Here is a 144,179-nt window from a genome sequence, read left to right as displayed (position 1 = left end):
AACTGCCGTAAAATTGATAGTGAAAAAATAAAAGAGCAACAATTAATTGATTAAAGCTGCATATTCATGTAGCTATTTAATTAATTTAGAAAGGGCATTCTGATTTTTTTAATTCCTAGTATAAAAAGAAAAAAATATTTAGAAAGTGACACTTTTTTCCGTTTAAAAATGATGTTGACTTGACGTGTAAACGGGCAATACAAAAATAAGAGGAAATGAATGGAAATATATATATATATATATTTTTTTTTTGAGGGGGGGGGGTTCTCAACCCCCTCTAGGAATTATGCCCTCGTTGGTTGCCCACATTGCCCATATCACGAACCGCCTCATACTACATGATCTTTTTTTCTAGAAATTTAGTTGACAGCGAGAATATTTACTTGTCAGTTTGGTGCCCTGTGTATGCAATAAATAATATTGCAACCTTCATGAAATTACCTTTTTAATTGAATTAACTAAAATTAGTTCGACGAAGGGAAGAATAAATTTACACCCTTCAGGTGGTTCCACTGATATGCTAGCGTACCCATTTAGTGCACATATCTTCTTCATTTTGACCAAAGCTGTCATTATTATTATTTAATTCTTGAGGAGAGAACACCTTAATATAAAGTAATCAAGAGTGCGTGAAAGACATGGGGTAACGGAATATTTGTAGTGGAGTTATTAAGTTGTAAGTTCCAGCCTATATCATTGCCTAGCTATTGGGTTTGATTTGTGTTCTTCATCTAATAGCTGCTTGGAGCTATTTTAATGAAATCTTATGACAGCTAAGCTGCTCTTTTTTATGACATTCTTCAAATTTTTTGGGAGATCAGGTTTAATTTTTTGGCATACCGTTGTTTGATATTATTTTAATACATCATTTTATTTATATTTCTAGATTGGAACATATACGTCTTCATGAGAAACATCGTGGTCATGAGTCCATGCATGCTGAAATGATTCTTATTCTCTTCGCAACGGTCATCGTAGCACAAATTGCTTTGGTAAAATGGCGACGCGCTCATCCCTATTCTTATCATGTAAGACACTTCTAACAATAATATTCTAATCTATTAATGTCAAAAACAAAACGAATTTCCTCTCGAAGTTTGTTATTAAAAATTCACTGACGTCACATATTGCGTAATACTGTGTGGCCCATTCAAATATGAACTAATTACTAATTCAATAATTAATGAGGGTTGAGTGATTGAAATTAATTCATATTTCGATATATTAAAGCCTAAACATTTAGTTACAGAACAACACAAAAAAAAATTTGAGCACTCTATCTTACGTACAAGTCGAGAAAATGACACTTGGACGTGATCGACGAATTTCTATTCTCACACTTCAAGCAGTTGACCGTCTTTAGGAACACTTTCTAGGCTGTCAGGAAGTCCGAAGCAGGAAAGGAAGAATGGCGATGTGAAAAAAGACAAACTAAACCTGGATGAGTTAAAGAAAACCACCCAGGCCAACCTCTTTAACTCTATGAGGACCTATGCAAGAGTATTTGGGGTTTCACGCCAGACTGTTCAGATAGCTATAAAAAAAGTGGATGGAAGGAGCCTTGTGAGGATGGAGAGGCCATTTTTGACACCACCAATGAAAGAAACTCATCTCTTCCGTTGGAAGACTCTTTTAAATGGATCTTTTTTGACACTTATAGTCCCTTTACATCCCTGATGCCCACCCCCTCGACTACACCTTTTCGATGCATGTCGAGGGAAGGTCTGCAGTGTCTGTCATCAAACACCAAGGCCCTCTAAGCCACTGTAAGCCAGCACTGAGATGCCTGGAATCCATCATTGCCACTAAGGGTGGACTATTAATGATTAAGAGACCTCAGTCACACATTTATTTATAGCATGATTTTTCTTTGAAATTGGATTGTGAATCAATTAATTATATCTTTATCAAGTTCAAATTTTATGTACCACTCTGTAAACCAAAAGTGACGCCATTTTAGATGCATAGTAAATTCTTTACTAATGATAATTTTCTCCTTGAAAGAAGCAGTTTTGCAAAAATAACCAAGAAAATTAGCGTGATTTTTATTTATGTAATTCATTGCATATTCATGGCGTTCGCAGGGATATATATATACATATATATTTTTTTTTTTTTGGGGGGGGGTGCAATTCTTTTTTTTCTCCAAAAATTGATTTTTTTTTAAATACATGTCAAAAATCCATAGTTATTTACTAAAAATTTCTAAAATTTAATTTTTTGGAAAAATTTCTTTCATAATTAATTATTTAATTTTTGATACAAAAATTGAAATATCTAATTTTTTCAAAAAAAAATTAAAAATCCACAGCTATTCACAGAAAATTTTATTTTTTCTAAAAAATTTCAAAAATTAAATTTCAAATATTACATTTTTTGAAAAATAATGTGAAAAATCAATTGTTAATAACAAAAAATTGAGCTTTTTGAAAAAAAATAATGGAAAGTTGGTTTATTTGTGAGGGAGGGGGGCTACAGCCGCTCCAGCCCACCCCTTGTGGACGGCCCGTTATATTCAAATCGAAATATCTCCAAAACCTTCAAAAAAAAAAAATCTTCTCATTAACATATATATTGTAGATGATAATTAGAGATAAAAAAATGTTCAATTCGACTAAGATCAAATTGGATCATCGAAGTTCAAATGAATTTTATCAGCAATAATATAAGGTCATGGCTCCAAAAGGAGCTAATAGAAAAACAAATTAAGAATGACAAAGGATTCCACCTATGTTTACTTTTGAGAAATACTTTTTGTTGAAATTGAACCACAGGTTCAGAAGATATGGCTAATTGAAATTTTGTGTGTACACAACAGTTTTAGCTAAAATTGCAAAACTAAAACGTGGAGTGAGAGCAATATCGTCATATCTTAATGTTTACTTTACAAAATTAAGCTTAGAACTCCATTCTCTATTTAAAAGAATACTAGTTTTAAAATAAAATGGATCTGACAAAGTCAGTCTGAATTTCTCCATTTTAAATGTTAAACTTAATTGTTAGATGTAAAACATGTCATCATATATTTAATAATACTAATATTTCAAATTTTTGTATTATAACAATTTGGCTCTCCATCCTTGAATAACAATTTCTTGAAAAGTTTGTATTAACAATTTTTTTTAATTATTTTTTTTTATTTATTTTTTTTTAAATAATTTTGTTTTATTCGCTTAATGGAGAAGAGTACCCATACAACTTATCAAGCCATTGTTTAACTTTATTTCCTATCAAGAATCACTGTAAAATTAAAACACAAAATTGTTTTTTGATTCATTGCTTTGGAAATAACAAAAGTAGCGTGTCACATAGCACAATAACTCAAAAATAAAGAACAAATTGTTATGAAATTTTGACAGCTGTCTTTTGAAGGTTGGTACTAACAGAAAACGAATTGAATTTTTCAAAAAATATCGCCATCTATATATAAAGCTTGAAATTTTTTAGCACATGTGTGATATGTTTATAAATAATATACTTTTTGTTTATAAAGACCCCAATATCTCAAAAAATAATAACTTGTTGATTTTTTAAAAAATAACTATAATAAATAATAATCTATAATTCAAAAGTTTTTAATAAAAAGGAAAAGCAATTTCCCTTAAAAGGGGAATTTCTTAAAAGGGGGGTTCATGTACCTTAGATTTTATTTGGATTTTATCCATCTAATCAAGACGATTTTTGTAGTCTAAAATGATAATTGGTAAAAATATTCTTTCTTTTTTGGAATAAATAAACTCTGAAAGTATATTTAATAATAATATATTGTTCATTTGATATCAAAATACGAAATTTGAGTAGTAATAATGAAAAAAAATAATAATCAAAATTTATGCGCATAATACGCGGTACGGAAAGTGTATATTTATTTACTTTCGATACTTTATGACTAAAATACTCATAGTGCGAGATAAATTGGAGCAATTTTGTTTCAATATATATACTTGTAATCTACAATACTTAATTCTATAAACATCCTGTATTTTGATTTAACTGGATAATTTTAAAGGAACAACATGAAAATATATTTTTTTCGATATTTACAAATTTTCAAATCAAAACACGAAGATGAAAGACTTTTTTGTTTCTGTTCTGGAATTTTTTGTCCTTTTCGGACTCGGTCTTTGAGTCATTTTTTGGTTTCCTAAACAGGGATCTCTTGTGGACCATGTTCCCCATAGTTATCTGCTCTCTGCCTCCCTTTGTATTTTCTGTTCTAGTACAAATATTTACATTCATATATGAAAATTAAAAAAATATATGTAAAATAAAATAAAAACAATCTACATTAAAGTAAAATATATCAAACGGTAATTAGAAAGAATTTTTAGAGTAGTTTAATATTAAAAATAACAGTATAAAACGGCGTTGGCTCCGACTTGTCCATCACGTTATTAAGCTTCATATGGCCATCCGATTAAAACCCTTGGAGAATGTTTGAAAACGTATAATTTCTCCAATGTTTAAAATTTTAAAAACTCATCCAGTTGCAATTCCATAAACCAATTGCCACCCTGTATTTAATTAGCTATTGGGTTAGTAAATATAAAATTTAGAACAAGTATTTCTTTTTAATGAATTAATTAAACTTAACCATTCAACACCTTTATCCGCGCTATGAATTGGTGAGTGGGCTACTGGCTGAAAAAGAATATAACACTTAATGTTTTTAGACTAAATACTACTTACCTAGTTGAAAAAAAATTAAAACATGTGAGTTTGTGCGCTCCTATGACTGCTAGTGCAAATTCACACTGATTCGGTTATGAGGAGACTAAAATAAAATAAAAGCCCACGTTTGGGTTTGGCAAGTTTGTGTTAAAATATGTATAGATAATTGGCTCTTGCCCCTAGCTTAAAATTTTATTTACAAAACTTTGCTAAAATATACTGTTATTTTTCGGCCCTCCCCCCCAACACATTTTTTTGTTTTTATAAACTCAGGCTAATCAAAGTTAATAGAAATACAAGGTTAGACCATCATGTAATCGGGCTTGCTAGAATTTTCTATTTTTTTGTATCGTACCAACTCCTTGGAAAAAAAGACAGTTTGACAAAAAATGTAGCCAATCATTGTCTTAAACGTCACTATTGCTAGAATTTTCAATTTAATGTATGGTACCAATTACTGGGTAAGAAAAACAGATTTTGAGAAAACACACAACCACTTATCTACTATGACGTCAAGATTAAAAGCATGGTGGAAGTCATACATGAGTCGTACACGCGTTAAGTTATAACCTTGTATTTCTATTAACCTTGAGGGCAATAAATTATTAATTAGTGTTGGGTTTCGTCCTGGATATCTTATACCGGTCTGTGACCGTTATAATTTATCTAATTTGGTGAACTTCGGGGTGCACCGCTCACCCGGTAAAATTCGGTCTAGAAAAAAAAAATGGTCGTGATTCGATTTGGAAAAAATGACTTTTCATTTAGAAAAGATAATTTCTTTCTTTCTGTCTACTCGACCTTTTTTCTTAGAAAGATAAGTTTGTCTACAATTTCAATTTTTTTATGGATTGAAATATCGGTTCTATCGGTCCAGCTCTGTCTAGAAAAAATCTCATAAAACAGAGCCGAATCTCAACACTTATATAAATTATATATATTTAAGAAAATGTACTTTAATTTTAATTTTTTTTTTGTAATATTATGTTTATTTCTTTATGATTGAAGCTAGTACTAATCATATAAAACAATATTCTCTTTTCAGCTGTGTACAATGATTGGAATGTGGATCACTCCATTTTGTATATCTATCAAACAATATTGGATACGATTTATTGTTATTTGGATAATTTTTTCGTTTTGCTCAGGGATTATTATGAAAAAAGCTATCGAAAAGCCTATTCAGGGAAACACTCCAAGGTAGGTATTTAATTATTTGTATTTCGAGAGAGGGTTTGTTTTTTAATATTGATTGGTTTAACGCAAATATGTAAACGTAAAAGCAGTCAAACCTAGTAGAACAGTCACTTGTTTGAAGTGTGTCTCTCCACTAAATGGCAATATCCAGTTTTCAAATTTAGAATGATTAAAAATAGGAAATCTTGTGTTAGAAGTCACCACCACGAAAGTTCACTTTTTAACTTTCCATTGACTACCTGCCTAATACAATAGGTTGACCTATGTAACAATATTTGCAAATTGAATGACGTGGACTATTAGTGTGCGTGTGGGTTTGTCTAGCAGTCACGTCCAAACCATGGAATGGATTTGCTGAAATTTTTAATCTAGGGTTTTAAGGATCAAGAGATGGTTCTGGTCTCAATTGTCTGTGGTCCTTAAGGCCATGGCGGCGTTAAACTTGCATTTTTCTAAAAAAAAAACCAATTTTTTCACTAATAAACGACTATTTTTATTAACATTTTAAGAAGTTTTCTCGCAGCATGTCGGTGTGTATTTTTGCACACTTTCTTTAAAAGGAGATTATAAGGTTGAAAAAAAAGAAGAAGAGAAAATAAGACAAAGGATAAAAATCCAATAATATGACCGATGAGCAAACGATAGTTCAACTTGAATATTATGTCTTCTCTAAACCTTAAAATCTCCTTTAAAAGAACAAAAGAGTTCACAATGAATTATATTTCTTTTATCCCGGACAACGCTGGGCAAACATACTCTAGTTATCATTAGAATCATCTAGTCCAAGGATTACTAAGGAAAAGAAAAGGGTACATAAATAATGAGTATACAAACTAAGGCCTATTTATTCTCTAAAGATAAACCTTATAAATATATCAGTTTGTATAACATAACATAATTAAAACAGTATTATGAACTAACATAGGCCGGCTGACCCGTGTATTTTCATATCCAAGAATAAAATAAACAAAAAGTCAAATTTCAATTGATTGAATATTTTTATAACAACTTGGAACAAGCATAGAATTCAAACACTGCATGCACTGAATTGATGTAAACACATATAAATATTAAATTTTTAAGCCATGTCTATCCCAAAACAGTTGACTAATTTTACTGTTGTAACCAACGAAAACATTATAATTAGGAGTGTTGTGCAATGCCCCTCCTCGAAGAAATGACTTACAATCCTTCTTTTGAGTGACGACTCTGAAGCTTCCTTACATGCAATCCCGATTTTGATCCTTACAAATTGGTGAAATATAATGGATTCAAATTCTTCCCGGATCATCCAGTGTGGATTTATGTCCCAGTTTAGCAACACATAATGATAACCATGCATTTTTCAGCTCACTCAATCAAAGATTATAATAAACAAAGGAACGAAAACTGTAATAGACAAGAATGTGCTGCAGGCCTGAGTTCGTAGAAATGAAGAGAGAAAAGGAAGAACGGCACTGTTCTCATTTGAGATGTTCTTGCCTAGTCACTAAATTATCATTTTTTTAAATTATTTATGCGTATTATAAATACCAAGTTTATAAATTGCATTTACGAGATTTCCTTTTTGATCCAGATCCCGGGCGCTACAATGCAGTTGGAGGCCACAGTACCTAGCGACATAGCTGATGCCTTGTGTTTGTGTTGGTCACCGTTGAAAAGTCCTTATTTATTTCCCCAAAGCTGTCATAAAGCTCATTTCGCAATTGTAGACGGGATCAAACTCAAAAGTCTTCTTGTCTGAGGACGACTCTGCCTAGGGCTGCACTCTTCATGATTTTGAGGAGTCCCTGTCAGTGTTGAAAATGTGTCATCTTCATGGCGGCTGTGAGAAAGGGCCTTTCTAACCTCACCAGGGACTTTTTTCAACTTTTTTTTTAACATGGTCGTGTGACTGACGTTGAAATTCATGTTATAAATGTGCCAAAGCTTGGTTGGGTACGTTTTGCTGAAGTCCTGGAGAGCATCCGTAATTATGTTTTTTTTTTCGGGAATCCTCCTTCCTTTCCATGGGTTCGTTGTGGTCTATCCTCTTCTAATCTTCTAACGAGCCATTCCCTTCAGCTTGACCACCTCTGTTGGAGTGTGATCCGTACGAAGAAGAATTGATGTCACAAGCCTTTAATCTTGCGCCGAAAATGTATTTCTTGTCTGATTTCTTTAAAAAAATACAATGAAGCCGGTGCTTGAGAGTCATGGCTACCTATAGAATTACAGACAGCTCTAATTTTCTCACACATAACCTCTTAAATCAACATAACACAAGTGTGTAAGTTTCAACCAAGTATATTAGTTATAAGTCTATAATAATGGATAATATGGAGTGTACACCAGTGCAGCTAATAGTGTAAAATAGTCATAATTTATATCACTATATGAAATTGGAAATGAGAGCTTCCATGTAGTCCTTGTCATTTCCACTCATGTAACAAAGCAGACTTGTTAAGTTTTTAGCTTTTCCATTCGCTGTACGTTATGTATGGTTTTGCACTGAATAAATTCATAGGATATTGCACCTTATGAAATATGGAAAAACATTGACTTTAGTGATTAATTTTTTGTGGAATCAGAATCTCCCTCCATGGTTACACCAAAAAGGTTCTAAAAGTCATTTTTTTATGTATTATTAGTTAGTGTGTTGATTCACGAAACCCATTCATACCAAGATACACGTCATTTCTTACGTCTGTGACATTAAATATAAATCAAGAGGACTTAAGTGCTTTTTCACCTATTAATTCGATTAAATAGTGATAAAAGAGCCTGTTAACTCTTTTCGAGGACTTTAACTGCCTGGATTTCTCCTTTTCTTCGTTGGGAAGTTATCGAGGGATTAAAAAGTACAACTGTTCCAGGTCTTTTAGTAAATGAAATAAAATATAAGAAATATTGAACGGACTTTAACATTGCTCGACCTCTCTCTACATAGATATGATATATAACTACATATTATTTTATTTATTTATATGGAAGATGTTTCTAACATCGAAGTAACTATGGGTATGAAATGGGAAACCATCACCTACAAGAAGTGGGGGAAGAGGGTTAGATCCCAAAGCAATGTCCTGAAGAAGTAAACAAAAAGGGACTCTTGATACAAAAAAGAAGGATTCAATGCAAGACCCTAGAGGAAACGAGGGAGAGAGGACCCTACTAATGAAACCCCTCCTTCAAAGAGGACTCATATTCATTTATCATGCGTCATATCTTGAAGGCGCACTTTCCTTTTACCCTTGCTTTTTTTGACCAAGTATTAGTATAATAGTTATTAAAGGCAAGAGAGAATTGATTTTTAAAAAAAATCATTTAGTAAATGTCTTCAGGAGTTCAAACAACTTTATTTATTAACTATTATTCTGATGATATAAAATAAAGAGATCAAACCAAAAAAAATGTTTTAATTCCTTAAGACTTTCACTACACGATTAATTTAATTCCATTCCCTATTTCATTTTATGATTATTCTACTTAAAAAATAGTTAAATAAAAAAGTTTCTTAGTATGTTGTGTTTCTGTTAATTAAGAATTAATTAATTCCTTTTTAAATGAAAAGAGATGGACCGAATATGTTTTTAATATTTTATGTTCTTTTTTCTCTCCTTACACGGGGTTGTGTAAAAGTTAAGCGACTAAAATGAACGAATTAAACAATGATGTATAATTTCGATTAGATTTAATATCCTCAACATTTTTATTAATATAACTTATAATAATGATAGTTAATCTTGAATATGACCATCGTAGCAGTAATAACGGCTTCAAGGTGACAGCCGAATTTGCTCCGAGTGCTTTTGATGTTGGCCTTTGATATGGTAGCCCACTGCTCATTGGAAGAGTCTTTTAAGGCCTCAACATTTGAGTGCCAGATTCTGCAGGTTCGGGACTCTACTTGACAACAGATCTGAATCCAGGGAATTCAGATTGATTGGGTGAGACCAACAGTTTAAAAAAAACACAACAACAAAACTTGAACTGAACTGATGGTTCTCCTTTTCAACATCTCTGCAGTGAGGTATGGTACTTTTTTTGGCTCGTAGAGATACACCAGGAGCCTCTTTGATGTGGTAGGACACGGTGAACTTGCGAAATTGACGTCCATTGCCATCTCTGTCATGGAGAGATCTGGCTGCTCTTTAAAGGCTTTGACTATAGCTTCAGTAGTCAATGTTCTTGGATCGCAACTCCTGGGGGCTTCTCCAAGATCTTCATCATTATTCAGGCACTCCTTGCAGGGGCGTCAGCAGGGATGGGATGTATTCCCCCTCTGCAAATTAAGTTTTTTATTTGTTTTTTTCTAAAAAAAAATTAATTTTCGGAAATTTTGAAATTTAATTTATAATTATTTTTTTTCGTAAAAAATTTAATTTTTGTTAACAGCTGTGAAATTTTGAATTTTTTTTTGCAAAAAATTTAATATTCGTAATTTAATTATCGAACTTTTTTTTTTCAAATTAGTTTTTTTGTCAAGAGCGCTTTTTTAATTTTTTTTTGAAAAACCAAACCCGCCAAAAATATAAACCTGTGGACATTTTGTCTGTATTTGGCTGCAATCACTGCTTATGGGGACATTCCATTGGCAAGCAAAGTTGCAATCTTTCGTCTTTGCTGTTCTTGCGACATGATAATAGACATTAATGCTTTAAATTTAACTAAAACAAAGAGGGAAGACTCTGGGCTCACTATAAAAGGTAAAAAGTAGTGATGGGACGATTAATCGGAATCGGTATTGCGGAAATAATGTTTATTTTGCGATTCCGTGTCTTATTTAATTCCTACTCTTTACAACTTTTCTGAGTTATGAAAAAAAAATAGCCCCCCAAAAAAAAAAAAAAAAAAAATGTTTTTAACTTTAAAATTTAATGTTTAAAAAAAAAAATTCCAAAAAAATTAATTTTCTGTGAATAAATATGTACTTTCGAAATTTTTCTCAAAAAGTTTAAACATTTGAATCTTTGTTTTTTACAGAACAGCATGGGATTTTTGACATTCTTTTCCAAATAAATTTATATTTTTAATAACAGTTGGGGTTTTTAGAAATTTTTGTATAAAAAATTTAATATTTGAAATCGGCATCGAGAATTTTTACTAGAATCGTATCGGTATTGGGATTTTTTTTATTTTTTTTTTTTAATCGTCCCATTACTAGGAAAAAAAAAAGAATCAACTTGTTGTAGTATACGCAGATTTATTAAGATTTAAAAATTATCTCAAAAATTTTGTACTATCCGGTACCAAATGTCCCCATTAAATAAACCTTAAAAAACTTATATATCCCAAGGTTAATAGAAATACAAGGTTTGACCATCATGGCATCGGGCTTGCTATGATTTTCAATTTGATGTATCGTACCGACTGCTGAGCAAGACTGCCCGAATTTGACAAAAAAACGCAGCCACTCATAGCTTATGACGTCCCTATTGCTATAATTTTCAATTTAATGTATCGTACCGACTGCTGGCAAGAAAGATATATTTTGACAAAACACGCCACCACTCATCTACTGTGACGTCAATATTAAAAGCGTGGTGGAAGTAAAACACGCGTTGTGGTATAAACTTGTATTTCTATAAACCTATTAGTGTTGTTTGGGGTACCGACACTATACTGATACTGAAGTTTTCATGTATTTTAACCAATATACCATTGTGTCCTAAATTTTTTGGACCGTCGATGACGTCATTTTCAATTTTCTGAACCTACCCACTTCCCAAAACAAAATGTTCCTATGAAAACGCAAGAATGATTGGTATTGTATATAAGGAATGAGTCATTGTAATACTACAATGTTTACCTATACTTAAGAACGAATCTACAGAGTGCCCATTCTCGTTTATTTTATATTTATAGTAAAAAAATATCAGAACACGGATATCAATTTTGGTACCGGAACTGCTACGAAAACATTGGTATTATGATAACACTATGTCTTATTAAAGTCTTTCTTTCTTTTTAGATTGGTCTACAAATGGTTCCTCATCATTCATAAAGTCACCTATTTCTTAGGTATTGTTGGTTATGTCATTGCTATGCTCACGTTTTTGGGGTTGCATGCACTTTTTGGTGTCAAACCTCATACTTGGATGGATATTGGAATCCTCCTAATGTTTTATGCACTCTACTATGGTGTTTTAGCAAGGGACATTGCTGAAATTTGTGCTGAAAAAATGGCGTCAACTGTTGGTGTAAGAATAAGATTATTATTAATGTTTGTACTCGTTTTAATTTCAATATGTGGACTCTTAAAAATTGTAAATTTTAATGTATCTAAATTTCCACATTATTATACAGATCAATGTCTTCGTTTTGCTTTTGTCAGTCCTTCTTTACAACTGAAGACTGCAGTCCAGTTCAGTCTTGCATATCAGTCATAAAACTAATAATGTTGGTCCTTCACAAAACTTTATTTCTATTTTTTTTAATCATAGGGGGCCCGCAGGGAGTGGGCTAGAGGGACTGTAGACCCCCTCCCAAATTAAGGAGTTTTTGCATTTTACTAGATTTTTTTTGTTCAGGATGTACAAATTTTACACTAAAATGGGGTATAAAATTTTTTCACTAAAGATTTATTTTAATAAAAAAAGGTCATTTGGGTCAAGGTTATACCATAACGCATGTACGACTGATGTTGGACTTCCACCACGCTTTTTAATATTTACATCAACGTGTATAAGTGCTTGTGTTTTTTGTCAATATCTTTTTTTCTTTCCCGGCAGTTGGTACGATACATTAAATTGAAAGTTCTACCAATAGTGACTTCATAGACCAGGAAGTGTTGCGTGTTTTGTCAAAATTTGTCCTGTCTTATCCAACAGTCGGTATGATGCATCAAAGTGAACATTCTAGCAAGACCGATTACATAATGGTCTAACCTTGCATTTCTATTAACCTTGATTTGGGAAAATTATTCAGCAGAGCAAAAAAATTAATTTCCGTTTTTCAAAAATATTCCAAAAACCAAGGAAAAAATATCCGGCGGTCAACCCTGTATCAGTTATAGTATTGACAATCTTAAAGATCGGTCCTAAAAGTGGATTTGACCTTTATAAAAAAGGACTGACACAACACCAGTCTTCGTTAATACGTATAGAAAAACTTTTCAAAACATATGAAAAAGTTTTGGTGGTATTTAATATATTTTTACACATTATTTCACAACCTACGTTACCAGATAGCCTAATCCACACACATGTCCGTTAGGAACCACGAACCTTATCTGCCCGAATTAAATTGATGAATACTTTGGAAGACGAAAATATTCGTCGTTTCTATTGAAAGAGGCCAAGTAATTATTCAGGACGAAAGACAAATATATTTGTCTTTATGAAACACGATTAAATAATGAATACACCTGTTTATGAACCCTAGAGAGTGTTGGAAATCTTTGAGGAATATGGTAGTAATGCAGGCTGCGAGCCCTGCTTTTGATTTTTTTTTTTAAATTCCTGTATCATTAGTTTAAAATTTCAAAAATCGGAGTGGCTATGGCCCCCTTCCCTCCCCAGTTGAGAGTCCCATATAATGTCATTCAGTACTGTGTAAAGACAGCTTAAAAACTTTCCGTAGCGAATGGATTATTTATTATACAGTTTTTTTCAACTCTTCGAGTTATGTAAATTTTTCACTTCAAGGGAGCTTACGGAGTTAAAACAAAATTGGATTAGGGCGTAAGTTGTTAGATTTCTCCCATTGTAACCACTATTGTAATTGCGGTGACGACATTCTGGAAATCAGGATATTTTATGTACGATTGTGTTATATTCAGAGCCATAGATGAAAATAATATTATAATGTAATAGGTCCGGCCCAGCATTTTGTAGTTGCTACATGAATAAATGTTCTCGTTTTTTTAAATTTGCAAAGCATTTCTCATTATTGTTTAATTCTTGAGGAGAGAACATATTATATATATAAACTATAAAATTTTATCACGAATGTGTTCACTAATGAATGACAGAGAGTAAGCTTAGGAGTTGTAAGCGTTAGTTCTTATTATACTCAGAGTAGGATTGGGGACCGACATCAGAGTAATTCCTGCCTATGGCATTGCTAGATACAGAGTGGGGTTTATGTTTATTTCCTAATCTTAAAGCTGTTCGCTGCTAGTGTTGTGACAGTCCTTAGTTAGGACTAAAGACTGCAGTCCCGTCCAGTTCAGTCTCAGTTCGGCCCAGTTCAATCCTAAAACTTAAAAAGTTTGGTCCTTAATAACTTATCTCAATTTTATTTATTCTTTTTTAAATAAGTTCACCGACAGCGCCACGTATCATAACCAAGGGATTCTTTATTAATCCTCAACCGTTCTACATGTCATGACGTGGTTATACGTCACTTTTACATCACTTAAATATAAATATACATGTAACATAAATACCACACATTACTGAAACTCCGAAGGATCGACAGTCTTAAGGACTGGTCCCAAGAATTGATAGGAGAGCTCCTAAGACTGGACTGGACCGAGTGAATTTGGACTGACACAACATAACTCACAGTTTATTTAATGAAACGTTGTCATAGCTCAGCTGCTCTGCTCCAAAACATTCTTCAATTTGTCAGGATTAAAATGTTCATTTTCATTTTTTGAACATACCGGTGGATAGTATTATTTTTATCTATGTCCAGCGTTGTAACTACGGGGAAGAGGAATAGGTGTCCTGTACGCCTAACAAATATATGAGTCGCATAAAATATAATTTAATTTTTTCTTTACTAAATCTTCAAAATTGTGACCACATTATAAATTATTGTACTTAACAATGGTTTATTTTTGAACGTGTTCTCAGAATTGTGACTACTGAGGGCGAAATAATAACAAGCTTTGAATAAGCTGTCTTATTTTAAAAAGAAGAATACTAATTTCAAATTTGGGACTATTATAAACAAAAAGTTCGTTAAAAAATTCGGATAAATAGAAAAACCCACAAAGAAATATCCCAAAGGTGGTGCTGGAACCTCCTTGGATATAAATATGCTTACGAGACCGGTTATATCTTTTAACGATATTATCTTACAATGTTTAATATCTATTATTTACATAAAAAAAAGTCGCTGAAATGAGTTTCGATTATATATTATTCACTGTAATGAGCGGACATGCTTGTAAATATTTAATTTGAGGGTGTATTTATTTAGTGTACTTCATTTAATGACTATTGAATACATCATTATTTAATATATGAATGCATGAATGGTTCTTAAATTTGTATTTCTCGTAAAATGTTGAGGACATTTTACGAGAAATATAACAAACGTTTAGATCTTATATTTATAGAAAGATAAATACCAAAAAAGGGGTGCGCTATACAAGGGCCAACAATACTTTATTTCCATTTGCGTACTCCATGTAGTTGTACGTCTCCAGGACCTCTGTCTACGCCGTCAGCAAGTCCGAAACGTTGTAGAGGAAGAAGGGATATGTAAAAAGGCCAAACTGGAACCGGAGGAGTTAAAGAAAACAGCCCAGGCCAATCCCCTCAAGTTCATTAGGACCCATTCAAGAGATATCGGAGTTTCACTCCAGATTGTACAGAAAGCTATCAAACAAGGGGGGTGGAAAGAACCTTTTGAAAGTGAAGAGGCCACTTTTGACACCAGTAATGAATTAACCCCATCCCTTCCGTTGATAAAATAATTTGAATGAGTCTTTTGAACTCTTTTGGACAGATCTGGCCCCTACATCCTTGATGCCAACCCCCTCGACTACACATTTTGGTTGCATGTCGAGGGGAAGGTCTGCAGTGTTCATCATCCACACTCTGAGGCCCTCAAAGCCACTATCAGCCAGTAATGGGTCGCCATGACAGAGGACTAGATCTGCAACATATGCCAGGCCTTCTGCCGCTGCCTGGAAGCCATCATATCCGCTAAGGGTGGCTAAATTAATGATTAAAGAGCTCAGACACACATCTATTTATAGTCTTAATTTGGTTGAAATTCTATTGTTAATTAATAAATTAAAACTTGTTGAATTTTAAGATTCAAAGTCTTCAGATTTTAATGGACCATCCGGTATATGTCCTTTTCGTATAAGAAATAATCATTTTAGCAGCATACTACATATATTAAAACTTTTGAAAAATTGGTTATTTATCCAAAATAGTTATACATTATAAAATTGCTCTATTCCAACTTATATTCTCTATTTTGAGGGTGGTAAAAATGATATTTTGAAAGGTTTAACATTTCCCTTGATATTTGTAAATTTCGTATCTTTTTAGAAAAAAATACAATTTTTTGAAACTTCAATGGCAATGTGCAATCTCTAAACATTGTACTTTATAGGTACTCTGCCCTACCCAAAATGAACATTTTGGACCCCCCAAACATATGAAAAAATAAATACATTTAAGAACCAGTCTAATTAATACTCTATGAATATTATATTCTCAGATAAAAAAAGAAACCGTTATGTTCTAATTCCAAATTCCATTATCATTTGATTCTCAAATTTATATTTTTTATTATGTTTAGAAAATACTTGATATGGAAGGATAAATATTATTTCCAAAGTTTTTAAAGAACATTCTCCTAAATTGATTTTATCATTTCTTTCAATAATAGAAAATTGTGGAGTAAATCGAAAGACAACTATTCTTTGCATCTGTCAGTAACAAACTAACAATGTAAACGTTGTGGACACGTCTACCAACTTTAATACAATAGTTTATGAATCGAATGATAATTAAATTTGGAATGAGGAAATAAGCATTTATTTATGATCATACTTCCTATTGTCCTTTATATTTCGTTTTTCTAATAAGTTTTCTTTTCTTTTCCATGTTTATCTCTGGACTTTTGTCATTAATAATAATAATAGTATTATAAGCCAGAAGGGATTCCGGCTCGTCATTTGGAGCATGATGTATGTGCTCTTTGCGGCAACCAATTTCTAGTCAAAGTTGGACAGGAAGGGATGTTTGAAAATACTTTTCGTCTCACTTGTAAACACGAGTAAGTTTGCTTATATATATTTGTTGGTACGATCCTACATAATTATTAAGTTATTGAATCATGAGTAGGGTTGGATTGGTCTAAAAAACTACAAAAGACCGGCCCTAATAAAATTTGTTATTCCTAGTACGGGTCCTTTTTGGTCTTTTATGAGAAATACAACAGGTTAATTGATGTAATTACTAACTATGTCCTTTCAGCTATTCACTTATAACATTTTTCAAGAGACAAGATTGCAGAAGATTAAAGTAGGAGGCGTATGGCTAGAACTTATTAATCTAGGAATGTAATCAGGGGTGTTCGCAGGGGAAGGGATGGAGGGGTTGTAGTCCTCCAAATTAAGGAAATTTTGCTTTTTTCCCCCAACAATTTAATATTTCACTTTTTTTTCAAAAAATTTTATTTTTCATATTCTTTTTACAATTTTTTTTTTTTTTGTAAGAAATTGAATATTCATTTTTTTTAAAACCAATTTTATGATATTGATTAAAAAGCCTTGTGAAATTATTTTGCAAAGAAAGATATTGTAAAAAATTGGAGCCAGCTTACGATAAAAATCCATATGGAATTCTTCATTTTAATTATTTCCGATGAAGTTAATTCCAAAAAAGGAAAGAAAAATTTGACTTAATTAGGTCTTTTTACTTTGTGTTTCTTCGATGCAAAGTATTTTAAATTGTCAAAAATTGGTATTTGAGATAACGTTGACCATAAGCGTATTTTTATTATATCCGGAGTTGAATGTAATATTATTTCCACTGACATGAAAATTTACAGGGTATTTCGTTGTCAGCTATTGATTTTCTACATTTTCAACCCCCTCCCCTGTATTAGTGTTCTTAACGTTAATTGGCGGAGCTTTAATAGCTCAAGTTAAGTTGTGAATAATTCCATGGATGGGAATCAGTTCTATAACTACCAACAGCTTTTTGGCCTATTTTTTGTTTCTTTTTGGAGGAAAGGTTGAGAAATTAAATACAAATAACGAGTTGTCAACAATTCCATAGCATAAAAGGAAAAAAACATATCAACATTTGTGACGAATAAGGTGAACAAAATATTATTATTATTTTTTTTCTTTGGAAAGGTTGCGATATACAATAAAAATGACGTCCCTTAAAGAGTGGACATTTTAAAGTTGATTTGTTTAATTCCTATTATACGTTTTTGTTTATTTGAATGCAATTATATTAAAAAAATGTTTTCACTTTTACAGATTTCATGAGTTTTGTATTCGGGGTTGGTGTATCGTTGGAAAGAAGCAGACTTGTCCCTACTGTCATGAAAAAGTAGATCTCAAAAGAATGTTCCCTAATCCTTGGGAAAAACCTCATATGATGTATGGTAATCTTCTGGATTGGCTCCGATGGCTTGTTTGCTGGCAACCTGTCATACATTTAATTGTTCAAGGGATTAATTGGGCTCTTGGCCTAGAATAATCCTCACATTCCTACGTCATGGATTTTTATCATGTCATTTCATATGTATTTTATAATATCCATTCTGAAAACTATTTAAATTAATTATCATGAGAATTATTCGTTGGGACTATTCATCCCAACAATATGAATACAAAAATTGTACATATTTGCAAAAACTCACTACAATTGTACGTATGGGCCGTTCATTGTCCAGTGCTTACAGACTCCACGGCACTCATATCACAGATTTGGATTAGTTTTAGTCAGTTTGTTCACCTATAACTAAAAACATTATATGCAAAACTGAAAGTCTGTGGGAGACTACAGAGGTCCAGTTGGTGTCTCCTCAAAATCTAGTTCTGTCAAATGACTCTAACTTCGTCCACAATTGACCACTATTAATAATTTTGGTCGTAAAGTACTTGCAAAAACAAGGACTATTTTGTATCTAAAATATTAATTGAAATATTTCAATAACCAATTCATTTGGCTAATTTTTTGAAAGGATAAATCATACTTTAATCATATTCCAAAAATGAGAGTTGATTTTGCACGAACAAAACATTGAGGGGCCACCTCCCACAGGCCACAAAGTGAGCAGATAGTGTTTTTAGTAAAAGAGTGTACACTTGAGATGGGATGCCCCATATATATTTCAGAGCAATGGGAAATAAAATATATGGATATATGATACTTTTTTGTTTTGATATCAATCAATTGATGTCTAATTTATTTTTAACCAAAAAATTAAATTGTTCTCTTTGAAATGGAATAAAATATTGATGTCGATGTAGTATTGTTTTGTTTTTATTTTATTTCCTTATTTTATACTATTATGGTCTCTCATATATCAGACAGTGTTGTGTTGTAGAATTAAAAAAAAATTAATAATGATTCATGTTTCATTTAAGTGGGGGAAAACTGAATAAAATATAAAGTTATTTATAAAGTTCAGTATTCATTTGGTGGAAAGTAAATTAAAATCAACTCCCCCATATAACAATGCAAGCAAGACTTTTTTGCGCCACGCCCATAGTTGGAATAAAAATGTCAATATAAATATACATGGGTAAACCACCATATTAATTATGTTCAAATTCATATGATATGATTTATAAAGGGGTTTTCATTAAGAGCGCCTCAACTTTTTTTATAATCTAATTTATCTTGTATCTACAGTATAATTACAAGAGGAATGTAAATGGTATCATGAAGAGGAACTTTTATGTCATCCAATCCAATAACTCCTGTAACGGAAAATTAATACAAACATAAATAAATAGAAATATATTGTACAAACTCGAATGATTCTCTAATACTACGTGGAAAATTATTCGAGCAATTTTGATCGATTGAGTCGAGGTCCCCTCCTTCTACTCCAATAGTATATATTTCGTTTCAAAGTTATTTTATTATTATTAAAAGGCCCCAATAATTGATTTAAGACTATCCCCTGTCGCTGTCTCCAATTTCGAGAAAGAAATAGAAAGTATGAGGCGCGGCAAAACTTATACAATGTACCCAAGAACTACATTGAGCTAAGTCTAAAGTTCAAGATATCATACCAAGATTTTTGTCAACAAAAAAAAAAGTATTTGACCTCTATCCAGTATTATTAAATAAGGTGAAATTTTATTTTATTGCTTTTCCATCATCAATTTTGGTAGAACGGCCAAATACACCCATCCCATTATTTTTATTTTATCAATTACTTCACGCGACCCCAAAATAGATAATCTAAAGGCATTAAATTGCACGATCCAGACCACCAATCAACTTGTCCATTTTTCGAAATAACAATTATAAAGTTTGCTGTGTGGCAAGTGGCACCGTCATGTTGAAACCACATGTTTGCCAAGTCCATACCTTGAAATTGGGGGAAAAAAAAGAAGAAAGAAATCAGTCGTCATGATGCGATAGCGATTTCCATTTACAGTAACGTGGCAATTATCATCTTCAACGAAAAAAATATATCACAAAGAGCCCTCTTGCATACAGTCTACACAAAATAGTATTTTTTTTTCGGGATGCATTGATGTCTCTTAAAGCGCTTGTGGATTGCTATTGGTCCAAGAACGTATATTTTGCTTATTAACAAAGCCATTGAGCCAAAAAAGAGCTTCATCCTTCCAAATGATTTTGCGATGAAAATCGGAATTGAACGCCTGTTTTGATAATAAATATAGATTATTTGCAATCGCTGATCAAGTGTATATTTATCCAGGATGAAATTTATACTAATCAAGTTTCTAAATGTCAAAGGAAGAAAATTTATAAAAATTTTTTTAAACGTACATAAGGAAAAACCCTTTAGTTCAAATTAGGACTAAAATATTGATATAAGCCTAAATCAAATTTAATATTAGTATTAGCTATTTCCAATAATATTGTACTTAGTCTATAAATTGGAATGAAGTGAGGGGTCATACCTCTCCAACTCCGAATGATCCTACCGGTGGCGTGGATCCTTACATGCAAATAAATTTATGATTCATGGAATATGTGAAATTTATTATCGGTAGGAAAAAATACTTGGTTAACATGTCGTAAAAAAACAAAAAGAAAAATACTGTAAAATTTAAAAAAACGGAGAAGTAATTTTCCAGGGTGGGGGGTTGGCTTGTAATTCAAAATTATTTTTCTGTATTTCTCTTACATCCAAAAAGAACGGCTAAACATGGATTTGATTGTAACAACCTTCCTTACAAAATTTGTGCCTTTTGTAAAGTTTTGCTTCTTTTACTCTTATCAGTGTTCTGATCGTTGATGGGATCAATTGCTATTAATTCTTGTTAAGCTGTGAAGAGTTTGCAAATTGTATAAATAGGTTCGTTCAGGTAAATCTAAAATACCTTAAACGGCATCCTAATCAATTAGGGAGGCAAGTAGAGGTTTGAAATTTTATTACCAAGTTCTAATAATACAAAAGAAAAAATTCTTTAAATGTTTTTGCCATTTTCGCCAACCATTGCCTCGATACGAGGCATAAAGTACTTGCAGGCCTTGACCAAATCCGCAGGGAGACTTTTTCCAGTACTTGATGATGAAGGCCTTCAAGGAGTCAATGCTGTTGTATGAATTTGTAGAGACCTTCTTCTTTAACTTTCTCTAAAAGTAGTAATCCAGGGGATTAATATAGATGGAGTTAAAGGACCCGGTGTGGGACTGTCAAGTTTTGGCTCTTGTTAGAAGGGGTGAGTGTTGTTGAAACAGGAACTCCACACCATTGGCCTCAGCTTTCATCCAAGGTATCACTTGGTAAGATAGGAGTTCACAGTACCTGTTGCCACCCACCCTCTCTTTTGGGTCAAAGAAGATGGGGGGCATGAAACTGAGGTTGCTCCCAATGACTCCAAGGGTCATGATGCTTGCCGAAAGCTTGGTTTGAAAGATATGGGGGACATTAACTTTCTCTGTGAACAACCATCGGTTGTTCTGGATGTTATAGGATCTATCGACAGTCAATTATTTATCATCCGAATAAAAGATGATTCACCTACCATGGGACTTCAAATCGTTCAGCAATGTTCTGGCTTGGGCAGCTTGGGTGGCCTTTATTTTCTCTTTAAGGACTTGTCTTTTTTAGAGGCAGTATGACTTCATTTGGGACTGTTGCACGGCTACCTAGGCCATTTTTGGCAAGAACATTAATCTCAAGGAACGTTTCAGGCCTACGAAGAATATGGGAGTGTGCAATATTTTAAAAAATCCAAAAACTAAATTTTTTGGAAAATTAAATTCCAAAATTAAATATTAAATGTTAACTTTTTTTAAAAATCTATAGCTATTCATAAAAAATTATATTTTTGAAGTAACATTTCAAGTAAAAACTTCAAAAATGTACAGTTTTTCAAAATATTACATTTTTTTCAAAAATATTTCAAAACTCATAGCTTCTCTCCAAATTTTACATTTTTGGGGAAAAAAAAATCAAAACTCCACAGTTGTTCAAAAAAATTTCAAAAATCCGGCGTTGTTCTTAAAAAAAATTAAAAACTAAATTTCATTGATAAATTTTTTCGAAAAAAAAAAGTCAAATTTTAAATTTCAACTACTGAATCAGTATAGTGGACAAAATCGATTCTTAGATTTAGACCAAAAAAAATAAGTTCAGGAATATAAAGACTATTTAATTTTGGTCCAAAAAAAATCACTGAAGACCGAACCGGAAAAAAACAACCTTACACCCAGTTAACAACACTAATTAATATTGAATCATTTCTTTTTTGGAAGCTTTTCAAAAAAAAAAAGTAAAACTTTTTCTCTATTGGGAGAGTTTTCCAAAAAAAAAAAGTTTTTTTTTATAGTAACTTTTGTATGAAAATGGGATAGAAATCCTATATTCAATTAAACATCTTCAAATGTGAAGAAAAGTCTATTTAACCTTATAACGCCATAAGTATTTATGGTGGTCCTTATTAAAACTGCTGTCTTGTCCAGTTCAGTCTTGCATATTAGTCCTAAAACTTATAAAGTTTGGTCTTTGATGACGTCATTCAACTTTCTTTCTTTTTAAATCAGTTCTAGTCCGAAGGGCCGACGGTCTTAAGTACCGGTCCATAGACTGAGCTGGACTTGACCAAATAAATACGAACTGATACAACACTTACTATAAGTATCGTAGATCACGGCGTTGTCAGCTGTCGATTCCCTCGTCTCGCTTGATACTTCATGGCTATTTCATAATTTATTCTCTTTGATAAATACACGATGTAATAAGTTATGCTATACATATGCTCCGTTTCCAAAAGAACAGGAATACAATTTCTTGTTGATCCCTCGTCGTTTATTAAAAATATAAATTTGCCGTTTTATTAATTTTATGAAAACCTTTTGGGTATTTCTTCATAGAAACACTATAATAACTAATCATTACTACTCTTTTAATCAAATATTACTAAGCAATATTATGGAATAAGACAGTATGGAACAAAATACTATGAAGATATTATTAATAAGTAAATTATTTTAAAAATGATGAAGAAATAATATAACAGTGATATTCTGTGAGTCTATATGAGATAAAGGGCAGTTGGTATAGCCTACTTATTTGGCTAACTACCAGATGATTTCAAGCCTTTTTTTCCTTTCTTTTTGTAGGAAAAGATCTGCGGTACAAAAAAAGTAGCGACGTGAGATATTTGATACCGGTATTTTGTCACAAAAAAAAATCATGAATGCAATTGCAAATATATAATCAGTGAACCATTAAGCTGTAAAACTTAGGTGTATTTCCATTGTTACAAACGTATTATATCGTTGATAATAAAGATGGACTGGATCCACATTTTATCAGATCCGGGTTCGTTTGGATCATTAGACGTAAATTTTGGGGTACCCAAATTTTCAGATCCAGATCCAAACACAAAATTAGACGGATACTTGGCTTGAATATTATTTGCATTTTAAACAATGTTTGGACCTAAATAAAATAGAATCTTGATTTGGGTTACATTTTTACTGATTCTGAAATATTGAAAGACCCAATGTTATTGCGACTAGAATGTAATTATTGCTATAATAACATTTGACATGTTGTTTTCTTTATTGTATCTCGCAACCTTTCCTATGAAAATAAACAGATTAAGGTCCAAAATTAGTTGAATTAGCTCTTCCAACCATGTAATTATCATTCAGTAATAGTTGATACTTGTTCACAGCTTAGTAAGAAATAATTCGTATCTAACCAATCATTGTTAACACACAATGATTTGAGGAAAAGAAGAACAAACTTCAACAGCTGACAACCAAATAAGGTGATTTTTTTGGTTATGTGCTTGAGGGAAACCGCTGTGGAATAACTACACGATGCAACTGTTTATATAGATGCTTCTCCCATCACTAATTATGATAAATAGAAAGTGCATTCGATCGAAATATATGTTTTTTTATAACTAAGATTAAGTTCAATGTAACACAATATGTTCTTTAGATCTTAAAAATCCCTCAGATTTTTTTTTGATCTGCAAACGTTCGGGTACCCAAAGCCATTTCGGGTTTCAGATCTCGTATATTTTTCGGATAATGTAAGTTGACTTATAACCTACCCGAGTACATTGAATCCGGCTACAAAATCCATCGTATCTCTAGTTGATGAAGAACTAAATTTCGTGGTTTATTTTTTTAAATTATTAAAATAACTTTTAGGTGTAATATATAGAGAAAAACATTCATTTTTTAATAAGTATCAGCATATACCTTTACATTTAATACAATAAAATTCTCAATTTCTAAGACTTAAACTGAAAAGTCTTATATTTTGTTGTATTTTCAAATAAACAAAACATTTTGACTTTGAGCAATGGTCAAGAAGCTCTTTCTATAAAAAATCAAAAGTTATGACCACACATTACCCTAGTGGTCGTTACAGAGTTGAAACCATTATAGAAATAACTTCCGAAATGAAAGTTTTATCATTCGTGGCCAGTTGTGCCACGATACAAATATTTTTTTTTTGCCGGTCCAAGTACCAAAATTAATATTGGTATTTTGATACTAATTTTTGACAAAAAATATAACACAAAAAACTGTTATTCACATGGACTCGCGGGGCGTTTGCACGATTTGTGTTTTGGGTTAAAGAGGAGGAAGTATTAGTTAAAAAATTTAAAGACTTTTTATAATGAAAGACATTTTTCATTACTATTTTTTACATAGGATATCTACTTTTTTGGGAGGGTTGTCTAGTTAAGAAATTCGGGGGTATTTGCAAGTATAGCTCCGTTTTGAATGTGTGAGTATCCCGGTACCATAATAAGTACCGGTCTAGTGAACACCACTATTCCTGACCTTCAAATACCCTTTGGGTAGTTGGGGTTTCTTCTTTTATTTATCTACTTTTGTACTATTCATAACTAGCTTAATTGAATAACCACGAACCACATTGCGTGATCATAAATATATATTGAGAATCAAATGTTTTTGTGGGGAAAATTATGCTTGTCAAGGGAAAAAAATATCAATATCAGCCTAATCCACAAGATATTTATAGTGCTAGGAATTGTTGTTAATGTCATGTCCAATGGTCTCTTAATTGGGACAACTTTTCTCATATTTGCCAATGAAGTTAAATCAAAAGTCACTCACTAAACTAATATTTACATGTTATGGTCATATTAACAAATACAAATTATATTGGACGTAAATTTGATACTTTGAAGTGTTCTTAAAAACATTTCTACAATGAAGGAGGAAAATTATATTTACAATTGCTGAGGAAAGATTTAGTCAGGAGGTTCAAAGGTGTAGTACTAAGTGCTGTGTCGGTCCTTCCTTGGGTACACTCCAGTCACATTTGTCGGTCCTTAAAGAAGGTGAAATCGTGACGTCATTAAGGGTACTATTTCATGAACCATTTAGGAAACATTTCAAGGATCACACTTAAGTACCGCTCCCAAGGACTTACAGTCGCAAAGATAGCACCGGTCCTAAGACGGGGCTCTGCCTCCCAAATGGTGTCAGTGCAAGAAGGGTCAGCTTTTGCGTGATTGGGGCCTGAGGCAAAGATTACTGAGCGGGGCCTTTTTCTTTCTTTTCTTGATGCAAATTTAATATTAAATTGATTTTTTTAGAAAATAACTTTTTAATCTTATATTTTAGAAAATAAAATATGAGGCCTTTTCGATGGCCCGTTTTAATATCTAAAAAAATTTAGTTGAGAGTCGTTTTTGGAATAGCTTTCATTAAGTTCGATATATAATCGTATAAATTAGGGATGTAGCAGTCTTAAAATTTGGACGTCCTCTCCAGTCTTAAATCTTAAGGACGTGTCTGAATCAAAAGCAAAAGCTATCCTATAGAACAATCTTTGTTAAATCAAGTTATCATATATATTGTCCAGTGACGCCATCATCAATCAATTTGCATAAAAAAAGTAAATACTATAATTAAGCCTAAATGAAGAAGAATAGCACATGAAATTATTTAAAGTTTTAGAAAACTAATTCTATTGCTGGATTTGAGTACTTTGCAATAATCTCACAGAAAATAATGTCCTCTGGTGAATGCTCTGGGATGGCCAGGACCAATAACAGGAATGAAAAAGAATCAACCTTTATAAAAAGTAAAAACAATTCTATTTTGGGATCAGGAATGCCATTGATTTGACGTGGAATTTAAGATAAGTAAGAAATATCAACTTATTTGGTAAAACCTGCGCAAAACCTGATATTTTTTATTAATAGAGTTTAATGAGTTAGTTAATATGATCAAGATGAGATTTCAATGATTAAAGTCGAGTCATGTTTGAGTAAGGGGATGATACTCATATTTTACTTCAAGTTTTCTATAACCGTTATTACTTACCCTTCTTAAGACACAAAGTATTGAAGTCCATTAAGGGTTCTGGGTGAATTAGGAAACAAGTTTATTAACTATTAACTGAAACCCAAAGATCCTTTATTTAATTAATGTATCCCCCTAAGAATTGCTGGTGAGTTCCAGGCGGTGTTGGAAGCTGCTCCATACCCTCTAGATGTACTCGGACTCATGGAGGCCCAGTTCTTGTTCACGGAGGTTTTCAGGGCGTTGATTTTGTTTTGACGTCTCCTTCAGACCTTTTACTCTTAATGACTAACTTAAATATTTTAGGAAATGCTTCTTTTACTTCAGTGATCCACCACTTTAACCAGTCATTTGATCGATCGATGAATGACAATTCTAAATATTAATTCTTAAATAAAACATAAGGTTTATAACATAAAAATATTCCGTAGCCTATCTGTTATAAACTGTAAGAGTGTGGTGGGCCTTAGAAATAGTTATAACTTGTATCATTGTTATAATCTGGAGGTTATGGGTCAATTTCTATCTCTTTCTTATGAATAATTACATTAAAAATATTTGTAAATTTGACGCCCAATGAATTCTTTATTTTCAATAGTTCTTTACAAATTTGTATTCCCCAGGAATAATGAGATATTCCTTGATATTGAAGATAAATTTATAACTATATACATCATTACTCGAGACTCGTATAAGTATTTCAAGTTTTCGTGGTTCGAATTCAAACTATGTGTAGTTTTTCAAAAGATATTTTGGGCGACTTTGTGTAATTTACAAAAAAACATAAACAAACAAAAAACAAAAAACAAGACATCTTTACTTATGTCGAGTATTTTTCAAGTTTGAGTAATACTTTAATCAAACTAATCAATGTACAAACATATTAAGCCAAAAAATAATGTTGTACTTATGAATGATAATAATTTTTACAGCTCATCCAATATTGAAATAAAATAAAATAATTTGTTACCTTGCCAACGAATCTTTTATGTTCAATTTATGTATGTATAGTACATGATTCATACTTCCAAATAAATATGTATCACTCAACAACGTACGACCTTCAAAAGCCTTTACTCCTAAAATTGAATAAGCAATAGTGTTGTCCATCAAAGTTAATAACATGGAATTGTATGTTTATTAGGAACTGCATATCAACTAGAGATTTTTGGAAAAAAAAAGGTTTTTTACCTAGAATATGTGCTTTATGTCAGTTCAAATCCATATTCAGAAGGTATAGGTGAAATACTTTTATGTCTCTTCAAATACTCGTTCAACTAAATGAGCAAGAATATAGAGAAATGTAGGTGCCATGCAAATATATCTATTGTATCACGCTACCTTTCCCCCTAAATCCTTGGGCTAACACAACAAATTTATTAAGCAACTCTGCCTCTTTATAGTGACGTGATTCGACACATTTTTTGTCTAAATATAATACTTGAACAGTCAAAAATGTGAATTTAAATTTAACTTTATACGTCGCCGAAAGGCATTGCAGGAGTTGATGACAAACTCCTCTGACATGTTGTCCCTCGGAGTCACAATGGCGAATTTAAGTGAGTCCACATTTGGGTGTGGAGTTTTATTGGTTTATCTCTCGAAAGCACCCTTCACAGCAAAGTCCAGCAGGTTCAAATCTGGCGAGGGAGGGGCCACATATCTTTGCATCTTAACCTCTCTAGTATCCTGACCTTCATAACCTAGTTCAGGAGGGGGCGTGTATAAACACAATCCCAAGTCGCTGATGGTCCCTAGCAGCCATCGAGAAGTCGTCGGCGAGATGATTAATCAATTTAGTGGAGTCCTCCTTCCTCTTCTTCCCCAAAGTGGACAGAAACTCCGGGTCCATCTTTAAATTTTCATCTTGCCCACCATAAAAACCAGGCCCCTGGAGCACGTCACAATCTCCTTAATCCTCGCCACCTCAACTTCAGTATCTAGGAGATTTATGATGTGGGCCTTTTGGTTTTTTGCTTACTCCTGATGACGATATGACGAAATGTTTATATAGTTTGTTTATGGACTAAGGATGACTGAACCATAATGTCAAAAAATAATCAGTAAGCCTTCCTATATTAATGAGAAAATTAGCACTAATTAACAGTCTGTGTTTTGCTGCCCAAACATGTATATTCCTGTATTTCGAGTCCTGATGACGTCATCTGTTAGGCTTGTAAAAATCATTGCTGACTAAGGGTGTTATAATAACATTTGCCAATTCCACCCATCTATGGAACTATTATACAATAATTGTTGGATATTAATCACAGCTTAGCTTGAGCCAGTTAGAATCCAACCTATTAACGTTCAGAACATTTATAAGTGAAAAAAAAGAAGAAAAATAGATAGCTGATGACATGGTACAATGTAGATTTCCATCTTAGTGAGGTAACATCTTGATGGGGATCGTCATTTTACTTTCCAAAAGTGACTTTACCTTAGGGACAAAAATAGTATATGGATATAAAATTCCCATTTAATACGCTTTCAATGTAATAAATATATAATTAATTAATCCCATGGACTTTTGTGGTTAGTTACAATATGTGGTGAATTAATTACGAAAACAATCTCGCTCAAAAGTTAAAAATAAACAAGAAAGACCCAAAATAAACATACCCCCAATATTTAATAGTCGTATTTTGATCAACTTTAGGATTTAAATTTCTGGTATAACTTGAGATACCCAAGAATCTAAACAAAGCGTATAACCTTCATTTAATAAATGGATCCTAATTTAGGTCCAAAATTGCCTTTAAACTACATTTATAATAAAAAAAGTTACGATCTTTAGTTCCGTAATTTGTGACGCCATCAATTGATTACACAGAATAGTTTGTTTAGAAATTGAGAAAAATTACATTAAAAGAATACAAATGTTATTAAGACTTAATTTTGAGAAAAATCATTGTAGATTTTGCTTTTATGTTAATGGATTACATTTAATATTGAGAGCCATGGAGAGGAAAAAGAAATGTAATATATTTATTTATAATTAAATTGTTTTTACTTTGTATTTAACTCATATTATAATTAGCAAACTTGTTACACAAAACAGACGTTGAAAGTCTGGTAAAAAAAAAAAGCAAACATTCTGAAAGAACGTTTGGAGTGTACGAGGTGTAGAAAAAGTAATTTAACCTTCTATATTTACAGTTTCTTATTTTTGAATAGCTTAGATTTGAAGCCTTATATTGATGTACATGTTGTCAGCAAAAGTTCTGTATATGTCCCGATGGAGGCAAGAAGAGACTTCATACGTAATTTAATCCACACCGGGAGGACCACCTCGGACATCATGAAGGTCTTAAATGTCAGCAAGGCCACAGTCTGTCGGATCAGAAATCGTTTGGAGGATGGGGGCAACCTTAAGGACAACCCCAAAAGGGGAAGACCCGCCAAAGTGAAGCATGAAGACATCATGGAGGCCTTGAAGATCAACTTAACGATGAAGATGTCAGTGTAGACCAAGAAAAAGAAGGTGCATCCCTCTACTGTGGGAAGGCCATCTGAAAGGCATGAGTTAGGCCGGTTCGAAGAATTGAGAGGTCCCTCTTGTCTCAAGAAGGTGTAGGAGATAATTTTTCACCATTGTGTTATTTTGATTAGAGTGTTATCCAAGTGTGTAAAATACAACATATACATATTTAATGGAGAAATTAACTTTTTTTTGCTTCTAAACTTATATTTTTTTAAATGATACGAAAAATGCGTGCCCAGCAAATGAAAAGGTAACAGGCGACTGCTGAAATTTTCTTATAGAAGAAGATCTACACCGTGGACTAGATTATATACCTCCGAAATAAAAGGTTCCTCGCAGGATCATGAGGAATCTTCAGAACTCGTAGTGGCGTTTGATGCCAGAGTATTAATATTTCTTCAAACGCAAGGAAAAAATTAATGCTGTGGCCTACTAGAAGCTTTAGATGTAGGCTTTTTTTCTGTAATTGAAGGCTATTTACCCTGCAGGACATAATGTAGGGGCTCAGAATGGGATCTACCAAACCTCAGAAATTCTGCCTGTATAACTTTGCCACCTTCTGAGGTATGTCTTTCTTGCCTCCATCATCACATGATTTAAATCCTCTGAACTACATTGTGTGGGGCGTTTTTGAGGACAAGGTTGATAATATCTCTCACTGCAATGGGGATAAGTAGTTAGTATCATGGTGGACTAGGACTAGATGTCCAAGGACTACATCCAGATGATCTGCATTAGGTTTCGTTCCCGTATCGAGAATGTGATTGTTGCTGAGGATGGTCACATTAAGTCATGGTAGACATGTCACACTGCACGGCAAAATATATTGAACTGTTAATAAATAAACAAAAGTGTGCACGGTTCTCATTACGGTTTCGTCAAAAATAAAATAATGGACAACATCATTCTTACAATTTAATTACATTCTTAATTTGTAAGCATTCCGTACAAACTCTTTTAGAATCAGATGAAAATGTGACGTTAATTGCAATGGACTTTGATAAATCATTTGGTACTCTTTCCCACAGGTATATTATCGAGAGTCTGTATAGAAAAAGGTTTTCTGATCATATTATCTGTATGGTGGTCGTTACCTTATTGAGAATACGTACTTGGATTTATTGTGGAAATAAAAAAAGAGGCGTTCGCAAAGGTGTTCCTTTGTCTCGAATACTCTCCATCCTATCTATTGACCGCTTAATTCATAAACATGAGAACATTATAGGTATTAAATCTTCTCATTCTCATGTAAAATGTTTATGTTATGCGGATGATATGACATTAATTGCTACTGACCCAACAATACAAACAATAAAGTCGATTAAAAGTGTTTTTTTCTACTCTGAAATAATTCTTTGAGAGAGCTGGTCTCGAAATAAATAAAGGAGAAACAGAGGTTCTAATTTCTTACTGTTCTCTCTTGGAGAAAGAACGGCTTATTTTTATAGCATCATCCAAAATAAAGTGACTTGGCTCATGGTTTGGGAGAATAATATTGAAAACAATTATTATTTCTAAACTAATCGTTCATCCTAAATATGTGGGATAAAAGTTGGAATACCTATATTATTTCAAAGATAATCCATGTACGTATTAAATGTGACTTATTTTCATACAGATACTTTAGAATTTACTTAGGAAGTTGAGAACTCTTTTTTTTTTGAGCTAAAAAGAAAAAAAAACTTATTGTTAAAAATATTTCATAATTTCAGTTAATATGGTGGCCTTTTAGTAATTGGCATTTCGTGTCTTTGGAGGGCCTTTAATCTTTATTGGATCGAGTAACTTTGGTGCCGAAGTCATTTACGGAGTTTTCACCTAAGACAATTTCTATTTGAACGTGGTTCTGATTATGCAAAAAGTCCTTGTGTTGAACTGGCAATGATTCTGAAGATGTTGAGTCAGTATTCTACAAGAATGTTTTTTTGTTGTAAAGGTTCGAAATGAGTTATAAAAACTTGAAAAATATTTGGAGTGGAAGATGCCAGTAACAGAATGTATTTGATCCACTTAATGTGAAAACTAAAGGATTGGACATCGCTGCTGATGTTTCAATATCCCCGAATCTAATGAGTTCAATTACCTTACGCCATGATTGCTCTACTTTTCGTAATTAAAATAGAGTACATTACCCAATTGTTCCCTTCAGAATAAGGATTTCAAGGGAACCAGTGTCCTTATTTAGACAATGCTCTCAAACCCCAACTTTGGATCCGTTTAAGGACTATCAAAAATGCCCGAAAATTAAAAGGGATATTTGTGGGCGAATGAATACTTTTAGGAACTATTTATTAACATCAGCATAGAAACTGTTGATATATAGAACCCTTAATGGAACTCTGGAAGTGGGAATCAAATGTTATAGATACAAGTGAAGGGAATCACTTTTCTGCGGAACATTAGAGAGTACAGACCATTTTTTCTGGGATTTTTCGATATTAAATTATCCTTATATGAAAGATAAAATTTTACTGGAGTATAAGTTCGGGTGTAAACTCGATAAGGATGATTTTTTTTAACCTTCTTTAATAGCACGACCAATGAGAAGATCAACACTATTTTAGCAAAGACCTAGAATGTTGAGGTGTAGAATTGGGGTGGATATTGACACTAATCAATTAATAAACATTGCAAAACGTTATATTTGTTTTTTTATTAAGTATTTAGTTAAATTTTATTTGAGATTATTTTATGGATTATTTGTGCAACGAATGTTATATTGCCGAAGCATTGTAGTTTATATATATATGCTAGTCTACCGATGTAATTTTTTTATATAGTTAAAGTTGTATAGTGTCATAATGTATTGTGAAATTAAATGAATACCACAAATAAAGGCCAAGAAAAAAACCCCTTTAATAATAAGGAGATATAAGTGCTCAAAGGGATACAGCATAAAGATTTGATATATTCTAAAAAGTGGTTTAAATATCGCTTACGCTAAGGAACATTAGAACTTGGGCTAAGTTCTTTCATTACTAGATGAGTATCTGCCCGTTTTGTAATGTAGCAAGAATGAATACCGATCATATCTTCTTGAACTGTTGGCTTTTAAAGGAGTCTTATGTGTTAATCTCACATGCACCGCTCAATAATTTTGGGGATATGACTGATAGAAAGGATTTTTCTATTGTGGTAAAGAGGAAAGAAAGGTTAACGCGATTAGTACAAAATAAAGGACTTGGAATGCCTGCAGGCTGAAATCTGCAATTACTATTAAGAGTTTCCACCTCTAAAGGTTTGGCCTTTAAAGCTTTTTTTAAAATCAAGTTTTAAGGTATATCTACGATTCAGTGCCATATTTCGACTTGAAAGAACTATATCAATAAAAATCATAGTAAATAACAAATTGATAAAAACATTCAGCATTTGAAAAATGAATTATTTATTAATTTATCTTGATTAAAATTAATAAAAAATGTATAGAACCACTAAAAAAATCAAGTAAAATGAAGGAACTTACTTAGAAGCGAATATCCTTTCTTCGCTCCACCAAAAAATAGTTCAACGGGTTCAATGCTGGTGATATGGGAGGCTGTTACGAAAAAAAAGAATAATAACTTCAAAAAAGGTCACTCTTAGTGTTAAGACTTGTTCCAGCACCGATTTTTTTATCTTTTCGATGTTAAGTGATTCTTTCTAGAACAATTTTTTGGTCTCATATATTATGAGAATTTCTTTTTTCTTTTTTCATTATATTAAAGAAAGATCTAAGATAAATTATAAATATCTGGATAACCTTGAAAATATAAAAAGTATGTGATATGTTAAAGAACAAATACTGTATATATATAAACAAGGCTTGATGGCCTTTTGGCTAGTAAATTGTTGCGTCTTGACGAGGGAGAGACGCAAGCTTATTTATAATAGGAGATATCCAGGATGACCAAGAGACATGAGGAGAAGAATTCACGTGGAGGAATAATGTAACACTAGATCATGTGTATTCTAACTATACTCTAATATATTTACAAAAGACGAGACTATTTATAATACGTAAAACTCAGTACTTATAATACATAGACGAATATACAAGAAGATAAAAACCAGAAAGGACATATTAAATACATAACATCACCCCCCAAGCACCAAATCCATGGCGGTGCTTAAACAGGTTCCTCTCCATGAACAGCAGCCTATAGATCCGCTCCATCCATGTCCAGGCGAGGACAAAACATTCTTCCTTGTACTGCAAAAGTTTATCTCCATAGACGTGCCGTGCTCTCAGCACGCGCACCGGAGAAAGGAGGACAATACTCCTCATAAAGGTTTTAAGGACCCGAGCACCTTGCTCGTCCCTGGGAGAAATAACATTCACCCTTGTTGAAGTTTTAAGGACCCGAGCACCCTGCTCGTCCCTGGGAGAAACAACACTCACCCTTGTTGAGGTTTTAAGGACCCGAGCACCCTGCTCGTCCCTGGGAGACATCTTGCTCGATGTACCCTCATCCAACTCGGGATGATCCAGAAGAGAGACCGTTCCACATCCATTAGCCAATGATGTGAACGGGAGAGTAGGAACAGTAGAGAACCAAAATTGTGTAGGACTAAACCCATTTTTAATTATGTGGTCCCTGACCCGGACACACACTTCACTTCTTGAAAGTGACCAAGGTTCTCTTCCTTCCTCCACGAGGCCCAAAGATAGGCACAGTCCATATTGCTCCGCCTTCCGCAGACGAACGAGCGTTCTCCCTATCGACGAAAAAGGGCTACCCAACTCCAACAGGGCTAGCTTCGCCGACGATCCCACAGCAGGGAGGTCACGTGATCCTGATCCCATCCTCGCCGCCAATGTTGCGTCTACATACATAACATAAATCACCAGTCGTGCTAGTGCAGGGTAGCCTGTGTCTAACCCGTTTAGCTACTGAATGCCGTACCTTAATTATCGCATATACAAAGGCAATTTTGAGTTCAAATTCTAAGTATTACCTTGTGTCAACGTCTTGTACGTCGAATAGACATTGAAGACGTATATTGTGTGTGAATTTTAAGTAACATATGTTTTTAAAACACATACTTTATTTCAAAACAAAAGTAGGGCTATGCCCCTAAAGTCCTGTACAAGTCTAAAAATAATCCAATATTTGTTGTGTTCTGTGCCTGTAAACTTTTCACGGGGCTAGATTTTTTTTATTACCTTTCTTGGCTAGTGGCTAATTTTAACAACCGTCGAGAATTGCCTATAACATTCAGACTAATTCAAAATCTATCCATTCATATATATCAATATGAAATTATAACTGTAAAACTAAAATAGATAACAATTTGAACCAACACATGGTACATCATGAACAATTTCAATGTAAAATCGGTCTTGGGCGAATTTTAAATAAGAGCGATTCTTTGGGGATACCCAACTAGACCGAATTGTCTTTTTGAAGAGATCTAGACTAACTTTTTCCCTTGGATAGTTCTAGAACGATTTTTCTTTTGGACTGACTTAGACCAAACTTTTTGTCGAATCGATTTAGTTCGTTCCAACAAACATCATAAACGTCTCAGACTGATCTAGGATTTCTTGCCAAACAACCCAATAATACAATAGGCTGTGTAGAATGTAAAGATAATAGGTTCTATAGTTTAAGGAAACCCTATTTTTGGAGCAAATACGCTACACTGTTACAATTATTTCCTGCACTCTGTACATGATTAATGAAATAAAGAAGGCCCAAAGGAGAGTTTTTCAGAACATGAGTCATTATTAGCTTAAAATCCCATAACGTTATTTGTGTACACACATTTTTTTATTTTGAAAATATTGAGAGTAGAAAGCTCTGACAACTGTAAAAGCCATGGATACCTTAAAAACGCATATAAACAAAAGGGTTATGAATAATTTAGTTTTATTGACAAAAACCAAGCTCTAGTTCTTTGAACATAGTGGATGTATGCAGACACAATACCTCAAGTCCTTTTATTGTATCATTGATTAAGGTATTTTCTCAATAGATCAATTCAACGGAATTTGTTGTTGAATAAAAGTGCTACGTCATATCAGTGAAAAAGCTGTGGATAAATTGATTCCAGACATCCAATAAAAGTTATTTAACAATGAATCAATTTAAATATGATTTAAATTACTAATGAAATAAATAAAAACAAAAAATATCCAAAATGACGGAAGTGACTGACCTTGAAAAGCCGAATTTGACTAATGAAGATGAGAGGTTGCAAGCGCAACGGAAAATGAAAATGAAGGAGATCAAAGACTCCATGATGGGGGACCGTCCAGAGTGTTTCTCTCCTCCACGTCTGACTCATGTGAATGAATGGAAACAATCCTTTGGGAAAGCAGAGAAGGCTCAATCCGAAAGGATTAAAGATGGGGATAAGGCGAATGACTCTTTTTATCCAGACGTTGAATATAAGCATGGAAAGGTGAGACACATAAATAGAGCATAATTAGTGTACCCTTAATGTAATGTAATTAATTATATAGTTTAATAGTTCAAGTATCATCTACACAGAATATTCTTTTAATATCAAATTTACCTTCAACATGGCTCTTTTAGTGTGAAAGGGATCAGGCGTAAAAATAAATATGTGGGTCTCTTTTCTATTTTTCCTTATTTAAAATTTTATTCAATTCTTCATAATGCTCATTTCAAATTGTTACAAAAAAAAAATCCCAAATTTTTTATACATAGATTCATTAATTGACAAATTTGACTACACGATTTTAGTCAAAAGGCGTAGAATATAATACTTGAAACCTGTGAGCAAAGGCTCAATTAAACTCGCATCAAATGGGATAGAAAAACCTAGAAATTACTACGATGACATAACGTAAGTTCAAAAGGTCTTTTGCGGACCATTTATCAAGTTTGATAGGGAACAAAGTATTTATTGGATTTAAATAGTCAAAAATATACCCCTATAAAAAATTACAAGCTTTTATGATACTGTTTAATTCCAAAATTAAGTCTATCACAGGCCTCTTCTGTAGGTATAGGTATATATTTGGCTATTTGAATCTAATAAATGAAGGTTTTTTTCCATGAAAATATGATGAATGGTAGACAAATGAGCTTATTTGATGACTAGTGATGGGATTTGTGTAAAAGCACAAGGAGAAAGCAGGAGAGAGACATATGGTATTACTAAATTAATAGTTTGGATAATATCAGATAATTGGATATTGTAACTAAATTTCAATTCTTATATATTTATTTTGTTATTTTTTTAAAAATCAACTTCCCCCAAAGATTGAGGAAAATTCTTCTTTTAGAGGGTGATGTTAACAACCCCATAATTGATTAAATAATGAAAAAAAGAGCACACGCATCAACCGTTTTACTTTTCTAATCACCATACTTACTTTTTTCTTTACATATATCCCTTCTTTACTTATGATATTGTAGTAATTCCTCAGTCCTTCTATCCCATTTGTTGCGGGTACGCTTGAGCCTTCGCTAACAGGCTTCCATTATTGTAGAGTTGTAGCACCCCTCTATATGCCCCAACGTCACAGGCGAGCCTATTATCGGCCCGGACCTTCAAGTATGTTATAATATCATCACATCTTGAATATATTTATTTAATCACGTAATTTAGTTACATTGGGACAATATATAGTACGAATTATTGCTGTTTGGCATTATGTACCTATAATCAGTTAATAGTCTTATTCCCCATATTTTAATTAATCCTTCCCTAATACCATCAAAACACATACGTATTTTAAACGAGACTGCATATTTAATTATGTATATGATGGCTTTTATTCTCCATTAATTTTGTGTTTACACTTTTTTAAATGGGTTTGCTAAAATATTTAGATATTATGAAATGTCAAGTATACATAATTTAAAAGAAAAAATCGATACCTGACTAGGTAGACCTTGGACTCATTTATCTATATTTGTTTATATTGATACATTAGGGGTGTTATGACTTTCTAATTTCGTCGTGGTTGAATAATTTAGCAAAAAAAAGACAATATTTAAATTTTTTTTTTTGGTGTTGTTGGGGAGAGTTTAAAAAAAAATAAAATAATAATTTCGGAAAAAATTTCAAAATTAAAATTATTAAATTTTTAGAGAAAAATTTCAAAAATTCATAGCTACTCACACAAAATTACATATATTTAATTTATTGCAAGAAAATTTCAAAAACCAACGGCTATTGACAAAAACTAAAATACAAGTATTAATTTTTTGGAAAAAAGTTTCAAATATTTCAAAATTACATAGGTTATTCACAAAAAATTATTATTATTTTTTTTTAAATTTGAAAATTAAAAAAAATTGAAATATTAAATTGAATTTTTGGAAAAAAAATTCAAATATTGAATTAAACTTTTGGAAAACAAATTCAAATATTAAATATACTTTTTGGAAAAAAAATTCAGATATTTAATATACTAGTAACAAAAAAAAATCTTTTTGGGGGAGGGGCTTAAACCCCTCCAACATACCCCATGTGGATGACGTTGACGAATTACATATCGTGACACCCCTAATATATATCCTTTATATACATACAATATAATATATTTATAATCAAAATATGCATTACAGAACACAAAAAACGGAAACACGGTTTCATCAACTGAAGATACGAGTAGAACATTACATACGAACACGAATATAGACAAAAAAAATGAGGTATGTGTTAAATATTGTGCACGGAAAAATGCAAGTGTAGAAAACTGCAAATGGGGAAAATTTACTGAATGCAATTTTCCCCATGGGCAATTTTCTAACAACTGAAAAAATATATTTATTATTGTGAAAATACCACAGGTGGAAGAAGGCCCTTATATTGCAAGTGTGAGTATAGTTTGGTATCGAGCTTTCTGTCGACTGTCAAGTCTTTGCTCACAAATCCAAGTCCTTGAATATTATTATCGAGTTCAGTTGGAGTCCTTTGATATAATTTGAGCTCATTTCAATTCCATAATAGCTACTTAAATTTTGATGAGAGTCTTCAAGCTTTTTTTTAAAGTTGTTTTAGTCATGATAATTAATAAAGAATGAAGTCACAACCAAATCTGAATGGTTAAGTAGTATTTTATTCATCGTTAAAAATTAGCTAATTATGTTGACTTGAATTGAATATTTATATATATAAAAAAGTACTTTGAAGAATACTTAACAGCAGGGCCGTGGGCAAGATTTTGAAACAAGTAAGATTATTCATTGCGTGTGCTAATTATACATTCAGCTTAGATTAGCCTCAAAGGATGATCTATTCGTGTCAATTTGTACTACGATTTACAATGCACGTCATATAAAGATGTTTCAAATTTTGATGTTTTATTCAGTGAAACATATTTGCAATTAAAAAATCTCAATCTCACTGTCCTCATACCTGGCTATGACCCTGCTGTATGGGCAGTCGAAAAAATTGAGACTATGGTGATATTTAAAAATAATATTGTTTCAAGTCGAGTAAAACCTCGTGTATTAACTTTTTATTAGAAGTCAAGACTCAAGTCTTTGATTTAAAATCAAATCAAGGTTCAAGCCTTCAAATACTGAATGGCGTACAAGTCATGTCTCAAATCTCGATAACAAGAACCCACCTCTGGCATTTACATATAACTAGAGTTAATATGTTAGCAATAGAAAACTACGTTTAAAAATTAGAAAAGGAAAAACGGTTGTTGCGTGTTCTTTTTCTTCTTTTTTATTCATTATTAAATAATTAGTCGTGATGCTAACTTTTTCCCCTAAAAAAAGCATTCTCAGCGTTCTTTGCTGTAAATTGTTTTAAAAAAAGCTTAACAAAATAAATATATACACATTTAAATATACTTACTATAACCTCCATGTTCTAAGTGTTAAATGAAGAAGTTCATTCTCTTTTTATGGTAATCCATTTTGTAGCTCCAAAATCAAATAAAATGATGCTGATATTAACATTGGACTGAATTCAGTGATGCTATATGCCTCGCTCCCCCTTCTACTCGCGCTCTTTCTTTCCTTACAAATATGTTAACTCTACATATAATGTTATAATTAAAGTGATGGATTTCAAAACTTTTTCATTTATGTCCTATACACCTTCACCTTCTTTTAATTAAACATTGAAGTAATTTAGCATGAACTTTTTATTTTAAAACATCTCACTCATATCATAGATATTAAGTATTGCACATAGTGTGAAAAGTTTCGGGCTTACAAACAAAACATAGTTTTTTGTTCAAAATTGTTTTATATTTTAAATAATTATAATAATATTTTTTTATTTGCTTTATGGAGAGAGGGTATTAATAACACTTTTCAAGCCATTGTTCATCTTGAATGGTATCCCCCCACCTCCATCAAAAAGCAGTGTAAAATTTAGAAAAAACTAAATTATTTTTGTTCCATTGTTTTGGAAATAACAAAAGTTGCGTCAAATTTATCACAGTAATTCACAAATGATAGAACAGAGTGTCGTGAAATTTGGACAGTTGTCTTTTGAAGTTTTGTGTTAATTAAAAAGAAATAATGCCATCTATGTATGAAGCCGTGCACTTTTCAGCCCATGTATTACATATAAACTTATAAATAATTATTTGATCTACGCAGCTAAATCGTCAAAATTCTTTTACGACAAAGATTTTCCGAAATGGTATCTATAACGAAATAGAAGATTTAGGTTATTCTTCCTCCTCAACAAATAATGACCTTCTGAGTCATAGTCTCCCTAGTGGAATTTTTAATTCTAGTATATCATCTACTAAAGTGGTCTATGATCAACGGATTTACAATGATCCAGTGTCTGCAGAAAAGGAAAATGTTGAGGAACAATATTTTCAAAGCTTCAAAAACTTTCATAATTCGACGACTGATGAGCAGGTATTTGTTTTTATGAAAACTGAACTATGTTTGTAAATTTTATTAAATATATCTATGTCTAGAGCCTTTGGTATGGGGACCCCCCCATTGAATATCTTAGTTAGAAAAAATGGAATGTCACATAGATAAATGAAGTAAAAAGTTCTGAGTGGTCTTTCGCTTTATTTTGACAATAAAATTAGTATAGTTAGGAGTATCCGATTTAGATGGTTCCAAACGGTTTCTGCATGTGAGCACTTATTCCATTGTCCAGGAGCTGAAAATTAACCAGAAACCGTTTGGATATAACCCAATACAGTATCGAACACTTTGCTGTTGCATTCGATACTGTATTGGGTTCATAAACAGAACAGCAACTTCCTTTGCCTTTTCACCTTGGTCGTAGTGATACTGAAAAATGTATCGACTTTTCTCTTTTCTTTACTTCCATTTTTGAATACCTGTAACACACAGCTGGCTTCAACAAACAAAAAACTGTGAATGAACTTTTTAAAGTGTAGGCTTAACCTTTAAACATACATTAAACTTTTTTATGTAATTCATTTATTGTGAGATATAGTTCATTACAGACATCTAGCAAAAACGCTCAGAACTTTTTCTTAATCCAATATATAGTTTTAAGGAAAACGTCTTTTTAGAAAGAAATAACTAAATATCGTCCATATATGTTAAAAAACCAAGCATTTCGGTTGAAAAAGTAATTTTTTTTTAGGTGGGGCTGATTAAAAAAAAACCCAGAATAGGATTAAGCTTTATAGTCATTAGAAAATTTGGCCTAAGCACCCTGCCCCTCTCTACTGTTATTTGCTAGTTTGTAAAAAAAAGTTCCAATTCTAATAAATTCGCATGAAAAAGTTCGGCCTCATATCTTCAAAATTCAGACTTTTCAAGCCTTTGAAGTGAGGGAATTGCCTGAAAATTGGTCTTAGAGATCTGATACTTTGCAAATATTATTTTTTTTTCATGAATACGGACTACAAAATTATTTGGTACAAATGAAATAAGAGATTACCCAAAAAACTATTGATTGTTTTCATGTGTGCTTTTGGTTGATATGGTAACTCATAAATTTATTTCAGGAGTTGGTATGGTACCAACCAACAATGCACAGTAAACACATTCATATCCTACATGAATAAATAAATTAGCACAAACATTTCTTCATATTGAAATATAGAAAAACAATTTATTCTGCGTATTTTATTAATAAACTCATTTTCCTTGTAATATATTATTTAGAGTGTTTTTAATGACGTCACAGATTGCATTATATACTATAAGCGACGCCATATTGGGAACAAAGAGTTGTTACTCTTGTATTTGTTATTTGAAATATAATCAAACTAGAAGGAGTATCCGGGATGACTTGGAGTTATTAAGCATCCACAAACAGAAATACTGATTTACTTCACTTTATTAAAATAGACAATAAACAAAGAAAGAACAAATTTTGCCTAAAAATATAGAAGATAACTCCCCCAAGGAATCTTCAGTGTAAATAACCATTTTTTATGAGTACACACACAAACACAAGAGTAGTTACTCAATACATAGATATTATCTCCTAAAAATGGAAGAATAATACTAACAGCTAGAGAAAAAAATAAAAAATAATGTGACGTTATGACTGATGAGCGGGTGAGTACTTTAGTTTCTAGAGCGCTACCTGGCTGATCCTTAGCTACACACAGTCGATGCTACATTCAAAACACCTGCAAGATTTCATTACTATCACTACATTGTTACTTCTTAGATCAAAAATATCTATATGATATACATCGGGGGGCATTATTTAAGACTGTTGTACATTCAACTTTTTACATTACAATGTTCAACATACACTCATATAGACAAACTTTGCTAAAAAATAAAGAAGATAACCTCCCAAAAAATCCTCAATGTGACTCACCATTTTTTATGAGCACACATACGTAGTTACTCAGTACATAGATCTATTCTCATAAAAAATGAAAGAAATTTGACGTTATGACTCATCAGTGATGAGCCAGGGAGTACTTCAGTCTTTAGAGCGCTACCTGGCTGACCCTTATCAATATACACTCGATTCTACATTCAAAGAGGCCTACGAGATTTTATTAATATAATTATATAGTTATTTCTTAGATCAAAAATGACTGTTTTTCATTTCAAAATATACTGACAGAAAAACTTTTTTTTATCAATATAGATAACCTGATCCCAAATGAAACTAGCGATATTTTAATATGTACCTAAAATCATTATCAAGAGACTACATTTGAACATTTAATTTATTTTTGACTTGATTAGGGAAGAGATAAGTAAGACTTACGTAGAATAATATATGATTAAATTAGATGTGTTAATTAATTTATTTGCTCTACTTTGTAAATGGGAATATATAATTATTTAATCAAATACTTTTAATACATATTTGATAAAACTAGACGTTGGAGAAATATGTTTTTGATAGATAATTAAGGTTTAAGACCCTTTATCTGTCAGTCCCATTTTGACATCAATATAGACATCGCCTTTTTCCTTAATCTTAAGGAAAATAGTAAGGTTTTATTTTTATAAAATTAGGTTGTTTATGTCCCCAATATGGTCAACCCCAAAAATACTAACGTCATGTAAAAGCACTATATTAATATATACATATTTATATTAGAAAATGCTTATTTATCATAAATGAAATTTTGGATTCATAGCTCAATCCAACTCTGAGTTATGAGTACTTAAAGATGAATAAATTAGTATTTTGATGAATATTTGATTAGTGATACATATTATTAACCAAACAATTATAGGTCAGTATAATACAGCATTAAAAAGCTATTTGTTAGCTTAAAATATCATCACTTTTTTTTATTTTTGCAGATGTGGGCACCTGCTAATTTTTCGTTAGTGTGTTCAACGTTAAACTTTGTTGCACGTTCTACTAAAATATTAGGTTCATGTGTACATAAACGCTAATTCGTTAACGTCAATCTACTAATTAAACAATTTCAATGGAAAAGTCAGTCAAATAACCTATGGATTACTAATTAATCCGTCTAGGTCAGAGGTTACCAACAAGGGAGAAATTATGAATATTGGGTAGCATTACTAGCTTTCATTATTTGGAAGAGGCTTAGCCCTGTAAATTATCAAAACCGAAATACAATTACTTATATAAATGTTTAGTTCAAGTTGTAATTTTGTATAAATTTCAACATGTAAAAAAATTAGATTAGTAATTTTTAACATAGGATTTTTAGTACTTATATGATAATATAATAATTAAATATTCCATGGATAATCAATGGTGTAATGTTTGACTATTTTTGATACAAATTACTAGAATATAATTAAGCTTTAGCACATTATAAAGTTCAAATGCCCACAGTTATATGAGTCATAATTACATAATAACCATAAAAATATCATGGATCAAAATAAAATGACTTTAAGGACGGAGAAATTGCAATTCAAACAGACATCGCTACTTGTACACTATATATATATATATAATACATTTTTCGGGGGCTTCATACACTTTTAGGGGGGCTTGAGACCCCCTCCCCTGAAAATGGGAGTGAATTTAAATTTTTCAAGTCTTCGATTTTTTTTTCTTTCAAATTTTAAGCATATAATTTAACAGTAGAGTGGTTAAGTTATGGAATTAAGAGTGATGGTGTGATTGATTAAAATCATAATTTCATTTATATTGTTAAAAAAAAAAGTAGCTTTAATCGAAGATACCTTTTTATATGAAAATATGACCAGAAAACACTTTTTAAATGAAACTATGATTATTACCAATCACAATGCTACTCTTAATGCCATCAATTTTCCAATCTACAGATTTTTTGTTTAAAAAATATATATATATACAATTATCTAATATATGAGTTATCAGGGTTTCCCAAACTTTTTCAGGCTAGCGCCCCCTTGACTTAATTGGCATATTTTTCCTGCCTTAAACATTTTTCAAGCACCATACAAAATAGGTTTCATGACTCTCAGGGACTTTTTGGTTTAAGAGTTAAAGAAATAAATGATTATTGAATATCTTAATACAAATTTATAATTACTGGACGTCCTTTAAGTACTTACTTGATTTTTTATGGTACATAATTTGGATTTTAGCTTATGGATCTTACTTTTTTGTAGTTCCACGAGTTTAACTAAAGTATGAGTATTTATTCTAAGTAGTCGTTTGTATTGGAGAGTGATATTATACTGACTATATGATAAAATATAAAGGAGACAATAATTAAGTAGAATAATACGATCTCAATATAACGTACTTCTATCCTATCTATCGGATAATATTCAACATATTTATTGCTGCTACCTTGTAATCACATTTTTATAATTTTGAATTTGTTTGTTTTATGTAAAAATATGTAATCACTGCTTTTTTGCTCAACTACCCCTAAAGCACCACCTCTAGGGAGGATGTTATCGGCAACTTTGGGCAAAGCTGATCTAACTGATGGGGTTTTATTGATATATTACATATACATGCCTATCATTTCTTTGGTTTACGATATATCCCCGCTAATCAAATATTCATCAAAATGCGAATTTCTTCATGTTTAAACCCTTAGAAATCAGAGTTGGTTTATGTTACAGATACCAAATTTCATATCTGAGCTAGTTTACTATTAAGAATGTCACATAGTAAATTTAACTCTCTCCGTTTTCTCGTGAAACTTTCTTATAGAATGATATATACTTATGTGTCACAGACATTTGATAACGAATACATAAATAATATTGCACTTGATGAATGATTAGTTTATAAAATTACCCTTCAGGTATCAAATTCATCAGTTGTCAAACCTAAAAACGCATTTTCAAATAAGATTAATAGCTCAAATGATGCTTTCATGTCGTTTCTATCAAGAAGCTTAAGCAAAAAGTTTGGGAAAACCCCCACTGAAAATGGAACGCCGACACCAATCAAAGTAAAATGAATATAAATAACGAAACCTCTTACATATAAACGTCCTTAAATTAGGTTACGCCAATGAGTTCAAAACCTTCATCGGCTAATTCATCGAATATAAATGAATCTTCAGATAAAAAATGCGGGAAGGTCAATACAGGGGAGCTTGAAATGAAAGACTCACAAACGAATGTGGAAGAACAATGGAGCAATAAGCCCAATGAATACAACAACTATCTCTCAAGAAGTGTAACGGCCTCTGAGTTTGGAGATCCGGATCCAAGAGGGAGAACAAAATCAAAAACCTCTCCTTCCAAGTCCTTTTTCAAAACCATATCTCATGTATTTAGCTTTATAGTAAATGATAAGAAATCATCCATGGATGTTGAAGACCCTGATAGAAACTGTCTTTGTAAAAGGAGTGAGCATCATTTGTGGTCACGGAAAATGTCATGGGGAATGTTTTTCTTTCTACTCCTAATTGATATCATCACTATTATCTTAATGATGATTGTATTTGAAAAATTTAATGAACTAAAATGTATGTTAAAGGGTTTTATTTACGGCCTTAAAATATGTTCATTATTTTGTACTCTCTTTTTAAGCCATTGAACGTATAAGTCTAGCATCAATTGCACAGAGGCAATCGATGCCTGCAGAGTCCTTGGTTTCTTCGATAACTCAAGAGGCTTCAATTATTCCAACCTCTCCTCCTTCGAAAGGAACAACAGTTTTAACAAGAATGCACTTTGATCCTGATCGTATTTATTTCCCGGACGATATTGGTGATAAACCTGAATTGACTAATGGAAAACGTAAAGGAGATGGTGATATTAAAAGTTCTACCAGTAAGTATTTCTTTAATTTATGTCTGGGACATGTCATATGAAATTACACAAAGGTTTTTAACTCAACAACTCAGAATTTCATGACATTTTAATATACCTATTTTTTTAGAATAGAGCAAACACTTTTTTTGAAAATTTTAGAGTTAAATAAAACGATAAACAATTTTTCACCTGTACTTATAAAAAACCTTTTATGTTGGATATCTAATTATACAGAGCCCATCAATATAACCTCCATTTTTATAATGCGTGACAATCAGGCTGTCGAAGTATTTCCTGGGTAAACGTAGTTTCATTCTAGAGACGAGATTCGAAAGTTTATTTGGAAATACGATTCAGTAGCTATCATGCCAATAATTTCTACCGAGCGTGTTGTCCATTAAGGTTACGTCGTTCCCTTTGAAATTTGCAACATTCTTTGTATGCAAATAACTCCATGAATAATAATGATAGGGAGCTATAATCGATACGATTAATTTTAGTGGTATCCAAATTTTTTAAATATTTAATAAAACAAGTGATTGTTTTATTATTTCGGAACTATACAAATGAAATAAATACTAAGTGATAAAATCAATACAATTTGAATATAAAATTTGAATAAATAGTTGAAACACAGGCATACAATACTGTTATAGTTAAGTAGTAATTCAACATTATTGAAAAATTTGTCAGCTATAATTTAACGTAAAAAGTTTTAGGCAATTTTCCCTCGGCAGTTGTCATAGAATCATGTACGAGTAGTTTTGGAAGTGGGCATTTGAACTTTATAATATGCCAAAGAATACTTATCAATTAGTAATTTTCATAAAATAGTCACCCTTTACATTAAGAATTGTTCCACCGTCAGGGACAGGCAAATTGTTCCGTTAGACAATTTGGCACAGAGTATATTTTGTCCGAATTCATGCAAACTAAGTTCGTTTTGACGTAAAACAGTTGTATTATAGGTGGCGTCTGTAGGGGGTGGGCTCGAGGGGCTGTAGCCCCCTCAAATTAATGAATATTTCGTTTTTACTAGCAAATTTAATATCTGATTTATTTATTTTTCAAAAAATTTATCATATAAAAATTGAGATTAATTTTTCAAATTTTTTATAAAAAAATTCAATTTTTCAACTTTTTTTCCAAAAAAAATGTAATTTTCTGAGAAAAGCTAGGAATTTTGAAGTTTTTCTCCAAAAAATTTAATACCTGAAGTTGTTTTTTTCCAAAAAAAATTTATTTGAAATTTAATTTTCGAATTTTTTTTTTCAAAAAATGTAATTTTTTGATAATAACTATGATTTTTTTTTTCAAAACATTCCATTATCTGTGTATAGCTATAAATTTTGGAATTTTTTTTACCGAAAAATTTAATATTTGAAACTTTGTTTTTGTAATGTTGTTCCAAAAGAATAAATTTTTTGTGAACAACTGTGGACTTATGAAATTTTTTCCTAATATATCAATATTTGAGATTTTTTTTTTTCTGAACATGATTGGATTTGGTATTTGTATTTGTATCGAAAATTAAGCTCCCCTCCCCCCAAATATAATCCTGCGGACGCTTCTGAAATAAATATACATTAATACCTTCAGCGACAATTTCCATGACCTACAAAATGTTATTAAGAATGAAGCTAGTCGAGAGATGGAAACGGAACGCAAGACCCACTTCATGTTTGTTTTAGTTATTTTTTAGATAAATTACTTTAACTTATTAACTCCTCTCGAGCAATGAATAAAACTCATATGTTGAGGTATTACTATGTATATATTCTATTTACTAGATATAGAACGTTTTCATGTAACGTCAGCTAGGTTGATGCTGGTCATTTTTGGAGGTCTTAACAACTTAATATTTTTTCATTAATATAAAAGGAAATAGCGAATTCTGGTATGTCAAAATGAGACCATCCAATAAAAGGAATTCGTTGTACAATATTTTCCCATGGTGTAGACAATAAATTTACTATTCTAATGGGAAGAATAAAGTTGTTTTCTTTAATTAATCTACTTTTATCGTCCTTAATTGATACAAAAGATGTACAAATCTATCCATAATATAGGGATTTTCAATACCTTAATATTTTGACTTAATTTAAATATCACTGTTTATTAGAGTGTTTGCTATTTTTTAAAGTTGACCAAATTCAAAATTTTTAATAAATCATTAGATGTGTTTAGGTGTTGGTAATCACCTCCTAAATATTTTTTTCTGTGCCATCAAAAACCGTTACCATCCATCCGATCAAAGTTCCAGTGTTCGTGAAGTACTTCAATATGAGGTCAAATTTAAAAAACAAAAATGTTATGTTTTTTTGGCCCACACCATTTCCTACCTATAAAATTAACAAATGTCTTGATTCAGGTGTGCCATATGTCTTGCACCTGTCTTCTCCTTCCTCTCTTACAAAAAAATCTCCATCTTTACCTATATGTATATCTTTATCTATGGGCGTAACCTATTGTATTAATTGATATAAAAATCGAAATGAAATCATAATCTAAATACACTTCTATTTTAGGTAACGAGGATGAACTCACCTCTCGAAATGAAAGAAATATTGTGATAAGTCGTACCTTTAATGTATTTGAAAACAAAGCTGAAACAACGATTGCATCTTCTTCGAATATAAGTCCCCAATCAACCAAATCAGCCTTAACCCCAACTTTGTCTTCAACTGAGTCTACAAGTCCAACAACAATTTCTGATATTAACGTTGAGATTCAGGGAGAAAAAATGAAGAAAGTTCAAATTATGGACAGAAAAAAAGCAATTCAACAGGCAAAGGACGAAATATTTGAAGGTTTTATTCTTACCTATTTTAACAAAATTTAAATTTCTTTAATCGTTTTTAAGAGATTGTTGTTAAGCATATTTATCACTAAGGATACTCTGAAAAAAATTGGGAACTTATGTAGCATATAACAGGGACGGCCGGAGGGGGTGGGTTGTAGGGGCTCTATTGACAGAGTATTAAATTTTATAGTAAATATCAAAAATTCTTCAAATTTAGTTTAGGGGGGGACATCAGATATTCTTGTCATTATGACAGCAATTTATTTCCTCACTTCTTTCAAGGCTTACTCTGTTTGATCTATGATAGAATCCTCTATATCTGACGTCATTTGCAAATAAAAAGTGACGTATCAAAATGGTTTGTCAATAGATCGAACATTTTTGTACTTATACAGAGTGGGAACCCAAAACTTGGATTATGATTAACACAAATGGAAAACGTGATTTTTATTGAATCAGAAAAAGACAACTCAAACCAAATTGTTGATATAGCTATAAATATTATATTTAGCTATATTTTTTATTCAATATGTCCTCCTTCACAAGTAATAACCGCCTCATAATCCCGTCGAACAGATAAGCAGTTCTTAACGATGAAGGCCGTGTCCGCGAGTACCACGCTGACATAATGGCAGCTCGGAGCTAATCCAATTTTGTTGAAAAGTTCTGAAGATGATCTTCTCCAAGACAGTCCAAACAGCAAAGTCTAGGGGGGGTTAAGGTCAGGGCTCGGGGAGTGCATATGGAAGAAGAAGTCAGCCATTTTGTTGATACATAAGTATAGGTTCTTCTTGGCTGTAATGGACTACATGATGTTTTAGGCCATCCAAATGGAGGAACCAATGGTCTCTGCAGCCTTCTCGGCACTAACACCGAAGCGAATGAAAACACACACCCGTTACTTTTTTTGTTGTCGCTTAGGGGCATGAGATAAAAATAAAACTTGTTTTTGTTTGGTTTCAGCTGTCGTTTGGTTACGTTATGAAACCTTTTAATTCAAAATAGTAGGGATAAAAATGTTATAAAATGTTACTGGAAGTTTCGGGTCTCCTCTTTAATTCACATATATTTTGCAGTATCGTTTGTAATCAAAAAAAATTCTATAATGATGTATACTTTTTTGATAGAAATGGATTACATTATTTCAAATCTAAGTCGAGAGATTCAAGATCTAAAAAATCAGATTGAAGTTCTAAGTAAGACTAAATATATTTGGTACATTATGTTTAAAATTTAATCAATTTATTTTATTTTATGCAGAGCGACCACCAATATTTTCATGTTATCGTACATCCGAGCATAACACAGAAGGGGTTATTAAATACACGGATTGTAATGTCAAAACACCAGGAATGAATCCCAACACCGGGAAATTTACAGTTCAAATACCTGGCGTATACAAAATTTCTTTTACTGGCTTATTTAAAGCTGTCAATGGACATGCTGTCAACGCAGACATCATAAAGAAAACATTTGGAGGAAGATTTGAATTTTTGGGTCGATCTTCCGCCGATACAAATGAAATTGGAACTATTTTTGGTGCAAACGGTAAGGGAATGAAGGTTGTCATTTAATGTGTGGATTTATTCTTTTGCAAGATTGGCAGGGCGTCCACAGGATTGTATTTTGGGAAGGCTTGGTTTTTGTAATTTAAAAAAATATCGAAAATTTAAATTTTTTGAAAAAAAAATTTAAAGAAAAGATTAAATAATAACAAATATTCAAAAAAAAATTATTTATTTGGAAGAAAAATTCAAAAGTACACAACAGTTCAGAAAAAAATAATTGTTTTGCAAAAAAATTTCAAATATCAAATTTTTCGGGAAAAATTTCAAAAATTTATAGTTATTCGTATTAAAATAAATTTTTTGGAAAAAAATTGAAAAACTAAGTAGAATTTCAAATATGAAATTCACAAAACTTTTTGGAGAAAAATTTCAAAAATCCAAAACTATTTGCAGAAAATTAAATTTTTTTTTAAACTTGAAAAATTAAATACAATTTCAAATTCAAAATTCATAAAAAATTATTTTTTTTGGAAAAAAATTTCGAAAATTCATTTTGGCTATTGGCAGAAAAATAATTTTATTGGAAAAAAATTAAAAATATCCATTCCTTAATTGGGGAGGGGTTACAGCTTTCTCCCCCCCGCCCCCCTGCGGACGCCCCTGATTAGGTTACTGAAATTGTATCTTTATATTATATAATTATTGAAAACTCACTCATTTACCCAGATGACGATATAATTGTCTCAACTTCTTTGCTGGTTGCATCAAGATTAAATAAACTGGATGAAATTACAGTCAGAGTTAGAATGGAAGGATCTAACTGGGCTTCTACCATTTATTCTTCAAACAGTTTATCAATTCACTTTATTGGACAAAGAATATCTGATTAATCATAGCGTATATTTTCCTAAAATGAGTATTTGAATTGATAAAACAATTAGCAGGTATTTTCATATTCATGATTAATCTTCAAGTTTTTTAAAGGGATGAATTGTTTCATACTTTTAAAACTACATCCCTTCACACAAAAAAATAATATTTTATCCATTCCACTTCACCCATACACTTTTTAATTGTAGAATAACAGCAAGCCAGCCGTAATTAATTAATAGACTCTATTATGCAAATTTTGACAGGTCAAGAGTCATTTTTTTTTTTTTACAATTTTCCTATAAACAATGTTGTAGTGCCAATTGGTAAGAAAACATTGTCTTAGTCACCACCACGAGCACACAGTAAGAGAAGAAGATTGAAATAACAGCGCTCCTCAGCCCGTTATTGTCCCAGTAGGCAATCAGGAAGCAGACTGGGGCCTTGAGGAAGACAATCTACAATGTCTCCATGTATGGATTTCTACACCATTTTTGTAAAAAAAAATGACTTTTCACCTTTTTGAATTTTCATAATGGAGATGAGTCAATAATAACGGTGGTCCGGTACCTAGTAAAATGAATAATTTTAATATGTTGTTTCACCAAAAATTTAAATTACTAAACTACCCAAATGACAGGCTCCCCCGCACCGTTTTGAATGTGGAGGGCCAATATCTTTAACCTAAAAAATTTAAAAATCGATCTATTTTACCCAAGCATTTCCTCTTTTTAGAATCTGTTCAAAGGTCTGAAGGGTTTTTATATAAATTTATAAAATATCCAGCTTTTAACGGATTATGTCGATTTTTAGGACGATATAAGTTGTCTAAAAAGTTCGTAGGCTGACCCATAGATGTCACCAGTAAGACTACATCAAATTATTTTTTGTAAGTATCAACGATAGGTACATATGTTTCTCAGCTGTCGGTCAATTGGTTCGTGAGATGTAGTATTGTGAGTGAAGCAACTTTTTTTATTGTTAAAAAAATACTTCAAAATAATTTCCTGTGTTAATAAAACATTGGTGTTTGGTGAAAAATATACTTTTGAAGCCAAATCTTAGTTCCATCAACATTATTGGGACTCTGCACCAGCCAGATCATGCGTTAAAAAATAGTTTTGAAGATAAAAAGCGAAAGCTTTGTACAAAGTGGGTACCGTGCGAGCTCTCAGTCGATCTAAAGCAACAACATATTCATTAGTCGGATAAATTTTTATCAAAATTCAGTCGTAATAAATAATAACTTTTTAGACAATAGGGGACTATGGGCTTCACATGGCTCTATAACTACACTCCCAAGTCCAATTGATAGTCAGTCGTGTGAACTGCACGCGAGGAATATAATCCAAAGTGTCGAAAGATGGAAGGTTATGGTGTCAGTATTATGGGAGGCACTTAGTATAATATGTATCTATTATCTCAAAAAGGGCAAAATCATCAACAACGATTATTACATTGTATTGTTGGAGCGTTTGAAGGTTGAAATCACAAAAAACCGACTCTATTTGAAAAAGAAAAAGTGCTATTTCATCAAGACAATCCACCGTGTCACAAATCACTGAAAACGATGCAAACTTGTTTGGATTAAGCTACAAATTGCTAGTCAATCACTTTATTTTCCAAATCTTGCCCCAGTGACTTTTCCCTGTTTGCAGACCTCAAAAGAATGCTCAGTGGAATTTTTTTAAAGTCCTAATGAAGAGGTAATTGCAAAAACTGAGGCCTATTTTGGGACTAAAAAAAAATCGTACAATTAAAATGGCATCAAATATTTTTTTGATTTCAATAATAATCATTGTATAGCCCTTAACGGTACCTACGTTGAATAAATAAATCGAATTTTGCCCGAGAAATGTGTTGCACTATGTTTGCCTACGAACTTTTCAGCCGACTAGTAAGATAGTTGATATTTAAAAACAGTTTATAATAACAATAATATCTATAAAAAAAAGTCAATTTAACTCTAAATTAAAATGAAAATCTTTTTTCTTTTTTAAAAAAATCTAACGATAAAATTATAAACAAGAATTGAAATTAAAATATGGCTACCCTTACTATATGATAATTGTAAGCAAGAAGGTGGTCATGGCTCACTTGCTGACCCTGTTGCATGGCCCCTAAATGATAAAATACTAAATAAAATATTTGTAGACTCTTAAGTGTCTGTTTGTTTGAAACTACTTGATGGTTCAGCTGATTTTTAACGTGTAACTTCTTTTGAGACACTAAAATGGACATAAACTACTTTTTTTATTTGTAAATTGAGTTTTTATTCAAATTTATGGTATACTCTTGACATTTCTGTAGAAGGTAAAACCGATCTCTTGTGACGTTATAAAGGGTTATTTTTTCCTTTTAAGTAAGCTATTCTGCTTTATAAATAAATTATATAACTGAGTTAAAATTTTATATGTTTGGTTTATATTGCATTATAATGAAAACATGAATATTTTTTGTTTGATATATGGCAATACTCTTAAACGTATCTCATATATAAAGTTGGGGAAGAAGTAGCTTCGTATTTCCCGCCACTTAAGAAAAAAAGTATATCTTGTTCATTATTGGTCAGATTGGATTATACGATAAGGCTTTGTACATTTGGGAGTGTATACTACAAATGCTTTTAAACAGTATTTTGCTTGGCTGCTTCAGGCGTGAATTATTGTACGTCAAGTATGGAGGTCTTTAAGAACAAAATTTGCCCATATTTGACATTTGTACTACCTGAAAGGGAAAAATGTGTTTATTGGCCGATACTCTTTTGGTTCGTGTTGCATAACAGTGGTTCGAGCGATTTTTAAATTAAATTGCTTGTTAACAACTCAACTGTTCGAAGCTGGCGATCGAACAGAAGCAGCCAGAATTGTTGAATAGGAGATAATAAGACATCATCAATACCAGACCGTACACATCTTTGATGACGCACCAAAAGCTCAGAAAATTGTTTGTCCGATTTTTTGGTCAATGGGACAAGGTCTTCCACGAAAAGGGCATTAAGAAGTTGAATTCTTGTTGGCAATAAGTTATCAAACAGAACGGGGCTTAAATCGGATAATTATAACCATTCTAATAAACCATTGGAATAACGCAAAAATTACAAAATTACTTTTTCCTCATTTTTGCTTTAATAAACTATCGACATTTTTAGTAAAAATTCTATAGACCGACAGGTAAGGACTAGTCTTAAGACTGCACTGGAACGAATAAATAACCTCTGATCGACTTAATTACACAAGTTATAATGCTATTTTTCGGTTTATATTTTTTAGCTTACCGGCAGGTCATACTTTCTACAATACTAACAATAACATATTTAAAGCTTTACAAAAATGAAAATCACATATATCCAAAAGAAGCACATGCGTTTTGGGCAGAAAAAATTAGTATATGCTAAGTGTACCAATGTTATCACTTTTCAAAAATGCGTACAATAAATAAAAAATAACATAACGAAATACTGAAATAATAAATTGTCATTATTTGGGTAATTTGAGTATGATTGATGGACAGACTATGATGTTTAATGTGTCTATATTGATAAATTAAACTTTATTGTTTTCTTAAATAATTAATGATGACGCCATCATTATATTATAGACATATAATTTACAACATAAGTTTGTCTAATCAGGGGCGTCCACAGAAATATGTTTCTTTTTGGAGGACGAGGCTTGGTTTTTGGAATTTTTATGTAAAAAATTTCAAAAATCTATAGCTATTTACAAAAATTAATATTCAAATTATTATACTTTATGAATTGCTTACAAAAAATTAAAAAATAAAAATTCTAATACCAAATTTGAGAAAAAAAAATTTCTTAGATTAAATTTATTTACAAAAAATTGAACAATTACATTTTTGGGAAAAAATTTCGAAAATCCAAGGCGTTTAAAAAAATTTATATTCAAAATATTAACAAAAAATTAAAATTTTTAATTTGAGGGAAAAAATTTATAATAAAATTTTTGGGGAAAAAATTTACAAAAACATGCATTCTTCACAAAAACTTTCAAAAATCCGTAGCTCTTCACAAAAAATTATTATTCAAAATTTTTTACTTTTTGAAATGTTTACAAAAAAATTAAATTCTAATATTAAATTTGAGGGAAAAAAAATTCTAATATTAAATTTTTTGGAAAAAAATTTCAACATATTATATTTTTTGGAATAAAAAATTCATAATTATTTACAAAAACTTAAATTTGTGGATTTTTTTTTTCCAAAAATTCATAGCTATTCACAAAAAATTAACATGCAAAATATTAAATCTTTTTAACTGTTTACCTTAAAAAGAAAAATCAAATATCAAATTTGTGGAAAAAAAATTTAATATTTGGTCATGAAAAAAAATTTAAAAAATCCATAGCGATTCACAACCAATTAATATTCAAAATATAATATTGTATGAACGGTTAACACAAAATTAAATTAAAAAAAAAAATTTGCAAGATAAGATTTGAGGATAAAAAATTCAGAACCCACAGCTATTTACAAAAAAAAAAATTGAAAAAAATTTCAAATATTTAGTTTATTAATAAAGTAAATCTTTTTAAAAAAATAGGCCTATTTTCACGTAAAATTTTTTCATCCTGACCAAAACAACACCCTGCACACGCCTCTGCTAATCAATAAATTATCACTGTAATTTCGTTTAAATAAGAAAGTAGCCCCTTGTATAAAAATGTATTATCACTCAGCACTGTTGCATGCTCATGTATACCGTATTTTTCAATCGGTTGTTTGTATTAGAAGAGACTGATGACAGTTGGAACACTTAGTGTTGTGGGTTTAATTACTCGGAGCTGGTTTGACTTAGTCACACCAAAATTTAGACAACATACCAATCTACAACATCACTTCCTTTTTCCAAAAGGCAATACAACAAGTTTCATTTTTGGTCCATAATGAGAAGTGATGTGCCACGAGCGTAATTTTACTACATGAGTATAACGTGTTTCTAAAAAAAAAATACTCGAGGAATTAAGAGCTTTATTGGTTACTCGCTTGAATACTCGTTACTTGCTGCCTCTTGATACTCACCCTAAGACTTTTTGCTTCTTAAAAAACTCGTCAGTCAAAAAAATCATATTTTTTTAATGAATTATTGCAACTTGTCATTAAATAAATTGTCTAGTTCTCTAGAGGACTCTATATTTGTAATTGAATATATTATGTTTGTACATAAAAAAGGATCTTGGAATAATTTTAATCCTAGTATATCAGAAGGACTATAACACTCCTAGCTAGGATTGAAGAAAATAAGAACTAAGAAATAATGAATCATAGCTAAACTGTATAATAATACGTTCTAGTCACTTATCTCCTAGGTACAGTTATCTTGTCTCTTTGAATGAGGTTATGCATTATGATGTAACTTCAGCGACTCAAATGACGTAATTACTAGTAACTACGTAATTTCAAGTGTTGTAGATTCTACAAAAGACCAATAAAGACCAGGATTGCAGTTTTTTTTTACTAATCCAACACTAGTTAGAGATTATAAAGGGATAATAATCTAATACAAAATATGTAAACTTTAATTGGGAACATCGTGGATGATTAGTCGTTTAAGTAATTGGTGATTTTGCAAAAGGACTTTAAATTTATTGATTTTACGGAATAAATCCTATTTCAAATAACAAATGTGAAAAAACAAACAAACATTAATTTAGAATTATTGCTTGATATCAAATCTAATAACACAAATGCCTCTTCACAAAAATTATCCATAGAGTTATTTGCGTTCAAATATTTTTTTTAAATTTATATTTTTGAAAATGAATTAAAAAAATTGTTTTTTGTACATTAGAAAAAACAATTAACTTCCGACTCTCAATATTTAAAAATAAGAAAAATTACTTGAGTGACGTCATAAAGGACCGAGCTTTTAGGACTGAACTGGACGTGCAGTCTTCAGTCCTAACTAAGGACGGACACAACACTAGAAGTAATGTTACATCAATAATGTTAATTGAGTCGAGGTTTCGTAGTTTGATGCAATAGTTCCGTGGAGTTAAATGGATATTATTATGGCCACATAAGAAGTGTTATGGATTATTCGTTAATTTAATAATTAGTTGTTGGTGATTTTGCAAAGAAAACAACCGAATTATTTAAATTTGTAAATAACCTGAACTTGAACCTTGAACTATTAACTTTCCATATATTATAGTAGATTAAGATAAAATGAAGTCATAGATCTCTGATTGGTAGGGAAATAGCGATCCAAAAATTATGGCGTTCCTCTCCGAAATGTTAATTACGCGTCCGAACGGGACATAAAACCATACTTGTTAAAAAAGGCTTGTTATGTCTATAGCAGGGATGTCCAACCTTTTAACATAATGGGTCAGGATTACCACTTGAAATATTTTAATGGCCCACAGAACCTATTAAATTAAATTTCATGAAAAAAGGCTTCATAAAACAAAACTATTAAATAAAAAATGATTTCAAATTTAGGCCAAATGTAATTTAATTTTCAAAAATTCCCATATTTGGGCAGGGCTACATCCCATGGACAACCCTGCTGTTAGATTCTCTGAAAATACGAGCTATTTTTGTAATGTATTATCCACGTTCTATGCTTTTTAAAGATATTGTGACAATTTTGCTAAAACATATTACTTGAAGGGGAAATGAGTAATTACAAAAAAATTACTTTGCTTCTCAAAATCAGTTTTTATCCCATGTCTTGACTTTTTTTATAATAACCGGAATTATATTATACAATTATGTTCTAAATTTGTTATTTAAAAGTTTTTTATGTCTTGAGAACAAGTGTGGCAAGTAATTTTGTAGCAAGATTTTTGGGCGTTGTTAATTTCACTAATTAGAATTTTTTTTTAATTATCAGTTCGAAATTTATCTTTAGTCTTTACGGTTGTATCTCAGCTATAGATTTAAAGAAGAATAACTTTTTTTTAGGAAATTAAGAAGTAAAAGGGGTTTATAAGGAGTAGGAATGTCACGGATCCGAAGTCATGAATCAATTTCGAAAAGCACTTATTGACTAATTTAAATTTAATGATAAAAAAAATAATTTTTTTTTATTTATTTGAGCAAACTATTCAACAGAGAATTTTTTTTTTGTGAATAGCAATGGATTTTTGAAATTTTTTTCCCAAAAATTAAAATTTTCGTACATAGCTGATTGCATTCTTTTTTAAAAAAATGTAATTTTTGAATTTTTTTTTGAAAAATTTAAATTCTCTGTTTATGAGTTCTCTTTAATATCATTTTTCAATCTTATTAATTCATTCGTTTGGACATGGAAGTGTAGAAATGCACGATAATTCACACTCGATTTAGAGGGATTTTTATTTAAAGTTTCTTAAAAAAAAGTTTTAAAGTGACGTTTTGGACTACAACTGCAGAATTCTGTTAACAAGTGAATGCGTTGAACTCGTGCAAAATACTTAGAAAGACAAAATATCAGAGGCGTCAAAAATATGTATTTATTACCCAATGATATATTTGTCATTGGATGTCTTCTTACATGATCTTAGTTGTTGCTTGAAGAAATGTAGGAAATTCAATTGAAAAAAATAATAATGCTTCAACAGTATAAACTAAAGCTGATGTTCGAACCTACAGTGTGTTCAAGGGAATCATTAATAAAACTTTCAAAAAATTTCATTGACTTACGAAATAATTTACCCATTTTCCCGTTATATCAACTGGCGGAGTAATAAAAAAACTTTTCTTGTCACAAAAATTTCTTCATCAGATGAAGGACAACAGAGATAGAAAGCAAAATAAATTGTGTGTCATCAACCTTGACGCGGGAATAAGTTATGACGAGATCTCCCGCTTCTTCCACAGCTCTAAGGGTCTCATAACCAAGATTAAAAAGCTGAAAGACCACAACAAAAGCCTTGAGTGTAAGCTTGGCCAAAAAACTTACAAGTGGCAGGTAGAAAACTTGACAAATTTATATCCATGGTCAATATGGCCTCTGTCCATAAGATTTGGGAGACCATCGAGAGGCAGGCCGATGTCACCTCTAATGTGAAAGTGGATGCCCCAAGGGCTACTATGAAGAAGGAGTGGGGTGACTTGTCTGAAATTTACGTGAAAAAGACCTGCAAGGTCTTTAGCCCTAGGATTGATGCTATGACAGAGTCCATGAGTGGCCGCTTTTAGATTTAATTATGAAGTAAAATAAATATATAGAGAGTGGTCCATTAAAAGCTGAACACTTTGAAAATGTAAGATTCAAGAAGATATAATTTACTAGCGACAATGATGGTTTTGAGGAGATGGCAGAAGTCCTGGGACCCACTGCAGAGGTATTCCTATGTCATTGTGCCCCAGTGCTGGCTGACAGTGGCTTTGAGGGCATTGGTGTTTGGATGAAGGACACTGCAGACCTTCCAATCGACACGCACACAAAAGATGCAGTCGAAGAGGTTGGCATGAGGGCTAAAAATGTCAAAAAAGAGTTGAAAAGAACTCAAAAGAGTCTTGAAAGGGAGGAGATGGGTTTCTTTCATTGCTGGTATCGAAATTGGGCTCGCCACTCTCACAAGGCTCTTTCCGCCCACTTTTTTAATAGTTCTCTGGGCTGTCCGGTGTGAAACCCCGCGATCTCTTGCATGGACCTTATGGACTTGAGGGGATTAGCCTGGTTTTTTTATAACTCATCTGGATCCAGTTTGGCCTTTTTGACAGAGCCATTCTTCCTTTGCAACGTTTCAAACTTGCTCAGGGTGCACACATTGGTCCTGGAGACGCCGAACTGATTGGAGAGCGAGAATGGAAATTCGTCAATCATGGTAAAATGATGTAAGCTAAAGACCAAACGTTTGTTTTGTTTTGTAACTAATTGTTTGTGCTTTAATAAATCGAAATATGAAATAATTTCAATCACTTAACCTTCATTAATTATTGTATTAGTCAGTCTTCAGATTTGAATGGACCACCGGCTATAAAGTCTCATTGTCTTACTACTTATGCTTTTTGATAATTTAGATCAAGATGAGCAGGAAATAATTGATCATAATTCGCAGGGACAGACTGTATGTATGTATAATATGCAATATATATAAAGCGGCGAATATATCATTCGGCAAAATTATCAGAGGTAAAAATGTTTGCAGTAAAATTATCTAGAACCAGAAAAAGGCCCTGTTCTAACTGTCCCCAGTCTCTCACATTTTTTACAATGTTTTTTACATATTCTATCATTTAATTGATACCTCTTTAATTATTTTTTTTACCTTTCTCGGAAAGTTGGTACAGACGATACAATCCTTACGACAAGTACACTTACTATAATGACTCCCTTAAATTTGGAAGATGAAGTTTATGTAACAATGTCAATAGAGACTAATCATGGATACTCCTCTATATATTCCTCAGCGAATCCAGCGATTCACTTCATAGGAGAATGGGTATCAAGCAATTGATTTTAACATTACATATATATAAAACATAAATTAATTATACATGTTTCTAAAAATAATATATATTTTATATTTAAAAAAGTTTATTAATTACTATAAAAGATTATATTTATATGAATAATTGATTACAAATATATAATTTTAAAATAACATATTAAAAAATTAATACTTCATTTTCCAAATTCAATACATAATACTTGGTTTTGCACTGCAATCATGCATTTTTCTAGGTTTTTTCGTTGAACACACACATCGTAGATCTCATTTGAAAGATTTGTAATTGATGCTACAGGTAAGGCTTTATTCACGTCATATACTTTGACTATTGACTTATCGGATCCAACAGTGATGATGTGCTCTTTTCCAACGTATTTTGCAGAGTACAAATAGTACGGTTGGGACTCTGGTTCAAATTCGGTTAGTATTTTACCAGTGCTATAATCAATTGTTTGGAGACTTTGCTCTGAGCGCCAATTAGCTATAAGTACTTCTTTACCAGAGCTATCAAATTCTAGTCCTTCTCCACAAACAAATGGTCCGAAAATTGATCTTACTGCTTTAGGAATCCGTGCATCCCAATACTATATGAGTAAGAAAATTATATTAGTAGGATTTATATGGTTACAGGAAAGTTCACTGCTCTCTTTTCAACCCTGGAAAGTTCATTCCGAGGCAAATTTATTCCTAGTCAATTTCATCCCAAGGAAAAAACAAATTTTTATGTAATACTAGCAAATAATTACCCGGTGTTGCTCGGGCGAGCGTTAGGCTATTCTTACAGGCCTTATATGTTATAATATAGTGACTGAATATTATATGAAATGTTTATTATGAATTTATAAAAAAAAAAAAACTGTTATTAACTTCAAATAACATACCAACATCAATGTATGAAAAAAATTACACCAAATCAAAATTCGAATAAAAGTAAATAATAGTATTTATTGCCATTTTCACAATGAACACAAACATTTTTTTGTACTTGAACAATTGAAAATTGACGTTTGATGAAAAAAAAAAGAGAAAAAAGTTGATATTTTTTTCCTAAAATGCCAGACATTTCTGTTAAAAATTAATTTTTATATGACAAGTATATATGCAAACGAATCTCCAGACAAAATTTTTACAAACTTTATTTTATCTACGAATCCAATATTCCATTGAAAATCCATTTTTTTACACCTGAAGAAAAAAAAAAAACCGAAAGTGCAATCAATTCACTCAATTCATTTTTTTTTGCCATAACTTCTTGATTTTGAATAAATTTAGTATTTATATACATATAGTCGTTTTTTGAGAGGCCAGCCACTTTTTGATTTATAATTCAACCCCCTATATAGTCTCTTTGAGCTCCAAAAAAAACCCCAAATCAGCACTGTCGTCTTAGGCTGATAAGTTTCCAAAGAGGCACCCATTAACCATCTAATGCACGACGGTGTGGGTACCCATAAAGGACACACAAACTCTATTATATGTATACAGATAATTTCAACTGATTTTGGGCCTTTATCTGTTTCTTTTTCAAGGAAAGGTTGAGTGAAATAATTAAGGTTGCTTTAAGTAATATCCTTTCTATAAAATATGCCCTCCCCTACTTTAGATTTCGTTCACGCGCTTCTGATTGACTATTCTAATTTGAAAAGCCTGATTTAAATCAAAAAAGTTACAGATTGATCTTACGAAACAATCTAGTGTTATTCGTATGTCTAACAAACCTGAAGAGTCTCGTCCCAACCAGCAGATATAAATTCATTTGGATTTAGAGGATGGTTTTGAATACAAAAAACTTTATCGTTATGTCCATCGACGGCAGATGCGAATGAACTTCTTCGGAGAACCGAAGTTACTTGAAGAGTATTTTCATCATATAATTTGATATTTCCATTGCAGAGTCCCACAGCTGTCACGTCAATGAAAGGATTCAGACTCAAGCAGAGATATTCCACTTCCTTATTCTCATCCTATATCACAAATATATATTAAATTAAGATAGTAATAAACATCTTTAGATTGTTAGACATTATTATATTAAGCAATTTTTAATCATCGATATTTTGGGAGTAAATGATATCATGTTCTTTCTAAAAAAAATACTTTTCAAAAGTTTGAAATTTGTAATATTCCATATTTTTTTTTTTAATTGACCTAGTTGGAATAATTACTTAATATTAAACTTTTGAGGATACAAATATATCGGACCTTATTTTGAAAAATTGCATATTTAAACTTTAAAAAACTTAAATTAAAGAAAAATAATAATAAGATTAGGCTTTTTCAATCATTCCCAAAAATGATGATAAAAAAAGTTTTTTTTTTGGTAATGTATTTGATTAATTTCGATCGAATGATATTACTTTTAGAAAGTAATGTTTATTCATTTTTTAATGACATTTTTTATATATAAATATTATTTCTAATAAATCCTCTCATATTTTTAATATTTTTTAAAATTATAATAGCATAAATATCTTATTTAAAATGACAAAGATTCATGTGGGAGCCATCTGACCTTATCAATAGGACCTTTAAATAAGAACCAAAAAAACCATTCTGTGTTTTATTTGAAGTAAATACATAATTTTTTTGGAATTAGTTATTCTATGTCCAGTCTTATTTACAAACGTTATATCCCAGTTGAATGACGTAATAACAATGATGAATCACTGCAGAATGCGTATGCTAACTTAAAAAGCCCAGTATCAAAAGAGTACCTGAACTTGTCCCAATAGACTTCCATTTGTGTAATCCCATATTCGAAGAAACCCTGAGAAATAAGTTGCACTGACAATAGATGAATAAGAACGTCCCTCCAAACGATGTCCCTTTACTTTAATCCGTGACAATGGACTGCATTCAAGCTCTCCATCCTCGTCTTCAGCTGGAGTAGGTTCTAGAGATTGCTCCAATTCTCCATTTGTTAGATTGTACACTTTTATACAGCCAGAAAAACATCCAACCACTAAAATTTAGAGAGATATATCAAGTAGAGTAAATTAGAAACTTGATTGTTCATTTTTGGATACAAAATATTAAAGATGGGAAAAAGTCCTTATGCTACAAGTTCAAGTCATGTTTTAAGTCTCTGCTTACAAGTCCAAGTCCTTGAATATTTTCATTCAAGTCCTCAGATTTCTTTTAAACTCATTGCAAACTCATATTATTAAGGCTTTTCTTGAGCTCGGCATAGAATAGGTAATCGCTTTTGCGATATTCTAATGTAAATAATTAGTAATCTCTATGGTCAAATAGTTCAAGTACCTATAGATAAAGGTTAAAAAAATTCTTAAAAAATTTCATTGAGTCATGTTCGGGTCCTCAGATTGCTTTTGAGTTCCTGTTAAGCCATCATTTATAATATAGGGTTCATACTGCTGAGGGTTTTCTTGAGTTCAGTCTGAAAAGACTATCAAACCAAGTCGAGTTGCGAGTCTTAGCTATCGAGTACAAGTCATGTCTTGAGTCTTTGATTCTAAGGTCAAATCAAGACGCAAGTCTTCAAGAAAATGGCCTGGAGTCCAAGATGAGTTGTAGGCTTTGAGTCCAAGCCTCATGGATGCGAATGTTGTGCTAGCCCTTATTTATTCGGTCTAGTCCAGTCTTGGGCCCGGTCCTATTTGTACTTAGGACTGTCTATCATTGGGAATTTTCCATAAGAATATCGATAGATTTTTAAGCCAAATTAGATATATGAAATATGTATTAACATAATTCCACATATCTTGCAAAAAATATGATTTTTTTCATTATAGTACGAACATATTATATTGTTACTTGGTTACATAATTTATTATATTATATAACCGAATAATTAAAACTAGGGAAACCACTTTCAGAGCCGACAACTGGGACTTGACTGGATGGCACCGGACTTGACTGCGATCCTCAGTCCTAAATATAGACTGACACAACACTAATCTTGTCCATGGTGATAAGGTTTTTCCTGAGTTCCGTATAAAATAGCTATCGAGTCGAAGTCAAGTTGGGATTCCTTGATAGTGTGATCAATTCGAAGTAAGTTTCGAGCCAAGTACCGACCTCTACAAAAAATATAAAATTTAACATAATATAATTAGTTACTTACAAACATTATTTCCATCCTCAGAACACCGTAATGATAGAGGCTCTTCCCCACGACAATCTATTGATGAGGGTATCTTCAAATCCCCAGATATTTTCAAATCATTATTTTGACACTCACGCACAACAGATGGGATCTCTAAGTATCGAATACCTTTAGGTCTTTCATTTTTAACTATCTCGGCCTCAAGATTAGCTGTAGCAACTAGGAATTTCAGATTATCTCTAGATCCCGCTGGGAAAAATACATTTGAATTATAATTAGCTTGAAGAAGACTATCTGCTCCGATAGAAGGAGAATCCGAACTGGGAGAACCACTACTCATGACAAAACATACATAAGCTTGAAGAATAATTGTCTAATCGATAAAGGAAAGGTAATTTATAATAATAAATATATAGTATTTACGTCAAAATATATACGTTATAAAATAAAATATATTATAAACACACATTAAACAAAACCTTAAATAATAAGTTAGATACATGTAACAATAGAATCAATATTTATTTATAAAGTCCTAATTTGACACCCATATTGCGCGTGGTTTTTCTTGTTCGGTTGGGAAAGGGGTTAAAAGGCTTGGGCAAACTATTTTGCATTTTTTTCGCAACCCAAAGAGCGAGTTCTTCGCATCAAGGCATCTTCATTTATTTTGGCAGATGAAAAATCCACTGAAAAATGTCGAAGTTGATTCGAATCAGTTGGAGAGGATGACAAGTTCGATTGGTTATTATGATTCAGAAATCCCAATTTATCAGAGGTATCTACTGTTGCTTGTTTTAGTATTTTATCCAGGGTGTCTGAATTTTCTTTCAGAATTTGGCACTGAATTTCTGACTTGGGATGATTGGTGTGGATAGATTCCTCATATTTCTCCAGGTCCTCGTCAGATTTATCGAAATTCTCCAAAAGTTTATGAACAAAGTCGCACGTAGACTCTGTTGACACAGAGTTTTGTGCGATTTCTTCATCTGAGTCAATTAAGCTGGTCACTTGAGTTGTAGTTGTGGTCGCAGTATCATTTTCTGGAAATAATAATGACAATGTAGAATCTTTCGAATGAAATATTATAGGCAATGTGATAATTTGTAACAATATTTTCTATAATTTCAAAGTTATTTTACATCAAATCCCCCTGTGCTTGTTACCAAAACCTCTTTTAATTAATTAAACTAATTTTGATTTACATTTGTAACGTAGCACGGTGTTAATTTTATTGTATATCGCAATATTCTTCCAAAAAGAATAAGAAAAAAAAGACCCTATATCAGTTAGTAATAAGACATTTGTTCCCAACCATAACTATCATTCAATTATTGTGTTAAGAGTGGTTCGCGACTTAACAAGAACTCATTGGAATTCGACCCATTGATTAGGGGTAAGTTATGTAGCAAAATCTACGTCGGAGAGCAAAATACAAGCTCATACAATGACATAGCTCAATGGACAACCCGTTCGGGAGAAATTATTCTCTTGAACTTAATGTGCATAGGTTCGCGTCTTGGTCATTCCTAGAGAAGGAAATATACATTATGAATATGGTATTCAAAGACAATTTTTAGATCAGATGGAGTAGTTATAATACTATAATGTTTACTTATCCATCATCAGTACAACTCCATCTGACCAATTAAAGGAACATTAAAAATACCAACTTTTGTGCAAGTGAGATAACACATCATCAAATTTTGAGAGGGTGGAATGTACAATTTTCTTTTCTTGGGCGATTTGACGTGGAACAATTGATGTGATTAGTTTTAATTTGTTAATAACATGATTTACCTTCTATTGATGTTTCAGAATCAGATGGAACGTGCACACAATGTTCGCTCAGTCGATTGGTTTCATTAGTCTTTGTACATGAAGTATGCATCTCTTTGGGATCAGAGATGTCCGGCTTTAGTTGAATTTAGAAGGAAAAAAGAAAAGAAAAATCATTTTAAAACATGCTTATTCACATGACATATATCTATATCATGTATTTATAATAATTTTAGAGTTAGTAAATACTAGTTAATTGGAACAAACACAGAATGAGACTTTATGTATTATTATCAATGTATACAGATAATGTAATTAGTATTTAAATTGTCAGTTTATTGAGTAAAAAAGATGAACTTAAAATCAATGGCCACGAGGATTGTATTGGTGTTGTATTGTTCAGGGCACTCGCTAGCTTTCCTCATGGGGGGGCTTAGCCCCCAAAATTATACTCACTTAAATGAATAGGTTAATTTTATATAAATACTAAGCAGAGTGTGAACGCGTTGCAGGGGAGGATAGAGAGGACACAACGTGACCTTGATTGTATCACGTAACCTTTCTTTAGCAAAATAAGTCCATCATACCAACTCCTGTATATATCTTATGTACTTTAATTCTATGAGCGTATTATTATTTCTTCAAGATTTTTAAAATGAATTACATTTATAAAAGTCTATATAGTATTTTATTCCATACTGTAAGTACTATAATGTCGCGTTGTAATATACTATATAAATTTGTATGTCTATATGTTTGGCAAAATGTCTTCATTTAAATAATAAATAAAGGAATAGGAATACAACAAGAAGTTGTATTCCTATTCTTTTGGAAACAGAGCATTAGTATAGAATAAATTATTACTTAGTTTATTTATCAAAAAGGAATACAGAATGAAATAGCCATGACGTATCAAACGAGAGAAGAGAATCGACAGCTGACAGCAAAATGCTTAGGGTATTTTTGTACTAGCGAGGTAACACCATGAGGAATTGAAACAAAGAATGAAAGTTAAGGAAACAAAACAGAGAGAAAGGGAGAGATACAGAAAGAGATATATAAAAGGAGTTCGTATTTCGGTCAAATAAGTCTCGTATTGAGACTCAGAGAGTCTCAAAAAATGTCATAGACATAGACATGTTAATAGAAATACAAGGTTAAACCATCATGTAATCGGACTTGCTATAATCTGATATATTGTACCAACTGCTGGGCAAGGTAGCAGATTTTGACAAAACCCGTACCCATTCATAGTATATGACGTCACTATTCCCAGAATTTTTAATTTAATGTATGGTACCGACTGATGGGCAAGAAAAACAGATTTTGACACAACACGCAACCCCTCATTTACTACGACGTCAATATTAAAAACGCAGTGTAAGTCAAACATCTGTTGTACATGCGTTATGGTATAACCTTGTATTTCTATTAACTTGATAGGAACGAGCTTTTTATTTAATACGTCTACTGGCAAAATTTCAGACTGATCTATTCTACTACAATTTTGGATTCCATATGTGATAACATTAAAGATAGACTTATAAATACTTATAAGATGTAATAAAAATTTGGGGGAAGGGGCTACCAATACCACTGTTATTAAGTGTATAAAAAATAGAGAAAATTTTACGAAATCTTATGTACAATGAGTTACAATATTTCAAATTTCTTCTGAATGAGTTAATTTTGATTTTTCATTAAAATATACCAACTAATAGCAAAATAATCCAATTTTCAAATGATGTAGGATATAGCAAAAACAATGAAAAGTATTTCATTTAAGCGTATACCTTTAATGTAATTAGTAGTAATTACATTAAAGCATCAATTTATTGGGGAAAAAATGAAATTAAAATTAATGGGCATTAGGGTTTTATGGGAATTAATTTAATAAACAAGTTTCCACTTCTACACAACATATTTATTACGTTGAATATATTATGGGAGAAAAATTTACTCTACAACAAATCTTCAAGATAAAATTCACTGAATAGCGGATTCAATAGTAAATATTTCAAAAGACTCACCTGAGGTCGGGAACATTTTGTTGCCTTTGGGCTTTTTTTCTGCTTGGATAATCCTGAAAACAAAGGTGACCTTGGAGCTGGTACTGCTCCAGGAGGGGGTCCTTTTCTTGGCTTTGATCCCAATAAAGGCTTTTTCCCTAGTAACAAGTGATTAACAGTGAATGGAGACTGTGGACAACAATCCGTCGTTGAAATAGATCCTTGTTCCTCTCCATCGCACTCATTTGATCTTGGCATTTGTTTTGACCATGCGGCTAAAAATATTTATTTAACTCATTATACAATTACTATTTGAAAATGGAGTACAAAAACAAATTGCCAGAATACTTTCCGTTCATTTTTGAACACTAGAGTGGGGAAAAATGAGCAATTAAGTCGAAAAAATATTTCTTTGTCTCAAAAGACAACTTTTATACAAGTACCAAAGCTAAAACCAAGTGAGAAGCCAGCAGGGATTTACATGAACACGTGTCCGACCATCCAAGACAGGCAAGTTGTTGTCTCAGACAGGTTAAATCAGACAATGACCTCAATTTATACAAACTAAGTTCGTTTTGACATGTGTATTTGTTACATTATCGTATAACTATTGGATTCTGTTTTATTTCAACAAATTTACCTCGACAGCCATTATTTTCTGTTTATAACTCTCTTGCATACGTCAAGCACAACATACACTTCCTGCACAGTCACAAATCGTAGCAGAAATGAATAACGCATCCTCAAATATAAAATGTAAATATTTTTATAAACTGTCCTAATAGACAGGCTAGGAAAAAATTAATGTAAACCCTTGGCATCTAATTTTGAACAATTAATAATCAGTTGGTCTAACTTTTAGGTTTAAACAATGAACCAAAATAAATTAATAAATGCGTGCCTGAACGGAAATTTTTCAGAAAAGAACACATGAACGGAACATGTGTGGGCGGGTCCAAGCCTGAGCATATATATATTTATTTTTTTAACTTACAAGTTAATATGATATGTGCTTGTTTTTGCCTCTGACGTAGTTTAGAATATTGTTTTCTCAAGGCAGAAATATCAACTGAGAGTCTATCTTTATCCACATTTTGACCACTTGGACCTTTATTATAGTTGCTGCTAATGGTGTTATTAAACATCATGGGAGATCCATTTAATGTCTGACGTAAGGGTGATGCCCCATGTTTTTTTTGTCCAAATACAGCTGATATTCCGAATGTTGCAGCTACAGCGATTTTCTCATCGTCCTCATCTAATAAATCTTCATCATCACTAAAATGATATAAGTATGAATGAATTTGCGTAAGTAATATGTTAATTACATGGTCTTTACAAGGGGCACGTGTTTTTCTGTTGTTGTTTTTTTTATACCAACTAAAAGCTATTTTTTTTCAGTTAGTAGAATATTTATGAGATGAATCACAAAGGTCTATTTAGTGTCTTAAACAATTAAAAGAACTGTATTTATTAATTATTATTCTGATCGGATGAATTACCGGTCACTCCTAGAGAAGGAAATATTCATTTTTTATATACCATGTGCGACAATCCTAACTTCCTCTTTTATAATAAGTGGCAATCAGACTGTTGACTGTTGAACATGTTTTTTTTTTTGTTTTTTTTTTTTGAAATACAGTCAGTTGCTATATCATGCGTTGGACTAGTTAGGAACGTGCATTTGCCGCCGGAAGTAAATATTAGCAAAAAATGAGTTTACGTAATTTAAAAAAAAATGTAAATAATTACAATTTAGCTCTTGAATTTGTATTGGGTTGATTTATTTTTAATATACAAGAATCAACATTTTCAATTTATTCTCATATTTTGAAATTTACACAATTATTTGAATGCAAATAGCTACATAGATAATAATGACATTGAGCTAAAATTACTAGTATAAGGTTTGGTGTAATTCAATTATTAAAAATTTGTGTAAATCAAGTAATTGAAACTGAATTTATTCTGGGAAGTTCCTAGATTTTTAATATCTCCGTCAAACTCTAAAAAAACAGCCTTAAGTTGGTAAAAAAAAAGGGGAAGAAGAAAAATAGTGCGCGTTCCATGTATAGAGTATTCATTTGACTAATTATATACACTACCTATATAATATTTTTAGACCTCTCTTTGCAACTGCAAGTCCATGTGACCAAGGTGTGATGTTATAAGTATATTTTTCACGGAGTTCGTCAACATCCGTGAAGGGAAAGGGGGAAATACCAACTAAATTCTACATCAAAGAAAAAATGAGATAATATACTATATAATGTTGATTAATAGATAGTCTATTATTCGTGTATTTAAAAAAAGGATTCATAGTAGATACATAAATATATAGGTAAATATATTAGTGTAAATTTGTGTAAACCGATTTTTTCGGCCCTTCGTTCATAATTGACTTTTTCTATACTGATATTTCAGTCGATATCGCGATCTCAAAACGATGGACTGAATTTTATTTGTAGTTAAATTGTAGACAACTATTTTTCCTTCATGAGCACCTCGTAAACTTTTGTTGTATCTCGCAATCTCTTATAGAATTATTATTGGAAATGATTCACAGTTTAACAAATGTGAATTCACTGATGTTATAAACTGCATCATAATTAAGGTAGACGCCATTTTGGGGGCTCAAAGTGGATATTTTTACTACATATAAATGATAAATTTCTATTAAATCTTGATTAAACTCCATTAAATATCTTTAAGAATAAAAATGACGGTACACCTGCATTGAATACGACTTGATGTCAATGATAAATAGTTATATATGAACATAATCCATTTTATTTGTGTTGAAAATTTCTATTTTTTTTATAGTGTCGTTTTTGATTGATTAAGGACAAAAAATGATTAAAATAATAAGAATATCTTTTCCTTTCCAATCTAATAGTTAAATTACATCTACAATATGGAAAGAAAATAACATATTTGTAAAACATTTTAGGGTCAGATATAAAATAAAAAGATGCAATAGAGGAATTCATTTATAATAACAATAGAACTTAAGTTCCAGGGGCGTCCACAAGGGGTGGGCTGGAAGGGCTACAGCCCCTCCAAACAAAAATAAATTTTTGGTTTTTACTAGAAAATTTAATATTTGACTTTTTTTCCAAAAATTCAATTTTCTGTGAGAGGCTGAAAGTTTGTTGAAATTTTTCTCCAAAAAATTTTATTTCGAATTTTTTCGTCAAAAAGTTTAATATATATGAAAAATAATTTTTTTCGAAAAATTTAACTTTTTGTCAAAAGCAGGTGATTTTTAAAACTTTTCCAAAAAAATCAATTTTCTGTGAATAGCTTTTTTGAAATGTTTCTCCTCCAAAAAATTTTATAATCGAATTTTTGTTAAAAGGCTTAATATAAAAAAAATAATTTTCGAAATTTTTAAATTTTTGTGAACAGCTTGTATATTTTTACAATTTTTTTCAAAAATTTAATATTTGAAATTTTTTTTTGTTTTGTTTATTTGTTCGTCTCATTTTGACATTTCATTATTTTTCTTAATATTAATAAGAAAAGGGACCTTCATTTTTATAAAACTTGTCTGTTCAGACCCTCAAAGTGGGGACATTAATAGTGCAAAGGTCATGTGAAAACGTTATTTATGGGGAAAAGTAATGGAATAATTAACACTTGTCAATAAAATACAATGTACACTTTTGTGGAAGTAAGGTAACGCCGTGTCAAGAACAATGAAATTTTTCTCTTCAATAAAAAAAGGAAATTTATCGAATTTATTTTCTAAAAATACACCTCATTTTTATGAAAGGTACATTTAATAATGTAATAACAAACAAAAAAAGGTCCTAAAAATCAAAAATCCAATATTGGACCAAGTTATTATTGTCTGAATAAAAAAGTGGGCATTAGCTGGAATCAGATTATTAAAATATGAAATTTTAAAATTTTTTTTTTTTTTTTTTAATAATTGCTCCTTGATATTTTTTTTTACTTTAGAATAATTCTGAGGATTTGCTTGTAATTTATAAATGTAAAGTGTTAGTATGTGTGGAACTCAGTCTATAATTGAGGATCAATCCTTGAGTAATTCCTGACTTTATTGTTTCTACATTCGGAGTTGGGGTTGTGTTATTTTCCGTTCAGAGCATAGCTACTTGTAGCTAGTTTAATGAAATATTATGATTGCTAACTTACTATTCTTCCAAACTTTTCTTCAAATTATCAGTGTGACCACTTTAAATTCGACTTTAAAAACGACGTTTCATATTGTTATTTCTATATGGAATATGTAGAAAAAAGCGCACTCTTTCAAGTTGAGTAATGCTAATCGGAGCCAACTTTTTAGCGCGCCTGTTTTTATTTGTTTTTTTTAGTTGACAAACTGAAGAGTAATTTTCATTTCCTATGCTGTTATCATCATTATATAATTTCGGAGGAGTAAACTTACTTTTACCCTACATACAATACCGGATTGAACATTTGTCTGTGGTCATAAAAGACGGAGAGTAATCTTGAGGATTTTCTGAGGAGTTATAATTGTAAGTCCTTGTTGGGCTCAGAGTAGAGTTGAGAATCCGAGTAATTCTTGGCTATGTCCCTCGTCATAGGTGCTTGTAGCTCATCTAATCAAACTTCATGACAGCTAAGTTGCTTTCTTCCAAAATTATTTTCAGAGTTAAAATGTTGGTTTTCGGTTATTGTTTTTTTTTTAAATATGTCCAAAATATACCAATTAGCATCACTTAATTTAAATTAAATTTAGTATATTGAATATGCTAAAAAAAATTGGGAACAATCATTAGCTAACAATTTTAAACCAATGAGAGAGAGGGGAAATGATGACAACTCCTTGACTGAGTTGCATGTCCACTTTTTCCCTAAAGCCTTTTAGTTCGGTCTTCCAAAAACTATAAAGGTCTTAGACCGGACTAAGATTTCGAGACCGATCCAAACACTAATTTATGAATATTGTCGAATGAGTGATATGAATAAAATATAAACTAATATTCTAAATATGGAAAATAATCCAAACACGATATGTCATAATCTATATATCTACATATGTCAAACTATGATTAATTTACCTTGATAAGCAAATTTGAATCCTTTTGCTCCATCAAAAGCATTTCGCTTGATATTTGACCCATGACTGAATAAAATTCATCTGCACTTGTTACTGGAAGAATTTGCCTACAAAAATTAAGGAATAATTGTATTTTATGTTTAAGCCTGATGATTTTAATATATTATGAGTACTGTTGACATACTGTTGACAATACCTATATTTTGAAAATACATTTCTAAATTTAAAAAATAACAATTGCTCAAAAACATTCCATCATTCAAAAGATAAATTAGTTACTAAGTTACCTTGAATACATTTCCTACAAAAAGTGTCTAATCATACAAAAATTTAGTAAAATGAAGGATCATATATATAATTTAATATATTTTTTTTTTTTCAAATCCATTAGATTAAAGCTAAAATTAAAGAATAAACTATATATTACAACTTGGGAAAAATTTACCGTAATAAAATTGCTTAATTTCTTCAGTTTAACTTTTTTTTTTAAATTTAAAATTTTTTCAGAATTAAATATAATTAAGTCAATTACTTAACTAATAGTAATAAGTAATAAATATTATAAAGGCAGGAAGATTAGTACCAATATGGTTCATATCTAATGTATTTTATTGATTAGATATAAGTAATATAATTGACTAATTTATATTTAACTTCTGAAGTTTTCCTGTATCAAAAATATTAATGGCTCTTAATCAAAATTATGCTGAAAAAATGTGATTAAAAAAAGTATTTAAAGACCAAACCTGCGGCAATTCAAAGTTTTTAAGATCATTTTCGTTCTCTATGGCTTAAATAACAATAATAAATGTGGGTTTTAGTCGGTAAGCGTAGCAAAAACTGAATTTTATTGCATAGGGTTATTCACAAATCCCTACCGAATTAACTGAAATGCATTTAGAGCACTCTATAATATGTAAGTTTTTTGTTTCGATGGTTGAAGATTACCATATCCCTTTAACCCCTTGCTCCACAGTTTGGAAGAACACATTTTGAGTAATTATATAAAATGTGTGTAATGTCCCCACAGACCCTCAAAACCCCAACCAGATGTTTGGTATGATGACTGTGGGCATTTGAAACTTCACTGTGACAAGAGGGGACGATGCAAAAAATTTCCAAAGGGTGTGTCCCGATGGGAATGTCAAAAATGCATCGTTTTCCTATGTTTGAATGCAAACCAGCAATGCTTTGTAGCATACCACCAGAAATGAAGTGGATCTAGTTACCCAAAAATATTATTTTGCAGTTGCAACTCCTGACAATTGAACAAGTCAAGCAAGTTTTTTTCTGCAAAAGTTTGCAATTAATTTGAGTTTTTCAACATTTTTTTTGTATTAGCAAATGTATTTTTATAAATAGGCTATTCTAATTTTTGACAATTTTTAAAGTATGTATTAATTTATAAAGTTTTTCCCATTCAGTTATGTTCACAGTTATTTTTTTCATAGAAATATATTTTCTTTCCATAAAAATCTTTCAAATGCAGTTTTTTTTAACCGTTTGGTAGATCCCTATAAAAAAACAAAAACAAAAAACAAACTGTGGGCTCTGTAAAAAAGGATAATGAGACAATAAACATTATATAAAATATGTTTAAATGCCTTCTAGTGTGATCAGAGGAATGGGCTTTTACTCGGCCAAAGGACATTCATTTTGGGGGAGAAGTATGCTTACCTTTTATTTACATCGATATTAACTAAATCAAGAAGTATATTTCAAAAACCTCCATAAAATATTTCTCTGCCTTATTGATTTTAAAGAATAACAAAATATTAAATAATTCATCTTACTCTTCAAGATCCTGCCAAATGGCTAACGCTGTTCGAAGAAGAACTTCATTACCCTCGAGCAATATAAGATCCCAAACTCGTAGAACAGTATATCGAGGTAAACATGTGGAAAAGAGAGTTAGAAACCATTGCATTGTAAAGACGTTGGTAAGAGGAGGTTCATAGCTTGTACCTACAAAAATGATAAATAAATATTCAGTACTCTTCATTATTGAGAAAATTCTTTTGTAAATAATTGAATAGATGTTATATTTTTACGTATTTTATTTGATCAATCTGTTTGTACAAATAGTTAGAACACTTCATCCTTTATTATCAAATTATACAACATCTTAGAGATGAAATTAAAGATTCATAATTAATTTAACTAGGAGGTATCTGGTATATATAGTTACACAAAGGAAATAAATGAGGTGAACAATGACCAAAGAAAAAAGGCAATAGGCCTTTTTTTATACTCTGTACTGTATATTATATTTAGCCATTTTGCTTTGAAATTGTAAAGATGTTTTTTTATAACGCTTTTTTTATTTATTTAATATAGTGGAATCCAACTATTAGACTTATCAATATGAGGTATTGCAAAAAAAAAAAACACCTCCTCTTAGACTAGCGAGGAAAAGGACAAAAAGAATCAATGGTTGGAGTTGATAAAAGCGCTGCATCAAAACAATACTGAGTTTTTTTTGTTTTGCTTTTTAAAGCAAGAGATGAAGCAAGATGGAACTGAATCAAGCAATCTTCTTCATTAATCTCTGAAGCTTATACTTTTGATGAGCAAACAAATGAAACTTTTGATGACGAAAGTGAAGATGAAATACCATTGAATACTTCAAAAGATAGCTGAAGAATAATAACTATTATCACTTCAGATCTTTCAGCTGCTGCCCTTGATTTAACGAAAGTTTCACACAGAAAATTATTTTGTATACTATCAGAAGCAGCTTAAAGTCTTGTCTGCAATATGGAAGAACTTTCATTTAATAGAGAAACATTTCATTGAAACAAAACAAAGCATAGATTCAAAAAAAAAAAAATAATAATAATAATTGAGAGTTAGGCAAATATTTTACCTAAAGTTCCTCTTGTTATACATTAGGACAGGAAAGGGATTCCAAATCTTTATAGAACCTAAAAAATGTTCAATTATCTGTATCACTTTCAGGATAATGAATTTCTAAACTATTATCAATGGACAAACTTTTATCTGGGATAAGAGAAGATCAAGTCAATGATGCTATATGTAAAGCAATCAAAAATGGGATATTGCATGCAAAATCAAAGCAATGTGTTTTGATACTAAACGTTCAAATACTGACAAGAATAATGGAACTTGTATTCTACTTGAAAAATTACTAGGCCAAAACTTCTACCATTTGTTTGTCGAGACCATATGATTAAATTAGTTTTTGGAACTGTTTGGAAGTGTATGGGTCCCACATCGTCACCAAATGTTCTTTTGTTCAAATTGGTCATCAATCAAACAAACTAACAATAAACTTAAAACTACAGATGAAGAAGTGGACAGTCTTTTGAAAGGGATACGAGATAAAACTATTGAATTGGGAAAAGATAACCTTTAAAAAAATATGTGTTCAAGAGACAAAAAAGAGAATTATTAAAACTATTAATTATATTTCTTGGCAATGCCCTGAACGTGGAATTCAAGTCATGTCAATTGGTTCAATGTACCATACCTGTTAGCTTTCAAAAGTGATGTATTTGTATATTTAGATAACAAATCAAATAGATTCCAAAGGAATAACGAGGATTATGTGATGTTTGTTTTTTCATTAAAAGAGTAAAGCTACATTTATATATATTTTGAAATGATTATCAAGCATAATTTATTGTCAATTTGGTCATTTCAATTTATTGTGTTATTTGCATAGAAAAAAGGATTAATTTGAGGTATATTGAATTCAATATATACATATATATATATTATATTGTATTCAAGTAAATAATCAGTTTGCTCTTTAAAAATGTAAATTTTTCTAAACTTTAGGGCCGTTGAGATACTTCTAAATATTTTCCGAAACAATTCAAATTTTTCTCATTAGTTTTTTGTACAATTAGGAACCATTTTTGAACTTAAGGCTTTTATTTTAACAAAAATGATTTTATTGACGCCCTAACCCCCAATAGTAGACTGTCCTGTTTTCGGTTAATATTTGTTTCTCCTTTTCTACTGTATGCAATTAAAAAACTGACTTTACGGTTATTAGGTTTTATCAAGAAGATTATTAACATAGGTAAATTTAACTCTAGTTGAAGTAATAGTTATTGAACTAAAAAGAGAAGACAGTTATTTATATTAATAAAGCAAAAGTCTGTTTGTCTGTATTTATGTATCAATATTGAAAGTAAGTCATTTTCGATTGTAAATATTTTATCTATGAAATAACAATACCCTCGACCCTACACGTCATATTATAAAATGAAATTAAAAAAGAGAGTATTTGTAAATAATTGTAAAAGAACGACGTATATAAGGATAAATGATATCTCGCAGACGTTTAGGTCAACTCATATTAAAAAAATTTTTTTTTTTAATGTTTAAAGTATACGTAAACATAGTATTACACTTACTCCATCGAACCTAGGAATCTTGTGTTAAGTCCATATGTTGCAGTTAAAGTAAGAAGTCTGTTAATATACAAAAAAACTAGTTAATGTGCATAGTAACTGAACTAGACCGTTAATGTGTAAAATAACTAAGCAAGACTTTTAATGTACATAAAAACTGGGTAATGTACCTACTAACTGAAAAAGACCGTTAATGTGCATAATAACTGAAAAAGATCGTTAATGTGCTAAATCAATGAAATCATAATTTAAATTACGAGACCCTTTCCAGGAACATAGATTGATGCTCGGCCCATGGGATATGCATAATTGATTTAGAGTCAACAACCTTCTCCAATTTATTTATTGCAATCAGGGACGCCATCCACTGTAATCCCGGTTGATATCCAGTCCCACTGGATGTCTACCGTGACAATGCAACTAACAAACAGGTTGGAACCTGCTTCCAATTCCTGCAATATTATCAAAGCGCCATCCTCTATTGATACAGCTGATATCCCAACCCTTGGGTTATTTTGCATGCTATCTCAACTAACCAACGTCTTGGAATCCACTGCCAATTCATGTAATATCATAAGAGACGCCATCCACTATAGCCACGGTTGACATCCCGGAACATAGGTTGTCTTGCGTGCCAAGGCGACTAACAAACGGGTTGTAGCCCACTACCAAGTCCAAATATGTTTATTGGCACGCAATACAACCCGTGGACTGGGATATCAACCGTGTTTATAGTAAATTGTGTCTCCGATGATATTACATGAATTGGTAGTGGGTTCCAACCTGTTTGTTAGTTGCATTGGCACGCAAAACAACCCGTGGTATGTAATATCTCCTGGTGCTATAGTATGTTGTCTTTGATGATATTGCATGAATTGACAGTGGTTTCCAACTTGTTGGTTAGTTGTGCTGGCTCGCAAAACAACCCGTAGGTTGGGATATCAACTGTGTTTATAGAGGATGGCGCTCTGATTATATTACATCAATTGGCGGCGGGCTCCAACCCGTTTGTTAGTCGCATTGGTATGCAAAACAACCCATGGGTCGGGATATGAATATGACTTTAGATGAGATTGAGCAACAAGCCACAGTACTCCCTGGCACATCCAATTATAAAAAAAATTGCAAAATGTTATTTTTATTTTTGAGAAGAGAACATCTAAGTATTGAGTAACTACGTGAAAAATGAAAATTGAAACGTAGGATTTGTAATTTATATTGTTAAAGCAATGTTTGTTGATTTGTTGAGTCCTAAAAACTCCGGGAATGTCCTGTACTACCGCTAGTCGGCTAGTCTTTAATAAAACCGGAGAAATTGCAAATAATTGAGCACATATAAGCAGGACAGGCAGTAGGATTTTTTTCACAAATTTTCCGACTGATATCCCACATTTACTCACTGATATCTCATCTCAATGATTTGTTTCATTTACTATAGAATTACCTTTTTTTGGAAAAGGCCTAGCCTTATTTGCCCTTTTCATTCAATATTGTACATAATCTTTCTTTCAATTAATAAAATAACAAAAGAAGGTCAATTTTATTTTTTCCATTGTTATGGTTCCCACAATACTCCCAGAAAAGGCCATTACATTAGTTTAGTTTTTTTACTCATAAATCAAACCCTGAAAAAAAAAAATGTACAATTTTTGACTCATAGGATCCTATTTAGGATGGTACACGAGGCTGAATAATGTCCAATTTTTACCCAAAATACCTTTTTTTCATATTAAAATTGTATGAACCATGTCAAAAATGTCCAGAGAGGCATAAAAGTTTGTGAAGGTCAGTTTTTTTATTGTCTTCGGTAGAAAAAGTCTTTCTATATTGAAAAAATATATATATGAACACAATTTAATGTAATAAGAAGATCAAAGTTTTGAAAACTATAAATACCTAATTTTCCCTTCGACAATTTTTATAGTGTCGTCAATTAACAATGGTACAAAGTGTCACTTACCCTCTCTAGCTTGTAATTGTAGATCGTCAAGATGCTTTGACAGCCTTGGGAGTCTTAATTTGAGCAAATCCCTAAAAACTGCCATGTCAACGGATAGACCTCTAAGGTTATTGGTAAAATAAAACTCTGGTAAAACACCTTCAATCATGTAAATCATCACCTGTTCGATTAAAAAAGATGTTAATTAAATATTTATAAGAATCAAATCTATGGAAATTCTTACTTTGAGTGCATCAGACTCTGACTTATCCATCACTTCAAGTATTATTGCTCCAAGCATATTGAAACCTTGGCAATACCCAATTGCCTTATTCCATCTCGCATAGGCTAATAAAACTCTTTTAAGCATTAGTTGATGCACTTCTGCATCATCTCCACAAAATAAACTACAGCCAGTTCGATGCAAATCTTTCACAATTTGTATTCCAAGTTCATCGTCATCAGGGTTACTCCATTCGTTGAAGCAGAATCGCTCCGCTTTCTTCCATTCCACACATCGCTGGGATAGATACTTTTCCGCCAAAGTTAGCCAAAGCTTATAAAAATAAATATAACTTAATAAATACTCTCTAAATGCATCTATAGATTGATTTCATAAACCCATAAGTGGCCATTGTTCCAAATTGGGAATAAGATTTGAAACTATCTGCCAATGTAAGTTATTCCTGAATTTTTTTATCTCGTTACATGTTCCTTCCTCTAAGAGTTCCTCTGACTGACCTTGACTTTTCTTTATAGACATGACAATGTAAAGGTTAACAAGCACAATTAACTTCGATATAATCTCGTAACCTTTACCTCACCATGTCTATAAACAAAATTTAAGGACATTCTTTTAAGGTGGTCGGAGTTAACTTATGATAGCATGTTTATTTTCACGACCAATTGTATGTTAAGAAGCAATATTTATCTAAGAAGTATTGGTAATTAAATGAAAATCAGAGAAAATTAATTGGTGAAAGTGACAAGGTATGAGCTTTGAGCAATTCTATTGAAAAAGATGGAAAAATTTGTGTGGATATAACGCATAATTGCAAAAAACAGCAACACATATTCCACGGTTTGATAAGGCACCATCTTACAGTATAAAAATTCAGGAATAGAATGAGATTATTCTAGAATAAAAGTGGAAGAAAAGAAACAAAGAGAAGGATGTAGAAAGAGACAGAGGGAGAAGAGGAGAGGGGAGAGACAAAGAGAAAGAGAGAGACATAGAAAGAGACAAAGAGAGATATATAGAAAGAGAAAAGGGAACAGAGGCTTTATTTCCGTCCAAAAAAAAAGCCTCCTAATAACCTTGGAGGTCCCAAAAAATATGATAAGATTATGCTTGGTTATTTTATACGTCTATTAGGTACATTTTAGAATAATTTGTTCGATCTTTTTGGACTCCATTGCTGATAATACTAAAACAAACTTATATATGCGAGAGTTGTCTGAAAAGTTTCCGACCTAACGAAGATACAATACATTTTTTCTGATTTTTTTAAATGTTTCAATATAGTCGTCTATTAACTCTACACACTTTTCCTAACGAAAGTATCCTCGTTTTTTTTTGCAAAATGATAGTTCAGAAGACTCTTTTTGTTTTTGGCTCAATACCTCGGAGTTGTATTGACTTAGACACGTCAAATTTTAACACAAAAAGCCTAAATGTATTTGCTATTTTTGACTTTTTTAAAGATTAAACTTTCAATAATAAATATTTAATGGCAGCTGACAATTTTGTCTGTTTTTACAAAAATACTCCCATCAACTCACCTAAACGAACATTACATAACAACTGCACCTTCAAAATGGCTGAAACTTGGGAAACTTGGTGAGTAACTGTCAATAGCTGTTTGTCAATAATGGATTAATTCAAGTTATTTTTATTTGATTTATGAAGGGAAAGATGATAAATTAATTAAAATAACTTTAATGGAAGACTAATTACTTTTTTTCGAAAATCAACAGGAATTCCCTCAGGTAAACGAGCCACCATTTTCATAGCATCCTTCCATTGGTCATATCCAGGGTCTCCTGGTGATGGATCCAAACTAAATCGAATTTTTGTATCTTGACCTAAGACAAAAATAATTAATGAATTAAAATAATTTTGGAAAAAGGCATAATAAATATAATCAAAATTAATGACTAGAGATGAAAATAATGTGTATTTTGGGCATTTTTCATTAGATCAACTACCATCAGCTGTAACGAGTGGGAGGGGTAGAAACAAATAACTAAGGACATTGCCAATAGTGACTCCCATGAAAATCCACAGTTGAGCACGAAAAATTAAATTTTTTGAAATCTAAATTTACAAAATTAGATTTCAAATATTATACTTTCGTAGAAAAATTTCAAAGATCTATAGTTATTCATAGATAATTAAATTTTTGGTAAAAAATTAGAGAAATTAAATTTTTTTAGAAAAAAATTTGAATAATTAAAAAAAAAATTCAAATATTAAATTTCCCGGTTAAAACAAAGAACAAGTTGCAGATACAATACCTTTGCACTGTTTTTAAATGTTTTAATCCCTTCTTTATCATGTGTGGTAATCAAGTGCAGTAAAAGTAAGTCACGGGGTGGGCCTCGTTTAATTCTAAAGGCAATGTTATAAAGTATTCTTGGAACTACAGTTATTCACTATAATCCAATATCATGTATCGTGTCATGTATAGAACGGGGGATTGACGTCCAAAATATATATTGCCAAAAAATGATTTACATAACATTTAAAAAAAACAAACCAATTACAATTTACCTCCTAAGCTTTTATTGGTGCAATTTGTGAAAAAACACTTTCTAATTTACAAAAAATATTGTTTTATTCATTTTCATAATTTAAAATTTGCAAAATTATTTGACGGCAAATAATTATGCTAGAAAACTACAATTTGGACAATAATGTCCGGTGTAATGCACAAATTCAAAATTGTTTTAGTTTCTTCAAGTTGAATAATTGGAACTGCATTTATTTTGGAATGACCATAAATTAATTCCTTAATCAACTAATAATCCACAACTATAAAATAAAATATCTTGCTGATTAAGTTGTGCATCTTTAATATAAGATAATTCTCTACAACAGTGATCGAGGAACAGAGGATAAATTACCCCAAATGGGGTAATTTATACAATTTTGACATAATGGGAGTAATTCTTCCTAGTGTTAAATAAAATAAACAACATGTCACTAGAGGGCGTTCCCAGGGGTTAAGCTTTTTACTAAAAATTTTTTGGTCAGGATGAAAAAAAAATTACGCAAAATTAGGGGTAAAATGTAAATTTTTGTAAATAGATGTGGATTTCTGAATTTCATTTCGGAAAAAATTAATATGTGAAATCTTTTTTCAAAAAATGTAATATTTGAAAAAAAAATTTTAAATATATAATTTTTCAAATTTTTTTCCGAAATATTTAATTCTTCAAATTTTCTCACAGAAATTTTAATTTTGGTTAATAATTATAGATTTCTGAATTTTTTCCCGAGAAATTTAATATTTAAAAAAAAAAAAAAAAAAAAATATTTTTAAAATTTTTTGTAAACAATTGTGGATTTTTGAAATTTTTTTCACACAAACCAAAAAAAAAAAAAATTATATATATATATAATCCTGCAGAACCCCTTGAACTAGTTTTGGGTAAATTACAAGTACGTTTGGGGTAATACTAAAAAAAAAAAATTCGACCTCTGCTCTACAACTTTTCTATGAAAATTTATTCAAAGAAAAACAAAAAAGGAAAAACATTACCCGATATTAAAACACTGAAGTTTAGTTTATTCAACAATGGGGGACATTAACTTTCTGATAGGGCTTTCAAAAGTAAAGCAAAACCTTTTCTGATATTCAAAACTTGTTGTATTGCTATGTGAAAAAGGCAGTAATGATGCCGCTCCTTTTTAAACTTCCAACAAAGGTTCTGTAATGATACTTAAAAACAGACAAACAAACAAACCGAGTCAAAACATTACAAATTATACACAGTTAATGCTTATATTGGAGATTAAACAGAAAAATGAAAGGCATTCATGGTTTTTGTTCGTTATTGAACAATGAAAAAATGAACGGTTTATATTTCTTCTAAAGGGGCGTTTTATAAATATTTTTACCCAATATAACTACTTTTTTTTTGTTGATTATCGTAGAGGGTCCCTTGAATAATATTAGTATATATATATATTGAAAAATTATGGATCCGATTTTGTGTGTACAATTATCAATTACTCTGTACTTTGATTACTTTCCCTGAAATGTCTCACAGCTCACCAAACACAAATCACTGAAGTATGGAGCGATCATGCATGAAAAATGTAGGTATTGTAGGTTAGGTAAGATTGCAATTTCCTACATACCTATTCATTTCTTATTTTTATTGCTAATTGTTTAGTTAGAATCTGGATTTCATTTAAGATAACATGGTGAACGTTCTGTAAAATCAGCCAAATTCACAGGAATTCATGTAAACATAAGAGGTAATGATTAGTTTTAGATTTTGTATCACTAGGGCAGTGATATTAAGAGCAAGGAAGAGGTTATAAATAATAATTTGACATTTTTAAATAATGTAATGAGATATTCTAGGTTCCTAAACTCCGGCAACTAATAATCCTGTGCGCCATATTTCATGATAAGATAACTGCTGAGTTTCGACCGGCTACCCAAATTACAGGATAACTGATTTGTTCTAAAAAAATTCCCTATACATATACCTGATTTTATCGTTCAAAATGTATGTAACGTACAGTGTGTTTAAGTCAAAAATGCATCATAGCAAACATTATTAACAAAATCAAGAGCTCAAAGGTGATTAAAGATTGCACCCTGGAATTCATTAACTAGTAAAAAACAAATTTTCGTTTCTTAAAATTCAAAATGTCTACCTTATGCCTCAATTGGAGCCTCTACACTAGGTTGGAAGGCCATCTATACCCTGATGACATACTCATCAGACATGACATCCACTTCTGCTCAATGGAGTAGATCTGGTGAGGAAGGAGGCCACAATGTTCAGGTCCAGAAATTGGTTAAATTATCAATGAACAAGATTTTGTCCTTGGTCAAACTGGTGGCCTTTACATTTGCTATCATGATCTAGCGTTTTTGGCGGACGTAGCTCTTGAGAACCATGCCTTTTGTGCTATTCCTGATCGTCCCTCCACTTACATTTTCTATTCTGGAGGTTTGAGTATTTGACTCAATAATGCTCAATAGTCAATAAAAAAAACGAACTTTGGTTGTCAGCTGTAGATGGTTCTTATTTTTTTACTTCTAATCAATGTTCTCAATATTAATGGGGTAAGATTCGAATTAGTTCGTATTAATCTCTGAACAACTATTATTGAATAATAAATCTATAGTTGGAAGAATTGGTAAACTATCAACTAATTTTGGTCTTTTTTCTGTGTCTTTTTGGAGGAAAGATTACGAGATACAGTCTAAGTAACGATATGGGCAATGTTATTCTAACAATGATTACGAAAATAACTAATTTTAACATCATTGGGTTATTCATTGCATTACTAAAAATGTAACCGTAATCCGGATCCTGTATTTTTCCATTCTTACACCGGAGCATATGCATTGAAACCCCAACCCTCATATAAAAGACTTAAAACAAACACCACTTCCAAACCAAAAAGATAAATTAAACATAAATATAAACACACCACAATGAAAATAAGATCCTATCCTAAAGTAAAAGTCAACAGACATAACTTCATTTCACGACAGTTAGCGATTACTGTCAATATCACAAACTTTTATAAAAACATCACCAATAATTCTATCAATAAAAAATAAAATGCCGGATTCTATCAATATTATCAAGGTTCCAAATTTGGGAAAAATGTTTATAAAATTTGAGACAAGTATCTGTCTAATTTTAATTTCGGATAAAGATCTTAAAGTTCGTGTACCCGAAATTTACCCTAATGTTTACGTCTAAAGATACAAACCGACCCGAATATAAGATTATGAAAACGTTTCCTATCTTTAGTAATTATATGATGCTCAATCTGGTCCAAATACATAATGTATTAAGACTCGATTCATATTGATTTTTTGAGACCAATGCCCATAACTTGGGCGCTAATGGCCAATTACAATAGTCGACCAAAATAATTTATTTTAAATTCCGGTAGTACTTGACAATTTGATTACGACTCTCTAATTAGTTTTTTTAATATAAAATCTGGGTTTTGACAATTTTTTATTTGACATTTTTGGTTACTTTTACCCTTATTATGGGATTGAGCCCCTTTTTAAGTATGAAAAGAAAATCAAAATTCAAATATAAGTCAATTTTCTTTTTACAAAATTGTATTTCAATTTCAAATACTAGCTTATATTTTATATACAATCATTCAATCAAGAGAAATTTCAATTTAAAAGTAAAAAGCCTCTACATTTCAAGGATTTTTTGTGAAAAGGAATACAAATCCGGATTTTTAAGTTTTATACGCCAAAGAAACTTATTGTGAGTAGTAAATAATTATAATAAAATACGTAAAACTCCATTGTTTGCTTAAAAAATATTTGAATATATTATTTTCCTTTATTATACAATATAATTCATTATCACAGAATTTAAAATATTTCAGCGCATAACTTCAATAGTTTCTACTTTAAAAAAAAAAAAAAAAATCAATATTGCAGCTTAAATAGACCTTCTAAAACCAAACAGGCTTTGATTTGTAGTATTTTTTTAATGGGATCTTAATTGTCAATTTGAAAAAGGAAAAAACTTTACTGACTTGCGTTATTTTTTTTTTTTTTTTAAATTGATCATTAAGATCCCATTAATAAACTATCAAATTAAAAGTCAATTTTGCCCATTTAAACTGCTGTATAGTTTTCTTTATCACTGGAGTAAAGAAGAAAATTTACAGATATTTTTGAGAAATTAAACAATCTAATTTGTTTTCACTGAATTTCTATTTCACATTTATTTTATTGATGACCAATGTGGCCATATATAGGATTTAATGAATGTTTTTAGTTTTTGACAATAAGTAGTAGGTAAAAGAGATGTCTGCATACCTGCAATTGATTTTTTAGGATTAAAAACATTTGTGGATCTATGCATACTTTGAAACTGGTGGAATTGGAAATTTGCTCAAACTAGTTGAGTTAAAATATGACTTATAATCAGTTACATTAATCGTGAGAGTTTTGGGGATGTTAAAAAAAGAAATCGAATATCTAGACCTGCCAATTAGAATTTTTTTTGGAGGAGAGCAGCTTAGCTGTCATAACCTTTCACTAGATCAGCTTATACAGCTGTGACGAGAGGGAGAAGTAAGGAAATAGGGAAGAATAACTCCGATGTCGATCCTCAATTTTAGCCTGATTCCAACAAGAACTTACAATTATAACTTCATAAAAATTTTCAAAGTTACAAATGTTCAATCTGGTTTTGTATATAAGGGAATGTTATAGAAAAGGAAGTTCACTTCTCAGGAATTCAATTATAATGACCGGAGCTTAGTAAAAGAAAATTAAGTTTTGTGTTTGCCAACTCCAAAAAAACGGGCCAGCTAAAATATACAACCTATTTTCATCACTACGTATAGTTTGGGCTGTCCGGACCTATTACAATTCAATGGTCACAAGACTGATTAGAAGATCCTTCGGCTCAAGCTATCTTTTTATTTTCTTCACTCTTAGCTAGGGTCGAAGAATATAAGACTAAGGAAATAAATTAATGATACTTAGAACCTATATTAATAAGTTCTAGCCAGACACCTACTACACAAACTTCAGATAACGTGTCTCTTTGAAGGAGGGTATGATTAAACTTCAATAGCTGAAATAACGTTGTGTGTAACTATATCAGTTCAGCTGTTGTGTGGAACATTAAAGATGAGTAAGTCCGGATGATTTATTTTGCCTGTGTGAATAAGCAATACAGCCACTATTTCGCATCGAGAGAATGTCTTGGCTTCAGTGAGACATGTCTTCAGAACAAAAAATCCAATGACCAGCACTCCCATTTTTGTGGAGAAGAAGGAACAGCTCAATGCAGATGCTTTCATCAAACTTTGGGACAAGAAAGTGCTACCTTGTGCATGATAAAAGTTCGGTGACAACTTTGTTTTCACTCAAGACGGAGTTCCGTCTCATCGCGCCGCCAAGTCCCAGGCCTTCCGGTAAGACATCTTTTCTTACTTTTGGGACCTCAAAATGTGGCTGCCCTACCCTCCAGACACAAACTCCATGAACTACTCTATCTAGGCTCTTCTGGAGGGATATTGTCTCTAGAGACTTCTATCAAGAAGGAGTGGACCAAGCTCGAGTCTATATTCAAGGTCTGCAAGGGATTTAGGGCTCGAATTAGTATAGCTGAGAGCTCACATATTGAATAAAAGTTGTGCAGAGCGCTATTTTCAGATGATTTGTAAAATAAATGCCCTCACAAAAACTATTGTGTAAATTTGACACTCGAAACTTTAAAAAAAAGAAAAGTGTAATATTAGGTAGATAAGATCATCCCTGGTACATAGCTATAAATGATTGCAGTGTCGGAATTTCGGTTTATAGGGGAGAGCCTTATTTGAATGATCATGAATAACTCATAATTAGTTGGGCTGATAATAACTACTAATGATAAAACTTATTGGAGGAGCCCAGGTCTCGCTAGCCCCCTGGATGATTATGGCATTGAATTGCATTTTTTTAATATATATTGTTAAACATTCTCTTGGAAATCCTATCAGGAAACAAACTTTTTAAAGTGTTAAAGACCTAATAACATATTTAATTGACCTTCAAATACATTAATAGCCTTTATTATGTTGTAATATATATTGAACATGCCATTAACATTTTTGTTAAAGACAGAGATTCTATTGAAAATACATGGTCATTAGAGATTATTTTTAACATATTTTATGATAGATTTTCAATAAAGTATTGAATTTGTTTTACCTTTTAAATATTAATTAATTATCAATTATTTTATTTATTTTACTTTTTCGGTTTTCTAAGGTAACTTTTTTCTTCTGATTTATTTTTATAGAATGGTCTGTACCATGCAAACTGGATCTACTTGAAGAAAATAGCTTTGGAAGCATTATTAACTAAAGCACCTCATAAATGAGCAGCTGTCATTGGAAGCGTAAAGAAGCCTCATCGTAATGAGCCTAATGAGGCCATGGTTTTTAAAGAAGCTTCTGAGGCTTACGTTGTAGGCCTGTTTGAAGATACAAATCTGTATGCAATTCATGCCAAGAGCCTTACAATCATATAAAATGACATTTCAAGAAAATTTGAGCTGAATTATCAATCAGGTTTTGATATTTTTATAAGTATGTATAACTTATATATTGCAATAAAAAATAAATACAAGGTCCACCATAATTCAGATTCTGGGCTATTTATATTTGTTCTGGAAGTGTTGCATATTTATTCACGAAACCTCGAACAGATCCAATTGGCCCAAAACACCCTACAAAAAAATTAATTTTGCTATATTGCAACACAATATTACTGAGATAATCTTATGCAAATGTAAGTAATATCAATTTAAAGAGAAAATATCTAGATATTTTTAGCTATGTCCAAAATTATACCATTGGCAAGCATTTACTTTTTTTTTCCCCCTTTTCTGTATGGCATCAGTGAACCGGAACAGCAACAAGGTCAAAGTCTGGACAAGTCGTGCAGTCATGAAGGCCATATATGCGGCTTTGAAAAGCGACTGCCATATTGCCAAATCTATCGGGTATCACTTGAAGAGCATTCAGAAGGTCATCAAGACAATCAAGGCCAATAATCAGCCGACTAAGTGGAAGATGGACGGGAAAAGGCCCTCTCGAAAGAAGGTACACCAACATTCAGGCTCTTAAGGACAATATTAGCAGGACCTTGGGCATTGACAAGTAAAGGTGCTCACCCCAAATGGAGAACACTTCATGTATTTTTTAGAAAATATATATACTTAGTTTTTGGTCGATTTTTAAAATATAAACCATTTTTGAAAATGGCAGACTCTCCTATTTTCAATGTGTCGATTCATCAGATCACAAATAAGATCCCAATAAAATAGTTAAAATCCTCTAAAGTGGAATCGGAATTATACGAAGTTTATTTTCAAAAACAGTTATAAATATTTTTCTAATTTGGGAAGAGCAAGAAAATTAGGTCTTACATTATATATGGGAATCAAAAAAAGTCTTCAACATGTGCTTTCAATACTAGATTTTCCACTCAAAAAGCTCTTAATAACCATCGTAAATTAGCAAATCAAATAGAAAAATACTATGAAAATAAATAATTTTAACGAATAGAAAGCTGGAATACATTGCATTGGGAATAAAACTTGAAAGAAACAAAAAAAAATTGAGACAGGTCAGTCACATGACCTTGAAACAAAACAAAAAAAAACCAACCAGGTTTATTCTGTATTTTATAGAATATGATGTATAAACGTAATAAAATTGAAAGTTCAAAATACGTTTTTGATACTGGTTTTGGAAATGAGTTCCTCATTTACCAAATATAAAAAAATAGTATTAAGAATTAATCCTGTTTATAGATAAGGATTTTTAATATCCAAGAGCAAAACAAAATTAACTATATGCAAAAGTAAAGATCTTTTCAACATTTCTTAAGCCTGTCTCTGATAATTATATATCTGATCCGTCAATGAATTATAAATAAATAAAAATGAATTATTACCAACTTTGACCGCTGTTTGCATTCCCGTTTTTATAGAATTAATGATTGTGTTAACTGCTTTCGGGGAAGCAGATAGATTTGAAGGGGAATTGGAGTTGAGAGATTGAGTAAGTTCATCCCCAATTTTTCCTACTGTTCCAATGATATCAATGTCCATTGACTTGGACATTGTAGAAAGCAACTTCCCTTGGTTTAATATCATTCTAGAAGATATTTATCTAAAGTAAATGCAGGGGCGTCCACAGGGTTATATATATATTTATTTTTTTTTTGGGAGGGGGGGGGGAGGGTTTTGGTTTTTGAAATTTTTTGGAAAAAAAATCCAAAAATTATACTTCAAATATTTAATTTTAAAAAAGAAAAAATCCACAGATATTCACAAATAAAATAAATTTTTCTGGAAAAAAATTTCAAATATTTAAATTTTTTGAAAAAATTTGAAAAATCCAAAGCTATTAATAAAAAGTTTTAATATCAAATTTTTGGGAAATTTTTTTTAAAAATCTACTACTTTTGACAAAAATTAAATTTATGGAAAAAAATTTCAAATATTAAATTTAATTTAAAAATTTCAATTTTTTTTTTTTTTTCAAATATTACATTTTCTAGTAAAGAGTAAAAATTCCTTAATTTGGGGAGGGGGCTAAAGCTCTTTCAGTTCACCCACTACGGACGCCCTTGATATGGTACATGATACACAATGCGTAAATAGATGGTCTATTGACATTCTACACCTCTGAGAGGATTCAAATGAATACTGAATGAATTGAATGATTTCTCTTACTCGAAGAACCATTTCTCCTTCTTTTTTTATATATATATATATATAGTCATACTAATTCTAGACTTAAACCAGCTGTTGAAAGAGGAAAAAATACAGAGTAAAGGAAAAACTAGTACGCTTCCTCAATTTTAGAGAGACGGGTCTTTCTTCTTATGCAGTAGGGTAGAAAGCGGACAATGCAACACTTGATTTTTAACTCAATTACTTCCATCTGGTAAAATTTAGACTCGCCAAACTTTAACACCACATATATACTAGGGGTGGGACGGTACACTAAACCCTCAGTTCGGTAGGAACTTTAGTACACCTTGGACGGCATAGAGATACTGGAAGGGACGTCAGAGAACTCACGGTACGTCCCTGGCATTGGTCTTAAAATGGTGTCGATCTTATTTTGAGAAGGAAAAAATGTAGAGAAACGGGAAGCAAGGGAAAAAGAAGAAAAAAAGTTTTTTTTGATTTTATCAGTAATAAAACTGATTCATATTTAACCAGAGGCGTCTGCCGGGGATGAGCTGGAGGGTCTGTAACCCTGCTTTTTATTAGATTTTTTTCCCCAAAATCATTCATATTTCCAGTTTTTGTCCATAAGGATCGATTTTTTTTCTGCAAAATTTAATATTATAAATTTTTTTCCAAAAATTTAATTATATTGTAAATAACTATGGATTTTTGAATTTTTTTTTAAATAACTATAAAAAGAAGGACGATGGACCGGCTAGTTAAGAAAGATCTTGGCCTTAAGGTCTACAAGAGAACTCCTGGTCAAGCCCTCAAGCATGTAGACAAGGAAAAACGCCTTAAAATTTAAAGGAGTGTTCAGTTTTAGACCCGCACACCTGTAAAATTTATTCTTTAATATTTTATTTTCTGTATAAAAAAATATTAGTATTGGTACGATTAAAAAAGATCCCCATGCTATGCGATTTTTTTAAAAGTTTCCAATACCGATCCTTTAATATTTTGAATAATAATTAAAAGTACATTTTTGATTTAAATTTCTAAGAATTACAATTGATTAAATACATCGTTTTCCTTATTTAATGTTAATAATATTTACAATATATGAGAGAATGTAATTCCTCTGCCCAGCAAGCTTCTTCCAATACAAACTTTATCAGGGCGAGTTTTTTGTTATCTGTTTTTTTTTTCATTTTGTAAGTCATTATTTTTTTTCTATTTCTATGACGCAAAATATATGTTCAATTTTGTAAAAAAAATAATAACAAACGCAAATGCATGTGTTTATTTATACAGGGTTGATCTTATGTAGTCGCCCACATTTTATATTTATCAATTTTTCAAGAATTATATTAAAGTAGTTTTGTGAGGATATTTATTGAACAAAATCATCTGAAATAGTCCTCGGCTCAACTTTTATTCAATATATGAGACCTCAGTTCTAATTATGGCTTCAATACGAGGTTTAAATCCCTTGCAGGCATTGAGTATGTAGTCAGACTCGAGATTGGTCCACTCCTTCTTGATAGAAGCCTATAGAAATTGACACTCCAGACGTGCCAAGATAGAGTAGTCCAAGGGGTTCGCGTCTAGAGAGGAGGGTGGCTAATTGTTGAGGTCCCAAAAGTCTGGAAAGTTGTCTCTCTGGGGCGGTGCAATGACACAGACCTCTGTCTTGAATGAAAACAAAGTTGTCCCCTAACTTTTCTCTGGACCAAGGTAGGACTTTCTTATCCAGAACTTATATGTAAGTATCTGCATTAAGCCGCTTCTTACTCTTCATAAAAATGGGATGGTAGACTTTGCCTGTACTGGCTACAACGCCCAAGACTATGGGAGCGGTGAATAAGTCCCTGGTACGATAAACAGTTGTACGGCTGTACTCGAGCTCCTTGGATATGACCACAGGGTACATGCCGCGTGAGAGAAGATTCAAAATTTCACTCCTTTGTTGCTCCATTTTTTGTTTTTAATTGAGTCGAAACTTTACATATTGAGTCACAAATCCTATTTTTCATCGAGTGTGAAGATAATCGACGAATAAATTTCCGATTTATTAAAATTTAGATTAAGTGTACCACTAGATAATATCAACCTTCTATCCACCAAATGTAAAATAATCAATAATTCAAATGTTGTAATTTGCAACAAAAAACAATTATTAGAATTAAAAAAGACTCCATTATTAGAAAATTAAGTAACCTTTAAAAAACCACTTTACCTCTCAAAACAGTTATTATCTAATATCTCGAAAAAAGTTGACATAAATGATTGATCTGCATTAAATTATTCGATTTTGATATACGTTTTATGGGGGTAGATTTTTTTATGTTCGAACAACTACCCCAGTCTCCCCTACATGTTACAACATGTCTTGATAAGGCTCAAGGACTAAAAGAAAGACAATATTTTCTCTCCTTTTTTCATGAGTTTTTTTTCTAGAGAGAAATCAAGTGAAGGACCAAATTAACAGAGGCCTGGTTTTCAAAGATGATTTCTTTTAAAATCAGTTCATTGATGATTTGGAAATCGTTTAAATCAATTATTTGTAGAAAATCATAATTTACATTAGTCGTATAATCAATCACATAATATGTTTATTTATGAGTATTGATTGTTTTTAGCCTTTTTTTTTTCTATGACGTCACCCCCTTATATAAATTGTAGAAAGCATGGGTAAATAAGTGTGACGTCACAAATAAAAATGAATTTTTGTTCTGAGAAAGCAGATTATGATTATTTACGAGGATTATTATAGATCTTGAAATCTAACAAAAAATACCATAAAGATCATTTACGTAACAAAGTCTTTTAAAATGATTTTATAAACAATATTTCTTAGAATTAGAGCTAATTCAGAAGAATTGAAATAATCTAAATTAAAGATTATATGATTAATATTATTTTTTTAAGACTACACTCGAATGAATTATGTGAGATTGCTGATATAATATTGTAACCTTGTTATTAGAGTTGAGACTCGGTACAATACCGAATTCTTACATTGGTTCGATCTTAAGTGATCTTTTAGGTCTCACTTTATGGACCGAATTTATTTTATTTTGTTTCGTCTCATATTAGATAAAAGACCGATTTTATTATTCCTCTTGATCAACCGTCTTTGATTTTTTATTAATTAAACAAAGATCTTACATAGCTTATATACCAGGTGTAGAAAAAGTAAAGTAACGAGACGATTCAAAAATACAGTTTTGAATATGTGTTGTTTATTCAATCTTCAATTTCCAATTATTTATGAATAGTTTAGATTCTAAACCTTTGTTTGAGGTACATATTGTAAACAAAAATTATGTATATGTCGCAATGGATGTGAGAAGAGCCATCATAGCCAATTTAATCCGCACTGGGAGGAACATCTCGGACATCATGAAGGCCTTAATCGTAAGCAAACCCACAATGTAGAGATCACAAATTGTTTGGTTGTTGGAAACAACCTAAAGGACTAACCCAAGAGTGGTTGACCCACCAAAGTCAAGCTTGAAGATATCATGGAGGTCTTTAAGGTCAACCCAACGATGAAGATGTCCGAATACGCCAAGAAGAAGAAGGTGCATCGGTCTAATGTGGGCAAGGTCATGCAAAAGTGTGGAGGAAGGCACTTGAGAGGCCACTCCTGTCCCAACTTCAAAAAGAACTCCATCTTCAGCGATCATTCAACAACTCTTGAATGATCTGAAGCACAACAGCCACGAAGTAATTTTTGATCTGATGAAAAGTCCTTTACCGTTGACCCCGTCTACAACAAGCAAAATTATTATATGGTATGCTTTGGCAAGGCTGACAACAGCATCAGGCCAGTCACAACGACCAAACATCCGGCCTTCTGTGATGATGTTGGGGGTTGGGTATCAACAGGAAATAAAATGCCTCTAATTTGGTTTCCGGTTGGATACCGATTTCCTGCGGCCGACTACTTGATGGTGTTGAAGGAAAATGTGGTCCCATAGATCACCAAGACCATGAAGAAGTCCAGCAAGGACTGGGGTCTGACCCATACTGTTAATATTGTACAAGAGTGGATGGGTAGCAACTTGAACTTCTGGTCCAAGAACCTTTGGTCCCCTCAGAGCACAGATTTGAATCCATTAGATTAGTCCATTGGTGGCAAATTGAGAAGAAGGCATGCAATGTCCACCACCCAAATGTTGATTCCCTGAAGACCTCCGTTGACCAGCAGTGGAGGATCATGTAAAAGGACTACATTACCAATGTGTGCAAGGGGCTCAGAGGCGGTTGGAGGCTGTCATTGAGGCCGATGGTGGCCAGATTCATAAATATGAAATATTATATTAAAAAATAAGATAAAATTTTCTATGTACAACATCATCCTGATTAACCATGAGTGTTTTAATGACTACTTAAAGACTAGTCTCTGTGCTTTTTTTACACTCTATATTACATAGTTAAACTTGAAAATCTTAAAAACTTTGGACTTCAAATCGAATTTTAATATCATCAATATAGTCAATTTCAGTTGGTGAAGCTGATTTTTATCCTGTTTCTCCCTTTCTTATTTTCGTTATTCTCGCAATGCGAATACTTGTATAATCTTCTTTTCAAATAATTTTCATGTCATGATGTCTCAGTATCTTTTATGATAAGTGTCACCAAAATAACTGGTTTTTATCAGGACCAGTTAACCTTAAAAACCGCAGCTCCTAAGAACTTTATAACTTTTTTGAACTAATATAAATTTAAGTACTCATATCAACGGATACGTGTATCAATCATACTGTCGCAATATTGAGAAAAAGTATCCCGGGTTGGTTTTCTGTTATCGCCGCACAAATACAGTATAAATATGAATAGCATTCAGAATAATTCAAAATCCATACATCCATATCCATGTTTTTTCATGGTAGCCCTGACAATTTTAAGAATGTGTCGAAGGAGAGAAAAAATGATGCTCATGATGTTTCATTAGATCAGCTACAATCAGCTGTGACAAGAAAGGAAGGAAAAAAAGATATAAGCTAGGACATTTGCTTCAATTACTCTGCTGTCGATCACCAATCCTACTCCGAAATAAAACTCTGCAACAAATCCTCAGGTTTACGCTCCATCTTTTAGTTAATCCACAGTTATAAAATAAAATATGTTGTTAGTCAAATTTTGACTTTTTTTTTTTGGTCAAAAATGATTATCTCTCAAAAACTCATCAATCAAAAGTTACTTTAAAACAAGAAAAAAAGATACAAAAGTACCGAGTATATACTAAAATATAGAATGCCAGGTTATTCAGTATATCAAAAATGGAGGATTTCACCTATCTGATATGATTTTTAAAACTCTGTAAAACACAACTTCAATGTCTTCTATCATTATGAAACAAAATTAAAACTTTCTTGATTTATAAAACTTTTTTTTTATTTTACTTTATTTTTTTTTTACTAACTTTCAAGTCGTTTCAAAAGATATCTTTAAATAATTAAACGCCCAATTTATCCACATCCAAAACATATACTTCAATTTTGTCAATTTCACACATTAAATATATGATTATAAAGTTTAAAAATGCCAGTTATTAATAAGATTTTTTGTTGTATTGAACCTTATTCTTTCTATTCTCCCCTATGTAATGTCACTAGGACACAACTATTTATTAAAAAAATCTTTTAAAGGTCACAATTAAGAGAAAGGCTCTTCCATGCTATGAAAATCAATAAAACGATACGGAAAATATTTAACTATACGACATAGAAAACAACTTATCTTCGATTGTTAAAGCAATTTATTCATGTTCAAATATTTCAAAAAAAAAGAAGAGTTTAGTGGTTGATAACACAGGGGAACACTCATTTTTTACAAATGAATTCAAGCCCAAAAAGGAATGTATTTTTGAGTGCAGAATCCAAAACTGATCTCACTTTTTCTCACAGTCCTCTGAATCTTTAAATATCTGGAAATATAGGGATTGGGGACTATTATCGTTCAGGGTCATTTTTAACCCTTAAACAATCACCAAATTAAAAGTAAGATAAATAAAACTTTTGTAAAAGAGTTTTTATGATTAAAAAGGGGTTTTTAGTGATTCTGTATCTTGTTCGGAACTCGATATGTTTTCATTTTTAGGCTGAAAAATGATGAAGAACGACACTCTTCTTTAGACCCTTATAACTTATTTCTAATACATAGTGCTGAGGAATATCATAGTTTATATTATGTGAAAAGTATTCAACGTATAATCTTTAAAAATATGTCAATTTAAGAAATATGTATCTCCAAGGATTTTTGTTCCGTTATGTATTTTGTAAGTGACCCCATTTTAAAATATTAAAATTATCTACTCATTCTGAATGGATCGCTGTTTCAACCCTGTTATCTCATTCCCCAAAAATTAGTCCACTCTACTCCCTTATGAGGTCTGGTAGTTTTCCTCTGATGGATTCTCCTCCAGTCGTCCCTTGTGGAATTCGGAATCCGAATTCGAATATCTTTGGCATTGAAATCGGAAAAAATATAATGATAATATTGGTTATTTGCAGGTACCCCCAATAAAGAATGGATCACTACAAAATGAAACAAAAATCCTTGGAGATTTTTGATCAGATCTATGATCAAACAATTTGGTCGTAATTGATCGATATTGCTCTTTTAAACTTTAATATATAAATCTAAGTATATAATACTAAGTAATTGCTTAGAAAATAAGACCTTTTTAAATTAAACTTGCTTAAGTTTAAAGTTTCCACCCGGTATATTGATAATTTTAATATAAGCCGAATGAAAAAAAAAAATACCAGATATGCTTCAATTTATAATAAATATACTTACTACGCTTTTGACTCGAGGCTTGGAGAATAGCGGTTATTAGATTATATTGACGCTCCCTACGACGTCTTAACCGATCTCTTTTCTTAACTTGTCTAAAAATTAAAGCACATATTTTTTAAAATAAAATTTAATATATTAATAATGTATTTACCGTGTTAGCTGACTCATTGAATATTTCATCTGCAGGGTCATTCGTTTCACGTCTTGTCGAAGCTCTACCAAATCTGCAAAAATGAAAATACTTGTTATTGTTTGTGCGGTAAGCTTATATATAAGGTATTTGAAGTCATAGGAACACTTCTATTGAATCATATAAATAAATAAAATATAATCAAATATGAGACCATGTTTTGATATCCAAACAAGACAACATTTGGGCAAATCAGTAGTAGAAAGGCGTGTATATTTCGAAAGCTTAAGAATAAAATATTAACAAAATTTCTTTTTAATTCTTTAAAGTCAATAAATTTTTATTCAAAAAAAATATTTTTGAGGTAGCTTTGATTTTGGTCTTTCTCGATTTGGAGTTTGCACTACTTGTCGAAATTATAACATGACATTTCATGAATTCGTGAAAAGTATCAGGGTGCTCTAGCAAGTTAATACTACAAGGAGTTATTGGCGGTATTACCCTATAGCTAATAATGAAAATCCTGTGTATTTTGGGCATTTTAAAAAAAGAAACTGAAAATCAACATAGTACCTCTAACAGTTTGAAGAATGTTTTGAAGGAGAGCAGATACATCAGCAGTGGCACAGGAGGAAGAGAAAGGAAATAGACAAAAGAATTGGCAACAATTACTCTAATGTCGATCCGCAAAACTAATCTTAGTCCAACAAGGACTTATACTCCACAACAAATCCTCAAGGTTATACTCCTTCTTTTATGAGCACGCGCACGAAAATTCAATCAGATTTGGCATATAATTGAATGCATTAGGAAAGGAAATGTCCTTCTTTAGATTACCAATCTAATATTAAATATCTCAAAAGACTTATGAATTAACTTGACGTTTTAATTAGTAAAGGATACAACCAATATCTTATTCTAGCAAAGTCATAGACTCGAGTCACAGGATTTGAAAAACAAGCCCTGTATTCCTGCTATGTATGGAAACTTTGTGTATGTTTCTTCGTCATCTGTTGGATTGGTAGACCTATTCCTAAATGAGATGTAAGTATTTCCAATGTACAGGTAGTGCCATAGATTCAAATAACATGACGTCTCGGTATATTAACAAAAGGAACCGAGAGTGAACGTGGTCACCTTGACAATTTGAAAAAGGGTTTCGAGGAGAGCAGCTAAGCTGTCATGACGTTACATTAGATTAGCCGCGAGCAGCTATGAGATGAGTGAAATAAACAAAAATCCCACACGGATCTAGCGAGGCCATGGGCAGGAATTATAACGATTTCAACCCTGCAACAAATCCTCAGTTAAATGGTGATTACTTTATGTGTAAACGTTCTCTCATCATCAACAATAATGATAACAGCTTCGGAAAATAAAATCATGTTCAAGTTGCAATTAAAAGAAGAGTGTAATCTTCTATTTTCATTTTTTTTAATATATAGGGAGGGCCGAGACAGTAATAGTATATAATACCCCCCCCTTCCACTGATTATTTGAGGTGGGACAAAATAGAATGTCAGACATAAATGCAGTCACTCTTTATGTATAGACCAAAACATTACTCTGCTCCAAAGTTAATAGACATACAAGCTTAGACCGTCATGTAATCGGGCTTGCTAGAAATTTCAATCTGATGTATTGCACCGACTGCTGAATAACAATGGCAGGATTAGACAAAACACGCAACCACTCATCTACTATGACGTCACTATTAGCAACGTGGTGTAAGTCAAACATCAGTCGTACACGCGTTATGGTATAACCTTGTATTTCTATTAACCTTGATTCCACTCAAGAAATCCAAAGCACGCTATCGCTCAGTCACAAATTTTGTGAACGCAATCCCGCTCATTTTTTAAAGCAATGAGCACGCTCCCACTCCTGCTCTATTAAAAATAAGTGGCGCTCATGTTTTTGCTCGTATATTGTGCAAGTGTGCCGTAGAATTTGTGACAAGCATAGATACATTATTCGTAAAAGCTCATAATAATTCAAATGATTGGTTTAATTAAAGTACGCCTTGGGTACACAAAGTTTGGAAACCACTGTGTTGGGAGTCATGTATTTACGAGAGTTCTGCAATATCATCCAGTTAAGCCTGATAATTAGCTTGATATTGTTTCAAGTTTTGGACTTATTCTTGTGTGAGATTTTGAGATCTTATGCCAATTTACTACATCAAAATATAAGGAAATTGTGTTTCTTTTGGGAAAATTCGTTTAAAAATAATAAACATTTATCTTCCAACTGTATCTCCACACAGGGAGGAGCTGGCGATATCTCTGGGGGAACCGATATCTGAGTCTTCTTAAAATGACCAACTACATGTAAAAGCAAAGTCGTCAACCGAAAACAGCAGAGAGTGACAGATATAGCACGGAAAAAAAGATTCTAGCTTATCTATAGATCTATAGAAACAGAAAAATAAATACAAATATTAGTCTTAAAATTTGGAAACAATTACAGATAATCGGTCAGGCATCCAGAGAGGATTCAGGGTATTCTTTGATAAGTTTATAAGCTCCCTATATCTAGAAGAAACTATTAATGTTTCAGTTAATAAGTTTCTTTTGATATTATGTGTTAACCAATCAAATTCAAACATTATCGAGAATATTAAACCCATGGGACGTCCTTTTAAGTAGTGAATTTAAAATTTGGATCCTTTTTTAATATATATATATGTTTTTCATATTTCTATTTAAAAACATAACGTTTTTACCCACGGCGTACATAAAAAAGCTCTGGATTGTACTGTTGGAGAACTCCTGATGTAAACTATATATTTCTACTGCCAGATTAGCTTGCTTTGATGATAAATTATTCATGAAATATATTGTTAAGGAAAAAAAGTAACTTGACTGAATCCCCACTAATTGGCTACTTTGTTGATCTAAAAAGCTTTTACAATCACAAAAAAAGGTGGTTGTTCAGATGTGGATATTAAGTTTTACAAACAGAGGGGAGTCTAATACTCGCTTAGTTAACACATTGTTAGAATTTCCAGATCTTTTCAAATTAGAATCAGTAATTTGTAATTTTTCCAAAAACACGAGTTTACAGCACTTTTTCTGTGAGGTTATAAATTGCAACACTAGAAGGTTAAAAGTAGGATATTCGCATCCATGAAGTTTTTGACTCTAAAATTCTCAAACTAATAATATTGAGGATTTCAAAAGACATGTATCAAATATGATATGAATTCGTTATAGGGTTAGTCACTCAAACACAAGAAGTATGTTCATACTTATAACTTATTGATCTTATTAGTTCGTGGATGTTGGAATAACCATCGTAGATTCCTAACATTCCTGAATGAAATATAAGTATATCCCAAATATGATGAGGATTACATTTCCAATTTTCCCGAATAGATTTATTAAACATACTCCTATACATAATTACAGACATACCTAAATAAAAACTTTCTACCGGGTTTTTAAAAAATGAGAGTAACAAATTCAGTTGGCAATCTGCATAACTCCCACACACAAGAGTTTTCAATAATATTAGCGCTGCCGGTAGTGCCGAAACCAGTTATTCTAATCAGGAACATTTTGCGCATGTTAAAAAAAAATTATAATCAACATGGTAAACCTGACTATTTGAAGATTGTTTGGAGCAGAACAGCAACAATCAGCTGTAACAAGAAAGGAAGGGGTGAAATAAATCAACATGGCAAAAATTTCTCTAATATCGATCTTTACTTCTACTCTAAGTTCCAAGAAGGACTTACAATTACTCCGTAAGATCTCATTAGTGTTACTCTTCGTCTTTTAGAAATACACACAAATGTTTAATTCGGTTTTGGATATAAGGGAATGCAGTAGAAAAGGATGTTCACCCTTCAGGAATTAAATAATGATGGCCACAATTTAAGATAAGAAAATTTATTCTTCAGTTTGCCAACTCCAAAAAAACGGGCAAAAAACCCCGATTTTTATCACTGGTTGGAACAGTCATAGGACCAATTAGTCGTTTCTTCAGTCCTATGGTCCTACCTAAGACACAGGGCCGGATATATTATATGACAGCTATACTATTTAGTATATTATTTGATTACGCAAAATTCATTCAAGACCTTATTCTGAAAGGTGATATATTAGTGCAGCTATTAATTAAAGTTCGCCAGATGAAATCATTTACTACTAAAAGACCGATAAAGATAGGTCGTCAGACTTACAAAATATATCAGGACTGGAGAGAAATGACTGGAGTATTTACAATTTTTAGACCAATATAACCCTATAAATCATCTCACCTATCGTTATTTTTTGAAATGACATGATAACTGTAATCATTTGAACAATTTTTGGCATCTTAGCTGTCATGCTGTTTTATTAAATTAACAGCAAACAGCTCTGAGATGAAAAAATAAACAAATATCCCACGCTGTATCTATAATTACGCTGATGGTTATTTTCAATTCTACGCTCCGTACAACAGAGATCTACAAGTTTAACTTTCCAACAATCCTTGAGTTTTACTCTCCCTCATTTATGAACACATTCAATTGTGATTACACCTTATATTTAGATGTTATCCCGTCAAAAATGAAAAAAATAATGATAATAATAAAAATGATAGTTGCCTTAGCAAATAAAAATAATCTATCCAGGTAGCCAACAACAAAATCTTGCACAACAATAAATGCTTAGGATTTACAGGCTTATAAGGGCAAATCCATGCAAATGTCAACCTCACCATGAAAAAATAAAGAAGCCATATTATGAAAAAACCTACTTAAAATACATCTGATCACAATATTCAGGCAAATACATGTTTTTCTCACTACAATGAGGAGACACAATATTGTAGACATTTATTTTATGACAATCAGAATGGTCATTATGACAAAAAAAACAAAAAAACGAAAACAATGTCTTTAAACCTGTGTAGTGTTAGTTAGCCCAGTTCTTCTCAAATAGCTCTTTTTTAAAGATATGAACTTTTAATATACCACTATTTGTCTCATTACATAGCGTTCAGAACACTCCAATGCACAACACTGTTTCAGATTGGACCCTCACACACGTTTTGGGTGCCTAGATACTTCATCCACATAATTGAACGTCATTTCTATTCATTTTCAATTAAAATATTGTGTACATAGAATGATTTGGCTTACATACTTTACTTTTTCAAGCAAAATATGTTAAATATATATTTCCCTTCGTAAAGTGACGAATATTGATGTTATTCCTCCAATGAAGTACAAAGGAATATTCAGTACATTTGGTATTTACATGAATCCCCTGATACGACAGAGTCCAAGAGAACATTTCAACATATATCTACACTTTTTTTGCATAAAAAAGTAATAAAGATATAGGATGCCCTTGAATAAATGGAATGTGTGGTTGTGTAGATACAACGAGAACACCTCTCTGCTCCTGGGATGTGTGCGGCGTCATGTTCCTGGCAATGTGTTCAAGAGCTCAACTGAATTTATCAGCTCCGTGATGTGCAGCACTGACAACCCACAGTGTTTGCCGAATGCCTGTGAGGAGTGCAGGAATGCCCAACTGTTTCAGAGCAGTATTTTGGACCACATACCAGAAGAGGAGAAACAACTGAAGACCAACTGGTTTGCCTGGGAGACAGTTGTAGGAGAGCAGGCAAAGGTCCCAAAGACTGGAATACTAGGAGATGAGTAGTGTACCACAATTTCTCAACCACTGCTTTATAAAGCGAATACAGAGAGCGGTGTTTGAGGACAAAAAAGACAACAGCCATTGTAGACAGAGACTCTGTGGTCCTACAGGGGGACTTTGCTTTGAAGTACATAGCATTGCATCAAGATTAGATCCATTACGTCCATTGGAACCAAAAACAGCTGTCCATCTTCACCTCTGTTGCCGGGTATGATACAGATCCATTGTCATATGTGTTGGTGAGTGACAGCATGGACTATGATAAGATGGCTTTGGTAATGTTCCTGGTAAGGGTTGTTAAAAATCTCAGGCAGAAACATCCCCACACGGTGACGGCACAACCTCCCATATATCTGTGGACCTTTTCGTCATCAAGTTTCAATGACATGTTCCCAAACGTCCATGTTGAGTGGCAATTTTTTTCTACGAGCTAAGGTAAGGGAGTATTCGACAGCATGGGTGACGCGGACTGTCAGCACGGCTGTACTCAGTGGACAAGGAATTGTCCACATTGATATCGATTTCGCACGAATCACTTCACAAAGGTCCCCAAACATCACCACCGAAGAGGTTGCTCCTGAGAAGAATTAGAGCTTCACAGACACACAGGAGCTGGAGGCTAAATGGAGAGATGTCCCAACCCTTAGTGGCACACATGGAGAATGCATCATGTTGAGGTTTTGTCATTAGGACGGATCAAACCATGATTTACTATAGTGCTTAGACGTCATGCCTGCACAATTTTATCTCTTCAACCACCAGAACCTCAGCTGTCTCCTCTAAACAAGGGGCAACTTCTCTAATTGAAGAGGCCAGGCACCCACCACTTGTCTCCTCTGACAAGGGTGAATGTTGACCAACTCTAATGAAAATAGGGGATTGTCTACTTGTAAATTTCATTTAAAAAAAGATCAAACAGGCAGTGTGTGGGATTGGTCACACAAAAAGACGACACAAGGGCCGAAATTCAGTACCTACAAAAAATGAAGTGTCAGGTTTGGTCCATTGCTCCGAACCAGTCCAGGCAGAGTGTATGAAAACAAGATATTTTTTCTGAATTTTTTATCTTATTTTTGAAGATAGTCTCCTCGGACCTCTTCATAGTTCTTCCAGCGATGCTCCCATATCGATAACCCATCCAAATAGTAGTGGGTGTTTTTCTCTACAAGATAATGTTTGGACTGTATTTTTGTTTAGGATGTATAAAAGTGTATCCAAGTTTCCTCTGCAGTAATTAATCAGCGCCAAAACTCGAATTTCTAAACTACTCCAACGGAGATATATTTGATTTGGTCCTTTTTCACAAAAATATTAACATCCACTGACTCAAACGACTATTACAAAATGGGTGAAACTTTGCTGAGTAACTATCGACAGATGCTAGATGGATGTGACTAGCTTTTATTCACAAGTGTTGCCATCTTCACGTTGAGGTCGGTAAACTTTTCAGACGTATTTCTATTGTCTGTTAATTAATTTATCATATTATCATTTATATATTGTGATTTTGATGGAATTCGAAAATATAAATTACAAAGTCAACCAAAAATGGGGATCTACTACGATTTTTTGTACGGTAAGCCCATATTTAGTGAATTGAGTATCTTTGAAAAACAGATAATGTTTCGTTTTTTACAAAGAATAACCTATTTTAAAAAAATGTTGAACTTTTTTTTATATCATTTTTTGTTGAAGTAGCTCTCTCCGACAAGAATTACGTCTAATGTGTATGTAATTTTGGTGGCCAATGATACAAAATTTAATAAAGTTGAACTACTCATACCAGGCTTAGCAGCCTTGGTTGCTTTTGGGGAACTCTCAACATATAACAAATCTAAAAACAGTTTTTTTTAGTTTAAGAAGCTGTCCCTAAATATCAAGCAGGTTTTATAAAATAAAAAACAGGGTTTCCAAAGGTTTTATTTGGATTAATTCCTTCCTTGGACTGTGTAAGCCACACATTCATTTCTGTTTCAAATTACAAATTATAATCATCCCCCTATTAATTTTTCACATCAAATATTTGTTTTAATGCATGGTCCACTGGACTTAAGCGTATGTATTCATATTTTTTTTTCATTTGTTGGAAAAGTAAATGTACGAGTACTAAGTTGACCCATATTACTATTTAAATATTGTTGCAAGACATTATTTACACTTGTATTTAGCTTAAATATAGAGCAAATTGACTAAAACAGCCATATAAGTATTATAAATTAAAAACATATTTAAAAAATATGTATAATTGTTCAAAAGTAGGGAAGTCAACACATGTAGAACATTCTTGAAAGCAGACAATTATCTATATATAGTGAATATCTTGTAACAAATGTGTGCAAAAATCACACTCGATATGATGTCAAACAAAAATATAACAACTCTACAAGAAAATATATCAGTTAATGGCATTAAAGTCCTCAATGAGTCATAAAAGAGTATTTATTTTACGACGTTATTCCAAAGTAGTTATCTATAACCCACTTTGCAACTGAAACGAAATACTGGGTCATTTCCACAAAATGTGTATTTTTAGGACTTTTTTTTCAATAAAAAAACGTATAATTTTAACGTTCATCAGAAGTTTGAAGTTTCACAGCACATTATTGAGTATTTTACCTTCGGCATCCTTAGAATTGTAAATTAGACGTAGTTAATCTGACAATTTAACAAAATTTTTGGAGGAGAGCAGCTTAGCTGTCGTGACGTATTACTAGATAAATTACAAGCAGCTATAAAGGTAAGGAAATAAAGATAAAACCCCACTCCATATCGGACATCGGTAGGAATGACTCCGTTTTGGACCATCAATTTATATTGTAGTTCAAGAATGACTGACATTATAGCTTTATATTCAAATAAAATGACCTACTAGTAAACAAGATCGTTTTATGTAAATCTGGTTCATCTTTAACTATATCCTAAAAAACAAATTTAACCCAGTTATTTCAATTTTAAAGTGAGAGTTTGAGCGTTAGCTTAAGTTAATTGCGCAACTTTTAATTCAAAAAAAGTGTTTACGATGGAGAAGCCTGAGAGTAACACTATCATCAAATTGACACAACCCAGAGTACATCAAGAAGATGCTCAGGTATCCAAAGAGAAAAGTATGAGAGTGAAAAGCCCACAAGTCCGAAAGGGATAACATCACACTTTCAGATTTCCCGTAGGCCTGAAACAGTCCGTTAATGTATCTCATGTTCTTCCGATTAGTATTCTTGCCAAAAGCGCCAAGTAAACCATGCATCAGTCTCCAGGGCATAAACACTGACCTGAGGATGAAGCTATACCGCTTCTACAAAGGGCATATCCTAATGGACAAAATGTAAGCAACCAGGCTGCCCACAGAAGAAAATTGCTGAGTGATTTAATGTCCCAGGGTAGTCAAATATTCTTTTATTTGGATAACAAACAATGGACTCAGAACATCCAGAAAAACAGATAGTTGGCCAAAGAGAGAGCTTATGTACCCCACATTTATAAAACCTTGTTTCCAGTCAGCATCATGAGCCTTGGATCAATTGAGAGCAATAGAAGTCTCCTGCCCAGAGAGGGTGTGTACCGACAGTTACTGTGAACTCCTGTATGACCAAGTATTACCTCGGATGAAAGCTGAAGCCAACGGTCTCGAGTTCCTATTTCAACAAGACTCCGCCCCCCTCATAAGGTCTGCATGACCCAAAACTTGTTAAAAGAAGAGAAAGATTCATATTGACACCTCCACACCTGGCTATCTAACTCCCCCGATCTGAATATCACAGATTGCTTCTTTTATTAGAAGTTAGAGAGTCTCTGCCAACTCACAGTGTCAACTCCATGAAGGCCTCCATCATCAACTATTGGGATAAAGCCTCCCTTGCAGATTTGGTCAAGGCCTTTAGGTTTGAATAGAAAATAATTTTTTTCTTTGGTATCATTAGATATTGTAAATAAAATTCCAAACCACTTCTGTCTTCCCTTATTGATCAGGATGTAGTTAAAGGTGGTCCAGATTTACTTGAATGACCCTGTATAAAAAAAGGAACCGAAAATTAACGTGGTGACTCTGACAATTCGAATAATGATTAGGAGGAGAGCAGCTTAGTCTTCATAACGTTTCATTAAAATTAGCCGTGAGCATCCATAAAATGAAGGAAATGGTACATACAAGCTCCATTCCATATCTAGCAATGATAAAGGGCTTTCCAATAAAGGTGTTATTTTAATATTCAAAGAAAAGTGGCATCTTCTTAGATTCATGATCGGAAGTTTATTTTAATATAAAAAGAAAGCTATGCCATTAATAATGGAAAACAATATCAGCCAAATGGCCGCCATTACTACGCTTATAAGACCTTATCCTTTTATAACTTTTCCCATCACCAAATCATAAAGTAGCTGTTGTATGTCCTCAATAGCTTCACGAATTCCATCTTTGAGGTCTTGAATGGACACCGGGCTTTTGGCGTAGATCTTATCTTTCACGTGGCTCCAAAGGAAGAAGTTGCAAAGTATTAAATCACAAGATCTCGGTGGTCAATTGCAATCGCCTCTTCAAGAGATAATACAGACAGAAAACTTTTCCCATAAAAGTACGACAGTTTCGTTACTTGTGTGAGACGTATTTCCATCTAGTTGAAAATAAATGTTGTCCAGATCAATACCATGCAATTCCGGCCATAAAAAATCAGTAATCATCTCTCAACATTGATGATGGAGAGGCTTTTCAATTTTCCACCAATTTCTGTATTGCAGTCCGACGACCCAAAAATGATTTTGTTTTATGAACTGTATCTGCTATGTTTTCCCAATTTTTTATTGTGAATTTTAATAATTTCAATTGGTGATTGATGCGTGTCCCTTTTTATTAATGGCGTAGTTTGGGCCTGTAAAATGTAAACAAGTTAGAGCTTCAAAAGTGACATCTACCGAAATAGCAGGCTATTCAAAATAATACCCCTAATTGGAAAACCCCTGTATAAGCTAGGAATTACAACAATGTCAATTCTCAATTCTATTCCAAGTCCATCATGGACTCACACTTATAATTCAGAACCAAATCCATAGTCTCACTTTTTTCTTTCACACACGCTTGATTAAGCGTTTGAAAACAAAAAAAAATCTATGAATGAAGCAACTACAAAAAGTTTCTTCCATTATCATATTATTTTCATCGATGGTCATATTCGTTTAGAAAGATGTCAGCTTTACTTCATACCATTTTGCATCTTTTATTATTTATTTCGCAATATATATTATGCCAATGGTTGAATTTTTATTTTCTGTTTTGGAAACTTAAGGCTGTCCACTCAAATGCTAAAGAAAAAGAAACTATACCCTATGAGAAAAATTATCAACTATATCCCAATAAAATACATTTTGTTTAATTAAATCTTATTTAAATTTAAGAATAAATTGTACAACATGGTCTAATGGCCACCTGTATTAAGCGAGTTAGCACACTAAGCTGCCATATCCAGTTCTTCGCTTTGTGTCCCTTGTCTCTGTCTTGGTCTCAATACATGATACATGATTGGGGTATTATCTTTTTTCCACAAATGATGTCACGTTTTATGATACTCCAGATACCGGAACTACTCACCATATCATTTCTTGTCATTTCCTCTTAAGCCTCCTCCAATTTTTTGTTCCTTTTGCATAACTTACCTTGTCAATTTAATTAAAAAGATCAATTCATGAGAGCTGTGGACTGTGTATTTAGTTATGATGCAATATTCATCGCTCCTAGCAGACACAAAAAAGTTTTGCTACGACCACTACATTACACAAATATTGATGACGTGGTGTTCGTTTCACTACTTTGTGTTCCAGCTTTAGTAGGTTCTTAAAATAATAGTAAAATTGTGACGTCATTAAGGGTGTTTTATTCCCTTTCAATTTTTCAGTTATATTTAACAGAATAAATAATGGGACATAAACGGGCTCATCAAAACGTTCTCAAGCCGAGAAAAAAAAAGTAGAGCGCTGGTCTGACCTTATTTCTTAACCGATTTAATAAATTAAAAAAAGTCACAAAAAGCAACATTATAACATTAATTTTTACGTGCAATCAATAAAATCGCCGTTAGCTCAGACCACACGTTCACAACGTCTTCAGAAACGTCCCACTGCCTTCTTGACTGTCCCAACGGATAAAGTCCAGTATGCCCTCCTTATCCCAGCTCTCGTGGATCTTGTGGTGCTGAAGAGATCTTCATTGGAAGCCCATTCAACATTGCTCCAGATAAAATAGTATGGTTAAATTCCCACGAGTTAGGAGCCCAAGAACTTGGTTTGACGTACATCGCCTTCTCAGAATCGAGAAAAATGAGTGTTCTTTTGTTGGTGTGACAGGGTGTCTCGTCATGCTGGAAAATCCAACATCGGTCTTTTATGATACTGCAGATCCAGAGAAAGACTGTGGTTTGCAGAAAACTGATGAAGACCTTCAGGCCCTGTTTGTAGATGAAGGGAAACATAGTGTGACTCACTCCGCTAATAACAGAAAGCACCATAACTTGCTCTTGGTACGGGATCTTCATGTTCCTAGGGATGTTTTAAGGACTTTTTGCAAACCATCTATTATTATAATTCTGAGTTTGACATACATTTTTACGGGAGGATTTTGTTTAGCTTGATTGAAGAAATTGGAAACTATGTAACTCTACTTGACTTATGTTGTGACATAGATTATTAAATCGATCTGGTCCATCAGTCCTCGAAACCGGTCTTTACGACCGTCAGTTCTTCGGACTGTCAGTAGTAGAACTAATTTAAAAAAAAAAATTGAGTGACATCATGGAGGACAGAACCTTAAAAGTTTTAGGACTTATATTAAGGACTGAACTAGACCGGACTGAGACAGAACTGGACGGGACTGTAGTCTTGAGTCCTAAATAAGGCCTCATACAAAACTACTCTTGATCACAACTGTAAAAAATCTTTTTTGTGTCATATTAACTTTTTATCGTAGCCAATCGTAATCTAACCAATATGTACAACGTTTGGGTGTCTAAAAGGGGACAGACAAGCATACATATGGGACGTTCCCTAATATTGACCATTTGGGTGATGGAGATTAAACACTTTTAAATTTATGTTGAAATTTTTTGGATGACCATTATTTTTTATAAAAAGACATATTTTTGATAAATTTTTTCAACTTGTTATTAAATATTCTATCCTTTTGGCACTAGATACTTTTTTTATATCAAATTTTCCGACCTTTATCCCATTTTTTTTCAACTGGCATTTCTACGCCCCCCTACTCCCTGTAGAAACGGGTCTGATCATTTAACGTCCATTTTGTATCCAGTTGTAATTTAACATAATTAATTTTTATATTTAGGGATCAGAATAATGTCAAAATTCTGGCGAATGTAAAAAAAGAAAAAATATCAACGAAATTAATACTACAAATGGATGTTTTTCTGAGCTCTATTAATAATTAATATAACCGCCCTTAGCCCCAATGATGGATTCTAGGTGGTGGTAGAAGCTCTGGCACCCGCTGCGGTTGTATTCCTTGTCATAGCGTCCAGTGCTGGCTGGCAGTGGCTTTAAGGTCCTTGGTGATTGTATGATGGACACTGAAAGCTTTCCTTCTCACCATGCACCCAAAAGGTGTAGTCGAGGGGGTTGGCATCAGGTCTTTAGGGGGCCAAAAGTGTCAAAAAAGAGTTCAAAAGAGTCTTGTAACGGAGGAGGTTTCTTTCATTGCTGGTGTCAAAAGTAGCCTCTCCAGTCTCTTCTCTCACAAGGCTTTTTCCACCTACTTTTTGATAGCTGTACAGTCTGGTGTGAAACCCCGAGATCTCTTCCATTGACTTAAGGGAATTGGCATGAGATGTTTTCCTTTACTCCTCCGGGTACAGTGTAGCCTTTTTGTCAAAGCCCTTCTTCATCTCCAACGTTTTGACTTGCTGACGGCATAGAAAGTGGTCCTGAAGGCTTATTTTTATTAATATAATACTTTTTACCCTTTATGAAATAATAGGTAAAAGGTACTTTCAATACAAGCTTATTGATCAGCTAGAGGCTAAGTGACACAATTCCAAACTATAAAAAGAACAGCCCACTCTCCTAACTACAGAAAATATTAATCAATTTCTTTTAAAGAATATTAACCCGAACAACAAAATGATGGAAGCATACTCTGCCGTAAAAATTAAAGCAAATCCCCTTCCCCAACCTCAGTATTAACCCCAGATAAACTCCCTCTTCCCTCTGAGAAGTCAAAGGAGTGCCAAGGTCAGTCATAAACCAAGTATAAACAATTAAAGGTCTTAAGAAGTAAATGTAAAAATACCACCTAAACAGTATACTTCTAACTAGCCCTACACTACACCTCAACCTTATCAATACAAACACCAAAAGGGTGCAAACTACCTCGTAAGAAATTACCTGAGCCATTCCCCGCCCCCCCATCAATGTGGGCCATTAAAAATAAGGGATAACCCCAAATACTTAAAGCTGCGAATAATCGAATCCAAGAAATTCCATAAAGAGCTAAATCCTCTTTCTAAAAGGTGCAAATTCCAAATTAATAAAGCCACCTCCAACCTAATTACTTTAAAATGCTTAGAGTGCGTGAATGAAAATCCCTCGCTCACGTTCAAATGCCATTTTCTTGACTTGTACGTAAGTGGGAGAGCTTTGGTTTCTTTTTTTTTTTTTTTTGTTGTTACTAATTGTGTATTCTTTAATATATCGAAATATAAATTAATTTCAATCACTCAACCTTCATAAGTTATTGAATTGCCAAGTGTTCAGATTTTAATGGGCCACCAAGTATGTATCTTCCTATATTTGGAGTGAGATTTGCATTTGTTTCCTTTCTCTCACGGCTCATTTCAGCCAATTTAATAAAAAAAAAATAATGACAGATAAACTACTCACCTCCCAAACATTATTCAAATTGTCAGGATACACCCTTCGTTTTCGGTTTCTTTTATTTTAACATACGACAGGTCATACATATATCTACCCTCCCTGTTGATACTCTTATTATTAATTTCTCCTTGTTTTGGAGCACTATAGTTTAATTTTGACAATTTCCCCATCCCCAGTTATATTTATAAACTTATGTAACAACATACTCTATTTCTAAAAATCTAAATTAACTAAACATCTGTTTATAGTATGTATTTAATTGAATTAGGCATTTTTGTTTGGGCGAGTAAACAATGAAACTAGGTCAAGTTGTATATCTATTTCTGGCTCTGTACTTAGTAAGTATAATTATTTAGTCCTTCATAATTACACTGATTTATGATGTCTTCATGTCATTATCTGTAGTATTGTACAATGTACATGTATAAATTACCGAATAAAATATAAATTAAAAAGGTCAAATCTATTATAGGAGTTAATGGTTAGGGTTATTGAGATTACGAATTGAGTTCTTAACTATAGGAAGGCCTGTATCATAGAAGGGAAAAATGTGTATAGACGTACGTGATAAGGTAGGTGAAAGACTCTTCATTGACTTCAGTTGTTAACTTTGCTATGTTTTAAGGATAGTATTTTGCCAAAAGAGGCATACAATTAATTGACTGATTTTTTTTCCACCGGATTTTAACATAATATCTATATGTATAACAAACACAACAGATGTATTAAACTTCTCAAGATCAGAATTTGTATTCTCTGTCTTTCTAACATAGCTACACGTCCTCCTAGTATGAATAATTTTCTCTTCTACGACTGAGGACCCAAAACTTACAGGAGCATGACTGAATTAGGAGATCTGAATTTTTATGCAATCAAGAAACGACAATTCAAGACCAATTTGTGATATGTTTGGATACTATATTTAGCTATATTTTTAAATTTAATTTGTCCTCCTAAACAAGGAATAACAGCTTCGACTTACAGTCGAACAAATCAACAGCTACCGACAACGGCGTACCACGCTGTCATGATGACAGCTTAGAGCGAATCCAACTTTGGATAGGAGGTACGCCGGACATTTTTCTTCAAGACACCCGGAACTGAAATGTCCAGGGGATTGTAATCAGTCAGTCATATTATTGGTGCAGGAGTTAATAATCTTTTTACTTGTATGCATGCAAAAGGCGGTGCAGGTTTGATTATATTTACACGAAATCGACAGAATTAATAAAAAATGTTGTATAGAAATTTACCATTTATATAATTATAGTAAATCGCTTTAGTTTAGAATTTCAACAAAAAAAAAAAAAAACTTTAAATAAATAAATTATCTTTAATTATTAATTGGGTGTCTATAAGATGTCCGCACTAGTCTATTATAATTATATTTTTAAAGAGAAAATAGAGTGGATATACAGGGTTCGATAGGGTAAATTCATTTTTCTAAAAATGAATAAAACAACTATTATAAAACTGAAAATTATAATTTTTGTCTCAAAATTGGTCATAATTATTCATAGATATAAAAAGTGAAAAATTTTCAATTAACCTTACAATGAATATAGATCACAAAGATGTTAAAAAAGTTAAAGAAATACCTTTAACCAATGCCTATTAAGTAGATTTAGGATTTTTGAGAGATTTTTTACCCAAAATGAGGAAAAAAAAGAAAGGCAAATTTTTGAAAAAATTAGCATTCAAAATTTGGCAATTTGGATTTAAAGAAACTTACAGCTTTATAAGGATAATTTAAAGCAATTAGCGTTGTTTGATATTTAACGTAATTTATTCATAAATTTTGGTATATTATATCGAAAAATCAAGATTTCAGGAAGATTTTCTTCCGTTAATTTTTGCCTTTTGATTAGTATTGGTACTTTTAAACATAATAAAGACCGATAAACGTCCACATTAGTAGTTGGAGCAAGTTTGAAGTTTGTGTCATCTTTAATAGTCTTTTTAGATGGAGGCATTTCATCATCGCCACCACTGTTATTACCTCCAACCTTTTACATAAATGCAATTTTATCAGGTTTTTGCAAATTGGCACGAAAGTATATCTCCTTTGTTGAAAAACTCAAAGATGGATTATTCAATGCTCAATTTTTTGCCAAATTTATCCTTCCTCTAATTCGTTGTTGTCAGAATCTACCTCTCTCACATATATCCAATCATGTAATCATAACCAGAGTTGCATAAAATTATATTTAAAAGAGCCTTTTGTTGATATTACCTGATTCAGGGAGGATGCTCCCTACCTTAGTATGATATGTTTTTATTTAAAAAAACTGTCATGGTTATTCTTGTATTCTTTTTTATCATCACTACGCACAAGATTAAGAAAGAACTTGTGGGAAAGGATATCTTGCCTTAGACAAGACTACAACAAACTTTACTTATTTTTCCATGGACATGAAGAATGAGGACTTGTACTCAAAATCCGAAATACCCACAGTATGAGGACTTTACCTAAACACTGAAAAGATGAACCCAAATACAGCCTCTGAATATGGGATCTATACTCCTTTCTTTAATTATATCGAGTATATACTATTTAGAATGAGTCATTAATAATTATTTATGGAGGATGAAGAGGACCCATAACGAAGATGCAAAATAACTTATGGAGAATTTTTGTAAATATGATTATGTTATTATATCTTAATATTTAGTTTTTTTATATCGATTGCACTATATAGGTTTGATTGATGATAACCTCAACGAAAATTGTAGTGGCCTCATTCAAGAGTTAACATTTAAATTAATATATTTTTCCCGCCTTAGGAGAGACAACAAGTGGGTCCAGACATTACTTATTTTCCTATGTACCCGGATTTTGAGGACTTGAGTTTTACCTGAACATTGAAAAGTTGGACTGAAATACAGGTCTGAATATTGGATCTGTAATTCTTTATTTATTTATATATAGTATTTACTACATGACCGATACAGTTTTTGACTGTACTTAGAATGAATAATTATGTATAAGGAATATGAAGAGGGTCTAGATGAATATGTAAGATAATTAATGAAAATTACAAATATAGGTAGATACGAGTATAATATTAAGAATATACTGTAATATTTGGTTTCCTATATTGATTGTACTATGTAGGTTTTATTGATGATTACCTCGACGAAAATTTGTAAAGGTCTCATTCATCAGTACATATTTAAGTTGCGCGTACAAGTTTCGCTATAAAAAATGTCTTATATGCGTGAATTGATATCGATATTACTGTTGACTTATTGGTTCCATCACTTTTTTTTTCAATGCCATTGAAACTGAATTGAATTGTTCGGCGTAGTAATCAATCGTCTTCGATCACCAGAAGTAAGAAACCAAAAAAATACACTACTTGGTATTTTCGAAGGTATTCGGAGAGAGCGTAGCTATTCTGTTCAGAACATGAGAGAGTCAAGTGGCATTCAACATCATTTGAAAATTTTGCTAATATTTTTTGACAGATTTTATAATATAAGCTGTTCCATCGATAATGATAACCTTTAGTCTCATACCACAGAAATCTGTGTCAAAAATGTTGTTAAGACTTTTGAATTCATTTGTTTTATTGTCAGCCTTCATAACATCTTTCTAGTTCATTAAATATGGGCATCCTAACAATGACTTTACATAGTGCCAATAAATACGGCAGTCATTAATCATAGTTTCCTCCCAGAGAAAAGGATAATCATTTCCTAATAGTTATTTACTAATCTTTGACGAAACTACTTTACTCAGGGACTCCAATTACTTTGTGATGGTGTAGCGAGAAGGAATGGCTTTTCCAGTATAAAGTTTCATAAATTTTACAAGATTTGGATGGCTATCAATATGGAGTGATACATTGTAGGAGACATGCATCTTGTTCATAAATGACATAAAATTAGAAGCATCTGGATTGGATTCCATTATATACTTGGATTAAAGCTTCAAATGGTTAATTTCAATACACTCTTTCTTATGGTTTTGAAATGAGAATTTTCTAAAGGCTTAGACTCCAAAAACACAAAGTCCACGTGACAAAAAATTTGAAGCCTTGACATGAATCAATACCTTTTCTCATTCTTTACCGGCGAAAAAGGAATTAAAAATTATATATAACAATTATAATATGAAAATTAATATTTTTTAACGTTAAAAAGTAAAATATGATTGTTCTATTTATTTTTTCTTGTTCGCACCACAAAATAAATACACTTAAAAAATTAAATAACTTTTAATATACGCGTTATATTTTATAGAAATAGAAAGGTGTATAAATTATATATTGCATTAAAAAAATATGCTATAAAATTAACATAAGTCTCTATTTTTAAATTTGATATAATTATTAATCAAACTTTGGTAATATCCATCACAGTTACACATTTAAACAATTTGATTTGTCTTTTTTTGGGTTTTAATGAGGACGATGGAATTGTTTCTTGACGTCCTACATAATATTGAATCTGACTCTTGGCAACAATTAAGAAGATACTATGATTTCATTATTTAGAGGACATGTTATTTTAATATTGTAATATCCAAGATCCATTCGTCTACTTTTATCATACCTTATTGAGAGTTTTACCATTGTAGGACAAAAAGGATCTAGGATTGGATCCTTTTCTTCAAATTTGAAAATTTGGTATATCATTCAACCTTGATAAAAACTGAGTGAGATAATGGATTGATATTCTTAACTATACAACATTGGTTGGAAATTTATAATTATGGTTATGATAAAAAGTCCTTGTTGGATTTAGACTAGAGTTTAGGATCGACTCCGAAGTAATTTTTGGCAATGGCTTTACAATAGATACAGAGTAGGATTTGTGTTTACTTTTTTCCTAGACTCTCAGGGCTGTTTACAGCTAATCCAATATACGTCATGACAGCTAAGCTGCTTTACTCCCAAACATTCTTCAATTGTCAGGGGTACCACGTTAATTTTTGGTTTATTTTTTTTGGAAGCATACAGGAGGGTAACATTATTTTCCACTCTGATCATAACACTCTTCCAAAAAGAGAGCCTTATGTAAGAAAGTTTTACAGGTGGATTTTCCATCAAAAATATCATCAAGAATCATCTAAAGCTCTTGTGTAATATAAATAGAACCCAAACTATCTCTACATACTTCATATCAGTTTAGAAAAAAGAGCACGCTTTAGACAAAAAAAAGGAGCAGTATTTCCCAAAAGGTCAAAATGTACCATTTTTTGAGTAATCGCTCACAAATCCTAAGTCTACTATTAATCAGGGGCGTTGCTAGCATTTACCCCTTGGTTGGGCTTAGTTCCAAAAATTATTATCACCGTTATATATTTACTTATATAAATACCTATAAGGGTCAGAGGGTGCCCGTGATACAGGGCTGAATACAGAGGAGTAGAAACCAAAAATGAAGGCTGAAGATAATAGACAAAGATGGGAATATAGAAAGAGACAGATCGAGAAGAGAAGAGGGAAAAGAACATCAAAAATAGGCCCTTAAGGACCTTGAACGTCCAACAAAATATCATAGGAACATGCTTGTTTATTTATACGTCTACTTGCTGAATTTCAGATTAATCTGTTCGACTGTATTGGACTCTATGTGTGATAACACAAAAAATTAACTAATAAATATATATAAGATATTTAAAAAATAGGGAGAAGAGGCCTTCAGAAGCTTTTAGGGAGGTTTAATGTTCCCCCCTCCAAAAAAAAAAAAAAAACAGGGCTTAGCGATGCAATTTCTATTAGTTTATTTTAATATCTTAAGGCAGGGATTCTCATCAATTTAAAAATATTATTTTTTTTTCCAAAGACAATTCATTGCATTTCACAAAAAATATCCTAAATCCAAATCCATTCTCAGAAAATTAATTATTTTGGGAAAAAAATAAGCTTTGTGGAAAAAAAAGTTCAAAATCAACAGTTGTTCTTAAAAAAATCCAAAACTTCTTAGTTTTTCACAAAAATCGATACCTGTCTCAAAAAATTAAGTTTTTTTTGGAAAGAAAAATGCAAATCCCCAGCTCTTCACAAAAAATTTAATTTTTCGAGAAAAAAATTTCAAATATTTCATTTCTTGGAAAAAAAATTTATAAATCCATAGTTATTCACAGAAAATTAAATTATTCAAAAATTCAAACATTACATTTTCTAGTAAAAAAAAATATTCTTAATGTAATATTCTTTCAAAATATCAAGTATATCCTTGAGTGACTCCAAGTACCCCAAGGGGTACCGCGTATCCCCATTTTAGAACCACTGTCTCAAATCATTCAATTGTCTCTTTCGTTTACAAGCTATTATATTAAAGTAGACAAAAATTTATCAACGGGTCTAATAACAAAACAAAAAAGACTCTGTGTTGTTCTTGAACAGTCTTACAAAAGGATCTCATTATGGACATTATCTTAGAACTAGAGTTAAAAATAAAACATAGCTATGAAGGTTATATCAATCATTTAATTACTACTTCTATACAACTCCAGGAAGCAATACAAAAGTTTGCTTCTCGAAAAATGAAATAAATTAATGTTAATCACCGTTTTCTGCGTATTTAGTATCCCAGTAGATGTATGTATGTACGTATAATACACTTGTTTTGTAAAGTTGTTCTAATTTTATGAATCATTTTACTTTTAAACAAAAAAATGACAGATTTAGAATTACAATTGTATGGTCGTAACACCAAAAGTAGGTCATGATGTCACTATACGTAACTATTGATAAACACATTCAAATACATGTTTTCATTTTTTTTATATTGATTTCAAAAGTAAATCTTCACAAATTATTTAATAGTAGTTGTAGTTTTCGTCTGAAAGAATTAAATCGGCTAGCAACGAGCGTGTATAGCTAAAAGTTCATAACGTCATATATATATATAAAAAAAGGGAAGTATATATTATATTTAGAGTTGTGAATGTTAAGCTTTTTTTGACAAGACGTGCTCTGTGCTTTTTGGAAAGCTGATTTTCTCAAGCTGATACTAGTATTCTTTACGTTTACTTTTATACTATTATTTCTCATCAAAAACAGAAAGTAACACGCAGGATTTGTTTCTGTGTTCGTCGGCGGCTAATTACGCTGGTCAATACCGGATGCTGCCTAGTGTTGTATCGGTCCTGCCTTTAGATGTCGGTCCTTGGAATTTATTCTTAAAATATTAATAATTTATTAATCTGAATAAAAGATATAACAGATGGACTGAAAAGTCCTGGCCTAAACAAAGAGAACACGTTTTTTACGTTAAAAATTGGTTGTTGTTTTTATGAAATTCTTAGTATTATTATGATTATTATTGGCATTGTGGAGTGTAGCTTCTATTTCACTTTTCAAGGCATTCCTTCACTTGATCGCTATTTTCCCCATCAATAAGCAGTCTGAATTGTAACACGAAATTGTTTTTGATCATTTTTTTTTAATTACAAAAGTAGCAACAGACTAAGTACAAGACTTACAGACTAAAGAACAGATTATCATGAAATTTTGACAGCTGTCTTTTAAAGTTTGACACTAAGTAAAAATTTGATGAATTTCAAAACATCGATTTTACCTTCTTCAAGGACAAACAAGTAGTAATTGACTGGATGGGATCGGACTGGACTCCAGTGGACTGCTGTCTTAAAAAAAGATAGTCACACCACTACTAGTGCTTGATATATAATAAATCACAATTTAACCTATTTATAGTCGGAAACTAGATTTTGTATATTTTTTTCCTGGATTTAAAAGACATTTTTGAGTAATTTTAAGTATTACAACTAATAAATTATTTGTTTGTTCGGAAAAATTAACAGACAATATGATTCCTTCAGTCGTCATAAGATGTAATTTCTATTATCTGGATTATGCAACTTTTCCCTCAGTCAAGACACTAATTCCTCTTCATTGTATGCCCCTTCCTCTTTATAACCTGTAGGAATCAACCTCTGGAAAGGAAAACATTTACTTCGAATAAATTAATGATATACTAATACGACTCAAGTCGACACAATATTAGGAAATTTTATAGCAATTGATTTTTTACAACATAGAAACAACACCTGAAGCACCTGCCTAATTTCAAAAATATGTCCTTGACTTAATTTAATCCAAGGCCTATTATCTTGTTAATAAAGCAAATTTTAAATATATGTCTGAAAAGCAGTTACATGGTGGATTGTATATACTGAACACTCTCTAATTCAATAATTTATGAAGGCTGAGAGATTGAAATACATTCATATTACGATATGTTAAAGTTTAACAATTAGTTACAAAACAATACAAACCTAGCTTACGTACAAATCGAGAAAATGACACTTGAACGCGATTTCCATTCGCATACTCCAAGCAGTTGGGAGTCTCTAGGACCACCGTATACACCGTCAGCCAGTCAAAAACGTGGGAGAGGAAGAATGGTTATGTCAAAAAGGCCAAACTGGATCCGGAGGAGTCAAATAAAACAACCCAGGCCATGAAGTCCATGAGGGCCCATTCAAGAGATCTCGGGGTTTCACACAAGACCTTTCAGAGAGCTATCAAAAAAGTGGTTGGAAAGAACCTTATGAGAGTGGAAGGGCTACTTTTGTCACGAGTGATGAAAGAACCCCATCTCCTCCGTTGCAAAACTCTTTTGAATGAGCCTTTAGAGTTCTTTTGACAATTTTAGAGCCTCTACAGCCCTGAAGCTAACCATTCTACTACTCTTTTTGGAGTCATGTTAAGGGGAAGGCCTGAAGTGCCCATCATCATAACCTCGAGGACATCAAAGCCAGTGTCAGCCAACACTGGGACGCCATAACAGAGGATTACAACTGTAGTGGTTGTCTGGTCTTTCACCCCGCCTGGAAGCCATCATTGCCACTAAGGGCGTCAGCACAAATTATGAAGAGAGCTCAAACAAACATCTATTTATTGTATAAATTTTGTTAAAATTCTATTGTTAATTAATAAATTCTATTTGTTAAAGTTTAAAATTCAAAGTGTTTAGATTTTAATGGACCATTCGGTAGTGCTTAATGATATGTATATAATAAACATATTCTGAATTGAGAAATTTTAAAGTAATCAATCTCACAGGCGTTTGCACGTATCATTGAGCGTGTATAAAGGGTGCAATGTATATATTGCTCACTGATTTATATCATTTGCATATTTTTGATCTAGGATAAACAATTTGTTATTCCATTCTTGTGCATTTGTAGAAGTTTATTTTTGTTATTCATATGGATATTCAGCATTTTTAAGATTTGAATAAAATATGTGCACTAGTTTATATGAATAAATTAACTCTTGCAAGCTTTTTGTATTTAGCATACGGGGCATTTTATTTCAATTTTTGGAAATTTTTGACATGGTCATCACCGATTTTAATAATTTGGAGTCTAAAATTTTAGACGTAGGCAAGTACGATGTCCTGTTTGGGAGTCCCTCAATGTTTGGCTCTTTACGAAGAATCATCGAACTTTAGTAGGACATATGTCCGCTGAGACTTAACCAATTTCAAAAATATTTGCATTAAAATACTAACAAGAGCAAGTGTGCTTTAATTTCACTTTTATTAAAAAATAACATTTATGCAAAAAAACAATAAACACATTATTGCGAAATATTAAAAATGGCGCCGCAGCCAACCTTTATGTTTGATTTCGCCATTTTTTTTGTAAGAACTTTTACCTACTCATACACTTTAAGGAGAGCACTGGTTTGTTTGGGAGCGCTCTAGAGGACTCAAGTACAAATCAGTATTCCCATCATATTATTTTTTTTTACAACTTTAATTATTATTCTTTCATTCTTGAGGACAGAACACGCCATTTGAATTGATATAAGTATTGAGTAGTTACGCGTTTGTAAACTCATAAAAGCCGGATATTAACACTGATGATTTCTTGGAGAGTTATCTTCTAAATTATTACAGCAAAATTTGTTTTTAACCGATGCCTAATTACTCGGTGCTATACCTGGTAGTACCGCTAGTTAATTTATAAAGATATCTTCCTTATGTTGACCCTATATAGAATGTATAATATGTATTTATCAAAGAGCCTTTAGATCTCCCTACTTAACATGTCTTAGAGATTAACACAAAATTAGGGCCTGAACGGTTAAAACGATTGGCCCCCAAAAAAAGTAATTTCCCATAACGACAATGTCTCAGCTTACACCTAAGCAGTTGTAGTCGTAAAATTAATGTAAGTAAAGTTCCAACTTGAGATGCCCACAGTACAAGCAATCTCTCATACCTTCACTTTTCTGTCATCCATCAACATATCATGGATTTTATCAATGATTTCTGGAGTATTAACCTCAACACGACGACCCGAACGCTCAGCGTCACTTGAAAATTTTAAAACCAATTATAAACTGTTCTAATCAAAGTTGCAGAGTCCCCATAATGTTTATCAAGCTTCTTTGTAGTCTCCTGAGGTTGTTTGTCTTTCATAAAGTTACGTTAAATCAATATAAGAAAAAATTTCCTTACATTTTTTGAAAATCCCTCCACTTCCTCGATTCAAACGAATGCCAAAATGAAAGAAAAAGTTATACTTCTATATTATGACATAAATTATTGCATTTTGGGAGGGGGCAACTACCCCTCCGGACGCCCGTAATGTATCAAGTCTGTATAGAGTATTCTTTCTAGTAGTCCTTGCATATATGTATATATGGATTTTCTTACTTTATTTATGATTTGTAGACTCAAAGGATTGTATCTCTCCAAAGTTCAGCTACTCATTTTTCCGGTGTTTGAACAAAACGTCAAACCTACGAAACATGGAAAAAGTTCTTGCAAATGAAACTCCAAAAATTTAATATACATGCTTATAGTAGCATTTAATTACGATTTTCCTGGGCCTTTATTTTTAAACAAGTTGTCTGTTCTGTAAGTGTAGAAATGTCGAAGCAACAGGATAAAAGGACCGTAAGCATCTTCCTGCAGCCTTGTCCTCAACCCCCTGAACTTCGCAGTTTGGAGTGTCATGGAGTAGGATATCTTGTACACCTCTCAACTTATTTTGAATTCGCCCCAAACTGCCATCATGACAGCATAGCACAGCATGTTTTTCGTAACTTAGTCATGCTACTCCAAGCTTTGCTTTCCCCCTCTGTATATATTTTGAGCTTCTTATTAATACAAATGAATATATCTTTCGAATTAGGACATATTATTTTGCTATATCAGAGGGTCTTTTTTAGAAAGTGAGTAAATGTAAGGACTACACTACAAGTTCAAATCGAGTCTCAAGTCTTGGCTCATAAGTACAAGCTCTCAAATACTTTTGTTGAGTACTCAGATTTCTTTCGAGCTCATTTCAAGTCCATTATCATACTAAATTTTCTATTTTATTCAGACTTTCCTTGAGTTCAATACGAAATTTTGAAACAAATTAGGAGGACCTTTTTAAAAATAATAAAATGTAACCTTTGCACATAAAAACACTCTTCAGAAATAGATGAAAATATTTTCTTTTGATATAAAAAAAAATTTGTAAATTAAATATTGACACAGCTTAGAAAAAAGAGGACCAAAAAATGTCTAAAGTTATGGAAAAAAAAAGTCATTCGAAAAAAAATTGAAGCAAATTATTCATTATTTTATGGAAAAAAATGAGAAGAGGATATGTGACCGTTCCTACTTGCCACTATGCTCGAGAATCAGTTGAGTGTTGGATATATAACATTGACAGCATATACACTTGAGTCCATAATCAAAAATAAACTAGTAATTCTCCTAAAAATCCATAATTAACTAATAACATATCTAAACTTCTTGATAGTTACAGAAAAACAGTTTAACTGAAGTAAAATTCAGTTAATTACATATTTCCAAAAACTTGTAACTCGAGGGCATATTAAACGCAGTATTTGCGTGTTTTCCAAAATAATTTGTATATTCTTTTTTTTTTTGTGTGTGTGTGTGTAATTTCTATTAGAACTACAAGTGTATTTTCTAACCAAGTGCTTTTATAAATAAATATTAATTACTTCAGCAAAATGTTTTACATAGTGTCAAAATTGTCATTGTACTACGCATCCAAGAGTCGATCCTTTTGCAAATCTAGTAATAACATCTCTTTCACTCAGGGCAGGGCACTGAAAATGTGTCTTGTAATGTGTCTTTCAGCAAGACAATAACCCAAAACCTACGGCCAAAGCAGCAAAGGAGTTGCTTATGAAGAAACATATTAAGGTCATGGAGTGACCCACCCATTTTCCTCACCACAATCCCATGTAAAATCTTTATCAGTGGGGAAAACTTACAAAATCCAATAGGGATCAAATATTAATTTCCTCCAGCGCATATATTTGGAGACATCTTCGACGTGTCTGTTGCCCTATAGACTCAAAAACGGATGGATGGATTAAACTGTTCTTTGGCCTGTGAAGCTATTGGGGCATTTTGCTTAACATAGGCTACTTTTTTTTTCAAACGCCAGGCTGTCTTTGAGGCGCCTTTATTTATAATCTTTTTTCAACATTGGCACTTTTGGAAAAAAAAAAAAACTGTTTCCTAATCATTGTATTATGCCCTTGACTGAAATTTGAGATGTTTATGCTGCCTGAAAAATGAGATCAATAAGCCGAAATGAGTATTTTTGTATGGGGCTTCACGACAAAAAAGATGAAGATCGAAGTGTTTTCTTATATGTACTGAAACGTTTTATCGTTTTAAGCACAAATATATTTGTGCCACACAAATTTATATATTAAAACTCAAGGATAGTGTTGTGTTGGTCCTTATTTATTCGGTCCGGTCCAGTCTTGGGACCGATCCTCGGGACTTTCAATCCATGGGATCGGTTTTTGAAATATTTCATAAAAATATTCATGATTTTGTGACCCAAATAAGATTTATTATGAATATTGCACAGTAATTGCAAAAATATTAATTTTATTATTATAATGCAATATTTAACAAAAGTATAATATTTTTACTGAGTTATATAACTTATTCTATAAGTAAAAAAGAGTAGAAGTAATTAAAAAATCAAAGAAACCCTCAATGACGTGACAAATCCTCGATTTTACTTCTTTAAGGACTGACAAGTGGGGCTGATTTGGATGGGACCAGAATGGACTGGAACATGGTCATCGGGCCTTAATAAAGGCGTACACAACACTATTGTTCTTTCAGGCCTTATTTATTTGGTCTAGTCCAGTCTTAGTAGCGGTCATATCACTCATTGGGACCAGTCCTTAAGACTGTCGGGTCTTGGGGCTGTCAGAACAAGAGATTATAAAAATAGAAAAAATATATTTTAGTTATGTCATCCTTGTCCGAACTTTATCAGTTTTAGGACTGATATCCAGGACTGAACTGGACCTACCAAGGCTGAACAGGACGGGGAGTAGTCTTCAGTTCTAAATAAGGATCGGCTTAACACTACTCTAGGGTATTAGTATATAAATATAATTGTATAATAACTGAATAAACAGATTGTCCAAAAACGCATTGGCGCTTGAAGACATCAAAAAGTTGTTTATGTTAAGTGTATTAGTAAAAAACTAACTAAAAAATAATTTTTTTACAAAAATAATATATTACGAGCACAGACCGGGAGTTTAGCTAATTATTTAGTTTCCCGATAATAAAAATTACTTTTACTTACTTTTTCCATTGTATCTCTCCAATAAATTCTTCTTATCGGGTTTCTTATTCATAGTCAACCAAAGAGATTTGTCCTCGGCGTGCAAGGAAGAACGTACTGTATGTACCGATGAAGTAGTTGAGTATTCCGTACCTCCGTCAGACTCAGTTGAATGAGTCTCCGAATTTCGTGATCCATTTAGAGAATGCTCATCTTCAGCATCTTTTCGAGGCTCCAAATCCCCAAACCTCGCATAAATTTCACACAAAAGTTCGTCAACCAAACTGGGAGTTCGTACTCGAAAAGGCTCAAGAGTTTCACTCGCCGTTGAATGTTTTTGAGAACGAAATCCCTCATCCACAGATGTAGCACATGACATTTTCCGAATTCTATATTCCTCTTCGTCCATATCAGAGTAAAATCCAATGTCGGAGATTTTACGAAGACTACTATTTTTCCGAAAATGATGAGTTTCCCCTGAATTAAACTCGTCGTCCATTTCCATGAGTGCACTGTCAAAATCCCGATCATCGTAAAATCCCCGATCTGACATTTTTGATGCTTTTCTAGTTATTCCAACGTCGTCTTCCGAGTTCTTTTCGCTGAAACTTCTACTACGATAAGAGCTGGAAAACATTCCTTTCTTACGCCGTAGAGGGACGTCTGTTTGAGTGTCTTCAAGTTTGATTTCTTCGAATTCGTCCTCATTCATGTCATCAGCACTAATGTTTGAAGGATAGTAATTGTATGAAGGCAAGTTGCTTGAAAAGCTCAGCCTTGCATTTCTTCTTTCGGGTATTTTATCCATGCTATTCTTCAGCTTTAAATTGAAAAATTGAGTTTATTAGTAAATACGAAGGATATGTCAAATATTTCGAATAATTTCATAATTATAAAGAATTTATCCATAGCACTTAGCCAAATATATTACTTTTTCCATGAAAAATTCAATCTTTAACTTAATATTTTATTTTTGATACAAAGAAAATTATGAAACATCTATCAATTCCAGAGGTCCCCTCATAATGTAGTTTCAAACACTGTGGATTTAGCATAAGGCAATGTTTCGAATTATTCTGACTCCACGTATATTGCGATTAATTCCCCTCATATGGCGTTCATTTATTTTATGATAATATATTATAAAAATCTATATATATAATTTATCTTAACAAGACTTCAAAAATATATGTCATAAATCTTAATCTAAATGTTCAATTTGTTTTTCAAAGTTAAAATAAAACTACATAATTGTCCTATTTTATGGAAATTTTTCAAGTGGAGAAATGATTTCACACTATATAATATTTTCACTGACGTCATAAATTACATCATAATTGAAGAAGACGCCATCTTGGGGGCTCAATGTGGATATTTTTATTACATAAAATGAACAAATTTCCTATAAACCTTAATAAAACTCCATCAAATGGTTTTAACAATAAATAAAAAAGACTTAACATAGAATACTATTTGATGTCCATGAAAAACAGTGATATTTGAATTATATCAAACTAATATCTACTAAAAATCTCTGAAAAAGGCTAATTTATACAACAATTTTTTTTTTTTTTGATCGATTAGGGATAAGAAAAGTAGGATAGCTTAGAAAAATATTCCATTGTAATAGTTCATTTATTGTCTACACAATGTAAATACGATTGTTTAACAATTTAATAAATCTTTTTAGTACATATTTGTGTCTGATAGACTGATATAGAATAAAACTAGGTATTTGAGGGATATATTTTTGATAAACAGTAAGATTTTATTAGTTAGTCTCATTTTAACATCCAATAGTTCACTGTTTATCGTAATATTGATGGAATATGGAGGAGAAGGAGAAAAGAGAGAGAAAAAAAAAAAAAAAAAATCTTATCAATTGTATAATTATTCATTACTAATGAGGGGAATAATTTAGTTCTGGATTATGAATTATATTTTACACACCCCAAAAAAATCAAGAAATTATTATATTTTTTTTTCAATGATAATTTCTGTGATGTATTTAAATTTCACTCTATCAGGCTCTATGTAGTCATTAATGTTAATTATTATCTACTTTTATACCAATTTGTGGGTTAATTAAAATAAAGTTTAATACTAATAAAAAAGATCTGCTAATTCGTTCACTGGTTTGTAGAGGATGTTATTGCTTGTAAAGGAGGTCATATTGAATAGAATTTATAGCTAAATATAGTACTTTGACAAATTGGTTTTGAATCTTTTTTTTTCATAAATATCACGGTTTTCGTAATTTGGTAAAGCTACTGCAAGTTTAGGACCCCACTTGTACGAGTAAAAACTATTTTTACTTGTCCGGTTAGCTTAATTAGATAGACAGAGAATACACATTCTGATCTTGAGAAGTTTGATATATCTGTTGTGTTTGTTAGACATATAAATATTACGTTAAAATCCCCTGGAAAAAAATCAACCAATTAATTATATGCCTGTTTTGGCAAAATACTATCCCTAAAGCCTAACAAAATAAACAGCTGAAACAGTTTTTTGCCTACTTTGTCACCTCTATACATTTTATGTCTTTCTACAAACCCCAAAGTTAAGATTTCAATTCGTAATCTTAATTACACTCCTATAAAAGATTTGACTTTTTTAATTTATAATTTTAGATTGTACAATACTACTGATAATTACACGAGGACATGCATAATCATTAGAACTTTTTGATCCCCACTCTTTAGTGTACTTAATAATTAACAACTTTTGCATATGTTTAATGACATTAATTCATTAAAAATCTGGGTTAGGTTTAGCATACAAGTAATTCGTAGTAATAGATATTATTCCAATATTCAGTGCTACGATACTCATTTACAAAACATTAGCTATTAACTTTAGAAACTAAACTTTAATTCAATATTATTGATTTATATTCTTAGAAAAACTATCAAAAAGGAATTTATTTTGTTGTAAGCTTCTAATATATTTAAATTACAGTTTTTTAAATATTGTATTTTATTTTCAAATATGAAAAAAAAAAAAAATCCCAACTCATCCTTCAAATAGCAGAAACAAAAAATGGAATATTTGTCACACCTTACAAAAATGAAAAACTTTATATTTTTTGTGTGGTTCTTTAAGGAAAAAAAAATTTTCTTTCATCAAATACTCATCAAGACACATAAAAAAGTAAAAATATCTCAAACTATTTTTTAAACTTTCCTAATACATTCAAAACTTAAAAAGTAAGAGAACTGAAAAAACGACCACTTAGCGACCTCTTAAACCAGGTTTTTTTTTTATAATCTAAATTTGAAAAATAGATATCACCGAAGAGTGGAGTAGCACACTTAAAAAATGTGGCCGTTTGAGCAGGTTTGACCGTATGAATAAAAAATTTCAAAATTTAGTAATTGATGTAAAGTTTATACTATATATAACAAATGAATATAACATTCTTAGTTTTAGTTGAATAATCAATTTTTTTTGTTCGATAAAGTTAGGAATATACATTAGAACCAAGCCAGTGGTTCTTAACCTTTTTATTTCCATTATTCAATTTTATAATATCAAAAGAGCTCAATTCCCTCCAAGATTTTTTGTATATAGTTCTTCTGTATATATAAAAGGCAATCATTCATTTTTTTATATATACAGAAGAACTCCGGAACTTTACAGCTTCAGTACTCGAAAATTTTGGAATTCGACGCCTATAGTAGAAAAAACTCGGAACTCAACAACACTTTTAAATTCAACGCGACACACGGTGTCAAATTTATTGTTTTAATTATGCGCTTCCTGATTCAGTTATATTATTTCCTTCAAATCATATATCTTAGAATGTTTTGTATTAAAAAGTATGCGTTGGAGTAAAATCAAAATTGTTGATAACGTACTAATCAGTACTCAACACTTCTCCTGGAATAAATTAGTGTCAAGTTCCAGGGCTTTCATTAATATAAAGTTTAAACAAGTTATAAATCCCGGCCCCCCCCTCCACACAAAGTTGAGATCCACTGCTCTAAATAGAGATAATAATTAGCCTCATTTTTTACCGCACCCATCGTTTTTGGGGTTGGTAAACTGGAGAGTAAATTTTCTTATCCTGAGCTGCAGTTATTATTATGCATTTCCCGACCTGTGAACTTCACTTCATCACTAGTGATGAAAATCTGATATATTTTTATGCTTTTGGAATTGTTAATCCATAAAGTGATTTTTTTTTTCTTAAGCTGTTTTCAATACTTTTTAATCAATGAGTAGTGAACATCGTTTCCTAAATAGATCAAAACCAGAGTATTTAGTACATTTGACCTTGTTTATTTCCTTCCCCCCTTCATAGCCGCTTGTAGCTCAGCTAATGTAACATGAAACGTCATGACAGGTAAGCAGCTCTCTTTTAGAACATTCTTCAAAAGTGTTAAGATATTCATACTCGGTTTCTTTATTTAAATTGCCCAAAATACACACGATTTTCATCACTAACAATATAAAGTTTAAACAATCTCTAAATTCCTCCTTGCCTACACAGTTGAAAACCATTATAAATAACCTATTTCATATTGGAAGGTATTAGTGATATCAGGATAGCAATATTTTCATACTGTAATGTTGGTTTCTTCGATTCCGTTCCGATAATTTTGATATCGAAGATGCGCCATGCTCTTGTAGACCAATTGGCGTAAATGTGGATTAAAAAAAGGGATATGGTCGAGTTCGACCTTCATGTTAACATTGTTTTAATTGCCAAGAAGACATCTATATAACTGAGCCACGATAAAAACCATGCTCCTGGACCCAGAAGGCATAATATTTTGTAGTCAATATTTTTTTGATATAGCAGAGAAAAGCTATACATGGACATGGAAATTATTTAACTAATTTATGTTATCAAATATTTGTATTTTCTATGTTTTTTGAATATATGTAAGTGATGCAAAGATATTTCATATTATTTGATTACAATATAACAACTAAAGTTGATCGAAAACCGCGTGCTTCAGTGAAACCAAAGTACAAACGCATGTAAAATGATACTTTACTAAATTGCTGTTGGATCGGTACTTTCAACACCATTACGTCATTAAGTTAATGCACTTGAGTTAAACCTTAACCCAAATATTGAACAAATTGTATTTCTTGATACTTTACTGTATACTTTTCAACATTAGATTTGGGCATCAACAAGATATAATTTGAGTTCATTATAGTTGAAATATTGTGATTTCCTTTTTAATTAAATATTTCTATGAAATATTAATTACTTTTAATAACCTTTCGGTACTAAAAATAGCTGATATTACATTTGTAGTAACACTTATATCCGAAATTGAAAAGAGGAAATAGACAAAATAAAAGAACGACTTAAAAGTGAACATATTAATGAAATTCATCATACCTAGATTAAAAATAGCAAAGTCTGAGAATAGTTATAAGAAATTACATTTTTTCCAACAAAAAAAGTTGAATTTATTCTTAAAGATGTTTCAAGAGCATATTAATGCTGTTTCCAGCATTAAATGCTATTTTAAACATATTTAAAGCTATTTTAAACACACTTAAAGCTATTTAATCATTTTTGGGTGCATCAAATCCCATTCCACGAATGAAGGTTAAAGGAAACTTAAGTACAAGTACCAAAGAACATCCTTATCATACATACATCCCAATACTTGATAAAAATATTTGTGTTATTTATAGGTTTTGTTTTCGAATATCTGAGATGAAATTGAGATACACACAAAAAATGTTACATATAGTTTAGAACAAGGGTGTCCAACAAATTAATATAATGGGCAACATTGCCACTTGAAATATTTTAAGGGACCACAGAACCTACTAAATTAAATTTCATGAAAAATGGGTGCATTAAACAAAACTATTAAATAGAAATGTATTTCAACTTTGGGCTAAATCTAACTTTTCAAGGCGAAACTGCTTCAAAAAATGCCAGTCCGGCAACTTTGTTGCAGTCTCTGCAAATTATTTGACGTACTCAGCCCCACACAAGCCTGCGGACGCCTTGTACACTCTATTATTTTTTAGTATACTGTTGAATGTAAAGTATACTAAAAAATAATAATAAATATTATTATTACTCAATCTATATGTACCGTAGATATATCTAAACAGTTGTTGTCTCGCGTTACTTAAAAATGGGTGTATTGAATTTCATAAAAACATGTTTGTCTGCAGGTGTTGTTACTACATAAATAATATATCATTTACATAACTCAGTAAGAGGAAGGCATTACTTTTAAATTACATTGTAAACTGATAAATCATATTCAAAGTATATTATAATTATTATTCATGATGACAGAGATGAGAGGAAGAAATTTATAGTGTTTTCTCTACACAAGTGGAACTGAGTAATTAAAGATCCATTCGAGTAGATACATTAGAAAGGGGAAAAGAAAAAAAATATTTAGTTATGATTTGAAATGAACCGAATTAGTTCAGCCTTTTAAATAAGTTCAATTTAAACCAGTCATTTCGAATCACTATAACGTGAGCCTGTATTTTTGGAATTTTTTGATGAAAAAATTCAAAAGTTAAAATTTCGGTATATAAATTTGAAACATTAAATTTTGGAAATAAAGTTTTATTTCATGCACAGTCGTTTAGAAAAAAAATCAAAATAAATTACAAAATCCACAAATGAATTATAAAAATTAAATTTTTTGAAAAAAAAAAAAATTAGATTTTGATTTTTTTGAAAAAAAACTTTAAATATGACATTTTGTGATAAAATTTTTAAAAATCCAAAGATATTTATAGAAAATTAAATTTTTTGAAAAAAAATTAATAATTAAACTAAAATTTCAAACTTTATTTTTTTATTTTTTTTATACACTATGCTTGAAAAATTATCCCGAGATTTTTACTAAAAATTAAATTGTTAGATTTTTTTAAAAATCTACAGCAGTTTACCAACAAAAAAAGTTTTGATTTTTAAAAATTGACAACCGTTAAAAAAATATTACATAAATCCACAGATGTTTACTAAAAATTAAATTTTTGTAAAAAAAAATTTTTAAATTAAATTTTAAATTTTTTGAAAAAAAAAAAATTTCAAGCATTAAATTATTTTTTGGAAATTTTTTAAAAATCTATAGATATTTAGAGAAAACTAAATTATTTGGAAAATAAATTAAAAAATAATTGTTAAATATTAAATTATTTGGAAGAAAATAACTATTTTTTTAGGGAAAAAATATTAAAAATTAAATTTTCAAGGATTTATTCGAGCCAAATTAGTTCAGTCCTTTGAATAAGTTCGTTTTGGAACGTTCTCAAAGAGCAACTATCACAAGATCAGTCCGAAAAACAAATTTTGTCTGAATCAGTTGCATTTAAAATTATATATAGACCGATTTTATAAATAAATTGTTGAAGACATGCTGTCACATGTGTGTTTCAAAATGCTGAAAATAGATCTGCACTAACGTCATATGATGTTGAATATTTTGCATAAAATCATATTCATACAGTTTATAAATCAGGAATAAGGAAAAAATTGATCTTCAAATTGAAAACGATTATATTTTGGTAAAAGGTAGCTGTATGGACTAATATATCCAGCGACGTGCGCAGGATTATATAAAGATATTTTATTTTATTTTTTGAAGTGGGTTGGATCTTTATGATGGAATTTTCTAGAAAAAAAATCCCAAAATTTCAAAAAAAAAAAAAATATTCAATTTCAAAAATCTATAGTTATTCACAAAAATTCAGAAGGTTCTTTTATTTAAACTAGAAATTCATCTTCTCTCTCAAAATAATAAAACAGGGGTATGAACAAAAGTCTTAATTCAGGTGTACCATATGCCTCACTCCCGCCTTCTCCTTGTGCTATTACACAAATCCCATCTCTAATTATAGAATTAATAAATGAAAATACTGTTTAAAATTCGACAAGGAAGTATTAAATTTTCCTTTATATGTTAAATTGGTCAATTTTAAACAAACATAATTTGTTATCTTTGATATTTTTACTTATAAACCCAAAAAATTATTAATTAAAAGTGAAGGAGTAAGTATTTTTAGTCATGAGCAGCCTACATAGCATTATGATTCGAAAAAGATAAATTGTTTTGAAGTGGTGGTACTCAGAGAAAATTAAATTTTTTGAAAAAAAAAAAATTTAAAGCTATTCACAAAAAGTCCATAGCTATATACAGAAAGTTGAAAAATAAAACTTGACTTCTTAATATCAAAAATATACAGTTATTCAGAAAAAAAAAATTTTTTTGCTCTGTGCACAATTTCCCTCCTATGCCCTTTTTTTAAGGAAAATAAATCTTTCAAAAAACTTTATTTTTAAGCCAATTTTCTTGTAAAATTTTGTCATCCTGACCAAAAAAGCTCTAGTAACGGATTAAAAAAAGAAAAAATCAACTTAAGTGACGTCATCAAGGACCGAGCTTTATGAGTTGTAGGAGTGATATGGAGTACTGAGCAGGACGGGACCAGAGTCTTCAGTCCAAAATAATGACTGACTCAATACTAACTAGAATATCAATCCTGAAAGTAATGAAATTTTGCATAGTAAAAAGTTAGCTGAGAGCGGCTTTAAATGCCTCGATGTTAAAATGAAGGACACTGCAGGCCTTCCCCTCGACATGCATCAGAAAGGTAAAGTCGACGGAAGCTTAAAGTGTTAAAAAGAGATGAAACAACTCATGAGTGTTGCAACGGAAGTTTTTGGTATCTTTCATTGCTGATGACAAAAGTTACCTCTCCACTCTCACAAGGGTCTTTCTACCCCCTTTTTTTAGTTATCTGGACAGTCTAGTACGAAACTCCGAGATCTCGTTCGTGTTTTAGTGTTGTGGCGGTCCCTATTTATTCGGCCTAATCCAGTCTTAGAACCAATCCTATCGGTCTTCAGGACTGTTGATCATTGGGACAGTTCCTTAACTGTCGATCCTTGGAAATTTTCATAAAATAGCGATGGTTTATTAAGTCAAATAAGAAATTGGTATTAAGATTATTCCACATATTTTTCAAAAAAAAAAAAAAAAAAAAAAATACAATATAATACGGACATATTATATTGTTCCTTAGTTACATCACTTGTTCTATGAAATAACAGAATTTAAAAAAAAAGGAAATATACCGTCATTGACGTAATGAGGGATCAATTTTACCTTCTTAACGGTCCGACAGGTAGACTGGACTGACCACAGTTCTAAATAAGGCCCAGACAACACTACGTGGGGGCTCATGGACTTGAGGGAATTGGCCTAGGCTGTTTTCTTTAACTCCTCCGGTTCCAATTTGACCTTTTTGACAAAGCTCTTCTTCCTTTCCAACATTTTGAACTTGCTGACGTCATAGACGGTGGTCTTGGAGACTACCAAGCGAATGGAAATTCGTTGATCACATTCCAGTGTTATTATCTCGAATTGTATGTAAACTAGAGAACTCAAGTTTGTTTTTTGTTTTGTTTTGTAACTAATTGTTTTTGCTTTAATCTTTCGAATTATGAATTAATTTCAATCACTCAACCTTCATTAATTATTGAATTAGTAATTATCCAGATTTCAATGTACCACCCCCTAGGTAGAAAACTACTCTATGGAGAAAATGGCTACCTTGTTGTGCGTACTTCTGGTGAGAAATCTAGTAATTAGTACGACTTTAGTATAAGTAAAGGTGGGAATATGTTTGCTTTGGTTCAAGAAAAGCAAGGGAATGAATCTAAGGCTGTTTCACGTTTAAAAACTATTGTTGACACGAGCGTTTCTCATAATATACGAACAAATTTAAAATTTGTAGATAATTTATTATAAAGGAAAAGATAGGCTTGAGTCTATTACTATAGAAAAGAAAGAAAAATAAAAGCCAGACAAGGCTGTATAAACTAGAACGATACATGTAGATTAAGGTGATCAAATTAAAATAGGAAATTATATATCTAATACACCCCTTTGGAGATTCGTGTATCTCTAAGGAGACCTTTATATTCCAAAACATATTTTAAGGAAAAAGTTTTAAAGTCGAAGGATTTTTACATATAAATAATTTATACATCAAAGCCGTCTATGCATATATCATAGCTTCTGGGGAAGCTGAGGAACGGGGAAACGGATCAGACTGAAATTTGGCAAATCAATACTCAACGTGTCATCTTCAGTAACCAAATCAATTAAAATATACCAACTTTGTAGAAATAAATTCATGGAATAAATTACTTTTTTCTGATTTTTTTAACAAATATACCTAAAAAAAATGAACCTACTTTGTTCGATTTGGATATCCCTACGGAGGCCTTTAAAGGTCAAATATCTTATGCTCAACAAGTTTTTGTACAAAAAAAAGGGTATAATTTTTTTAAGAAATGTTTGTTTTGAGGTATTCTATGTTCTCAAATTAAGCCAAAAAGTATTAATTCATTATGTTTATTTTGATTCAAATAAACTTTTAAAAATCTGTTCAAGTTATATTAGGTCTGCTACGCAGAATATAAAAAAAAAAATCCAGTACTTACTGTGAAAAAACTTTTTTCCTACTACTTTTAAAAAGGTATTTGCCACTGAAAAACACTGAAAATCACAGTATGAATTGAAGCCTTCTTATTTAGTTATTTATTTGCGATTCCATTCTTCAATTTCTGTTACTTTTATTCAAACGATTGCCAGTTGGGTAGAAAGTGAATGGACTCGACGCACTCAACTGACTCACCTACTAAGTCATGTACTCGTCGTTTGTTACATTAAACAAGCAGAATCACACACACACTCTCTCTAAGTTTCCTTCGAAAGGGCTCTAATGGATGTATTTAGCATCAGAGTAGTTGCCTCCACCTGTGATATAATGTGTGGATATATGTATAAGTCCTAATCGCTTTCTCTCCTTACCTTCTCTCCCGGCTTACAGGACTGATATATGCATGTATGTAAGATATACATATGTTTGTGCCTAGTCCCTTTCTTCTAGCTGTATACATGCTTCAATCCTATTGAGAGCATTCCGTAAAACATTTATTGAATGTATTATACAATTATGCATTTTATGTTAGACACGGGATGATATCCAAATATTTTCCCCTTCCGCTAACACTAAATAATTATGTATTGAAATATATATATATATATCATCCTAATCCTTTAAATTTATTTGGAAAAAATTTAACTTTTCTGGAGATAACAACAGATTTTTTTCCACAAAATTTAAATTTTTATGAATAGCAGAGCATTTTTTCTTTTTCAAAAAATTCAATATTTGAAATTATTTTCTAGAAATTAATTTTTACGTGAAAGGCTGTTAAAAATATATTGGAAAAAGTTTTGAAAAATTAAATTTGAAATATTAAAATTTTGATAATTTTTTTTTTTTAAAAATCCACTGCTATTTACAAAAACTTAAATTTAAAATATTCAATTTTTTGAAAAAATATTTTAAATATTAACTTTTGTAGAGAAAAATTTCAAAATTTCAAAAAATACTGTAAAAATAAATTAAATTTCAAAAATAAAAAATTTTCAAGTTAAAATTGAAAAATCCTCCATTTTGGGGTCGTGGGGCCTATAACCTCTCCATCCCAACACTTGTGGATGACCCTTTGAATTGCTATGAGTAATTGTCTTACATTAACATTAATAACTATTTCAGCTTAAAGTTAAACCTTCTAGCCTAGACCTACACCAAAAAATAATCAAACATTTCAATAAGACTATATATAACAATCACACACTGAACAATTCAAAAAATAATAATCAATCCATTGGTCTCCCTTGATGAAAGTGTTCAAATCTCCAAACAATTTTATTAAACTAGAGATTTATGTAGAGTTGAATCGAACAGTTTGTATTAGACAATGACTGTAGCATCATCTCAGGAATCACAACCCAATCTTGGTACTTTTAAAGAAAAGCTCTATCTAACTCCAGAGGATAAAACTATTACTCACATGTTTTTGTTTAAGAATTAAGTTCTCCACATTACAATTTATCGACAAAATGAGCCATGGCACTCAATTTTTTTTTTTTTTTTTTTTTTTTTTTTTTTTTTGAGAAAAGCTGTAGAATTTGTAATTTTATGCCAACAAATTGAATATTTTTTCTGAATAACTATTTGTTTATTTTGTTTAAAATTTAATTATTGAACTTTTTTTTCCTAAAAAAACTATTTTTTTGTGAACAACTGCGCATTTTTAAAATTTTTTCTGAAAAAATTTAATTTTTTGAAAATAGTTTAGGAGTTTTGAAATTATTTTCAAAAAATTTTATATTTGAAATTTAATTTTTGAATTTTTTTTTTCAAAAAAACTATTTTTTTGTGAGCATCTGCGCATTTTTAAAAAAAAGTTCTTTAAGAATTAAATTTTTTGAAAATAGTTTTGAAAAATAAAATTAAAAAAATTTATTTGTTGGAATTTTTTTATAAAAAATCAAAAAACCAAGCTTTTCCTCTCTCCCCCAAAGAAAAAAAATTATCCTGCGTACTCTTCTGACGTGGTGGGCGTTTTGTTCACATAAAATGAACAAAGAACGAAAAGAAATTAACATGTGAGGGCTTGAACGGAAAAGGAGTGAACGGGTCCTAGCCTAGGAACAACGTTTATTTCTAACATTGTATTCGTCATCATTTCCATCTGTGTATATTAATTATATAATGACTATTGTATTATATAATTTGTTACACACAGTCATTATCCCCCATATTTCTCCTATGTTACTATAAATTATGCATCAGGTAGAATCAATCTTGTTTCCGGTGTTTTTTATGCATAAAACATCATAACAAGAGTGATAAATGGCTTTCTACTTCACATGAAATACGTCAAGAAGTGACTTGGGATTTGAAATGGAATTGAGCTCCTAAACTTTTTAAAAAATCCTAATTTTATATTAGACCTAATTGCAGAGGTAGAAACTTTGACTGGATCTGCTCACACAATGAAATATTTCCACTCGAAAGTCATTTTAATCTTTTCTCTGTATAGAAATTATATATAATAAAATTAATATTAAGTATATGATATTTTCAATAGACTTAAACTAGACTCGATGCAAAGGTTGAAGGACTTAGAATTGTGAGCAAAGACATGAAATTCGACTTGAACCTCCTCTATAAGAAAATATGAACAGATATCTGAAATGAAAATCCGTGACGTTTTCCATGCGATGAAGATTTCAGATTGGATAATATTTTAATATGTGAATTAAAATTAATTCATTTTAAAAGGATCCATCGTTTACCTCCACCAATGAAGTAAATTTATTTATTTCATTTGCAGAGATTGTATTTTATATTTTTGCTAGTCTAATAGGATAAATTTCAATTTCCATAATTATCAAGCCTTATAAAGAAAGGTTATCTGCGATGCTACTCAAGGGTGGCCGCGCAGAGAGTGGTCTGGAGGGACTGTAGCACCCCCCCCTCCCCACAATATAATCCTGCACACGCCCCTGCTGCTATAAATAGAAGACTTGCAAATTATGAGAGAAATGCTGGACCTTATGCGTCAAGACCAGGAGGCCAATGCTCAAAACGTGTTGATGATATGTATGTGTGAAAGGATAATTTAAACATAGGTGGAGCGTCGTTAGTTTAAGCCCCCCTTGTATCTAGTGCTACATATTTTATTTTTTCCATTTTTAAAAAGTACAATTTAAATGAGAGGTTTTGTGAAGACATTTATTTTACAAAATTATCAGACCTCGACTATGTAGTCAAGCTCTAGCTTGGTTCACTCCTTATTGATGGAAGCCTCTACAGACTGGACACTCCTATGAAACGTTGCACACAACCTCTCCTCCAAACTGGCCTAGATAGAGTAGTCCAATGGGTTCGCATCTGGAGAAGAGAGCATCTACTTGTTGAGGTCTCAAAAGAGCCGGAAAGTTGTAACTCAGGAACAAGGAGCTCCATCTTGAGGGAAAACACATTTTCTCTCGCCCAAGGTAGCACTTTCTTATCCAGAAGTTCGATGTAAGAATCTGCATTGCACCTCTTCTTCCCCTCAACAAAAATGGCAAGGCAGACTCCTCAACGCCCAAGACCATGGTTTTGGCTGGATTTTTTGTTTTGATCTCATTGAAGCTGTGTCATTGTCTGGAAGTTCGGTTGTGATGTAGCAATTGTTCTGCATATTATCAGTGGCATACATGGTAAATAAAGTTTTATCAGAAAAGAGCAAAACTTTGCGTAAATTTTCGATGGCCTAGTGAAAATTAAGAATCTTCTTTGCTCTTTCCAAATGTCTTAGCTCGCTGTGCTCAGATATAAAATGTCTTCCTGAGTATTTGTGCATCAATATCATTCCGGATTGAAAATAATAAAATGTTTTCCTCTAGATAAGATCAACCCTAAATTGTAACTGTAGTCTAAAAAATAAACTATTAAATATTAAATTTTTTGGGGAAAAATTTGAAAAATTAAATTTCAAACATTACATTTTTTGTTTATAATTTCACATATTAATTTTTTTGGAAATAAATTTCCAAAATCCCATTACTATTTTCTGAGAAATGATAGTTTTTGGTTTTAAAAATCCATAGCTGTTTACAAAAATTTGGAATATTAAATATTCTAGTAAAAAAGAAAGAATTCCTTAATTTAGGGGGTCCACTCTTCCCCTGCGGACGCCCCTGGATTATGACATGATACACCTATGTCACTATAAAGAGACTAAATAGTGATACCTACTAATTACAGAGCGGAAAGTAGATATACACCTTGGTCCTTGACCTAGTTTCAATATTTACTCATCTAAACAAAAATGCCTAATTCTATTCAATACATACTATAAACAGATGTTTAATTAATTAACATTTTTAGAAATAGAGTATGTTGGTACATAAGCTTGTAAATATACCAAGGGATTAGGAAAATGACAAAATTGCAGTAAGGCTAAAGCCACGCATGAAAAAATGTCACAAAAAAGTATGGAATTATATCATTATAGACTATAGAGTTACAAAACAGGGAGTAATAAGAGTATTGACAGAGATGCTTAAAATATGATCTGTCGATATGTAAAAATAAAAGAAACCGAAAAGGAATGTGGTAATCCTGATAATTTGAAGAATATACAGGAAGGAGAGTAGTTTAACTGTTTAGACGTTTTATTAGATCAGCTGCAAGCACACGTGAGAGGAAGGAAATAAACATAAAAAAGGACATATAGCTACTACAATGTCGATACTCAATTCAAAAACTGGACTTACAAGTATAACCGCCCAAGAAATCATCTGTCTTGTTCTCTCTCATTCATAAGCACTCACATTAGTGATTACTTTCGACTTATATATTCACATCTCAAGAATGAAATAATAATGATATTTGAGCATTTGAAGGAGAGGAGCTGTGATCAGTGGTGAGCGAAAGGAAATGAACACAAGTCTCAATCCTTATAAAGAAAGGAAATATTTGCTAGTGAGGTCCTTCTGTCCCTCTACAGGGTAAGAGGTCATTGGAAATGAGGCGGCTGAACTACTAGACAAAGCTGAAGCTCTGGATCAACCTTCTACTCAAATTAGTGACATCCTTCAGTCATCTCTTAGGGAGAAGATCTCTGCCCATTACATAGACAAGTGGAAGACTAGACTTTGTTCGAACCTTGACTCTTGCCGTCAAAGCCGTGCGATGCTCCCAAGAGTTAGACTTGAGAATTGGAAGCATTTCTTGGATTTTTCGTAAGGAAAACAGAACTCCTTTGTTTCACTTTACCACTGGACATTGTCTCCTACGCAGATTCTATCACCTTATGTACTGCGGTGAAGTTAAAGAACACCAAAAACTCACTCCCGCTTTCTAGGACATATTTTTTTACACCTGTAGTAATCATATGGTCCTTAAAACAATAAGCCATATGATAATATTCACAGATGGGTAAATGAATTGTTATATTGTGACAAAAAGAATCAAATTACAATAAGGTCATTTCGATAAAAGTAGGCCAATAGATGAAAGAGGCTTTACAAAGTATTTGCTCTTTGTTTGCTTTCTTTAAAAAAGAGTAGGAACATTACATTAAAGATTGAGTAGGGTAATCAAACTTTTTAAACTACTTATAATAAGTAAAATTGGTTAAACGCCACTTTCAATGATGGCCTCATTTACAATATATATTAGTCTTTTTTTCTTTTTTTTTTTTTTTTTTAAACTAAATAATTTTTTCATTACATTCGGATACAAAAACACAAAATTAAATGCTTGGTCATTTTGTACACTTAAATATTTTGATTGCATGAAGAACATTACCCATAAAAGAACAATAAAATCAACAAATTTGTGTCGTGTCAACATTAAAAAAATCATAGAAAAAATGTCAAGAAAAGGTGAAAGTTCCGCTTTATTTTTTTACTCCATATATTACTAGAGCCCAATGTTTCACAGAATTATTTCCATCACTTATACACTATGTATTCAAATTTCTAGGAGAATTTTAAATATACAATAATAAATGTATCTATAGTTTAGAACCATCGTTTGATAAAGGTAACTTCTATTGGCCCGATATCACCTTTCAAATCAGTCAACTTTTCATCATTTATTGGGACGATCAACATTGGCTAATCCAAGTACAATTTGCAGCAGACCCAACAAGTTAATAAGAACAACTCAACTGTTTGAAATTGGTGATCGAACAGAAGCGGCCAGTATTGGTGAATAGGATACAACAAGACATCATCAAGGCAACACCAGGCCGCAGACATCTGTGATGATGCACCAAAAGCTTCAAGAACTCGGGTAGAAAGTTTTTAAAATTGGTTAATTATTTCCTAAATAAAAATGTATGGCACTAATCAGGATTTTCATAACTATAATGTCAAAGTTCATTAATGGTAGAGAGACTCTAAAAACGCTCGTTCAAATTTAGTTACACTTTTTCTATTGATTTAGAACCTAAAACTTGCATGCGTTTTGTTAAATTATATTAGTTTGTAATCAAGGATTCAAAGAGTGGTGTTGGATAAAAATAATACCACTCCAAGAAAGATAATAGCCAATAAGGCATGCGCTTTGTTTACTTTATTGTAGCTTGACCACCACTTCTTGAACATACATATATCTATTATCCCCTCTCCTTGAGTTGTTATAATAAAAAAATACAGCTGTTATCCGTACTTTCAACACTGCTTTGCAAAGGAATGGATTGAATCCAGTGTCATGATAGTATAGCAATTTCCAGGGTTCCTTCAATATCTCATCCATGGTGTATTCCATTTCATTCTGAAGTTGGTAGTACGGATAATAATCTGGTTTATCCACATAGACTTTTGCTTTTACGTAGCCCCAAAAGAAAAAAGTCCCAATGAGTCCATTGTTACGCGCGCTGTGTGGCAAGTGGCACCGTCTTGTTGGAACCAAATATCGTTGAGACAATGTGCATCAATTTGAGGTGGCAAAAAGTATGTTAAAAGTCTGTTAAAGGAGGCGAATCGATTCTTCAATACGATCTT

At 31.7% G+C, this 144,179-nt stretch overlaps 4 protein-coding genes across 10 annotated transcripts in view; 2 read left to right on the top strand and 2 right to left on the bottom strand.

Annotated features, from left to right (window-relative positions):
- The window catches only part of LOC121119807 (E3 ubiquitin ligase RNF121), a 59,575-nt gene extending 40,543 nt beyond the window's left edge, over positions 1-19,032 (top strand). For both annotated transcript variants that reach the window (XM_071889775.1, XM_040714603.2), the window contains 5 exons: positions 887-1,028; positions 5,717-5,871; positions 11,822-12,050; positions 16,685-16,818; positions 18,035-19,032. In XM_071889775.1, coding sequence (XP_071745876.1) covers positions 887-1,028; positions 5,717-5,871; positions 11,822-12,050; positions 16,685-16,818; positions 18,035-18,257 — 883 coding nt within the window. In that variant the 3' untranslated portion in view covers positions 18,258-19,032. The remainder of the gene's footprint in view (positions 1-886; positions 1,029-5,716; positions 5,872-11,821; positions 12,051-16,684; positions 16,819-18,034) is intronic.
- A 16,838-nt stretch (positions 19,033-35,870) lies between these two features.
- LOC121120619 (uncharacterized) lies at positions 35,871-61,285 on the top strand. 4 transcript variants are annotated; one of them, XM_040715497.2, is made up of 11 exons: positions 35,871-36,390; positions 38,532-38,618; positions 40,530-40,799; positions 45,584-45,733; positions 45,787-46,255; positions 46,320-46,562; positions 49,073-49,354; positions 50,475-50,543; positions 50,608-50,895; positions 51,582-51,799; positions 60,963-61,101. In XM_040715497.2, the coding sequence occupies exons 1-10, from the start codon at positions 36,127-36,129 to the stop codon at positions 51,743-51,745; spliced, it is 2,286 nt and encodes a 761-aa protein (XP_040571431.1). In that variant the 5' UTR covers positions 35,871-36,126; the 3' UTR covers positions 51,746-51,799; positions 60,963-61,101. The 4 variants fall into 4 exon arrangements, with proteins under 4 accessions (XP_040571431.1, XP_040571430.1, XP_040571429.1 ...); XM_040715496.2 differs by lacking the exon at positions 51,582-51,799 and having other exon boundaries at positions 60,972-61,285; XM_040715495.2 differs by lacking the exon at positions 51,582-51,799 and having other exon boundaries at positions 60,963-61,285.
- Positions 61,182-65,576, bottom strand: LOC121119623 (uncharacterized). The gene is made up of 4 exons (XM_040714338.2): positions 65,217-65,576; positions 63,847-64,094; positions 62,851-63,096; positions 61,182-61,716 (listed from the first exon to the last, which is right to left on the bottom strand). The coding sequence occupies exons 1-4, from the start codon at positions 65,536-65,538 to the stop codon at positions 61,306-61,308; spliced, it is 1,227 nt and encodes a 408-aa protein (XP_040570272.1). The 5' UTR covers positions 65,539-65,576; the 3' UTR covers positions 61,182-61,305.
- A 56-nt stretch (positions 65,577-65,632) lies between these two features.
- Positions 65,633-137,546, bottom strand: LOC121119622 (TBC1 domain family member 30). 3 transcript variants are annotated; one of them, XM_040714336.2, is made up of 14 exons: positions 137,258-137,546; positions 126,820-127,618; positions 98,740-98,812; positions 98,589-98,680; positions 82,315-82,442; positions 80,602-80,913; positions 80,379-80,538; positions 75,830-76,001; positions 74,038-74,143; positions 71,092-71,219; positions 69,981-70,264; positions 69,008-69,261; positions 66,999-67,113; positions 65,633-66,241 (listed from the first exon to the last, which is right to left on the bottom strand). In XM_040714336.2, exons 2-14 carry the CDS (start codon positions 127,604-127,606, stop codon positions 65,805-65,807), a joined length of 3,048 nt encoding a protein of 1,015 aa, XP_040570270.1. In that variant the 5' UTR covers positions 127,607-127,618; positions 137,258-137,546; the 3' UTR covers positions 65,633-65,804. The 3 variants fall into 3 exon arrangements, 2 of the variants coding, with proteins under 2 accessions (XP_040570270.1, XP_071745133.1); XM_071889032.1 differs by lacking the exon at positions 137,258-137,546 and adding an exon at positions 135,915-136,121; XR_011780514.1 differs by lacking the exons at positions 65,633-66,241; positions 137,258-137,546 and adding exons at positions 66,404-66,727; positions 135,915-136,124 and having other exon boundaries at positions 66,872-67,113.
- Positions 137,547-144,179: the final 6,633 nt, after the last annotated feature.

The sequence above is a fragment of the Lepeophtheirus salmonis genome, chromosome 6, assembly GCF_016086655.4.
Source record: "Lepeophtheirus salmonis chromosome 6, UVic_Lsal_1.4, whole genome shotgun sequence".
Classification (NCBI taxonomy): Eukaryota; Metazoa; Arthropoda; class Copepoda; order Siphonostomatoida; family Caligidae; genus Lepeophtheirus; species Lepeophtheirus salmonis.
Note: the sequence above shows the minus strand (reverse complement) of the source record. Positions and strands in the feature narration are given on the sequence as shown.

Excerpts from the sequence above, each read along its gene's own strand:
- LOC121120619 (XM_040715495.2), top strand. The coding sequence starts at position 36,127 with ATGACGGAAGTGACTGACCTTGAAAAGCCGAATTTGACTAATGAAGAT. Across the intron at positions 46,256-46,319 it reads AAAATTTAATGAACTAAAAT|CCATTGAACGTATAAGTCTA; the intron begins GTATGTTAAAGG and ends TCTCTTTTTAAG. Across the intron at positions 50,544-50,607 it reads AAATCAGATTGAAGTTCTAA|AGCGACCACCAATATTTTCA; the intron begins GTAAGACTAAAT and ends TATTTTATGCAG.
- LOC121119623 (XM_040714338.2), bottom strand. The coding sequence starts at position 65,538 with ATGAGTAGTGGTTCTCCCAGTTCGGATTCTCCTTCTATCGGAGCAGAT. Across the intron at positions 64,095-65,216 it reads TGAGGATGGAAATAATGTTT|TGGTTGGATGTTTTTCTGGC; the intron begins GTAAGTAACTAA and ends TCTAAATTTTAG. Across the intron at positions 63,097-63,846 it reads GTCTATTGGGACAAGTTCAG|GATGAGAATAAGGAAGTGGA; the intron begins GTACTCTTTTGA and ends TTTGTGATATAG.
- LOC121119622 (XM_071889032.1), bottom strand. The coding sequence starts at position 135,992 with ATGAGCCCCCACGTAGTGTTGTCTGGGCCTTATTTAGAACTGTGGTCA. Across the intron at positions 98,681-98,739 it reads TCAATGAGTCAGCTAACACG|ACAAGTTAAGAAAAGAGATC; the intron begins GTAAATACATTA and ends TTTAATTTTTAG. Across the intron at positions 69,262-69,980 it reads AGCACATATCATATTAACTT|CCGCATGGTCAAAACAAATG; the intron begins GTAAGTTAAAAA and ends AAATATTTTTAG.